General features: G+C 39.5%; 3 protein-coding genes across 12 annotated transcripts; 2 read left to right on the top strand and 1 right to left on the bottom strand.

Annotated features, from left to right (window-relative positions):
• The first annotated feature begins 3,757 nt into the window (after window positions 1-3,757).
• RNF14 (ring finger protein 14) lies at window positions 3,758-20,571 on the top strand. 9 transcript variants are annotated; one of them, XM_032208977.1, is made up of 9 exons: window positions 3,758-3,891; window positions 8,572-8,652; window positions 9,125-9,287; window positions 10,325-10,476; window positions 10,942-11,445; window positions 12,869-13,097; window positions 16,405-16,577; window positions 17,612-17,742; window positions 20,211-20,571. In XM_032208977.1, the coding sequence occupies exons 3-9, from the start codon at window positions 9,134-9,136 to the stop codon at window positions 20,239-20,241; spliced, it is 1,374 nt and encodes a 457-aa protein (XP_032064868.1). In that variant the 5' UTR covers window positions 3,758-3,891; window positions 8,572-8,652; window positions 9,125-9,133; the 3' UTR covers window positions 20,242-20,571. The 9 variants fall into 9 exon arrangements, with proteins under 9 accessions (XP_032064868.1, XP_032064865.1, XP_032064866.1 ...); XM_032208974.1 differs by having other exon boundaries at window positions 3,758-3,928; XM_032208975.1 differs by having other exon boundaries at window positions 3,758-3,934.
• A 1,196-nt stretch (window positions 20,572-21,767) lies between these two features.
• Window positions 21,768-36,638, bottom strand: GNPDA1 (glucosamine-6-phosphate deaminase 1). The gene is made up of 7 exons (XM_032208980.1): window positions 36,551-36,638; window positions 32,676-32,805; window positions 30,986-31,087; window positions 28,959-29,141; window positions 27,688-27,872; window positions 24,940-25,114; window positions 21,768-22,104 (listed from the first exon to the last, which is right to left on the bottom strand). Exons 2-7 carry the CDS (start codon window positions 32,797-32,799, stop codon window positions 22,010-22,012), a joined length of 864 nt encoding a protein of 287 aa, XP_032064871.1. The 5' UTR covers window positions 32,800-32,805; window positions 36,551-36,638; the 3' UTR covers window positions 21,768-22,009.
• A 4,093-nt stretch (window positions 36,639-40,731) lies between these two features.
• On the top strand, window positions 40,732-64,693 carry NDFIP1 (Nedd4 family interacting protein 1). Of its 2 annotated transcripts, none has more exons than XM_032210556.1 (8): window positions 40,732-41,038; window positions 50,469-50,550; window positions 53,100-53,230; window positions 54,307-54,394; window positions 56,292-56,416; window positions 58,427-58,493; window positions 60,647-60,752; window positions 63,764-64,693. In XM_032210556.1, exons 1-7 carry the CDS (start codon window positions 40,988-40,990, stop codon window positions 60,748-60,750), a joined length of 648 nt encoding a protein of 215 aa, XP_032066447.1. In that variant the 5' UTR covers window positions 40,732-40,987; the 3' UTR covers window positions 60,751-60,752; window positions 63,764-64,693. The 2 variants fall into 2 exon arrangements, with proteins under 2 accessions (XP_032066447.1, XP_032066446.1); XM_032210555.1 differs by having other exon boundaries at window positions 40,733-41,038; window positions 50,463-50,550.
• The last annotated feature ends 51,382 nt before the right edge of the window (window positions 64,694-116,075 follow it).

Genomic DNA, 116,075 nt, shown 5'->3' with positions numbered 1-116,075 from the left:
TTTGCTTAAGTTTAGAATTAAAGGGGGCAGAAGTTTGAGATTTTAAACTGACTGTTCATTGCTGTATGCTGCCTGGAACCACACTATGTGACAGCCATATACATTTTGAAAAAAATAATGGGTTCTTACTGAGAATTCTCATAAGGGCAAGAAGTCAGATTGAATAGTGTGTAAAGAAGGGAAGGATACTTGGATGGGGACAGTGCTAAGCCTCCCTTAGGCATGAAAGTTGCCTGGATGACTTTGGACCAGGCTCTCAACCCAACCTTCCCCACAGGATGATGATTGTAATGAATGTAGATAGGGCTGGAAGAGACATGGAAGTCTTCTAGCCTGACCCCATGCTCAAGACAGGAGGCCTTAAAACATCCCAATAAAATGGTTGTCCAGTCTGTTCTTGAAACTACCTACGATGCACCACCTATAACTCTGATCCCTAATCCTCTTCAATAGGCTAGACATACCTCCCACAACCATTCATCATACAATTTAGCCTTCATATTCCCCTTGCCTATTTTGACTTGTACACTGTTCTATTTGCCTTGGTGATACTTTTGATAGGTCGGGCTATTCCTTTTTTGTAAAAACGGATGCAAAGAAAGAATTAAGCAGTTTTGCCTTCTCTCTGTTGCTTGTCATTTTGCCATATGCTCCCATTAGTGCAGCTATCATTTCTTCTTGCATCTTACATATTGAAAGATGCTTATATTTGGCATTAGTTGCCAGTCTTGGCTCATTAGCGTCCTTCGCTTTCCTGATTCCCTCCTTGCAAATTTGGGTTATTTGCTGGTATTCTGTTTTAGTTATCGTATGTGCCCTTCTTTTCTTTCTACTTGGAGAATCCAAGCATACGTTAATTTTGATCTGCTTGCCTAGAGACTGAATTAGAAGAAATCTTGACCATGCCTCCTCTACTTGGAGCTCAGTTACTCAATTCAGTCTGCCTAAGACATAATATTTCTCTTGCTCAGTTGGCAAGAAAATTTATCAGTTTGGAAGTTTTTTGCAGGATACAAGTTAGGTCAGGTAGATCTAATTGTAATTATTAGTTAGCTGCTTGTGTGGGTGCTGGTTTTCCCGGCCAGCTGGCTAGAACTGCCACCATGTTGTTATGTGCCTGGTTTCTGGGGTCCAACAGATTCGCAGCTGGGCCATCATTGCCTGATCACTCAGGCTAGCCCCCAGCTGATAGGCATCCAATTGACGAACTGGGAGATTGGTGCACTGATCTCAAGAGTTTCCTCTGGATTGCTGCGGCTTGTGTGTATTTTTCTGGCGTTTGGAAGACTGACTCGCCATCTTCGTGATGCTTAATTGGCCACAGGGGTGTTATTTGGTGTGGGGGAGCTGGTACACTGCTCTCACGCCTGTGCTGGATACTGTTTGAATTTCGCGGTACTTTCCTTGGCGCCAAGAGCCATTTGTTGCTCAGTAGCCATTTTTGTTGGGCAGGATTGCAGTCTCAAGCTCATCAGCTACGAAGGAGACAGCGTTGGGCTCCAGCTCCGTTCTTTCATCAACTTTGATTGTGACTTTGTTAGAAATTTCGGACTTGTGATTCAGTGCTATGCCTCCTATCGAAGCCTTTTGTTACACCTTGTGTTCACAGAGCCTCGACAATGAATGGGCAGTCTTGTGACTATTGGCCAATCGGTTTCCCGACTTGCAGGGAGCCTGATTCGACCCCAGGGTTGTCCCTATACTCATACCATGGCTAATTGGGCTTGTTCCAGTGTAGTTAGAGCGGACGTTTCTCCTGGGAGCCCACCACCCACAGCGGCATCAACTTCCAGAGTGGATAGCCTACTACTAAGGGAACTAGCAGCAGATCACGGACAAAGTCCAAATCTGCTGCTGCTGAAAAAGATGCCAAGTGTAAGCAGAGCTTTGGAGAAGTAATTCTCCAAGGATGCAAGAGAAGTGGAAACTACCAGGTCCCCTCCTACGTTGCCCTTGGAGGTGTTGTCCTACCTCTCAGTCCAGGTCTCTCCCCCGGCCTTGGGGTGTCCAGGGATTTGTCCTGATAATGTTTACTTTCAGGGCCTGTCTGCAGAGGATGTAGGCCTAGACCCAGTTCTTCTCCCAGTATTTATGCATTGAGTTTCGGCCCTGTGTCAGAAGCCAGGTATTCCATGCCCGAGGCTACATTTACTCATACGGCAGTGGGGCTCGGAGAACAGCCAACTTTTATGTCTCCCTAGGGCAGTGTTTTTCAACCACTGTGCCGCGGCACACTAGTGTGCCGTGACATAGTGTAAGGTGTGCCGTGGGAAAAACACTTTATATATAGTCAATATAGGCACAGAGTTAAATTTTTTTAACATTTTCTAATGGTGGTGTGCCTCGTGATTTTTTTCATGAAAAAAGTGTGCCTTTGCACAAAAAAGGTTGAAAAACACTGCCCTAGGGAAATCAGGGATCTGATTTCCATTGCCATTTCCCAGGGAGTAGATTCTGAGATCTAGTGTAGGGCTAGAGCTTCCTTGGTCCAGTCAAGGCCATCTCCAGCTCCCCTAAGGGATCCTCCTTTTCTATTAAAATCTATATGTAGCGAGGAGGATTTGGGGGAGCAGGAATTATCGGACAATGAGGGCCTGACCCCTGATTGGCCCGCTTTTTCATGGCTTATCAGACCTGTCTTATTCAAGTCCTTGCTATTCAAGGTCAGAGCTACGGAGCTTCACCGCACGTCACTGGTCTGTCATGACAATTAAAAAGCGGATACATTTTGGAATGCAGATTGATATTCCTATGAGCGCAGAGATCTCTCTTTGCTTCCATAGTATTATCTTTTTGCAGCCAAGCACTAGTAACCTTACATAATTTAATCTAACATAATTGTTCCATTACACATTATTTGGGGACTAAGGGATAATGAGCACATCAATTTTCTGACAACTATAGCAGCTTAAGAAATATTAAATGCAATAGCACATATTGTCAAGATACAAAGAGGCAACACAAGAATCACGTATTAAGCAGCTCTTCCAAGGCCCTTCCAAGTAAATTTGTTCTTTATTGAGTCTATTTGCCTCAAAATGATTTCAGGCGGCAGTTTGCAAAGGCAGTCGTTTAGCTTGTCGCAAACGGAAAGCATCGAAGAACCTATGAGGAAAGCATGGAAGAACGTATGATGTAAACCTTGTGCTTCTCTGAGGAAGAGAAATGACACTGTGGCTCTAGGAACCTAGGAGGTGGGGATGTGAGAACTAGTAAAAGGATGTGATCTTTACACTACCATTAGTCCTTGTTCTTACAATAGTTTGTTTAGTGACAGTTCAAAGTTACAACTACACTGAAAAAAGTGACTGACCGTTGCAACATCTAAATTTCCTGACAGAACAATCAACCCATGGAACAGAAGTTGTGGGAGCTTCGTCACTGGAGGCTTTCGAGAAGAGACTGGGCTGCCATTTGTCAGAAATGGTGTACAGACTCCTGCTTGGGCAGGGTGGGGTTGGACTAGATGACCTACAAGGTCCCTTCAAACTCTGTTAATCTGTTAAACGTTGTGGCTCCTTAAAGCCTGCTCTTCCGCGCCTTCTTTTTCAAATCGCAACTAAAGGCAAACACAGAAAAAGTTCAGCTCAACCGATTCTAGCGCCACCCATCCCTAAGGGGAACCCAAACGTGGTTTTGGCAAACAGCGCTCCTTCCCTTCCACTCGTGCGACCACTGGCGGCCCCACTCCTCGGCTCCCCCGAACCGTCTCACTAAAGCTTCGCAAAACGAACCGGAAACCGGCGGACGCACATGACCCCGCTAGAGTAAAACGCCGCCCTCGCTTTCCCTTCCTAGCGTTTTTTTTTCCTCCCGTAGCTCTCGCAATCCGTGACGGAACTGGTCGCGGAAACCAGGCTTTGCAAGCGGAGGAGGAGGAGGAGTGCCTCGGTAGCGGGGGTCCTGGTCAGCGGGGAAGGATCCGAGGGTGCGGGTAGGAGGTTATAGCAAAGAAGCGGGATGGAGTGGAAGGGGAGCCGAGTCGGCAAAGGGGAGGGCGGCGCTGGAAGCGCGTTGTGTATCGCGGTGATCTTGTTACTTTCCGCTCTTGAGGTTCTGTGACGTCAGCCGATCGCTAGCACCCCTATAGCGAGAACTGGAAGGTGCTCCTGCGCTTTGGACGCCTTTGAGCTCGCTCTGTTCATATCAAGGGAAATGCCTCGGCCTTTTCAACAGGCTCCGCGCTTGCTTTTTAAAAACCACGAATAGGCAGCTCGCCTCATTGGGTGGGTTCCAAAGTTTCTTCCAGCAAAGGCGCTCTTTTATCGCACGGCTATTCTTTTTGTTCTGGAGAAAATATTTATCTATATGGGGTCTCTAGAAGTCGGAAATGGTTTGGTGGCACGTACCCGATTGTTTCTGTTACACCGACAAAGCTTAGAGGATCCCTGTAGTAAGTATTTCGTGGGTGGGTGGGTGAATGCGTGAGTGGGTGGGGTCGCAGCAGTGAATGGATACTATTTGTGACCCAAGTCAGATCCAAATGGTTCCTTTTTCTCTGCTATTTTATCTTTACGACTTTGGTCATTTGGCTCTCTGTTCTACTGTTCCAAAGAGTTGGTGTGCCCAGCTTTTGAAGCCTCTTAAGTTAACAATCTAAGATATTTTTGCAGGGTCTTTTGAATTAATAGCATATGAAATATGTAAGTAGTTTAGGGAAATTAGAAAGTTAGGCAAGGCTAATAATTTGTGAGACAGACAGACCCACCCACCCACCTACCTCTTTCCTGGCCTATATTTTTCACCTGCTTTCACACATATCCTTGATAGATAAAATAATTTCCAAGTAAACCAGATTTAGGAAGGGGAAACCTTGCTAATTTTAATAAATGTTCATAGGAGACCAAAATTAATGATCATGAAAAGTTATAGCATAGTCAGAAAAAAAATTCCTCTTTTAATAGAAAGTAAGTGCTATATTTCTTTGACTCTTAGTGGACAGCATGGATTATTATTATTTTTGCTTCTCGCAAAAGCTTGCATACATTTCTCTGATTATTCAGAAAATAAAATTATATCAGAGATACCAATTGCACCTGGCCTTTTGGAAGACTTTACTGTCTAAGGCAGTGTTTCTCAAGCTTGTCAACTTGAAGATGTCTGGACTTCAACTCCCAGAATTCCCCAGCCTGGCTGGGGAATTCTGGGAGTTGAAGTCCAGACATCTTCAAGTTGACAAGCTTGAGAAACACTGGTCTAAGGTAAAAGCTGTCTCCAGCCTCCTGTCCTTCCGCAAAAGAGCCTAAGGATCTGACTCTGCTGGTTGGTCTGGGGATCAAATAGGGGAGTTCCACATTGGAAGTGGCTGCTAGATTGATGGCAGCCTCCACCTCCCCTCCTCTCCCCTTGCTCTCTGCCCTCCAACCATCCATCTTTTTGGTTATCCTATTAATGTATTTATTTTTGTTGTGTTCCTTTGTCATTGTTTACTTTATTCTATTTTACTCCTGTTCTATTTATGCCCCTTTCATTTTTCTTCCTTTTTATTATTACAAGTTGCTTAGAATAGCCCTACAGTAAGATAAGTGGCAAATAAATGTAATAAATAAATGAGGTGAAAATATAACAAAATATATAAAACATAACAGAGTCATATAAAAATATAACAGAGCCAAGGTGGCACAGTTGTTAAGAGTGCAATACTGCAGGCTACTTCAGCTGACAGTTCGGCAGGTCAGATCTCACTGGCTCGAGGTTGACTCAGCCTTCCATCCTTGCGAGGTGGGTAAAATGAGGACCCAGATTGTTGAGGACAAGATGCTGACTCTGTAAACCACTTAGAGAGGGCTGTAAAAGCACTACGAAGCGGTATATAAGCCTAAGTGATATTGCTGTTGCTAGAATAGGTGAGATCATCCAACACAGTGAGATGAGGTATCATTAGTACACTGCTGATACTCAATTTTATATCTCCAACCTGTGTGACAGAGGTGTTGCTGTCATTTCCGTTTCACAGTGTCTGGAGGCTATGAGGGACAATAGGCATCACTTAAACCCTGAAAGGACTGAGTGGATATGGGTATATGGAGTCTTGAGACCTAGTTTAACAACTTTAGTTCTAGATGGGGTCATACTTCCCCAGACACATCCTATGCACAATCTGGGGGTTCTTCTAGGCACACCACTCCTGCTCAAAGAGCAGGTGGCAGTCATAGGTAGGAGAGCCTTTACTCAACTTTGTTTTGCACCCCTTCCTGGATTATGAGTCCTGCGTTCAGTCACTTAATGCCCTGGTCATCTCGCGCTTGGAGTACTGCAACGTGCTCTACATGAGACTACTCTTGAAGAATATTCAGAAGCTTCAGTTGGCACAAAGCGAAGCAGTGCGAACAGTTTAGGCGGCCCGTGTAACAACTATGTTGTGTAAACTGCACTGGTTTCCAGTTTGATTCCAGAGCCAATTCAAGCTGTTGGTTATCATCTTTAAAGCCCTTTATGACATAGGTCCAGGATATCTGAGGAACCATATTTCACCAATGGGATTGGCCCACCCCACTTGTGCTAACAAAAAAGGGGATCTTGTGAATCATGTCAGCCAAGAAATTGTGGCTGGTCGGGTCCAGGAGGAGAACCTTTTCTGCTGTAGCTTCCGCCCTTTGGAACATCATTCCCCCTTCTCCCATCCCAGATGTGAGATCTGTCCCTACCCTCAGCCTTTGGAAAGGGCCTAAAAATATGGTTCTGCCAATTCTCTTGGGTCCCATACAAGGGTGTCCCACTCTGGAGATGGCTAGTAGATTAGATAAGATACCACTTCCACACTTGCTTACTCTCTGGTCCTTTATTTAATTTACTGTTAATGCCATTTGTGTTTTAAGACTTGATGTTTTAATGTTTCCATTTTAATTGCTTCTGATACTATAAGCTGCCCAGAACCAGTGAGATGGAGAGCATAGAAATTCAATAAATAAATAACCATTCTTAATAAATGTGATTGATTTGAGCAGTAAAATTATTTTAGTGGAATAAAATATGTTTTGCATATGTCTTTTTAGGTAAGATTGCGGTACTAATAATGTAGCTGAAAGTCATGTCTTTGCTCTGTGGAACCAAGAGTCATAATTTTGATATTAGGAAAGCAGCAGCAGAGGAAGAGATGGCAAGTGGAATCATTAGGAATCAAATCAAATATGATTAAATCAATTATGTACTTACCATTATTTTTTTTCAATCTTTACCATTGCCATTCTGTAATTTTTCTACCAGTGTATTGTTTGATGCTATACAGATAACATTACTCCTTGCCTAAGCTGTGCTGAAAACCACTATAGCTTCGCTGCTCCAAGTGAAGTAAAAAGAGGAATAGAAAGTTCAGAAGGGGAGAAGCTATTTTGGTCCAAGAAAAGTGAAATCTGAAGCCAGGGAGGTTAGGGGCAAAGGGAGAACTTGAAATTCTCCAGTGCAAGATGCTATGCCATGAGCTATGATTTAGAAATGACAGTGACCGAATCAGAACAACAGGCCAACCTGTTGTGTGGCCTGTTGACGTGATTCACACAATATCTTAAATGACCGTGAGTGATGTACATGACATCCTTTTTCTCTCGTCTTGCACACCTTAGTCATTTTCATTGAATCTTTCAGGCTGTATGAACCTGAAGCTGATACCTTTAACTTCCCATTAACTGCAAGTAAGGTTTCAACTTACAGCTTTTTTTTAATCTAGCTATTCCAGATTTGTACAATGTACTTAAACTTTGAAAAGTTTAATTAACAAGCTGAGCAAGACAAGTTTAAGTTGATGGTGGTTTTGTTTATGCTGATCTGGGTTATTACATGTATTGTGGGAAATGCTGCATATCAACCCAGTTCCTAATAGCCAAGTGGGGTTTATACAGCGCGCATGATTCCAAAGATTGATTTATTCAACAGAATATTTTATATTGACTAAATGTGATTAGACACACAAGGAATTTGTTTCTGGTGTATAAGCTGTATGAGCAATAAAATAATAAATCATAAATCATAAGATACAATCATAAATCGTAAGATACAACCGACAAAGTAATAGCTATAAGGTAACAATAGGGGTAGGTAACAGGAAAGGTGAGATGGATAATAGTAATATAGCCATATTACATGGGTAAATATCCTTAGGCATAAGATAGTGCTGGGGGAATTAGGTATTTAGTAGAATGATGGCAGGGAATGAAATTGACTTTGGGTCTTGTTGTTTTGGCATGCAATGCCCTATAGCATCATCCGGAGGGGAGGAGTTGAAAATGTTTATGTCCAGGATGTAGATCTGTAGATAACTGTATCTTCAATACTTGTGGATACGTGTAAATATCTGTAGATATTTTCTCAGCCCTCTTTCTGTGTTGCTTGTGCAGTATAGAGATCCCCAATGGAAGGCAGGCTGGTTGCAGGTTTTTTTCCCATGCAGTCCTAACTATCCATTGAAGTCTATACCTGTTCTGTGGTAGCAGCAGTAGAATTTTTAAAAACCAGCTAAACTTGTAAGTTTACAATGTATGTTTGATTTGAGAGAATATTACAGATTTGATTTAATTTCTAAAGTAATGTTGTATGGATCAAATATTTTTCTCTGGGCACTATATTTCATGACAGGGGTGGCACTCCAGTGAAAAACTGATCAGAAACAGAAAAGGATCCTGGAGGAATTTCGTAAGGAAGAAGAAAGGCTTTCAGGTGAGTTCCTTGAGATTAGCCTACTTCAGACATAACAATGAATAGACAGTTGCTTTTTGTTATTTTCATGTGTCTTGGGCTTTTAAACTCTTTCTCCCCCCCCCCTTTCCAGGCCACAAGAAAAAGATTGGAAAGTTTTAATTTCTGTTAAATATACTTTGGCATGAAAACCTTAGTATTCCGTAAGTGTCATTAATTGAAACTAAACTGATTTATAAACTGTGATTGAAGTTATTTTGTTTCAACTTCCATAGTTAAGACCAACTGTACTGCATTTTGTTTAAAGACAATGTTTAACTTTTAAAATAAGTAAAAGCGTTTGACTGTTTCCTGGAATCTCTACTTCAGATGAAAAGATTTCATAAATCAGAAGGCTGCTATTGTCCATTTGGGTACTGATGGTGACTGGAGCAGATTATTCAGTTTATGATGTCTTCATAACATATTCTAGAAATACGTTTATCATTCACAGATCATTTAAATGTCTTCAGAAGACAAAGAATCTCAGGAGGATGAACTTCTTGCTTTGGCAAGTATTTACGATGAAGATGAATTCAAGAGAGCACAAGATGTGCAAGGAGGAGAAACTCGAATCTCCGTGGATGTGCCTCAGAATTTCAGAGTGTATCTGAGCGGTAGGTCCGACTCCTTTTTGGATTCAGATTTGCTTGAAAGATATTGTAGTATAGTACTGTCAAGTATGGAACATTCATTCATTCATTCATTCATGTATGTACCGTATTTTTCAGATGCACCGGAGTATAAGATGCATCAAGATTTTGAAGAGGCAATTAAAAAAAAAAAAGATTTTGCACTCTGCAGACCTCCCAAAAGCAGCCTGTTTTTCACAAAAACGGGCCCATTTTTTCCCCAAAAAATCATGAATAGCCTTTAGGAGATTTGCAGAGTTCTCTTAGGGGGTGCCCCCCCAAATGAGCAAAAAACAGCCCCTTTTTCACAAAAATGGGCCCGCTTTTGGTAAAAAAAAAAGGGCATGCATAGCCTTTAGGAGGCTTATAGAGTGCTTCTGGGGGCGGGGGGGGGAGAAATCGAGCAAAAAATGGCCCGTTTTTCACTCATTTCTGCCCTTCCCAGCCCCCAGGAGCACTCTGGAAGCCTCCTAAAGGCTTTGCACGGCCATTTTGGTTTTGGGAGGCAAAAGATACTGTATTCAGTGTATAAAATGCACCCAGATTTTCAGCTCTTTTTTGAGGGAAAAAGGTGCATCTTATATTCCTAAAAATACAGTATTTATCCTATTTCTTAACCACCTGTCTCCCTCAGAGTTCTGCTAACCTGTGCATTTTGCGTTGGCTCATATGATACTTCAATATACCTCATTACCTCTTTGAATATATACATACACACATGCGCAAGGCAGGAATTCACATTTTGCACACACCAGTGTTGAAAAAGTGGATGCGGATTACAATCTACTGGTAACTATATTTACACATTAACATACCTAAATTCAAGTAACATTTGAGGAAATTTTAACGAGAATTTTTCAAAGGGAAGGTTTTATGGAAATAATATGGATGGAACCATTCAGCTAAATACCATGACTTGGAAATTGCATAATCAGATTAATTTATATGTCACCCAGAGTTGCCTTGCAGTGAGATAAACAGCAAACAAATTTAATAAATACATTGAATACGTTTTGTTTCAGGCAACTTCACAGAGACTCTTGAAAACAGCAAACTTGAATATACAGTAAGCTTTCTGCCTCCAGTAGTGCTGAATTTTGAATTCCCAGCAGACTATCCTTCAACTTCCCCACCTCTGTTCACTCTCACTTGCAAGTGGCTCTCTCAGGCTCAGGTTTGGCATCCATCTTTTACACATCATGTAATTGATATGATCCATCAGGATGATAAGGCACATAGTTTTTAAATGAATGAGTGATGATCTTCTTGTAGCCAAAGGATGATTGCTAAAAGGAAGCATCATAATTAAAATTCAGGTTAGCTAGGGAAAATAATATGTGTGTTAAAACTCATGAATTGTTTTCAATTATATTATAAAGGCAATAATTGTGACTTTAAAACCTTAATATTATCCGTATAACATATTCATTTGAAAATTATACATAAGTAATTTCTGGAGTTACATTTTATCTCTACAGGTATAGCAGTCCTTAATGTTCAGATAACAGCTGGAGAGTGAAATATGGATGCAATACTATTAAATACCATTTTTTTCATGAAATATAGTCAGATTGAATTAAGATTTGTGCAAAAAATGTTTTTTCTAACTGTTTTTTTCTACTGCTCTTTCCACTTCCAGCTCACTGCACTTTGCAGGCACCTAGATAATTTATGGGAAGAAAACAGAGGTTCTGTGGTCCTGTTTGCCTGGATGCAATTTCTCAAAGAAGAAACACTTGCCTATCTGAATATAACTTCCCCGTTTGAACCGGAGATAACCAAGCAAGAAAAACAGCCAAAGGAAGAGGATGGTTGCTATGACATCAAAAATTCTGCATCCACACATAGAGAATCCTCTGATACAAGCACTGTAGAGGATATTGAGTCTTTGTCAATCCTGATTAAGGAAATTTTAGACTTTGATCAGTCTCAAAAAGAGAAGAATTTTAACTGTAAAATGTTCACGTGCAATATTTGTTTTTCGGTAAAACAGGGAAGCGAATGTATGGACTTTAAAGACTGCAGGCATGTGTACTGCAAGATTTGCTTGAAGAACTACTTTGAAATTCAAATCAAAGATGGACAGGTCCATTGCCTGAATTGTCCAGAACCAGAATGTTCATCTGTTGCCACTCCTGGGCAGGTAAAAGAAAAGACAGTTATGCGTCAGACATGGTATGAATCCCGCCCTGTCATTGGAGCATCAAAATAGTTGGGCATTATCCAGAAAGAAAAGCTAGTACAGGTAGCCCTCAACTTACGACCCACAATTCAGCCCAAAATTTCTGTTGCTAAGTGAAATGTGCATTTTGCCCCGTTTTACAACCTTTCTTGCCACAGTTGTTAAGGGAGTTGTTAGTAACATGGTTATTAACATGATTTCCCCATTGACATTGCTTGTCAGAAGGTTGCACAAAAGAATCTTATGACCCTGGGACACTGCAACTGTCATCAATATGAACTAGTTGCCAAGTGTCTGAATTTTGATCACGTGACTATGAAGATCTGCAATGGTCATGAGTGTGAAAAATGATCCCTTTTTTCAGTGCTGTTGTAACTTCGAGTAGTCACTAAATGGACTGTAATAAGTTGAGGACTTTTAACAGAGTTGGAAGGGACCTTGTAGACCATCTAATCCAACCATCCACCCAAGCAGGAGACCCTACACGATTTCTGACAGATGGCAGTCCAGTGTCTTGAAAGCTTTCAGTGATCAGCTCCCACAACTTCTGAACTTACTTACAACTTACCATATTTAAAGATATACTAATGTCCAATTATAGTAGTGGCTATCTGTATTGTTGAAATGATTCTGGCAGCTAATACTGTGAGTACTTAAAGAGAGGACCATATCTTTTGCAAAAAAACTAAGATCCCAAAGAATTAGGTCAGTATTCACCTAATTTATAAGAAGAGACATGTAAATTTGTTTGTCTTGCAGTAAACAAAGGTTTATTATTTTCTGGATTATTATTATTATTTGTAAATTAACTTTCGATACCTTTAGAATCTTGGTCTAAGCTTAGGGTTAAATATATGTTTCTACGTTCTGTAATGAATTGGCCCCAATTTAATTCAGTAATATTCTGGAGTCCTTTCTAAATCTTTGAAGTCTTTGGGTTGTTATTAGCCAAGCCCTAGAAATATGCATTGTGGAGCACTGATAAGAAAGGAATCCCTTCCAATTTTGATATGAAGTGAGGTGTAATCACTATAGCTGCTGCTGTATGACAGTAGGTCTAAAGCAGGGGTTCTCAACCTTCCCAATGCTGCGACCCTTTAATACAGTTCCTCATGTTGTGGTGACGCCCAACCATAAAATTGGTGTCTCGGTTCCTAAGACCACCGACAATATGTGTTTTCCGATGGTCTTAGGCGACCGCTGTGAAAGGGTCGTTCGACCTCCAAAGGGGTCCCGACTCACAGGTTGAGAACCACTGGTCTAAACGGAGTTCATTTGGTTAGTATCTTTTGTACTCTTCTATCAGATTATTTTCATAAATATGATCTCAGGTAAATCTTGCTACATCAAAATCCTCTAATATATTTCATCACTTGCCTTCAAGGTGAAAGAGCTGGTGGAAGAGAAGCTATTTGCACTTTACGATCGCCTGCTGCTTCAGTCAAGTTTGGATTTGATGGCAGATGTAGTGTATTGCCCACGCCCAAGCTGCCAAACCCCGGTGATGCAGGATCCTTCTTGTACTATGGGCATCTGTTCACAATGTAATTACGCATTCTGCACTTTGTGTAAAATGACCTATCATGGAGTTTCCCCCTGTAAAGTCACTGCAGGTGAGTAACCATAAAGGATCTTGCATTCAGTGCTCTCTGAATATTAATGCTTCATGTAAGAGAATTAGCGTAGTGTTGGAGAGTAAGATCTTAAAATGATGGACTAGCACTGAGGAAACTCAGGTTCTCCTCAGCCATGAAAACGTACTGACCAAATAACTCTTGAGTCATTTACTTATCAAGTTGTGAAACTCACAGAGGGACATTCTTACATGAACCGACTGTATCTCACAGGGTTCTTTTGGGGAGCACTGTTTATGCCATCTTGAACTTCTGAATGAAAAGTGGGATATAAATCTAGTCAATAAATTAACATAATTTTGGATGTGGGAAACTCTTCAATAATCTCATAGAATGGATGGTGCAGGTGGTCCTCCAGTTTGTCTTGTAATCCTAAAAGCATTTCAAGATTATACTGATGAAATTTTGTGGCCCAAATTTTCCTGCTGTTTTTATTTGTTTGTTTAAGAAAGGGGGAAAATAACTATCTTAATTCTATGGAGCATTTTAAGATCTCAGTTTCAAAAAAAATGTCTAATTTTTAATTGTTTGAGAAGATGATTTAAGTCTCTTGTATAGCTTCAGATTCTTATGGAGCTTAATATATTTAATTCACTCTCCTCCAAATCAGATCAAACATTTTCATTCTAATCATTCTGATTTCATAATTGGGTCACTATCCATATCTCCAATATTTTACATCTAAAATTGCAGCTAATGGTTACCATGGATTGGCAAACTGTTAGAAATACAATTCTTAAAGGCTGTCTTCTTAGATCTTGATATTTCTCTTCTTTATTTATTTCTTTGTGTCTTTAATTCAATAGGGAATATATAGAAGGCTTTATTCAGTAGAAGATTTTTTTAAATGATGTTATAAAGAATTATAAATGCAAAGTGAATACAAACTACAAAAAATACAAAAAAGCACAGGGAAAGGGGACGACGATGCTGAAAAAGAAAATAAAGAAAATATTTTTAAAAATAACTTATTTCATACCAGCAGATTAAAAACAATTTTAGTAGTTTAACATAATTTCTAAAATAAATTATAATCTCTCTTTTGCCCCTAACTCATATTTTAGGTAAAGAAAACAGTCCAAACGCTATGTCTATTAATCATTGTTAGCACAAGTCCAGTAAGGGCAGATAACAACTATTTTCTTCTTTTAACCCGGGTCAAACAAGCTTATTTTATAAGCTTCCCTGAGTTTTAAAAATTATTCTTTGACTTCTAAAAAAAAAGGTAAAGGTAGTTTGTTGATCATCTGCGTTTCAAAACAATAATCCTTCAGAATTTTAAACAGATTTCTTTTGTATCAATAAGTAAACATGATCTTTTTGTTTATTGCTTCTAATAAAATCCTTCCAAATCTTAGCAGATTTTGTATATGCAGAAGAAAAATAAATCCAAATCAGTTTCCTGGTGTAATAGCTTCATCTGCTTTAGGGAATAAGTCATGTGTCTCATCTATTTGTATTACATGTAAATCCGCCTTCAAATTAATTTCATGTACATCAATTGCAGTTCTTTTTCTTTCATAACGCTCTACATGGGGCAGCCCTTGAAGAGCATTCGGAGACTTCAGCTCGTCCAGAATGCAGCCGCGCGAGCGATTGTGGGTGCACCTCGGTACACTCACGTTACACCTACCCTCCGCGAGCTGCACTGGTTACCGATTGGTCTCCGGATACACTTCAAGGTGCTAGTCGTCACTTATAAAGCCCTTCATGGTTTTGGACCTGGGTACTTGAGAGACCGCCTGCTGCCAATTACCTCCCAAAGACCCATTAGATCGCACAGGGTTGGCCGCCTCCGGGTTCCGTCTACCAGCCAATGCCATCTGGCTACTACCCGGGGGAGGGCCTTCTCTGTGGCAGCTTCGGCCCTCTGGAATGAACTCCCCACAGCGATTCGGACCCTCACCTCTCTCCAGGCCTTCCGAAAAGCCGTTAAAACCTGGCTGTGTCGGCAGGCCTGGGGTTGATGAGTTTCCTTCCCCTCTCGATTTGTGTGTCTGTTGGTTACTTTTAAATGCTTGTATCTGTAGTTTTTGTGTTTCTTTCCCCCCCCCCTTGGGTTTGTGAGCCGCCCTGAGTCCCGTTGGGAATAGGGCGGCATATAAATAAAACGAAACCTAAACCTAAACTTTATTAGAATATCATCTGTCAATTTTATCAAATGTTTGATCCTTCCTTTCCAAAGGTTTGGCTCAAAGGTATTCAAAAGTTTGCACTAAGGATTTCTCCTCCATTTTATTTTATCCTCTGACACTAATGTTCAACCATCAGGGTAGCCTTATTATAAAAAACCCCAAAGCAATTGATATTTTCCCATAAATTCTTCTAAATAATTTAAAACCATACTTCCAAATTCCTCTGGCCCATTAAAACCCTTGTTAACTTTTCACAATCCATATACAGAAGCTCCCTTTTGCTGCATAAAGAATGGTATAAATTTTATTGTAAGTTTTTAAAATATGTGATTATTTTTTTGATTATGCAAAGCAGTCAGGATTACATTAATGGGCTTAATGTAATCCCGACACCCTGCCATTCCACTCATAGGACGACTAAAAATGGCAGTCTGCTCATGAACTGTCTTGATGAAGTCATGAGTCTCAACCATCTCCCCTTTGTTCTGGAGAAATGCTGGCTTGGATCCGAAATTTGGCTCATAAAAGCCACTTTATTAGCCATGGTATTCACACAGGAAGTGTTCTATTGATTAAAACATATTGAAGTAGCAGGTCAGACATCCTCCAGAACAGCGGTTCTCAACCTGTGGGTTGCGACCCCTTTGGGGGTCGAACGACCCTTTCACAGGGGTCGTCTAAGACACAGGCGCACGCTGCCGTCTTCTCTCTGACAGCTGCCTGGTTAAAAAGCCATCTGTGCGGCGTTTTTCCATGGGGGGCTCCGCAGAACATCCCAAGACCGATGCCACCACATCTGCCCTCTTCGGGACAGATCCTTTTCCGAAGGACGAGGCCCCGCAGGTTCCTCGCCTTCCAACTATGGCTCCATGCCGTAGAAAACATAGGTGCGTGCACGCCCTGCACAATTCTAGCCCAGAGCAGGACCAAAGCCCCTCTCCCAACTGGCGCTTCCTCCCTCAGAGGGCTTTGGGGGGAGGCTTCTGCAGAAGCCCGGGTGAGTGAGAACAAGTTCCCACCGTTACAAAGTCTCTGAGGCTGTAATTATTGGGGGGGTTGCGCGCATTTATGTTTTCCATGGCGTGGAGCTGCGCTGAAGCTCTGGGCGGCCAGTTTGTACAACTTTATGCCATTTTCTGTTCTTAATGCAGAGAAGCTAGCAGATTTACGCAATGAATATCTTCAAGCAGACGAAGCCACAAAACGATTTTTGGAGCAACGCTATGGCAAAAGAGTTATTCAAAAGGCTTTAGAGGAGATGGAAAGTAAAAAATGGCTAGAAAACAATTCCAAATCATGTCCTTGCTGTGCAACACCTATTGAGGTAAGATCATAGCAAAGAAGTACGTGACTGAAAAATGTTCTGGACACTCAAAAGATGTTTACCTTTTTAGGAGCAAGAATTGTGGTCTAGCTTTGAATTGCTGTGGACGGCCATTTTTTAAACTATCAGCTCAGTCCAATCCTGACTATAGGCTGGGATTATCTCCAGAGTAAATTTTGGTTGTGTTGGCCCACAACCATAGAACGTACGCCCAGAGCGGCCACTGCCAGAAAACTCGGTTTGGAAGCTGCAGAAAAAGCCATGCGGAGGCAGATGATACAAATAAGTCTGACATCTGTTTTTCAGTCTCTCTCCTCCCCCTTTCACACACACACACCTGAAAGTGCCTATATCAGTTTATGTAATTTCTGTTGATATGCTTCCTAGAGGACTGTTGACAATGGATTTTTTTTTCTTTTGTTTCTGAAGCTCCACTTTGGCAATACTATGAAGTACCATACAGGGAGTCCTCAACTTACAACAGTACATTTAGTGACCATTCAAAGTTATACTGGCACTGAAAAAAGTGACTTATGACCGTTTTTCACACTTATGACCACTGCAGTAATCCCCATGGTCACCTGATCAAAATTCAGACACTTGACAACTGACTCATGACAATTGCAGTTTCTTGAGGTCATGTGATCAACTTTTGCAAAATCGGCCAGGAAGCCAGAGTCACTTGACAACCATTTCACTAATTTAATAATTGCAGTGATTCACTTTAACAACCTTTAGCAAGAATGTTTGTAAGATGGAATAAAACTCATTAAACAGCTGTCTCACCTTGCAACAAAAATTTTGGGCTCAACTGTGGTCGTAAGTCAAGGACCACCTGTAGGTAAAAATCCCATTTAGTGCTTCAGCTATTTAGAAAAGACAAGCAGAATTCTCTTTTTTATAACAGTGAAGACAGCATTTGCTACTGCTAGTATAAGTGAGTAGCCTCTGCATCTTTTATTTTCCATTTAGCAAAGTATAGTGGATTGTACAGATTTTAGGTCAAATTGTCTTTTTCCTTTCTTTTTCCCCAGAAGTTAAATGGCTGTAACAGGATGAGGTGCACTGCTTGCATGCAATATTTCTGTTGGCTTTGTATGGGTGTTTTATCCAGGATAAATCCATACCAGCACTTTAGTGATCCAGGCTCACCATGTTTTAACTTGTAAGTAACTTTTTTCTCTACTGAAAGAAAAGCGGAATTTCACTATAGGTCTAAGTTTACAGCGGTTAATAGAGTTTGCATTCTAGAAGACTTTGGGATCTCTTACTACAAAGTAAGCAAAACAATAGGTCAACGTCTTTCAAATTTGGTAATTTTAAGATGTGTGGACTTCAACATCCTGGCTGGGGAATTCTAGTAATTGAAATCCACTCATATTAAAAGTAGCTAAATTTGAAAAACACTGCAATAGGTTAATAAATTGAACACTGTTTAATGTGGAGCTTATTCCACAAGCTGGTTAAAGAGCTGGCTGAACAATTGTGTACAACACAAAAACCTTTGACACGTGTACCTTTTTGTCTGCAAGAGGCAATGATATTGAAAAATTCAAAATTGTTAAAACTATTTTGACTGCTTTGAAATTTGTTATGGGACTTTTTATTGGAAAATAATATGTGCAATAAGACTGGATTCATACATTGTACTAATCCATAATGTGACTTGTTTGGTTTATTTACTTAGAGTAAACCCAGCTAACTTTAATAACTATGATTAAAGTATGGCTTAGCAAGATGCAGAATACAATATACTTTCATTAGCATCGCAACAGATTTCCTACCAAAATGTAATATTTAATCAAATCTTAAATAGTACTGTAATATTTAAATTTGTGCCAAAAGTTAATGCTGAAGCCAAATTCCATAGCTTTAGTAGTCTGATTAAATCAAAATGCCACAAAAGAAGAGGTTCTTTCTGAGCTTGGTCGTTTTCTTGCAGACATTTCATTATCAAATCAGATAACATCAGTACTTAGTAGGGAGTGGGGTTTGCTCTCATTTTATGATCTAAAAGTTGCCCTCTCAATGTTTGTAGGGGTGGTCTTGGGGCTTGCTTTTTTGGTTGGGCTGTTTACTGTTATGAAAGCAAACCCCATCCACTACCAGCACTGATGATGTTATATAGTTTGGGTAATAAAACATCTGCAAAAAAACAACCAAACTCAAAAAGCACCAAAGATCCACACTTCAACCCTGAGCTACAATATTCTCCTCTATTGGGGTCAAATGATGCATTCCTCACAGGAGTAGCTGTAGGAGCCATCAACATCACAGTGATATCATCAGGCACTTAGAATCCTATATCTTTTTGTGATGCATGCATCACACACACACAAGCAGCAGCAGCAAAGCATTCAGTCATATCCTCCATTTTATTGTTGATAGCTCCTGTGAGCACTCCTAGGTCTTCAGAACCACATAAATAGCAGACAAAATTGGGAGAATGGAAAAAAAGAGAGAAGCGCTGGCTGATAACAGAATTCATGAATGCGGGAGGAAGTGGCAGATTTACATTAGCTACTGCTAGAAACTGTAATTGTTTCAAGTTGTCCTAGAGCAGTAATGGTGAACCTTTTTTGGCTCCCATGCCAAAAGTGGGGGGGGGAGTGCAGGGAGGTCGTGCGTGGGCGTGCCATACCCATGCTATGTGCGTTATGTCCCCCATGAACGCGTGACCAATGACCCCCCCTTTTGGTGTGGTTTTTTTCACCCTCCCAAGACTTGAGGCTTTCTAGGGGCCTGGGGAGGGCAAAAATAGCCTCCCTCATGCCCCCCGCCCTCCGGGGGCCTCAGGAGCTTCCCTGAAGGCTCCAGAGGGCGAAAAACAGTCCTATGGGGAACCCAGAGGTTTGGGAATGGTGACTTCCCGTTTGTCCATAGAGCCGATTTTCGACCTCCGGAGCCTTCAGGAGAGTTCCCTGAAGGTTCCAGAGGGCGAAAAACGGCCCTTCAGACAAACCAGAAGTGACTTCTGGTTTGCTTGTATGGCCAATTTTTGCCCTCCGGAGCCTTCAAGAAAGCCTCCTGAAGGCTCCAGAGAGCGAAAAACGGACCTACGGGGACCTGGAAGTCCATTGCCGAACTTCCGGTTTGCCCATAGGGCTGGTTTTTCACACTCTGGAGGCTTCAAGCAAAAACAGCCGGAGGCTTCAAGTGTGAAAAACAGCCTCAAAAGAATGCAATAGATATCAGTGCTTGCTTGAAAATAAAAAGTATATTGTATGTTATTTAAGAGTACCATTTTTTTCTAGGAACAAATCCAAACAACGTGTCTCTATTGTTATAAACAATCAAAGTATATTGAGCGTATGTAGAAGTAGTGGTTAAGTCCTGAGAAAGTCAGTTGGAATGCATTATTGCAGATCTTTTAATGTTAATTTTTTTTAATAAGTTATGGCCTGAGTACTACTAAGTTTGTTCTTCTCTTTACTGAAAACATAGCATGTTCATTAGTTTCTGATATTACAAATCTGCATAGTTGTGAAAAAAAATCCAGTTTTGAAAACTATTTTTTTTTTAGTTTTGCTGCTTGATTCTGCTACAGGGGCTTTTTACAGAAATATATGCATGAGTTGTTACCGCGTTGGCAAAATATTTTCTTGTTTAAAATTCAATTTTCTTGTCTTTCAGGCTGTTTCAAGCTATGGAAATTGAGGATTAATTTTGGAATGAAGAGAATGATTAATCTTTAACCAGGATCAAAAAAGCTAAAGAAGTGAAAATGTACCATGCATGTTCAAGTTACTTTGATTATCGATAGATGAGACACAGAAATCAGCTCAGTCTAGAAAACTGCTTTTGTTTGCTACCACTAATTTCATGGATGTTATCTTTTAATTTAATTTTCAAAAGCACTGAACATTTAAACAAGCACATTAAAATTTCACAATGTGCTCCTTTTTCAAGTTAGCACTATTATGACTAAAACTGTTCCAAGAACAACAGCAGTGGAATGTAAGCAGTTGTTTGCTATCCTTGTCCAAGGAGCAAAGTATAAGGTAAAAAACCTGTGATTTCTTCAGGTCCTACAATTCTTAACACTTTATCCTGTTAGCATGGAGAATGATGCAACCGGAGAGTCTCTTGGAATCTGGCTTATCCTGACACGGATGGAAAATGGATTTTAAAAATCAAGATTTAATAAAGAAGACGACAGTAGGTTCAGATAATAGGCCTGTACTTTGAGGCTTCTACAGCACCCTATTGCACTTGTGGGCAAAATTCTGGTCTTCTGGCCTTAATTAGTTTGTCTGATAAATACTAGATATCTGCAAATGGTTGCCTTTAGCCATAACAGTCATTTTGTATCTATCCTTCAGTTTTCACAAAATAAACTACTGCTGGAACCTGTTGGCAGGTCAGTCCATGGAAAGTTCCATTGTATGATCATATCTCTGGTTGATAAGTTGTTTGCTCCATTCAAATTTGCAAAAAAATAAATAAATAATAATGCTTGTCCAGAAGAGATCAGGAAGAAATACTTCTGGGCCAAGGTGACATAAAGATGTCTGCTCTTCCTATCTACAATGTGTTAAGCACGAACTCTATGGTTATATATAGAAGTTGAAAATAAAATATTCCTACCGAGTTTTGAGTTTTTATAGATAAAAGTTAGCACTTCAACTTCTACTACAAACTGGAAACAAATGATTTTTTCCTCCTAAGGCCGGCATAAATGCCAATAATTGTTCTGCTGGCCACTTAGATAATAGAGAAGTATGTTTTCCTGCACTCTTAGAAGCTTCCCACTTTTAATACCTTCAGATTGAATTACAATTCACAGAATTCCTAGCAAAAGTCAATCAGATTGGGAAAAGATGACTTGGATAATAATGAAGAAGAGCCGAGAGTTGATGCTTCCCCACATTACATAATTGTACCTCTTTAGAAAAGTCTGATATTTCTGCATTAAGAATTGAGGTCCAGTAGATGGTCTGAAAGAGTGCTTTTCATTTGTCGCCTCCCCCTCGCCCCCGTTCCTCAAAAGGCTGCGTTTTCATGAAATCCAACTCTTATTTCCAATTTTTAACAAATATACCCCAAATTGTTCATAAACATTTATACGTTTAATATGCAAAAAGTAATGAAAAGTCCATATCCTGCAGATTTCTTTCTACATAATTAGGATTCTAATGTTAACATTCCCATCCCGGAAACTCTTTAAACCATTAAAAAAAGAAAAGAAAATGAGGTTGCCATTACTTTATTTGGTCTATGTTCTTAAAACAGTAGGAAACTGATGTGTAATTAGTCCTGAGTTACTTGACATTGCTTGATGCAGTTGCATCCACTCCTACTCTTGCACCTGGTAGAAAAAAAAGATGCTTTTCAATAATTGAGTCCAATAATGTATATTGTATATTGAAAAACTGCTCTCCACCAACTTCTTGCAATGGTACCAGAAAGATCTAGCCGGTTGCTCAGAGAGGCTAGTCACTGTAGGCTTTTTCAGATTGACTTTCTGCTCTAACTTCTTTCATGCTGTAGAGCGGTTCCACGAGTTTGTTGTGAACAAGCATCAACCCTGGTTAAAGGAAACAAAAATAGTTCAATTCTTACGTAAATGTCATATTTTATCAAGTAATAACTTACACTTGTACCAAGTATATTTGAATCTGTGAGGTAGTGACTTCAAACCTTTCTCCCCAAACCCTCTGGGTCCCTCTCAGAGGTGGGTTCCTACCAGTTTGCACCAGTTCAGGAGAACTGGTTCATCAAATCTACCGAACCAGTTAGAAGAGGTTCCACCAGTGGACCCGGAAAGCAGGCCACACCTATAGAAGAGGTTCAAAATTTTTTTGAAACCCACCACTGACACACGCACACACACACAGACTCACACAGAGAGAAAGAGAAAGAGAGGAAGAAAGAAAAGTAAAAGTGAGAGAGATGAAAGAAAAAAAAAAGGAAAAAGGGACAGAAAGACAAAAGGAAGGAGAGAGAAAGAAAGAAAGAAAACACATGACCTGCAAGCCACTCCCACCAGGTCACATGGCTGGCAAGCCACTCCCACAAAGGAGGCCACACCCACAGAGTAGGTTCGAAAAAAATTTGAAACCCACCACTGGTCCCTCTACTGCCTTGCCTAATGTATTTGGTATCAATAGCAATTTTATAGTACCTCCTACTACCACCTGTCTTCCAAGCAGATGTTTAACCTGGTATCCTACCCTTAACTTTGTGTGTATATGAAAGTGTGTGCACTGGGAGAAGGGATTCTCACAGCTGGCTGTATTTCTGATATATAAAAATGAAATAATGAAAGTATTGCTACAGCAAGCACCAGTTATAGAAAACAGAGACATGTGATTAGAAATATCAGACATAGGACAATCTAACGAGATACAGAAAAATAAAACTTTGCTAAACAACTCCCCCTCCCAATATAAAATCATCTTAAAAGTTAGAATATTAACCTTGTAAATATAAAACCAATTCAGAAGACCACAGAGCAGCACACTTTATCTATTGCAGAGTCCACAGGCTTCAAGATTTATCAAGCATCAAAAATTCCTCATGAAAAAATGTCAGGATTAGAAAAAAAATATGTTGATACATTTGATATGCAAACAACATGGAGTACATACAGTCATGGAGCTTGTACAAAGATACAAGAGATACTGGACTGAAGCACAGAGAGCCAAAATAATAATAATAATAAAGAAATTAAGCCTTTTGCCTGTATATTTTTAAGATATAGCCTCAATTCAGAGGATATGGGTATGTCTCTGTAAATATGCATTCTTGTTTTTTTTTTTTACTTCTTTGTTTATTGCTTTCATTTTCACACTAAATTATTAAAAGCAAAACTTGGTTTCTTAAAAAGTAGCACCCTGGAGAGAGAATGCAGCCAGGTCAGGCACAGCAATTTCTCCATTTCCCCAATGTTCTTTTTTTAATTTATTATTTTTTTAAAAAAATAGCTTTTTTTATCTGCCTTTGCTTTATGTGTCCCAATGCTGATTCTGTTTGACACGAAAGAATGACTGTTTTCTTTCTGGATGCAGACTGATATCACTCCAACATTCTCTGCATTAAATTCTTTTCCTCTTATATTTTTGAATGTTGTGTCTAGAACAGGAAAATGCAATCCTTATATTCTAAGATAAAGCACCAATGTGGAGAAATGGATAAGATATGCGACTAGGACTGAATTGGCTCAAGTTCAACAACTCCCTCAGTCATGGAAACGCTCTGGATTACTTTTAAGTCTCCTGGTATCTCCCAGACTCCCTTATGAAGATTCCTATTTGAGGAATAAAAAAGCAAGATACAAATCTAAAATAATCAAAATATACAGAGTCATTTAGATGGGAGAATCTCCATGTCATGCCTCACATCCATTGTTTAATAGTCCAAAGTGTATAACAACACACACACACACACACACACACACACACACACACACACACACCTCTCTTCCATTGCTAATAGGAGAATGAAGTGAAGTGGAACTTGAAAACAACAGTGTTTTAAACTTTGGTTCTGAGGCTGATCTTGATTGAGGAGACTATTTTATAAACAGCTACCTGCAAGCTCCTTCATTAACAGTAAAGATGACTGTTAATGTGCTGGCTAAGAAAAGCAGGGCTTTAACATGATATGTGAAGCCAGCAATACGTTTAGAAAGCTGGTACCATCATACCTGTTTGTAACTTCCTGCAAATATTTAATTGTTCATTGTTGGTGAACCCCAAGAGGATGATTGTGGTGGTTCAGTGGAACTTTCACCAACATCTCTACTTGTTATACACCACAATACTAGAGAGGTGGCACAAATAGCCCTTTGTTCCTTTTTTATGCATTTATGCATGACTTAGGTTCTTGGTGCTGTTTTTACACATTCCTTTATCTATTTAAAGCTTCCCTTCAACTGGATTCTGGCTCAAGGAAATTTAAAGAGAAGACATGCTTGTAGGGTATGGGTGGGTAAAAGATACAAACATTTCACTTAAAATGGCAAAAATCAGCAGGTTGAGAAAGTAATCTGATTTTCAAAAAGGGTAAGACGAAAGGGCAACACTAAAAGTGTTAATCTAAATGAGCCAAATGTACCTACAGCCTTGTGGGAAGCTTTTCAATACAAAAATGCTAAGAAATAGTGGAGAAACCAATAAGACAAGTTTGTGTTACAAGTTAAAATCTCCCAAGGTACTCCTTGTAGTTAACGCATGACAGTCCCAAATTGTATTTGCAGCTCCTGATACATTTTAACTGCCGCCAAAAGAGGTACCAGCTTCATGGATGATTTTTGCAACATGATTTGTAAAGGTGAATTGCCAAACATTACTGGTGTGTTAATGCCTGCTTATATTCTAGACATTCATAGATTATTTCTGAGATTTGGACAACAATCTACCTTGAAAATACTTCACAGTTTTTACTTTAAGCTCCAGAGTAGCATCATCGTCGCATATAAAGATGGTTCGGGGATGTTGCTGAAACGCAGAAACAGTCCACATGTGGTTCACCCCTTCTTCAATTGCTTTGTATAATGCAAATGCTTTATGGGCTCCTGTGATCAGAATCATAACCTGAATGACAAGACATACAGGAAACACAATTAGGCTTTTAATGAAAAGCATCATAAATACTAAATGGTCCTTGCTATCCTCAACTACTGGTATGCATGTATTTCAAGTTGGGAAAAAGGAGATGGTATAGGCCACAAATATCTGCAAGAAGTAAGTTTTACCAACATATGAGAACTTTTTCCAAGAAAGTAAAAGGGAGAAGATGTAATCATTAGAGCTATATAGAATTCTATTTTACAAAAAATCTGGGAGGAAAAATAAGACCAAAAACAAAGAGAGCTCCATGTTTTATAGCAAGCTGGTAAAAGGACAATTTGCTTTTAATTATATCAGTTTATAATCTGTAATTCTAGTAAGAGCTAATTTATGAACTGTACAGATACTGTGTCCTTTAAGCAGAAAGACATTTCTCCAAGAGTTTTGTGTTACTATGCAAGAACAGATGGACTACCCTGTTTCCCTGAAAATAAGACCTCCACGGATAATAAGCCCAATTGGGCTTTTGAGCTCATGCACTAAAATAAGCCCTCTCCTGCAAATAAGCCCTCCCTGAAAATAATGCAACACAGCAGCAGCCATGTGGTGACCACACTCATCACCTTCTGCACCTCAAAAATAATAAAACCTCCCTGAAAATAAGACCAAGCATTTATTTCAGGGGTCAAAAAAAAAAGACCCTGTCTTATTTTCGGGAAACACGGTAATAAACATTGGTGAACTAGAAGCTGGTGAATTTATTTGCCTAGCAGACTTACCAAACTAGTTATAGCTGATCAGTTCAGTAAAAATGGATGGCATGTAGAAAAAAAATCAGGATGAGTATCAATTCTCTTATCTTTACTTATCAATAATGATAATGCACTGAGCTATAAGCAATGATTTCAGAAGACTTTAAGGTTCCACCACAAATCCATGGTAGACTAAAGCGCGCTCGACGAAAGCGCGTACGTGACGTCATCACAGCGCGATGAAAACGGCACACTGTGAGCGGTAAATTTAAAATTAACGCGAAAACCTTACCCTAACCCCCCAAACCTAACCCTAAACCTAGCCTAAGCCTAACCCTTAACCTAACCCTAAACCTAACCCTTAACCTAACGCTAAACCTAACGCTAACCCTTAACCTAACCCTAAACCTAACCCTAACGCTTAACGTAACTCTAAACCTAACCCTAACCCTTAACCTAACTCTAACCCTAACCCTAACCCTAACCCTTACCTTTATGTGAATCGGCTTGCTTTAATTTAATTTTAATTTACTTTATTTTTAATTTTATTTGTCGCGCTGCTGATGACGTCACGTACGCACTTTGATCGGGCGTGCTTTAGTGGACCGCGGTTTTGACGGGTCACGGACTTTAAGAGGTCTGCAAAATCCCGGCTTTATTTCCAAGGTTCCAAAAATGGTGTCAGTGTATTAACTGACTACATACAATAGCTTCATAATACTATTACAAATTAATATTTTACTGTATATACTTAGCTTTTTATTTGGAATTTTGTAAAACTGTAAAATTTCATTCAGAGGCTTTGCATTCTAGTCAAGTACTATTATGTTTGGTAAGTTTGTTGTCTTCCATAGACAACTTATTTATTATGCAACAGAAAACAAAACTTTCAATAAAACAAACAAGGCATAAGTTTGGAAATATCAGGAAAGCATTTCATTTACAGTCATCACTAGGCATATGGTCAGTTTGTATTCTCCACTACAAATATCAGAGAAAAGGAGCCCAAAGGAACTTCCCTCTCTAAATTCTCCATCATGCTCAATGTTAACATGCATGTGTAGACGCTGGTCAGCTCTTTAACACACCACATGATCTATACCTAAATAGGAAAAAACATGGATTTGTTTTGAAATAAATACAGCTCCAATTTAAGTACCAACCCACATTCCAACAAACTGCAACAGATTTAAAGAGCAGTGAGGATTATCAGGAGATTAGAAAGTCCTATGTAGAAAGATAAAAAGAAATGGAAATGCAGACCTTGAGAAGATGGCCAATGGGAACACATAATAGCATTCTTCAAATACTTGGAAGGATATAACATGGAAGATAAAAGATTCTCAATTTTCCAGGAATGCAATAAAAAGAAGAGAATTAAGGATTCCGGTTTTAGGAAGATAGGTTGTGGTTAAAAATGTAAAAAAAACCTTCCCAGTAATAGCAATTTCATATTATAGATGAATTACAGCGTATTAATGAAATGAGGTCCATTTTGCTGGATTTTCTCAAATAGGGCTGCACAGTAAATTATAGGGGATAGTTTAATTTTGATTCCTGTTCTGAAAAGGAATTGGACTTCATGGCCACCATGATATCTTCCAAGTCCAGTATTTTATAACAGTGGTCTCCAACCTTGGCAACTTTAAGACTTGTGGACTTCAAATCCCAGAGCTTTGCTGGCTGACGAACTCTGGGAGTTGAAGTCCACAAGTCTTAAAGTTGCCAAGGTTGGAGACCACTGTTACAGAATACTGAGAAACCTAGAATTCTTCTTTTCAGACAAACTTCTTGTTCCATATCCCACTCTATCTCTTATCTGGAAGTATTTATTATGCTTCTAACCTCTTTGGCATCCATGACTGTACCCACTCCAACTGTGAGAGCCATTGTGGGCACTTTGGAAAGGTCACCTTCAAAGAATCTAGCATTAGCCAATATTGTGTCCATAGCTAATGTCTTCACTCTAGTTCTAGATACCAAACTTGACCCTGGTTCATTGAAGGCAATATGACCATCTGGACCAATACCTGTAGGGGAAATAATTGAAATAATTATTATAATTGATTGATAACTGCTAAACAGTAAATATGCCTCAGGATTAAGTATTTCAGAATAATTAGTGCATCATTTAAACAGATGGTTGTGAATGTTTCTTTAGGCCCTAATACAGACAGTAATTGTCGAAACGTTTACATACTGCCAAACATCTGAAACAAGAACATTCTCTTACAGGAATTAGCAACATTTCTGGAAAGAGGACTAGAACTAATGATGCAGATCAATGTTAACTGTGACTGCTCTAGCACTATGGAGCTAAGCTTATAGTTCATCAATAAATGCCCCTCCCCAGACAAATGGATTTCCAAATTCAGGGTTAAGCTGCTAATCACAGAACCTTTCCAGATATTCAACCCACCAGCAAAATGACTCACAAAAGGACTTTTATACCCATATGCAATATTTCAATTTGCTGCCTCATTAAAATTTAGTCTCATAGCCAATAAAAAAATGTTCATCTTCCCTGATGTCACATAACATCTCATTAATTTTACATCTTGCCTTTTATTCTGGAGTTCAAGACAGTAGGGAAAGTACCCCCCCCTTTTTTTATATATATATTTTTGCTCAAAACCCCGAGAAGCAGATTGTGGTGAGAGTCAACCAGTGAACCTCCTAGATCACAGGTGAATTTTCAGATAGATCTCCCTGATGCCAGCATAACACCTCTGTCACTACAACGATTTCTGTAAGAAGTCTTCCCACAAATGGCATCAGTATTAGGGCCTTATCTATTTGTACCTGCATCATCATTTGAAAAAGACCATTTATAGGTTCAATTTTTAAAACAATCCAGTTCCATCTATCATTATTATTCTTGTTTTCCTTTTTGAGTGTAATTTTGAGAAACATTAGAGATTAACTTAGCTTGAAAGATGACCACAAGTCTGTTCACAAAGTCTTGTTTTGTATCACCTTGAAGTATATCACTAGTCTGATTTGCAGCATCAAAAATATCTCCCTTGAAAATTGGGTGTTTTGAAGTAGTCTGAAAGCTGTGATGAATCCTCCCCTCTATAACTTCACTCCTGCTTCCAATACCTTTAAATACTCACCCCCAACAAAGAGTTCTATTCCTCCAGCTGCTTTTATTTTGTCTTCAAAGGCACCGCACTCTGCCTGCAAGTCGGCTGCATTCCCATCCAGAATATGAGTGTTTTCAGGAGAGATGTCAATATGCTTGAAGAAGTTATTCCACATGAAGGAATGGTAACTCTCTGGATGTTCCCTTGGAAGACCTGTGAGAATAGTGTGTTGGCATGTGATTGCTTTTAGTTCATTTATTTATGTCTCATCTTTCTATCCGTAATATTGAAAGGACAGTAGAAAATTACTGTTCCATATGCAGAAGGTTTTAGGTTTGGCCACTGGCAATTCCAGTTAAAAATGATTTGGTAGCAAGCTGGGGAAGATAGCTTGCTGAGCTCTTACAGAGCAGCTGCTAGCTGGAGTTGTGCACCCAGAACTACCGTGTTTCCCCGAAAATACGACCTGTCCTGAAACTAATGCCTTGCCACATTTTTCACGTGGGCAAAAATATCAGCCCACCCCCGAAAATAAGCCCCCTTGGCAAACCCCCCCCCTCCGGCCAGGCATAGCATCGCTCACCGACCTAGAGGTATTCTGAAGGCGCCAAGCCGGGAACCGGGGGGGGGAGGCGCTCACATTGCTTGCCGCCTTCGGGATACCACTAGGTTGAGGAGTGGCGTTCTGCCTGGCCGGAGAGGGGGGTTGCCGGGCGGCCACTCCCTTGCAAGCGGGCTCCCGAAGAGCCAGGCACAGCATCAGGGAAGCAGCCATGAGGTGACCATGTTCATGAGCAGCCGCCCGGCAAACCCCCTCTCCAGCTGGGTAGAGCGCCACTCACTGAACTAGAGGGTATCTCTCAACAATTTTTATCAGAATCAAAGAAAGAACAACCATCCTAGCTTTCTTCTTACACATGAGTCTGGAAAGGGTAGAGTCAAAAAGAGTCAGTTTAGGACTGTCTCATCCTCAAGATCCTTTGAAGGATCTTAGGTGGCCTAGCCTGAATTAACCTTTCAAAGTGCTTCCTTTCTTCCTTCTACAATTGGATACTCATTTGTCTGCCCATTGTTTTTCACAGATGATACCTTAAAGAGAAATATTCAGAAGCTTACACTTTCAATAACTATATCTTATTATTTTCTATAAATGATCACATAATTTATACAATTATGTATAATTGTATAAATAAGTATTTTAAGATAGATTAGTACTATCATTTGTATACTTGCTAACGACAAAACCCCTTTTATTAAACGAATGTGAATTCCTTTCATTCACATTCAGCAAAGGCCTGGTAAACAGTCTTTCAAAGGTGAATTTATGACCACAGACCTTATCTAGCTTGGAAAGCTGCCATGTAAATATTTTCCAAATAAAGTGCTGTGCAATGAAAGACTTGGCAGAGTCTCTGAGATTCACGGACAGATCTTCACACTCCTGAAACGAACTAACGCACAAACAAATGAAGGAAGGAAGGAACGAACGAACAAATGAATTGTTTCCTGCAAAAGCCCACTCTCCTTTCGCTCCTCTTTTATTTCCTATGGGAGGGGCCATTCACCGTCCACCTGTGGCTTTACTCCCATGTTACCCTGATTTCTTAGCTGTTCTTTTCTTCTGGCAGCTCTGTGCATGCACACATTGGGAACAGGCTCCAGCTGTTCCTCTGCCTCACTGCTGTCTATCTCCAAAGGCAGCTGAGAACTGCCAGACAGCCTTGGCCCCATCACTGCCTCCGACGCAGAGCCCTTGTTCGAGCCTTCCCCAGCCTCCAGGACTGGCCCATGTTCCTCCCCAACATCTTCACTGTCTGACTATGCTGCCAACTCCGCTGGTGGGCCACAATACTAAGAGAATGGTTTACTTCTGCTCAGATGGGTTACTGCTAAAAGATGATATATGAGTTTATAGTTCACAACTCAGATTTTGACTCGCCAAACTACAATGTAGAAATAAGTTCATCTTTACCTGTATGTAATAAAGAAAATGTACTGACAAGAAATATAAAAGATGACGACACCTCCCTACAGCTTTGAATATGAAGGGGACTCACCTACATATTCATCCATATTGAAGGTTTTCACATATTTGAAAGAGAGATCTCCATTCTTACAATATTCAATCAGTTTTTTGTAACATCCTAATGGGGTACTTCCTAGAAAGCAAAGGAAGCAATACACCATCCATGAAAACAAAGGTTGTACTACACAAAAGGCATTTATTTAACTGACAACTGCAATGGTTAATGTGACTACAGAAACAATGGCCCACACATGCTCTTCAGCTCAGCGACAGCTTCATCAAGATCTTCAAAACTGCAACAGCCTTCACTGCCAGTGACCCTTTCTTTGTGGTTAATGGTGAAGCATTCTTCAGAGGATTGCTGATGAATGCATGTATTCATCATGTAATTCATGAAATGAATATATTTTTTTTATATCTCTGGAATGATGTAGTAGACAGGAATTTGGGATCAGTGTTCCTACCTAATGAGTTCTTTACTATGCAAACGATAAACGGCCAAATGTAGAAACAAAGGTATGATTCAATACTACAACACAAGAGAATAGACTAAAATAACAGGTAGTGGCAAAGTGATCCAGAAATAGAGAGCCAGAGAAAAAACAATCTCATCCTGTTTCTTAGTTACAATAAATCTTATTCATCTGACAGTAAACATCAGCACAGGGACCCCCGTTCCCTTCAACAATAACCAATGAAATGAAACAACAGTTAATGTCCAGAATTAAATTATTAGATTTTAGGGAAGATGTTTGGTGCAGTAGTTAAAGCATCAGGTTAGAAACTGGGAAACTGTGAGTTCTAGTCCTGCCTTAGCACAATGTCAGCTGGGTGACCTTGGGCCAGTCACTTTCTTTAAGCCCTGGGAAAGGGGCAATGACAAACCAATTTTGAAAAATCCAAGAAAACTACAGAGCTTGGTCAGTCAATCACTGTAAATCAGACATGATTGCACATTAAAAAAGAAAGAAAGAAAAAGGAAAATTTAAATTATGCCTCACAATATGATGTCTTTGTTGGAAAAGATAGGCACATGCATTTTGTAAAAGAATATGTTTCATTCCAACTCCATTTCCAATCAGTAACACAAAGTATGGCTTGAGGTAAATTATTAAATGTTATGGAGAAAAAAGCGTACATGTCACAGGAACAGTGGAGCTTTGTTGGGAATAGTGCATTAAAAATTAAATTAAAAAGGCATCTAATTCCATCTACCATTATAGCAATGCAAGCATTGTTATGATGATGAAAATTGTATGGACTATTAATACAGAGGCTGGATGTTTTATTTTTTACTATTTTAGTGACGTATCAAACTGTAGTGTCAAAAAATATGTAAAGTCTGCTCAGCCCATTAGCAAAGTATCTAGCCAGACTTGCTACAGGCATCTAAATGTGAGAATGTTCATGACAGATTTGTGTAGTCTAGAAGTAAAGTGTATAAAAGTCTGCTGAATGTGTATCCCAATTAAATGTCCACGTGTTCAAACAAAATTGCAAGCTCTTGATAATTATTTCCATGTAAAGTTTTTTCTTCTAAATTTGAGAAAACAAACTGCCTTCCAAAATATTAGTCACCTAATAATCATTTATGACAAACATCCTGTGTAAAGAATGACAGCTTGATCATAACACTAGCAAGACAGTCTTTTATCTGAATTAGACCAGAGTAAATTATGACTCCATAGCTCACCTCCTACGAACTGAAGTTTGTAACTTACCAGTGGGAAGTCCAAGAGTGAAATATTTATTTGGTCCTGGATTAAACTGGATTATTCTGTTCCTAATGTACTTTGCAGCCCATTCACTGGCCTCATTGTAATTTTCTAGAATTATAAGCTTCATTGTAACCTGCAATTTTGGAAGAATGTTCGGATTATACATTTCACTTGTAAACTAAACAACATGTGAAGGCAGGAATGGCTATTTATGTAGATATAAACATTACAGGTAGTCCTCTATTTATGACCACGATTGAGCCCAAAATTTCTGTTGATAAGTGAAACATTTGTTAAGTGAGTTTTGCCCCATTTTATAACTTTTGTGCCACAGTTGTTAAGTAAATCACTGCAATTGCAAGGTTAGTAATGCGTTTGTTAAGTGAATCTGGCTTCCCCATTGACCTTGCTTGCCAGAAGGTTTGCAAAAGGTGCTCAAATGATCCCAGGACATTGCACCATCATAAATATGAGTCAGTTGCCAAGCGTCTGAATTTTGAGCATGTGACCATGGGGGTACTGTATGTGTAACAAATGTCTGTAAGTCCCTTTTTTCAGTGCCGTTGTAGCGTGGAACAATCACTAAACAAACTATTGTAAGTTGAGGACTACCTATACTGTCTTCAAATAGTATTCTATCTAAGAGCTTCTTACTCCCCCAAATACTTGACAGATGTGATCATTGTTCTGAAAAAGTTAAAGAGCAGCACAACGTTATTTGTGAAGGATCCCTGAGTTTAGTTATTTTACTACAGATTTTTCATTACCCAAACTAGGTAACATCAGTGCTACTAGCGAGTGGAGTTTGCTCTTATTTTATATTCTAATGCAGGGGTGCCAAACTGGCAACCCACAGACCAGATGCCTCACATGCAGGCCACGTCCACCATGCTCCACAAAGGCAAAAATAATAATAATGTCGTGATATGTCACGTGACATCACATGATGTGATCAAGTTTGACACCCATGTTCTAATAGCTTGCCCTTTCAGTGTAAATGGGAGTGGTTCTTTGGTTGGGTTGTTTACTGTGAGCTTCTTTGGCAGTTCCTTACTTTGTGTATGATTTGCTTCTTGTTGGTCTTATGTTAATCTTGGTGTTAATATCTGCTCATCTGGGTGTTGATTGCTGATGAGGAAGTGTTCTGGTCTTTTTGTTATTATGTGCAATTTTAATATGCTACAACTTGTCTCCTCTTTCCTGTAATTAAGATTCACACTTCATACATTACACAGAATGGACAGTGCTCCTTGAACACTGGAGCCATAAAAATCCATTGGTTTTTAGCAATATCATCCATACTTCTGTGACTTTTGCTGCAAATGCAGACCTTACAGCTACCATCAGCATTCGTTAAATACCACACTTCCATTCATAAATGAATGGGTTAGAAAAGCAGCAAAGTCTTTTATGCAATGAGTCTGGTTAAGTTGATTGTAAAAGTTGCTGACATTGTAAGAGTGCTATAGTATCCAAAAATATCAAGCATAAATGGTGCTATGGTATCCAGAAATCAGAAGGGGTCTGGCAGCACTTTAGACTGAAACTGGAACATATTAATAAGTTTTTGGGATCAGAAGCATGGACAGGTAAACTGAGGTAGGATTTTAAATTGAGCAATGGTGAAAGAGAGAGAAGAGACGGTGGTTATTTATACATCTGAATTACACAGTTGTTTTTCTGTGTCATTGATGTGGTATATGCATAATTTTGTATTTATTTATTTATTTATCCATGGTTATGTAGTGAATATAGGAGGTGATGACCCTTTGAGAGCTGTATGCAAAATTTCATTGTAATTTATGCCGATTAGTGTGCATTCAAAGTGACAATTAAATTTTTATTCCTATTCCTTTTGCATTCCGTTCTATTCTATTCTGTAGGTCGCTGATTATCAGCATTTTATCAATGGAAAGCTGTTATGTGTTAACCACTGTTCCCTCTAAGGTGCGCGGCTGTGTGGCCGCGCACGTGGAAAGAAACCCCCGCGCAGCAGTTTCTAACTGCCGCGCAGAGATTTCTTTAAAGCAAACGTGGGGAAGTCCTTTGCAGGCGGCTAGAATTGGCCGCCTGCAAAGGACCTCCCCAGACTTGTTTTGAAGAGCCGTGCTCTTCAAAGGGGGATTCCTTCCTGTAAGACCCCGTCCAGAAAATGTGGGGAGCGGCAGCGGAGCCCCGGGGCTGCTTCTGCTGCGACTGCTGGACTGTGGGGCTGGGAAGGGGGTGGGAAGAGCGGCGGGGCTGGCGGTGGCCGGCGGTGGCAGGCTGGTTCGCCTCCTCCTCCTCCAACAGCACTGCCGGATTTCCGCCCAACGCTGCGGGGGCGCCAGCGGGAGCTTTGGCGGCTTCACCTCAGCCGCAGCGCTGGGCAGCAAATGTGTTGGTGCTGTTGGAGGAGGAGGAGGAGGTGGCAGCAATAGCACCTGAGGACAGGACAAGAAGCAATGGAAACTTGTCAGAAGGAGACTCAAGCTGGAAATAAGGAGAAATCTGACAGTAAGAACAATTAAAATCAATGGAATCTTAATTCATTTGCTACAGGTTTTCAAAAGACTGGATGGCCATTTGTCTCAAATGATATAAAGACTCCTGCCTTGGACAAGGGGCTGGACTAGAAGACCTCCAGTATCCCTTCTGATTCTCTGATTTTAAAAACCACAAGCTTTTTACAGCTCGCTTGCAACTTTACCAAATTTAATTCAGCCATTTCCTTTTGTTATTAAATGGGTATTGCTAGTTCAATGCACATGCGCTCCACTTTTAAGATGCTGAAAAAATCCCCATGACCTGCAACAAAATTCATTCTTCCACTCTTATCTTGCCCTAACTTCTGATAGGTTCCTGAAATATAGATCTATAAAATTTAGTGAAAATATTTCTATCTATTTTAATACAGACTCGTAAAACAGATTGGGACAAATGACATTATTGCTCTGGGATAATAGCAGGTTTACTCTATTTGGATTTTCAGATAAAAGGTATCTCTTGTGCTAAGTTCTAACAATGCAGTTCTCTAATGTAACTATGAAACAGTCCACATATATAATTCCCCTCAGGGAGGAATTCTGGGAGTTGAAGTCCACAAGTCTTAAAGCTGTCACGTTTGAAGACCCCTGGGGTTTTTTCCCCTAAAGGGTTAGGGGTGCAAGGGTCTTGTAACAACAGCTTTAAGACTTGCGTGCTTCAAATGCCAGACTTTCTGAGCCAACATTTTGGTTGCTAAGCAGGAGCGTTGTTAAGTGATACTGATATTATATAACACTTTTAATTAAGCGGGTACCTTGAATAAACATAAATAAACATACATGAGTTTCAAATAATACTGATTTTGTTGTTGTCTTAGGTGACATCTGTGAAAAAAATTCAGGTGCTCAGGCATGAAAATATGCCGCTCAAACACTATATTTTTCTGCTCACACTGAAAAAAAATTAGAGGGAACATTGGTGTTAACCACCCATTTGTGTTTGTTAAGCTCTTCAGAGTTGGCCTGAACACTCAAAGAGGAGTCTGGTTGCCCTGAAGCAAGTTGTGGGTTCAGGAAAGCTTAGACCTCTGAAAAAGTCCTCCTAGATTCCTCCTGATAATACTGGCGCCATAGAGATTGTTAAAGGGAAGGAAGCCGAACGGGACCCCTCGGGGAAAGAAGTCACGAGGTTTCACGAAGAGAGGAAAATAGAAGCGGAGCAAAGGAGGAAGGAAGTTTCTCAAGCGCGCTCTGGAAAGGGGCTCTGGGGGCAAGAGGCGCAGCCACCCCCCGGGTTTAAAACAAGTCCTCCTGCGCCTCCGCAGAAACGCCGCTTTTCCGGGCCGCGAATACGAGGCGCGCGGAAAGCAACTCCCGGGGGCCCCGATTCGAGCAACCTGCCTTGCCACTCACCTCTCCTCGGCGGCCACTCGCTCCCACTGGGCCCGCCTTCTTATGACCTCATCCCGTCACATGTAAAAAAAACAAAACACAAAACGCTGAGCTCGCAGCGTTCCTCGACTGTCGCCGCCCCCCGGCGACTTCCTGCGCTCCTCCTCCCCGGATCCGCGCAAGAGGAGTCTTTGCACCTTTCATCGTGGCGCCTTCTTTGCGGCTTGGAGCGGCTTGGAGCGCTTCTGCTCCTCTGTTTCTTGTCGAAGGATCTGAAGATTCTCCAGGCGTTCGGGGTTCTACCTCCGAGCAGCTGGGCTCCTTTCCGGCCTCATCAATTTGTCCCTTCCTAGAAAGTTAGGAGACATCCAGATTGTGTTTTGCGACCGTCCTTGTCTTCTTTTACGGGCGCGTAGATAAGTTCCCATTGTCTGTATGGAGATTCTCAGTCATCCAGGGTCATGGTTGTCCCAAAGGTGCTTTTTCAAGAGGCAACTGGACTTTTTTTTTGTTTTTCTTTGAAAAGGTTTTGTTTCTCATCCAGGAAACTTCATTCAGAGCTGAGGAAGCTTCTTGGATGAGAAGCCAAACGTCTTCAAAGAAAAAAAACAACAACAAAAAAGTCCAGCTGCCTCTTGGAAAAGCACCTTTGGGATAAGTTCCCATTCTGAGTCTCCTTGTTGCTTGTTTTTTCAAACAGCTGAAAATCTCACAAAGGGGGAGAACAGAACAACTGACTGAATGATGGCCATTTCTTTCCTAACATCTGTAAAGAGGATTCAGTTTCTTTTAATTTGGCTTGTGGGGGGTTCTGCAGAGGTGTTCCCTAAGTAGGAAAGGATGATTGGGTGTCTGTTGTTGGGACCTGCTATTTTATTGTGCTGAGAAAAGGAAAGGAAACGCATTGAATAAAGAAACGTGATATATTGAGGTTGATATTCCCCGGTGCTGGAGATTAGATTGGTTTATAATATTAGTAAAACAAACCAAAATAAAAGTTGTCAACCTACAGCAATAGTTGTCATGAGAACTGTAATGTAAATAAATTATAGGTTCTGTTTTTCTAGACAAAAACATAGATTCTGTGGGTTCTGCTGGTCCTTTTGCAAATAAGGTGTCTCTAAAAAATAAAAGCTGAAAATCTCTTGACTTTCTTTTAGATAGTCAACCATTCCTACCTTGTTCTCAAGAAAATGCATGGATCTCTCCATAAGGCCACCAGAATTTGAGCCCAACTAGAAGGCTTTACTTTTATTTATTTTTATAGCATCATACAATCTTTGCTGTGCTTGTAGAACAGTGATAGTGATGGCTGCTTAATACAATAAATCACTGATGAGGAAATGGCCGATGCTTTTAAATATAGCAGTAAAAACACTGAAGCTTATTCCCCAATAAATGAAATCCCCAGTGTATCCTCAGTAGCTTCCATAGCTGATCAGATATTTTAATTCAAGAGTCACCAGTTATGTCTGGTAGCAAGCAGGGCCTGAATCTCTACCATGGTCTTTCTATAAGAGGGAGGTGGAAAAGGCTTTTGGAATGAACCTTGCTATTTCATTCCTGCCCTTGAACATCAGGGGTATTCAGTCATGGATGTCAACTGTTAGGTTTTTAATTAGACTTAACAATGAAGTACCAATCAAATGTCAGATTTGTTGCATTTGGTCCAATGGCAGAAAAGTTGGTTTTCTTAAAAACTAATAGGGCTTGCCACAAAATCTTTGTATAGTGTTGAAGCAGTCAGCGCTGTTTATTTTAACATATTTCAAGACCTTCTCCTGCTTTTGTATTCACTGCTCCTGTCACATGACTTGTCATTTCATAGCCAATTGAACAATATCATTCAATTCTTAAAGTGCTGCAGGTTTTCCAATTTCTTCTCCCTGTAGAAATATTTTTGAATTTCAGTAGACTTCTCATATCTTGCATTCTGCACATCAGACAATGCTAATACCACAAAAATCGGTCCTTATGGGAAAAAAAGACGGAACATCTAAGCAACAGGTGACAGGTTGCCATTAACTTTCTTTTTGAAAAGCTTAGCTGAACTTTAACATTTTCAAAGAAAGTCCATTTAGTCCTGTCTTCATAATGGATTTATTTGACAATAACTCAAGATAGTAGAATGTGAGTTCATTATTTTTTTAAATTAAATTATTTGACTGTATGTTTCACAAATGCCACAGGAAAGCGCTTTAATACTACATTACAATAAAACAAATTTAGCAAAATAAAAACCAACAATGTTTATTGAAGATGAACTCATCAAAGAAATATACACAAGCCACTCAATAGTCATTTAACTTTCTGACCCCCCAGGCACTGACACACCCTGAACAACAACAGCGCTTTGGTGCAACTGCTCAGACAACTATTGCTTGCCAGGAATGTCAAATTATTATCTCCTTTTTATGTTCAATTGATAAAGACAATATTTAGCTGCACAATCTTATAAAATTTAGATGGAACCTGGCTTTTTCCTGAGGTGGATATTAATTTAACTTGTCTGTATGTCTTTAGTCATATTTTTTAGTTTTTAAATTTGTATTCATCATGTTGAGTACCATTTCCAAATAAAATGCAACGAAGGTACCCAAAGAGAGAAACATTTTCTAATGTCTTGGAGAATGCATTATAAACAAAAATATGAAATATAAAGTATTCTTAATCTATTAAATCTTTTGCAGATGTTTTACTCCTGGACTACTTCATTCATATTCATATGGATGACTTGGCTGGTACTCCCATAATTTACGCCCCTAAATTTTTGTCACTTTTCACACAGATGGAGGTCTGGCCCGAAGATGATCACATTACCCTAATACAGTAGCTCTATTTTTCACACTAACGACAGTGTTTCAGGAGCTCTACAGTGAATTCCACCTTGTACAGGTAATCCTCAACTTATGACCACAACTGAGCCCAAAATGTCCATTTTCTAAGCAAGGCAGTTAAATTGTCCCATTGTACAAAGTTTCTTGCCTCCGTTGCTAAGTGAATCACTACAGTTGTTAAGTTAGTACCTCAGCTGTTAAGTGAATCTGACTTCCCCATTGACTTTGCTGGTCAGGAGGTTGTAAAACATGATCACAAGAACCTGGGACACCGCAACCATTATAAATGCATGCCAGTTGCCAAGCATCCAAATTTGGATCAGTGACCATGGGGCTGCTGCAACAGCCTTAAGTGTGAAAAACTGCCTTTTTTCACTGCCGTAACTTTGAAGGGTTACTGAATGAAAGACTATAAGCCGAGGACTACCAGTAAACACAGGTGTGCATTGTCTGGAAAAAGAGTCAAATGCAAGGATGGAGACAATCGGGCCATGTATGTATCCAATCATGCCCCTAAAAAGTCCATCTTGGGCAGGGCTCCTCAAGAGATGCCCAGAGCATGGCACTTGGTTAACAGAATTGGAAGGGACCTTGTAGGTCATCTAGTCCAGTGTTTTTCAACCTTTTTTGTGCAAAGGCACACTTTTTTCATGAAAAAAATCACAAGGCACACCACCATTAGAAAATGTTAAAAAAATTTAACTCTGTGCCTATATTGACTATATATAAAGTGTTTTTCCCACGGCACACCTTACACTATGTCACGGCACACTAGTGTGCCACGGCACAGTGGTTGAAAAACACTGATCTAGTCTAACCCCCCCCCCAGGCCAAGCAGGAGACCCTACACCATTTCTCCCACAACTTCCGAAGGCAAGCTGTTCCATTAGTTGATTGCTCTCATTGTCAGAAAATGTTCTCCTTATTTCTGGGTTGAATCTCTCCTTGACCAGTTTCCATTCATTGTTCCTTGTCTGGCCTTCAGGTGCTTTGGAAAACAGGTCCACCTCTCTGTGACAACCTCTCGAATCGGAAGACTACCATGGTCCTCCTTCTCTTCACTAGACTAGCCAAGGCCCGTTCCTGCAACCGTTCTTCACCTATGTTTTTACCCTCCAGTCCCCTAATCATCTGGGTTGCTCTTTCTCTGCACTCTTTCTAAGACAATTCCCCCTTCGGATGGGAAAAGATCACCAGGCGGAACTAAGGAGATCTTGTGGGGGATCGTTTCCACCAACCTCTGCTGAGGTCCGGTGGGTTTTCCCCCTTAGACTGCTGAGTGGCTGAAAATGCCGAGCAGCGGAAGAACCTAAGAAAGAAGAGAAGGAGGAGGAGGTGGCAGCAGCAGCGCGTGACGGCTTGGAAGGGAGGGGAGGGGCCGGGCCTTCGGCAGCAGTAGCAGCAGGGAGTTCTCCGGGTGGCCGCTGCTGCCGCCGCCGCCGCCTTCCTTCTCAAGCGTCAAACCCTCCTCCTCCAAGCCTAGCACCGGCAAGGACCTCGGGGGACGGAAGCGTCATTAAGCCGTCCCTGACGGGCCTCCGCCCACTCCCTCAAAGTGCTCGCCGCCCCAGGCAGCTCCCCTCCTCCTTCTTGGCCCTCGCTCGGTTCTTCCCCCAGAGCTATGGCGGCGGCCGAGCCCGGCAGTAACGGCGGCGGCGGCCGATACCAGCAGGTGAGGAAGAAGCGGCTCGCAACTGGGCAAGGCGGCTCACGCGAGAGCCGCGGTCCCTTAGGCCGCGGCGGGGTGTGTTGGGGCGAGGGGGGTGTTGTGAGGCGGCGAAAGGCGCTTTGAAAAGCTCCCTCCGGCTTAGAAGCCAGGAAGCCTTCAACGCTTCAGTCGTGTCCTTTCCCCCCTCCCCCGATAAGATATGTTTTCTCTCTCTCGTTGCTTCCATTTTGGCCTCTTGATTTCTAAGGCAACTCCAACGTTTCCTCCCCCCCCCCAACTTTTAAATCGCGCATCCGGTTTCCCTCCCCTTTTACTTGGTGTGTTAAGTTTTGAAGGCCAAAGGGGGAGAGAGAGAATATGCTTCCCCCACCCACCCCCAACCATCTGCTTACTCCCTTCGGAAACCCGACGATAAAGGCAATTTTATTCCTCTTCCCCCAGCCTTTGGTGTAAGATTTGAATCGTAAGGTAGAAAAAAAAAAGATGAAAACGCCTGTCCTAAATAAACGGCGTTCTCGGTTTGTGCATCCGTGGCCGGTTTGGTTACTGACCGACTCCATATTGTAAGGATGGATGATTTAAGATTAGGGTGTTACGCAGTAGAAGTATCATAAGCCCTGGTGATTTAAAGCCAGCGGTGAAAGGAGAAGAGGTTCGTCCGTTTGGCCTTATAAATTCTTCATCCTGTATAGATGGAGAATTTAATGGGCGCTGATTGTGAGTGTGAAGGCAAGCTAGTCCTTGTGCTAGTAGTTGTGCTAGCTGGAGTAATTAATTGCCGTAAGGATATGATGGAGGTAGCAAATTGTTGGGAGACCTAATTCTTAACATCTCTGGAGTTTCTCCCATATCCAAATAGTAAAACACTGAATTCCAGAACTCTTACATTTACAGATGTGAAATTCAAATTAAATAAGCCAGCTGGTTCCCCTGCCTTAATGGACTATCAGAAAAAAAAGGATGTATTGAAATACAGCATTGGGTATTACAATTACTGTATGGTAATTGTATCAAAAATGAAGAATACATTCAGCTAAATACGTTAACGAAAGATCTGGGATCAGCGTTCTTAATCTAAATCTGGGATGGGAACATTGTGGCCCACCAAGTGTTGCTAGACAATTGCCTGCATCTCATATCATTAGCATCATTTAATTGGATTTCAATTGTAGTTTCGGTATTCATTTGAAATTATTGTTCGCAAAGTCTTGTTATTACCGAAGGGTCTTGCAGGTTAGAACCCCAAGAGAATATCACATTGCCTTTTGAGATTTTGTAATTACGAAGTGTAATTAAATAGATGTCTCTTTGTTTAGCTGATAGTTTTGGAGGGTTTAAAGCTGATATATACATATTGCAAGATTAGGTACAGAACTAATTTGCTGATTTGAAAACACTCATTTCAGTTTGGACCCTGAATCCAAATTTTTAAATATTACACTTAACGTAATCATTTGAAGTTAGTTGTAATTTTTTGTTCTTTATTTTTTTAAAAGACATTTCACGAAAGTTAGTGCTTCTGAATGAAAGACCTGCCAAATTTCTGAAAAATAAATGTAGACTATAGTACTTCTTGGCTTTTATTTTTTATTTTTTAAAAAGAGAAATGTGTTTTTTAATTTCTTGATAAACTGAAAGGAATCTGTGCAAGTAGAAACTATTGTGGGGCTTAAGCCTGCTAAATTTCAAATAAGTATATTTAGGTTTTATTGAACAGAATGCCATTTTATATTAATTTTTTTTTAAATCCATACCTTTAATTTTAATTGGAAACATACTGAAAAATATTCAGTCGAAATAACACATTGTTTGGTTCTTTACAGCAGGGATGTCAAACTCATGTCATCATGGCGTTGTCATGTAGCATATTGTGACTTTTCCCCCCTTTGCTAAACCAGATGTGGGTGTGTCCAGTATGTGACACATTGGTCCATGGGCTGAGAGTTTGACAGCCGTGCTTTAGAGGGTTCTTATTTAATTTTGTCTGTTTTGGAGAAATCCTGTGTCAATGTTAAAAGTTCCCAAATTGTTTTAAAGTCAATTTAATTCAGGTTGAGATTTAGTCAAAGGTCAACTGCTATTGATTACGGGTAGTCCTTGACTTATAATTGATTGCACAACAGCAGTGGATTTGCTTCATGATCATGGTGTTCACTTTACAACCACTGAGTTCACTTAACTGTCACAAAAAGGTCAAATTGAGCATAGTCTCACGGTGACTCATTTAACAACTCACAAACATGGTTTAGATTTCAATTATCATCGTAAGTTGAGAACCAGCTAATACTGAGACATGTCCAACATGTTTTTATGTAACAATACAGAACTAGTTAACTGTTGCTTTCTTTAGAGCTTTTTATTTATTAAAAAAATATCATTGTAGTCTACCAGATTTGACCTTGCTTATTTTAGCCAAGGTTGGCTAGATGCTAACCTAGCTATGACAAAACCATGATTTAAAACATGCTTGCTGACATAGAAATCAAAGAGATTTATGGCTTAAAAGGGAACTATGTTGGTGAGAAATCATGGAGAAATGATATGTTAAGTCGTTTGTATGGAAATCTTGATGTTTCATTTCTTCATATATTTATTTGTTCTGTCTTGTATGCCTCTCTAGTTAAAATGACTCTTGAGAAACTAACAACTATTGGCAGGGTATCATTAAGAAAGCTTGATTATGGGGTCCTTGCAAATTACAATTCCTTGGTAGAGGAACTCTTAGCAAATCTCCCCCTCCATGAATCATCCTGGGATAGATGGTGTCAGAAATATCCAATATCTGAACCATGTGAGGTTTAAAGGTGACAACTGACACCTTGAATTGCATTCATATGTTAATAGATAAAGCAGATCCCATATTAGTGATGTTAGATGGGCTAATCTAGACCTAGCCATAATACCCTGGGTCATCACATAATGAACAACTGAAACTTCCAGATGGGCCTTAATGATAACTCCATGTACAAACATTAGTGTATAGTGGTCTAGACAACAAAGGCATGAATGGCCATCAACAAAGTCTCTTTCAGAAATGATAGACACCAATTGCAGAAAGGACTCCCTCACCATATTTTTTATCCAATGTTTAAGTAGAAGTTGCAAGTCCAGAAAACAGATTTGGCACCAGTTCTTTCTGCAAGAATGTAAACATCCAGGATTGTTTCTGGAATCAATGGACTTTTGAATCCATAATTATTTTATCTTTGTTTGAAGTTACTGTATTTCGTAAAATTGACGTGTATTGTTTTTTAACTGAGGGTAGTGGGAATTTTTTTGAAGGGTTAGTGAACTTAGATGGTTCCCAAATTTCCTTATATATTTATATGTAGTTGAGGACTAAGGCAATATGTATTGGGACTGAACTGCAAATATAATTAAGTTTATAGTAGTGAAGCTAAACGAAAGCATTAGCTTCAGTTATGTTCACAGTTGTGTGTCTACTTTCCATTTAACTTTTTATAATTCTGAAAATATTTTTGGAAATTATGTATTAATAAAAAATGTATACTTCATAGGAATTTAGGCGAATATTTTTTGGATTCAATAACAGTGGGGCTATAAAAACAGCTTTATTGTGATGAGGCCTGGAATAATGCTGTTTTAGAACAATAGCTGCGCATGGTTCCCAAACAATAGAATTTGCTGGGAAAAAAACCAGAGGTACTATTTATGTGATATATAGCACAATATTACATACAAATAGTCCTTGACTTATGAGCATAATGGGCCCTACCCATTACACTTTTAAGTTGTGATAGTCATAAAGTGGGTCACCATGTCACAAGACTCATTTTGCAACCTTTTTTGTGGCGGTTGTTAAACAAATGCTGTAGTTATTAAGCAAACTGACTGTTTTCTATGGGATGATGTTGCTGAAAACGAAGTAAATGCTAGTTTAGGGCAAAGACATCATAAATCGCAGTCACATGATCATGGGACTCTGCAAATGGCCATAAATGCAGGCTGGTTACTGAGACCCCAAAATGAAGTCATGTTGAGGTGGAAGGCATATAAGTAAATGTTGACTATTGGGGGAACCCTGGCCGGTAGAATTTTGGAACCAAGTTGTAAGTACATTTTGGAGGAGGGTGTCCAGTATAATTTTGAATGGTTGTTAAGTTATGCATTCAGAAATATGTCCTGTTGTTCTAAGGGACTTATACTCATGTTGGGTTTGTATTAGGTTGCAGTTGTTTTGTAGTTTTATTTTAAAATCGATTAGTTGTTAAGAGTTGGTTTGCATGGTAGTAATTTAACATTCACGATCATCTAAAAATGCATTTGTCCCATTTTCAAAATGGGATTCTTTGTTATCTTGTCTGTTTCTTGGCCAACATCTTGAAGGCAGAAGTTTTTTTATTAGATTTTGAGGTTATTCTTTGAACACATGATAATTAATGACATAATTTACGTACCATATAGTTTCCTTTGTCTAGCAAAATCCTAAATGATAAAATGTTCATATTTTTGGAGAAGAAATTTTATTGATTTTTTTAAAAAATATGATTTTTTAAAATCCATATTTAGTACCCTTTGTATATGTAATTAGCACAACATATACCTAAAGATATATATTTTCAAAATGATGATGGGTGCAAACCTAATATTACATTGGTTTTTTTTGTGGAATTTATTCTTTTTAGATATTTTCTGCAAAATATCTAAAAGTGTTTGGATTGGCACCTAAATTTTATAAATATGTTTTTGTTGAATTCTGAGAGACAGCCTCAAACCTATGTTGCAGCAGAGCATGTAAAGATGCACATATGAGAGGAGTTGGATGCACTTTTATGCCTTCTACAAAATAAAATCTCTAATCCTTTTACCCATAATTTCACTGTATTTTCCTCATAGCTCCTGGGAAGAAGCTGTTCAGTAAAATGTCTTACCATTAGTTCCTTTTCTACAGATAAAGTATCTTTGATGCTAATGCTACAAAACATTGCCACATAGTTCAGCTTCCATTAATGCATGGTGAAGCAGATAATCTACAAGTGGAAAAATATTCAACATCATCATTCCTTTTCCCAGGAATGGTCATTCAAGTCACTACAAGAATTAGGAATATAGTACTCTGAGAAATTTCATCTGATGGATCTGATTTGGAGGAGTGTAAAAGTACCAGCCAGAAGCCCAAATCTACACAAACACACACCGGGGAGGGGGGGAGATTCTTCTTAAAGCCTTATCCCTATTTTTCCCCAAGTTCTTACAGTATTTAATGATCTGCCTAACATTCTGTTCCCACTCACCTTCAGCCATTTATCAGCTATTCTTGTTGAGCTGTTATTACTCTGCCAATTCTGCTGGTTCCACAGGTTCCTTTCTGGAACTGCTGTTACCTCTGGACTCAGCTTTGGTGCCTTAGGCTCTTTCTGGATTACATTATTATTCCTTTTTCAATTTTTTTGTTCCTTATCTCTTTGTTTCTATTGTCTTCCCTCTTCAACTTTTCCTTATTGCTACTACTATTTATTTTCCTCAAAAAAAAATTTCCAGCCAGATGTGTGTGCGTATTTTGCAGAGCTACTAACCCAAGTAAAGGAAGGGCAGGCCCCTTAAAAGATAATGAGTAGGTAGAAATAAAGGCAGTTTTTTGGCATGCTCCTTTGTCTCATACCTGTCTAATTGCTTGATATCAATGTTCATGGGTCCACTATGAAGAAACAAGAGTGGTTTGTGTGAGAGGATGCCAAGGAAGAAACCACTGTTTTCCAGCAAGCGCATTGCTGCTTCACTCAAGTTTTCCAGACACCACTACATGATTCAATAGACCATTACAACATAATTTTGTGGACAGAAGTAAAAATGGAACTATTTAATAAGAAACATGTTTGGAGAAAATCTCAGCAAAAGAACTTAATCTTGACTCTGGAAAGACATCATGTTTGAGACTGCAAAGATCTGGATGGCTTACAGTCACTAAAGGAACACTGGATTATGTATTGTATCATTAAATTCTGCATAGAATAGCAGAACAACTGACTGTGACCTGAAGCTTAAAGTAATGTAATCATGCAACGTGATAGTGATCTAACAAAGAAATAGAAATTAAAGTCTGGTAAAAACAGATCGCTTTTCCTCTGAGCCGAGATGGCACAGTGGTTAGAGTGCAGCACTGCAGGCTACTTCAGCTGACTGCAGTTCTGCAGTTCGGCTGTTCAAATCTCACCGGCTCAGGGTTGACTCAGCCTTCCATCCTTCCGAGGTGGGTAAAAGAGAATCCGGATTGTTGGGGGCAATATGCTGACTCTGTAAACCACTTAGAGAGGGCTGAAAGCCCTATGAAGCGGTATATAAGTCTAACTGCTATTGCTACTGCTATTGAAGGTACCAGCCACAGTTGCCAAGAAAACTATGATGACACCAAAAAACTAGTCCATGGCAGCTCAACTGGGAAGCTCATCATTGATTCCTATAGACTGCTCCAGTGATATCTTTGTTCTGAATCTGCTGAAAAAAAGAGACTGCCTAATGGGCTGTGCCTCTCACTGAAGGCAATGGTCATTGCTGCATAATTACCAGAACTTCCTGCAAAGTTTTAGAACTGCCTTTTGTTAATTCAGCAAAGAGGGCAACACTAAATCAGGAGATTTATAAGCTAAAGCAAAGGTATTGCAGGGTATGTTACTTCCTGTTGGATTTCAGTTATAGGCCAGAAATGTGGAATAGGAGGACTTGCTGATGAACTGAGAGATGTTAATAAGATACAGCAAGCTGGGTAATCTGGAAGAACTGTTCCAGCATTGTGTGATCATTGGAGGAGTTGAGCACAGAGGAAAGAATAAGTGGAGGAGGTTTTATTCTTTCTTCACCACTAATGTTCTCCCTCTTGGGCACCAATTCCAGAGAATCCATGCAAATAAGAGAAATAAAGAAATCATGTCTGCAACAGACAAGGATTAGAGGAAAGATTTTGGTTGTGTTTGTGCTGTGGAGCCCAAACACCTAGTGAAGACTTGTCACAGGCTCCTCTCACAAGATCTTGGCAACTATTAGGAATAGCTCAGACAACTGACAATAGGTAAATACATTTTATTATCCATGCTATTCTTTTTACGCTTTCACGCTTAGAAATATAACTCCACTATTTTAGATTCTGATGAGATCACAGTGCAAGAGCGTAAATTGTCTACACAATTACTAGAGAAACCTATACTTGTGGAAAAGATTGACCAGCAAGCACCCCAACTGGCCCTGTGTCTGCAATGTGTGACACCTTTGCTACATCCGCTTTTGGAATGCCCTCTTGAACCTGTTATACAATTGAATTCATTTGCCATATAATTATCTGTCATAAAATGGAAATTTAAAAAGGTGAATCAATACCTGAGGTGCTATGTCTGATATCAGCAGGACAACCAAACTGAATTTGCCTGTAACGTCTCAATATATACCTCCAAGTTACATTTCCCTTTTAATCAATTTATTGCTACCAACCCCACATCTTGCCCTCCAGAATTGCAGCATCTACTGTTATGCATGCTTTCGACATTCTACAGGAGAGGCAGACTGCTCAGCTCCTCTTAAAGGAACAGATTTGGCCAAGACTGTATACAGATGTATTGCAGATACATACAAGCAAAGGGTGCTAAGCTTCTGGTGGTAGTTTGGCTTCCTACGAGGTTTTTACATTCTGCATTACCATCAAAATCTGGAATTTTTTTTAGATTTATTGGTCTCTTCCCAGTTACCCAGAAAACCCATTGGCCTTTCATTTGCAATTGCCTGCTTCACTAAAGGTTTATCTGGTCTTCTGTTAGTCACTGTTCATTTGTGAGGAGCCTCTGTGCCTTGCATTCAAAATCTCTGTGGGGGCAGGGAGGTAGAGAGTGTGAAATGGAATATATTATAGATTCTAGATATAGCAGAGGCTTTAGGAGTATCTTAGTCATTGGGCATCCAGTTCCATCTGAAATTTCCACATAAACCATATTTTTAAAAGTGCTACCACTACCAATACACAATTATCACTAGGATGAAGATGATTCCTTACTTTCTGAAGCAATTATGATAAACTCTCCAAATTTATCTGTACAAAAAAAAGGAGGGGGGGATATTTTCCAATTGTCTGATTCTGAGTAACAGGACTTACTTGTTGATCTTGGAGAGCTGCCAAGTAAGGTTGGGAGAATGAGTCTGTAGATATTTCCCTTAGCAACCTACCAGAACCTTCTTTGAACCCAGGAGGGAAGACTGATGGGGGAGTAATCGTACAGGGATTTGTAGATAACCTTAAGATGGAATGCAATAACTTTTAAGCTAACAACTCAGACTGGGAAAGAAGAAGGGTTAAGAAAGTAACTCAATATAAGCCTGCCTTGCTTATATGTGGTATAAAAAAGCACAGAGAAAAAACTCAAATTTTTAAGGTTTTGTTATTATGGCCTATTATCAATAATATAGAGTTTCAGTGGTACTTGTGTTGCCTGTTTCCCAAATTGACCTACCTTAAAGGGCTGACCTCAGTGCTGTGTTCTTCCATAAGGATGGCAGAAGGTGGTATCCATAAACTGGAGAGAATTACTGTATTCTTTAGCAAGTGCTACATAATGTGTTCATATACAACTTTGCCTTAAGCATATCTAAACATAAAGATAAATGTTTATGTAAATTCAGGTGTGTGTGTGTGTGTGTGTAATGCAATGTTACCATAATCCTCTCTTTCACACTGCTGCTAGAAATCTTGAAGATTTCCCCTGTGTTACCATAGCAACAGGATGAATTTGAGGAGTGGTAACAGCAGTCAGTAAGCTCATATGTATTGCCATCTGGTGACTGAGCAGTTTTTGCTCCACTGAATTAAGCTACATAGTTACAGTTTAATAATAGAAACATATGTTCCATATTCCAGTTTTTCTATGCTGATTAGAAAGTAATGCTTTTGTGTAAATTTAGATCTTGCAGTCTTGTTCCTAATAACAAACAATTGTGGATGATTTATTGATTGCTTGAAAGGGTATGTGGGACACAGATAGAAATATCTGTTAAGATTTAGAATACTTGCATTAATAATTTGAAAATACATGGAAAAAAATATAAATTAGGAGTCCCATATTCACGAATTATTTATATGTTAGCCCCAGTAAATCCTAACTTTACATGTGTTATTCATATACTTGTTCAGTATCTTTCTCAAACACCCAACTGTATATAGATTTTAAGAACTTTTCAGCAGAGCAAAAAGCATACAAGAAAGGCTGGTTTACTTTGCTATCTCAATGCTATTTAGCTGTGAACTAAAATGTTTAATAAAAATAAAAGTATGTTAAGGAAAAAAGTTACTAAGAATTAATAGCTTGATTTTTAAAAAGTGATTTATATCTCTCTTAGAGGGAGGATTGAAAAAATTATATATTTTTAAAACATTTATTGATTTTTTTAAAATGATGAAACATTTAATTAAAGAAAAAAATCTTCTCAGTTGCAGAACGAGGAGGAACCTGTTGAAAATCTGCCAGTTGTAAATGATTTTCCACCACCTTACAGCAGCATTTCTGGAGAGAATTCAGGTAAAAACTTGGAAGTCTGGTATTGGAATAACTTTCTTGATGATTGGAGGTGCAGCAAAATGTTGTGTGAACAATCAAAATTTACAGGAAAAATAAGTGACTGATAAATCTATCCTTATTAAATAGTCCTTATTTTACATTGCAAAAGAAACAGGCAAATAATGCTAATTATGAAAGCTAGGAAACTTACTTTTCTGTAAGTAATTCTATAGTATGTTGCATTGTTGACTATGAAGCCATACCTCCCAACTGTAGGTTAAGAAGGGAGAGTATGTGGAAGATAATTCTTTCTCCTTCTAGTGCTGCTTAAATAATAGTTTCACAACATCAAGAGATCACAACTCTATATTTGTAGAAATCAACTGATTTGCCATATGCTATATTTTGAATTATTGAGTTGCTACTTGCAGCAGGTGGGGGCAGTTGCAAAATTCCTGCGGTTAGTCATAAAGGTGGGTGGATTGCCCAAATTCGAATCATGTGATCACACGGGTACTGCAGTGGCTACAACTTCAGATACAGATCATAAGTCCCTTCATTCAGTATCGTCGTGGTTGCAAATGGTTGCTTAACAAATGGTTGTAAGTCAAGGGTTATCTATAAAAAGTCCCAAATCATCTATGTTTATAGTTAGCTAGAAATATACTTGAATGTAGCATTATATTAATAGGATAAATTAAATACCACAATATGGTTCTAAATAACATGTGATTCTTCTTGTATTTGACATGTATTCTATTTTGCACATGTATTTCTATCTTGTATTCTATTTTGCACATGTAGTCCCTCCATTTCCTTAATCCTGTGAACTAAAATACTGTAGTCCAAAGATAGGTGACTGGTATCACTCATTTATGCATGTGTTAAACATGCATAAAAGTTAAAACTTTTATGTGTCACCTATCCAGAGGTGGGCTGCACTTTCTTTAATAAAGGGTTCGCTGGTTGGGAGCTCACATGTGCGCTTCACTCGCATGCACCCCTTTCGGAGAGAAACAGCGCTTCAAACAGGCTCCTAATCAGCTCAGGCAGCTCCGGTGAGAACAGCAAGGCCGTACAAAACGCAGTGGGCCAGCCAACAAACCAGAAAGTGAGCTATAAATGAATAGCATAGAACGTAGGTGGGCGGGTCCAGCCAACGATCAGAACTAAGGGTTCGCCTGAACCCTTGTGACCATGCAGTAGCCCCCCACTGCACCTATCTGCAAAACATCCTTAGGTAGTAGATAAAATTAATGAGCCTTTTGCCTTAGTGACGTCTTGGTTTCCATAATCTTAGTCTGATGTTTTATTTATAAGTATAATCTTTATTGTCATTGTACTTAAATACAACAAAATTGGTTTTAAACTCACTGGTGCAAAATTATAACAGAAACGAAAAAGAAAGAAAACGAAAAAAAACTAGCGTGTACAAACAATGGCTTTTATGACTCATGGTTAATTTGATCTTGGTTTAGAAATGCCCATTATTATGACTGAAAGCCAGTGAAAAAGCTTTATTGTATTGTTTGTTTTGTCCCCAATCGCTGTTCTTGTCCTTACTTACAAATTTACCCCTTTCAGCAGTTTGGGTCAATCTGATTTGAGAAGGGATTGTTCTCCACAGTTATTTATACTGCACTGTTATCCCTCAGTCTTTCCCAAAGTGGTGCTTCCAGATTTCTTGACCTAATAACTCTGGGAGTAACTCATTGGGAGGCCATTATATTGGAGGAATATATTTATTCAGAAGTACATCCACTCCAAGAATATAATGGATTTTGTCATTAGAATTAGGATTAGGATTTATTTCATTTATATGCCGCCCTTTTCCCCGAAGGGGACTCAGGGCGGCTCACAACTCAGTCAAGGGAAAGGAGGTACAAACAGGGGATAAAAAAGACAAACAAACAATACAGAATTTAAAACACACAACAACCATACCATTCGAGAAGGGGGAGCAGAAGCTCTTTAGCCCCAGGCCTGCCGGAACAGCCAGGTCTTAAGGGCTTTGCGGAACGCCTGGAGGGTGGTGAGGGTTCGAATCTCCACGGAGAGTTCGTTCCAGAGGGTCGGAGCAGCCACAGAGAAGGCTCTCCTCCGGGTAGTCGCCAGTCGGCATTGGCCGGCGGATGGAATTCGGAGGAGGCCTAATCTGTGGGATCTGATCGGTCTATTGGAGGTGATTAATGAGTTTTGTAATTTGCCACTTTTCTGAAGATAAAAAGTTGGAAGTGTTGACTTTTCCACTCATAACATAGTTCAGTTTACAAATGTTAATTTGAGCCGAGGTGGCGCAGTGGTTAGGGTGCAGTACTGCAGGCCACTTCAGCTGACTGTTATCTGCAGTTCAGCGGTTCTAATCTCACTGGCTCAAGGTTGACTCAGCCTTCCATCCTTCCGAGGTGGGTGAAATGAGGACCCAGACTGTGGGGGCAATATGCTGACTCTGTAAACCGCTTAGAGAGGGCTGAAAGCCCTATGAAGCGGTATATAAATCTAACTACTATTGCTATAAATCTAACTGCTATTAATAATAAATTAACCATCTTATCTCTCCTGCCTGCCAGCATATTTTGACTACAAAGATGAAGCTGGGTTCCCTAAACCTCCTTCATATAATGTAGCTACAACTCTACCTACTTATGATGAAGCAGAGAGAACTAAGGTGGAAGCTACTATTCCCTTAGTTCCTGGAAGGGTAAGTGTGTTTTGATTCTTTGAAAACGTATCAAAACATAATGAAAAAGTAAATTTGTTGATGTCAGTGCTGTCAATACCCTAAGGAGTGACTATAAGCTAAGTTTGCTGATTTAATTAGATAAATAAATAACAGGAATAATGTATCAATTTGTGCAGTTTTAGGAAATATAGGTAACATGTTAAAATGCTTTTAAGTATAAGTATAATCTTTATTGTCGTTGTATTTAAATACAACAAAATTGGTTTTAACCTCACTGGTGCAAAATTATAGCAGAAACGGAAAAAAGAAAGAAAAAGAAAAAACTAGCATGAAGTGATTGTGGTTGTATTTAAAAGTCTGACAGCCCAAGGATATAAACTATCTTTAAACCTCTTTGTTCCGCTGGCTATATACTTTGATGTCTTCTGCCCGATGGCACTCACTTCAAATCCCAGGGTATAGTTAATAAGATTGCTATGTTTACTTTTGTATTGTCCTATTTGTACATTAGATACAGTTCACTTAGGTCTTTTTTTTTAAATTTCCCTTTAATTATGGTATTTCACTCATGTATGTATATGAAATATTTCTCATTCCTTAGTGATTTACACTGAAGTAGAAGATAGGTGTGCTTTGTTACTAAAACTCTTGTGTCTCTAACCTTTAACTGGGCAAAATGGTGCATCATAGAGCAACAATTTTTGAACAAAGATGCCTCAATGGAATAATTTATAGAGTGCGCCCCAAATCCAGAACCTATGACTACCATGGAATTGAAATTTGGCAAATTTTATAAAATATGGCATTAAAAATTCTAGTACAATCAGTTTATGATATAATAAAAATGTCATAAAACCTTCCCTGTCCTGATGTTTGACTGCTATATGGTTCCCCATGGGCTGCTTTCAAGGCAGATTATCTCCCTGAATTTTTAAGAACATTAAAAGTTCTGCCATTGTTGAAGACATTGAATAATCTGGTAAGAAAAATCTCTGATTTTCACAAGTTTTCTAGTTTATTCTCTTTAAGGAAAGGTGACGTATTGTTCTTGTGAACCAGACTTTTCCTAATCAGTTTGTTCATTTATGCCACAGGATGAAGAGTTTGTGACACGGGATGACTTTGATGATTCCGACCAACTGAGGATAGGAAATGATGGCATTTTTATGCTGACTTTCTTCAGTGAGTCTTTTAACAAAGTACTTTTAACAATTGAAATTGAAATAACATTTGATTTTCATATTTTATAAGGCCATCTAGATAATAGAAATATTTTCTTCTGTACTGTTACAGAGATTGCACATATGGAGCTGATAATTTTTTAATAGCAATGACTTCCACTTTCATCACGAGTGTAAATAAGTTTAGTAACTTCTCTTAAAATGCAACAAATGACCTTCCCCTCCATATTTCACATCTTATTATAAATAAATCCTTGAAGCCTCATTGTTTCAGTCTGTTGTTTCATCACCAAAAGCCCATTAAGGGTTAATAGAGAGAACAACATCTCTATTTTAGGTTTGATCAAATAAACAAACTTCCTTTTACTTTTAACAATCTTGATCTTCAGTCAAGAAATAATGACCTAGAACTTGATTTCTTTTCATCTTTTCTTTGTCCCTTCTCACAAAATTCTTCAGAGCTTTAATAAGCCTCTGTAAATTCAGTACGGAAAAAAAATCCATGTCACTCTCCTGGTTAATTATTTATACATCCTTTTTAATTATTAAGTCATGAGTGGGTTTCTTCTGAATATCCAGTGTGGCATCTTTTTTTGTAGACTGTCACTTTCGAAATCACTTTCAGATCAGTCTCAATTTTGTCAAGTAAAACTTGTTCCTTTTTCATAACATCTTTTACAACCCAATTTATTAATAGAAACGGACACTCTTAAAATTAATGTCTGGGCCCATTGTTCAAAAATATCCTTCCGTAAGTTGAGTGTTAAAATATTTTGCTTTAGTCCGTACTGGTAAGTCAAATGTTTTTCTCCTTAAATTATAATCTTTAGTTCTTTCTGGTTCTTGCCAGTGTCCAACCTTGAAGATCTCAACCTTATCATTAAAAAAAAAGAATTCAAAAGAAAAGTGTTTTTCTACAGAAAGGATTCTTCTAAAATCCCATTTCAAATCCATGTGGATCCTTAGTCTGTAAATTTTCAAAATTTCTAAAACAATTTCTAAAAATGATTAGAAAAGGAAGTATGTGAACTTAGTTTCCTTAAAGACGTCAACTGGTTTGAACAAGATGGCTATTCTTTTGTCTCCCAGAGCTGTATACTTGTTGGAAACTGCTGTCTTGCAATCTCCTTGCAAGAAGAAACCATCTGAGCATTTGGCTGCAATCTCAAGTCCTCTCTCTGTCTGTAGAGGAATTATGAGCAGCTAGTCTACTCGTTTGCTCTTCTCTCCACCATTCTCCAGTTCCACTTTCAGCTGAGTTGTCTTCAGTTTGCTGTTTTTCCCCCTTGAAGTCCCAGAGCTGATCATTTTTGACCCAAGAAAAGTCTTGCGTCCATTACCTTTTTTTAATACAAATTTAAAAAGTAGTACAAGATATAATGATAAGTTATGTTATAGCATAAGGATGCTATAGACAGCAGTGCTAATTTAGGAATGTGATACAGTGTATGATACCTCTTTATTTTAGGGGCCTTGAAGTGGACATTTTACAAAAATTGAAGAGAAACCTAAATACTTCCACAAATGATCATAAGTACAACTCCACTGAATTATTACATGCAAGTTCCTTCTACTTTAGCACCTTGCTTCCATGGTGGTTGATGAGATTTCTTTGGGAAGCTCAAAATCGGGCATGAAGGCAGTTTCCTTTTCTCTTCCTACCTCTTCAGATGCTGAGAGGCCTTCTGACTACTAGTCATCTATAGATTGCCTTTGTCAGGAGAGTTTTCTTTCTATAACTTTTCATATTAGTCTTTTTTAATTACCTTCCCAAATTCTTCAGGGTGACCTGGTAGTAGTGATTTTTTTTTAATTACAGTATGACCATCATCAATAATTAGAACAAAATTAAATCCATTATTTGGCATTAAGACATTTTCTTTGTTTTGCTTTTTTAGTGGCATTCCTTTTCAACTGGATTGGATTCTTCCTCTCTTTCTGCTTGACTACCTCAGCAGCAGGAAGATATGGGGCTATTTCTGGATTTGGTCTCTCTCTCATTAAGTGGATTCTGATTGTCAGGGTAAGTTACAGCGTGGAAAAAGAAGTTATCACAAGTCGATGTGTTTGATACAGAGTTTAGTCTCCTTGTGAAAGTTTTAGAAAATTAATGTAGACAAACTATTCATTGTATTTAGGAAATACAGTATAATAGGTTCTGTTTGAGTTCTGTGATCAGTTATCTGGGGTCCTTAATATACATTTTGCCTGCTAATTTGTTCAGACTTCTTTCAACTATTTATTTTTTTAGCTGAATATTTTTTTATATTTTTCATATTTTATGTGCAGCATTTGGATACATGTTAGAAACCCATTTGCTCTTGATTAGGCACTCTGCAATTAAGAGGAGGCAATATGAGTTTGTTAAAAGCAAATCATGCAGCATTAATCTTTTTTTCTTTTTTGATAAAGTTACTACTTTAGTACATCAGGGAAATGCCACAGACATAATTATCTGGACCTCAAATATTCTTTCTTTCCCTCTTCTTTTCAAGGAATTGAATTGCTAGGAATTGAATCTAAAATAACCTGTGTAGAAGACATAGGATTTGCCATTAATTTATATATATATATCTATATATGTGGATTTCCCATAGGTACTTACATGGTTCTCTTCTACTGGTAGGCTTCCCAAAGGAGCACACAAAATAATGAAATGTTTGAAAAACTAAATTGGATAATATAAAATACAAGTTATATATAGAAATTTTCCTTAAGAACAGCTGAAGGCAAAATAGTTCTTAACTTTGATACCATTTCTCTATTAAACAGTATTTTACAAAATTGTCTTTAAATATAATTCAGTTTTCCATTTTTGAGAAAAGACAAATCATTAAAAATCTAAGCTTAATTTCAGAGAACATAACTAAGAACTACGAAATAGATACTTTTTAAAGAATAGACTAGAATAACAGAGTTGGAAGGGACCTTGGAGATCTTCTAATCCAACCCTCTGCTTAGGCAGGAAACCCTATACCAATTTAGATAAATGGTTTTCCAGTCTCCATGCAAAACTGGAAAATAATGCAGTTGCTACACGAGTTTCATTAACTTTTATGAGTCAGTTTCTTAGAATAGGGACCATGTGTTTTTACCTTTTCAATTCAATCCAATAGATTGGACATGCTTCAACCAAAAAGTGTCAACAGGCAGGAACTAGAAGATAGGCTTTTTCTGCTGTATTCCCTGCGTTATGGAATATTCTCCTCTTGGAGATTAGAATAGATTAGAATAGCCCCTGTTGGCTTTTCACAAAGCTTTAAAACCCTGGCTGTGTACTGAGGCCTGCAGCTCAGGTGTTAAGGGCCCTGTTCCTTGGCTTTACTGTTAGTTGGTTCACTATCTCGGTTGCAGTGTGTATTTATTTTTGGCTGTTTTTATTGTTTCATTGTTTTTAATTGTTTTAACATTAATTTTAGAATTATAAACCACTCAGAATCACTTGGTTGAGTTGTGTGGCTATAGAAATTGAATGAATGCATAAACAAATCAATATCCAAAGTACTTCTGAATCATTGCAAAGTGTATAGAGCCCAAGAATTAGACATGACACGGATTGGTGCAAGAGGCAAACATATTTGTGCATCAAAACTTTGATAACAAAAGGAATCATTTGTATTTGAGGAAAAATATGCAGAATGCCTAATGTTTTCCAAGAGCAGATTTTCCTCATCATTCACTTCAGCAGTAAAGTACGTCGTGCTTGCTCTGTTTTTACAACAAAGAGTAAATTATTGCTGTTATTTTTATAGAATCAAGCAGTGGCTGTCTTATATTCACTTCTACTAAGAAAATATCAGTGAAAGTACTTTACAACTGCTGAGTCCTAAAGGATTTCTTCCCAGAACTATTAATAGTAGCTCAATAAATAATTGTAAATGTGCAGCAGTTATTTTAATGCTAAACCATTCCTGCTTTGAAGGATTTAGCAATTGTTCTACTTAGTTAGCAACTATGGTAATTAGCAATGTGAAAAATCCCACAAATGCTTAACATCTTAATACATTCCTCATTTTTTGTTTTTAATTTTTAGTTCTCTACCTATTTCCCTGGCTATTTTGATGGGCAATACTGGCTGTGGTGGGTGTTCCTTGTATTAGGTAAGTGGGTTTCAGTAAATTTATTTTAATGTTAGTTGTTGATTTTAATTATTTTACCTTTAATTGTAAACTAAAAAAAACTTTTCATAAAATAACTTTTCTGTTAGCTTTTTGACTTAACCTAATTTTTAACTTTAATTCATTATTTGAGAAAAGTCTAAGAATGTAGGGCTCTTTTTAGGGATTTAATATAAAGGTATCTTGCCACCTAGTGGATATGTCATTAGTTGCATATTAAAAAAATCTTGTCTGACTCTTGCATTGGCCAAATGCTAATTCTATAGCTTAACCAGATAGAACATGTGTCAAAGATAACATGTAAAGGGAAGACTCAGATTGGTCAAATTTCTTCAGAATGTTTCAAGATTATTTGGAACCACTAAAACACAGGTTTAGGTAAATACATAGCACAAATTAAGAGAGACATTAACAATTTCCAAAGGATAATGGTGTAGTTAAACAGTACCAAGAAAATGATAAATAATGCTTTCTTTAACAAAGGCATTGTAACAGAAAAGAAAAAAATACTCAGATTTTGGTAAAATAAATGTTAAAATATTTGAATAATGGAAGCCAGTATCAATCAAACCCATATTTAGAAGTATCCCTGCTTTATTGCAGCCGTTACACAAGTTGAAATTTTTTTCACACTTAAGTGCTGAAGTTATACATTTCACACAAACCACCCAATAATTCCTTCTGGTCCAGTTGACACTTTGCCACTTCAGCCTTCTCCAATCTCTAGCCCCTCTTGTAGAAATCTCACTAAGAGGGGCTCCAGTTTTATATTCTTTGGGTGACAAGTCATTCAATTATATATAGTATTTCTAATGTATATAGTAGCCTTAGCATAACAAACTATGTACATCATTTTTAGACAGAGTTTTTACAGTTTAACTGTCTCACTTCTTATTTTCCTGTTTCCACTTTCATGTGCTCATGCTTTATAAAGCTCCAGTACTTTCACTTATTAGGCTTCATTTTAGTTTAGGGACCCAACTCGTTCCTGAGCTTCTTGAAATTCTAACACCTTTATCAAGCTCTCCTTGCTAACATTTGATTGGTCATTTCCAAACATAGCAATCTTCCACCAACTAGTTTCCTCTGGAGATCTTTCTTTTAATCTGTTTTTTTTCTCTATTTTTAATTCTTTATTTTTTAAAAAATATATTTCTGTAAGCCACCCAGAGTCCTTCGGGATTGGGCGGCCTATAAATTTATTAAATACTTAAATACTTTATGATCGTGTTTGTTCCTACTGGGTTCTCAACTACAGATTTTTCCCATAGCTATTCTTTGATACACATCCTCATCCACACAGTACAAAATACAGGAGTCCTTGACTTACAACAGTTCATTTAGTGACTGTTCAAAGTTATAGCAGCACTGCGACTTATGATGGTTTTTCACACTTACAACTTCTGCAGCGTCCCCATGGCTGCATGACCAAAATTCACATACTTGGCAACTGATTCATAGTTACGATTGTTGCAGTGTCCCAGGGTCATGTGATCACTTCTGACCAGCAAAGTCAATGGGGAAGCCAGATTCACTTAATTACTAACTAACTAACTAACTAACTAACTAACTTAGTCTTACTAACTTCAGTGATTTACCTAACAACTATGACAAGAAAGGTCATGAAATGGAGCAAAACTCATTTAACAAATGTCTCGCTTAGCAACAGAAATTTTGGACTCAATTGTGATTGTCAGTTGAGGACTATACAATTCAAGAAATGTCCAAGAGTCTCCCTTGCCTAAGGGAATTTCAGTTTGTTTAGTTTCATTAAGATGAAAGCTTCATGTCTTTGTGACAGTTGGGATTATTTTGGCAGGGTGGGGGGAATCTTGGGATTACTTTGCAACTCTGTCCAAATCAGGGATTTTATCCTGCCAACCTCTTTTCCTTTTCATCTCTTCCCTTTCGCTGAGAATTGCTTACCTGACAACAATCCTCGTTTGAAGATTGAATTACCAGAAAATCGCTTGACTTGCTCAATATTTGACCTCGTACCACAATAAGGAATGTAACAAATTAAGGAAAACCATAACAAATTAGAAACTGATTGTTAGGCCCTTGAACAAACAGTGCTTTTTGGATCAAAGAGAAACAATGTGTTTACATAAAAATATTCTGTATTTTTTCTATAGGATTTCTTCTGTTTCTCAGAGGATTTATCAATTATGCAAAGGTTCGGAAGATGCCAGAAACATTTTCTACACTCCCTAGGACAAGAGTTCTCTTTATTTACTAAAGGTAATATACTTCAATAAAGTTTGCTAATTTCTGGTGTGTGTGTGTGTGTGTGTGTTTGTGTATATAGACACATGTTAAAAAAATACTAGAAAATTTCACATTTCACTGTTATTTATAAAATCAATTTATATTATTTGTTGCATTTGTTTTCTTTTTTGTATTATCACAAAATACATTTTTGTAATTCAGTCATATTGAATGCTAAAAGAAAATTTCAAATTGCTTTAGGAAGATGTGTTTCCTGACCTATACACACAACTTCTTTTGCCAAATAGATGTTAACTATTGAATTAGAAAGCAATATCAAAACTCAGGGAAGAAAAACACCATCATGAGAGAGGCTATATAAACAAATGCAGTTGGCATTAGCCACCTTAAGACACTGGAACTAGAGAAGGTTTTTTTTAAAAAAAATTAAACTGTGGCTAGGATATCTTTAATCCTTTATTAGTGATTTGGCATCTCCTATAGCCTCCTGACTAGGAGGAATTCCCACTGAATTACAAGTTTCCTCACTTCTATGTTTCTTTCAATAAAAAATGGGTTTGGCTGGCAGGCCATTGCTGTTTATTTTCTACTGACATCAGGTTTAGGTTTATTAGATTTATATGCTGTCCTTCTCCCAAGGACTCAGGGCGGCATACAACATTAAAAGAAACACATACTACAAAAGTTAAAAAAAAAATTAAATAGAATATCCCAAATCCAATTAAAATTGACAATGACATTTTTTTTAAAAAAAATTGAATTAAAATTAACAGTGATCCATAATTTATTTTGTTTTGTTCACGCCAGGCTGGCTTGCTGGAAAAGCCAACTTTTTAGGTCGCGTCGGAAGGACTGGAGGTCGGGGATTATAAGAAGCTCCGGGGGCAGCTCATTCCAGAGGGAAGGCGCTCCCACAGAGAAGGCTCTCCCCCTGGGGGTCACTAGCCGACACTGACTGGCTGACGGCACCCTGAGGAGGCCAACTCTGTGGGATCGCACTGGACGATGGGAGGCTACCGGTGGCAGTAGGTGGTCTCGCAGGTACCCTGAGTCTAAGCCATGGAGCACTTTAAAGGTCATAATTAGTACCTTGAATCGCACTCGGAAGACAACCGGCAACCAGTGCAGGCTGCCTAAAAGGGGTGTAACATGGGAGCACCTAGGTGCCCCCATGATAACCCGCGCAGCCGCACGCATTCTGGACCAGTTGAAGCTTCCGGGTGCTCTTCAAGGGCAGCCCCATGTAGAGAGCGTTACAGTAGTCCAGGCGAGAATGGACGAGGGCATGAGTGACTGTGCACAGAGCACAAACTATTTGTTTCTCTGAATGTAGATTTAGTGTATTTTTAGCCCATCTTCTTTATTTTTATAAATAATTCAAGGCACTGATTGTATCTAACACTCCTTCTGCCTCCTATTTTCCCCAGTACAATTCTGTGAGTAGGTTGGACTGAAAAAGAACGACTGACCCAAAGCCACATAGCTTGATTTCATGCCCAAAGTGGGCTTCAAGCTCAATCTCCTGGTTTCTAGGCCAACACTTAACAACTACATCAGGCACTTTCTGATGTAGTTGATGTAGGGTGCAAAAATGGCAGCCACATAATTTTGCATCTACCCAGTTTTTAATTTGATATTTACAAAAAGTGACTCGTTCAGAGTTTGTGGATTTAAAGTGCCTGAAATTTTCTAGCCTACCAAATTAAAATTTAGTAGGCAACAAAATGTATATATTTATTTATTAAAAGTGCTTGATGTGGTTCAATTGGGCAAATTTATGCAACTTACAAAGCAATAGCTGTATTGTCCAACACGTGGAAGTATTCATAATCAAATTTGAAGCAACTTCCAGATGTGCAGAAAAAGCAGTCCAAAAAGGATGCTTACAAACAATGTGCAGAACCTACTTGCTTGAAGCTCCTAACACAATTATTATCCCAAGCCAGTGTTTTGCAGTCAGTGTGCATGGAACTAATGCAATTTTTATTATAGTTAGCTATTAACTAAATTTATTAACTAAATTGTAGCTATTAATTATGTTTACTATACAGTTATCTTATTCCTTGAGATTAAACTAAATAATTTAGCAATCTTTAATTTGTTCATATTTGAACATGAATACAGGAGTTATAATGATGAACAAGATTGTAGATTGCCTCTTCTCATTACTTGCATTTTATTGTGCTTTTTATTTTCAGTATTCTTTATAAATTGATACATGCAAATAAAAAAACAAATTTTCATACAGAGTTGCAGACTGTACTCAAGATATCAAGTTATTTGCTCTATCGATCTGATTACGCTAAGCCAGAGGAGGTCGCCCATAGCCTCCCCCCGCCCCCATTTATGAACATCCACTGTCTATTTTAATATGATCCAATAATATGCTATTGCTGTCTTAAATACAGTTTGTCTAAACTTTTGAAGAAGATAGTATGACTATCTATAGAATATAGAGCTGCACTGAACAATTATAGAGTAACCACTCGGTGCTGTGACTGAATGGTTAAGACGCTGGTCTTGTCAACCAGAAGGTTGGCAGTTCAAGACCGAAGCACCGTGTGATGGAGTGAGCTCCGGTTCCTGCCCCAGCTCCTGCTAACTTACCAGTTTGAAAGCTATGCAAATGTGAGTAGACAAATAGGTATCACTTTGATGGGAAGGTAACAGCGTTCCGTGCACCTCAGTATATAGTGAGCATGGAAGCATCTTTCAACAATGCTGGTTCTTCAGCTGTGAATCAATGAGTTGGACACAATTGGACAGGGAAACCTTTACCTTTAGAATGAGTTTGGCCAGTGTCTTCTAAAAGCTTGACATCAAACACAAATTGTGTCAAACATACTTGTATTCAGCTATTAAAATGAAACAACAGAATGAAGAATGTAAAAACAATCAAGGAGACAAACACTTAGGAATTATTCTGCTACCTCCAATAATTCGTCTATGTAAAATGTTTCCTTGGTTATACTTAACTTGTTTTATGACCATTCTTCCCTGTGCTATCATTTTGCTTTTTTCAGACTGAAGTCTTTTGGCAACATTTTCCTGCTTTAAATGAATCCTCCCTCAATTAATATATGGACATCTGCAGGAAATGAATCAAGACTCTGAACACCCACAAAAGAACAAAAGTAATTAATCACCTGCTTAAAATAAATAAAGTTTTATTGGAAAAAAAGAAGCATTTCTTTCTATTTGTTTTTAGATGTAAAATTTTAATAGTACAATGCAAATTCCTGTAATCATTAAATCATTAGTGGCTAATGTTTGAAACAGCTCTTGCAATCAAGTCTGTGATGTTACTAATAATAATGCCTTATTTAGTATTTGTAGTCTTTTAAATAGCATGAGCTATTGCCCTGTAGCCAGAAGGGGTCAGTCTTGCTTTTTCCCCTCCTTAAAATGAGCTTGAAGTATACTCTCTTAGTGTAAGATACTGTAATAATGCTGGCCATTGTGAAGGGATGTTCTTGGATCTAGAAACTTGTTTTAATTGTATTTCTGCACATAATATGTATCTGTTATTAAATAAAATGATAACAACTTGGAAGTAAAGCGTACATGCACAATCTGAATGTTTTAAAGAATAACTGTGAGAGTATTGCTAAGAAGATGGTAGAGATATGTATTAATTTTTGGTAATATATGATAAGTCCTTTATACAATTGTACTATATCTATTTTGGCTTGGGATCCTTGCAGTATATGTTGGTAACGTAAAATTCAAATAGTTTGATACTGCCATGTGTAAAATCAGACAGTTATGTTTGATGATTTTAGAGGTCTTAAGATAGTCTCTTTACTAATTAACATTTCTTGTTTTTCTAATTTATGTTACAGTTAAATATAGTTTATTGTACATTTCTGTGATTTCTGCAAAGCAGTAATTCAGAATTCTATTGTGTTAAAACTGTAAATATAGCAGAATGTTAATAAATGTCACTTACATTAGTAGGATTTTCATTTTGCTATACACCAGTGTTCACATGGAGACTTTAAGGGGGAAATCCTAAAAGAGCCCAGTTAGAACATGCACACTCTCATTTGGGCCATTGGATGGCAAATGGCAAGGATGGAAGAAGATATGGCACTATTTAATTACAAGTCTCAGTTTATTCAATCACTCAAAAGTCTGCTGTCTTAACCAATTCTCACATCTAAGGCTGTTGACAGACCAAGTAACTGTTTATCTCAAAATTTGCTCTATAGATTGCTTGCTTGATGTGTCCTAAAATATAGTCTTCATTATTTCTGTAAAAGCTTTAAAAATGTGACTCAGCCAAGCACTGTCTAGGCCTAATGTTTATGCCGGGAGGGATACCACATGCAGATTGTCACTATTTTTCATGCTTGAACTGTACTTGTGCACATATGTGATTCACATACGTATTACATTGGTAACGTTTGATGAATGTGACTTGTATGTAGTTTCAAACAGTTAGATTCCAGTTGTAGGATGAAGATGTATAGTGGGTATTACCAGTATTTTATGTGGATTTTTTTAGGGTGGTTGTGTTCTTTAAATTAAACTCTTTTAGGGCTCTCTCTGGAGCTTCAGTTTCCCATCTCAGAATTACAAAAATAGTTAATACCAGGATTAAACATTTTTGGTCAGAGATAATTTGTAGAGGAGGAGTAGCGGGGGTGGGGGTGGGATTTGATGCCTTATGCAATTCTCAAGGCCTCAGGTTCACCTCTTTTGTATGGAAGGCACTGACACAATGAATTTCACTGAATTCTTGTAATATAGCAAGCATGTTTAGTATTTCCTTTTGGAATACACGAAACTTACAGGAGACATGGTGAACAAAGTTAATTATATCTGGCTTAGCACAGCCCACTTGCTAAATATGCTATCTCATCTTATTGCACCACTTTAAAACTTGTTGTTTTGATAAATATTATAATACATTTTATTATATCTGATGCTTTGCAATAAACTACATAGGTTTGAAGAACTTCCCTCTCACACTAGAGAAAAATGCTGATCATAAAAAATACTAGGTCTGTTATGAGATTTTTAAAATTACTTGTGTGTTTTTAATTTGCTCCTAGAACCATGTACAATAATTTACAGAAACAACTCCCCAAATGCCTTCTTTCCCTTGAATAGGTATCACCAAGGATTAATAGCATTACCTTCTGTAGAGATGCATTTGTTTTCAAAGTGGTGTTAAATCCTCTCTTCATTTCCTGGGTTCTTTAAGACAACAAGCTTTGTAACAGTGATATTTGAGTCTTTGTTAAGGTATTTTGGGACAGCAGTGTTTGTATTTGCAGAGAGATGCAAATCACATCCCTTCAATTTTTTGGTGAAAATGCATGCCTTCTGAGAGATGTAAAAAATTTTTAAGTAATATTTCTGTAGCCCAATCTTTTTTAATATTGCCCATCACCCCTGAATTCGTTCAATTTTTAAAACCTTATTCAGTGGTTAAAATATATATATGTAATACTTTCAGTCCTATAGCCAGTTTCTTGATGAGAAGTGATTTCAGCACACCTTAATTTTAGATAGATACCTAGAATTTTGCTGTAAAATTATATGTCATTACTGAAAAATATGTAAGTACAATGTTGTTTTTATAACATATCTTGTAATAAACAATGAAATCACATTTTTAAAAGATGCCAACTGGCTTTCTAAGTGCAATTCTAAGCATCACTGAAAGCAAAGAAACTTCTAAATGGATAGGGCAGAAGTTTTATTATTCTCATTCTCCATATGATAATCCAAGCTGTCGCTCTTTCCTGCACAGAACTGCTTGTAGAAGAGAATATGCATGAGGATTGCTACGTACCTGATATTTAAATTTTAAATATTTTAAAATTAAAATTAATTTTTAAAGCTTTGATAACATGTATATTATTTGAATCTTTGGAGGGCAGGAAAAATATGGCTAGAAAGAAAAAAGTTTGGAAACTCTGGAACTGGCAATGAGATTTTGAATGTGAGTGTATTTGGGAGATGGAGTGAGAGACTAGCGAACACAGTTTTATTATTTTGACTTTTTAATTTATAATGAGGATGAGGATTGCTTCTGTCAAGAGCCACACATTTTTAATGATTATTGGATGGGATCCATATGCTGGTGGGAGACGAGGGCAGGGCTGATGAACAAGGTCACCTTTTTCTCTCAGACCTCTTCCTATATTTCTTCAATATCTCTTTTTATCATTCTCCCACTCAACATATTCCCCCAGAGAAAAATGGATACTCTGACCAGGATCGAGGGCCATTGGGAACAGGCCTCGCAGAACTTTAGTAGAGAAGATTCCCTCTGAATTTACATTGAGAAAGGAAGAGTTAATAAGATAAACTACGAACCATGATTCATAGGGATTAGGCAGGTGAATGAGTTTAAGAGTAACCTCATAATAGATTTGGATATTTCAACTTGTCATCCTAGAGCTTTCAGACAATTTCTCTCCCCTCTGAATGACATCTGGGGGAATGATGGGGACAGATTTTTGGTGCCCACTGCCATGCCATGATTAACCAAACCCGGGGAGTTTGGCAAAAGATCTAGCCCTTGTTTCTGGATCTTGTTCCCAGTCCTGTCTTAACCTTAGTGGCTTATTCATTATGAGGAGCCCTGCCTAAATCCTGAAGTTCAGCAGTCCAGATACACTTGTGCACTTTAAAAATGTAAAATTATCCAGTCATGCAAGAGTTACAGATTACCCTTCCTTAAGATACTATGTTTTTATACTTTCTCTGGTAACCCTGAAAAGCTATCTAGTGATTTTAAAAAAAAAAAAACTTGTATGCTATCCTAGTTATGGTAAGAGTGTTTCTGGAAGTCGGATCCTGCTACCAATAAATGATCTACTCTGTTCTATAGCTATTAGAGAAAAAATCCATCACTCTGAATCTTGGGAAATTTAGACCAACGTGCGTGGTCCATCAAATATTAATAAACTTATAGAGGCCTAATTTAGAGCAAAAAGGGAAGGGGAAGTAGTAAGCACTGATGCAGATGCATAAATAAACTTTTGTGGGTTAGCTTAATCTTGTTTCAATAGACCTCCCGGAAGCAACAGGAACATAGTATCAGCAGCTTATCTCTTAACCGTGTTTATTTGCACCTACCAATCAGCCACATGTTTACCTTGTATTGATAGTGCAAAGTTTAGAATTTCAGTGGGGTGACAATGGTGCAAGTTGGGTTATCCTCTGTAGCAAACAACTTCCAGGTGAGGTAGAGGAAAAGGATGTTTTGTGTAACTAGACAGGTGTGGCTTTCTGGAGAAGTTTTTATTTACATTTCCCTGGATCTACTTAGCTTAAATGTTGCTTTTAGGAAAGTGTGGAAAGATAGCTGCATTGATTTTGCTACACCAAACACCTAAACCAAAGGCTGCTGTTGGGAAACTGCTAAACAACCCAGGAGGAAGCTACTGGTGTCTAGAGGTTTAGAACTGATGGCAGGATATGAACATATTACATTTAAAATCAGCACCTTCTTCTGAAATGTCATCTAATTTCTTACCAAGAAAAAAACAGAATTTGCTTATGCACTTCTAATACATTTCTTCTAGAGTTTGAACTGGAAAGCATTGATGGTAGGCTGCCATATTTATTTTGGCATTTTTAAAAAATCGGGATTAATTCAGTTTGAGTTGCTGGAAGTCTTTGGCTGCAATTCAATATGCATTTACCTGTGAGTAAGTCCTTTTGAACTCAAAATGTAGATGTCTACAGAATTGGGAGGGGATTATACATTACTGTTGCTCTAGTCTTACCTCTGGTTCATTTTGTCTTGACCCAATGACTTTGACTAGCACACAGATATTGATTGACTGTAGATTAACTCCTATTGGGGACATAACTTCCTGCTCTGACGCTGCTGAGCTGTCAACATACCTTTTTATGTTGCTTCTATTTGTGTTGAATAACCTTGGAATCATTAACTGTGATTCTTATCTGAGCACCAGGTAGCAGCTTGGATTACACTGGGGCTATTTTCTACAATATCTCTTCCCCCTAGTCTTGCCAATGCATCTTTTCAAGGCAACTCACTTACTTATCTATATGTCTGGCTGCACTTATGATTTATTTTAATAAGTGAAGTTTAAATTTTTGTGTCTTAAGGACCCAAACCTATATGCTTGATCTCATCTGGGTATTGCTGCTTATCCAAACTCATAGAACTAAGAGACTGGCTACATCCTTTGGTGCAAATAGGAAGCAGTATTTTATGACTGAGTAGCCAGTAATATAATGATGGGTTGTTGGGAATGTTGTCATATTTGCTTCAGCCTTAGTTAGCCAGGAAAAAAAGATTACCGGTAGTTCTAAAACCAGTGAAAGCTGGATAAAGCATGCATCTCTGGATATCTCATCATCATGTTATTTTTACATAGTTGTTTTTCAGGCCAGGCTTCTGGTTCTGCTGAAGTCAGAAAAGGGAAAATCTGGGATGAGGAAAAGTGTCTCTTGAAATAGAATATGTATTTGGGGCATATATGTATACATAGTATCTTTCTCCACAATAATCTATGGGTTGGATTGAGAGAAGGTGATTGACCCAAGCTCAACTAGTGACTGGGGGTGACTCAAAGTCTGGGTCCTCACATTACACCATACTGGCTTACTGGTGTCAGGTCTTGATACTCTTCCTCTGAATGTTTTTTCTGTTACTAGGAAAGAAACTAAAGACATTTTAGAAACCATATTCCTAAACCCTCTTCATAGGAGAGTTTGCATTAACAAGATTCTCTATCATGTAGGATGAGTTTTCCTAAAGAAATGCTGAAGCAGAAAGTAAATGTTTCAAATGCCCAGCACACTGAAAAAGAAATGGGATGTTTCTAATAACAGTCAAGAAGTTTGCAGCAAGTGGCAGCATCTGGCCAATCTTGTCTAGGCTTAGAAGCTAAGCTAGATCAGATCTGGTTAGCATTTAGTTGGGAGATCCTTGGGGAATACAAGGACTGTAGACTTAAGCTGAAACATAGCCTGGGATAAAGCAATAGGTTTACATTCTTCACCAACAATGTTGTGCAGATGGGTTTATGAGAGTGTTTGATTTAAAGGACATTTTATTTGGCTTGATGCTGTGTTGAGCAATTATTATTACTAAATAAGTTTATGTGACTGTCAAATCCACATATGGTGACTCTGGGCAGCTTACAACATTAAATCGAACAGGCATAAGACATCAGAATGGTGGAAATCAAGTAGAGCAAAATCTCAAGGGATCAAAAGGCAAGGAGATATTACTAGCTGGTTATGTGTTATGATGGTGGTAAAGGTGGTGGTACTAAGATAATGGATACCTGTAAACCCCCGGATTAATTAATGAAGTGGGATATCTTGACACAAAGCTTTCGTGATACGTAAAGATTAAAAAAAACCAAAACATGTAATAGAAGGTTTGTGGAACTGAGAAAAAAGGCTGCCAGCTAAGGACATCCTGGGTTGGCAATTCTGTCTCCAGTAAGTGCCTTTTAAGCTCAAAATGATGTTGGAAATATCTGAACCATCTGCTAAGCCTCAACAGAGCTTAGATTTTAGTAAGCGCATTATTTTTGAGCTTGCTGTTCTCATCCAAGAATGTGACTTGGTTTAGCAAGCCATGAAATCTCTCGAGTCCACTGTGAAATGAGCCAGAAATGCAGCAATTGGTCCTCTCTGAAAAATTATTTTTGGTTACTTTCAATACATATCTCTGAACTATTTTTTTAAAGCCACTAGAAAATCAGAAGCAGCATAGAATCTATAATTAAAGACCCAGTTGCTATAATGGGAATGGATTTTTGAACTCAAGGCAAACCCCTTCTGGCACTTCCTGTGCCTAATAACCATCAACAGAAAAATCACATCCAATTGGCTCCAGCTGTTAAATCTACAACAAACATAATTATTGCTGGAGAAGAAAAAAAGAAAGTGAACTTTAGAAACATCACTAAAAACCCACAATACCAAACCCAAGGTGAACTTGCTCAAATGATGAAATAGCACCATTCAATTGGGTCCATAATATTTTTGTAAAGAGAAGAAAGAGAAAAACCAATTTGGGTAGCTTTTCACTGTTCCGTTGCAGGCTAGCAATGTGTATGTATTCTGCTCTTGTGCAAAATTAGCGCTTAAAATTTGGAGTTTCGTTGGATTTTACTAAAACATTGCATGTTGGAGAAGAAGAATCTTCAGCATTCTGCTTTTTCCTCTTGCCCTGCTATCTATCCTAATGACAAATTTTCTTTTGAGCTGCCTGAGGATATCAGCTGAACTTGATCAAACCTCCTCTGATCTGTTTCACTTCCTTTCGGTTGTCACCTGCTTCCTTACTTAACTATTCTAGATCCAAGGAAATAGGAAATGGAGGATGCTTATCTCTTAGAAAAAGTAATTACTTCAATATCTATGGAGATTCTCAGTCATCCAAGTCATGGTTGTCCCAAGGTGCTTTTTCAAGAGGCAACTGGACTTTCTGGGTTTTCTTTGAAGATGTTTTGCTTCTCATCTGAGATGAGAAGTTAAATGTCTCCAAAGAAAATCCAGAAAGTCCAGTTGCCTCTTGAAAAAGCACCTTTGGGGTAACTACTTCAATGTTTCGGCCTTCCTGACTCAACACAAATGCTATCATTGGTGATGATATGGAGAATAAGGAGCAAGAGTTCCTTTCCCTTCTACTGCTATTGGCAGTAACTTGTGTGTTTTGTGTATGGGTTGCAATAGTGTGTGTTCTGGGCAACTAATGGAACTAATAAAAGGCTAAAAAACAATGGGCCAGAAAATTCTACCACCGTATACATCTCTAAAAAATAGATCTCTAGAGAGGACTTCATCCATAGTGAACTGATGTGGAATGGTCGCAATAGAAATCAATATATGTGAGCGACAGATTATCTGATCAACCTCTCTCTTAGCCAACATTATTGGCAAACACTACCTTACATCATGTACATCATGATGTACATGATGTTGCTAACTGGTTATTTTTCGTTTCCTCTTATAATCCCTAAGCAACTTCATCATAATATTTGGAAGAGTAGGGAATGAGTGACACAGAGAACACTGCTATAACTACAGTTGTGTTGCTTCTTGAGGAATAACTTGGGTCTCTTATTACCCAGGATGGCACCGGTATTCTGTTTTGTTCCCAGATTTCAGAGATTGTGGCTCTGCATGTATAATACCTTGCTCTCTACTCCAGCAGGTCTGTCCTGGGATCTGCCTGCTTTGTACATATGTATTTAAACTATTTGTTTCTGGTGCCTGCCTTTTAATGATGGTGTGCTTACCTCTGGATGTATCTGTTGGATGTTCTGTCTTAGTGATGCCATTAGATGGGGGCAACATATCCTCAGGATACCTGATGAGGGTATTGCAGCATTAATTCTGTGAAAACGCACATAAGAACCAAGCTAAAGAATCAGCACAAAGAGCTCCTTGGCCCAACAATTAGTTTCTACCAGTGTCTTGCTACAAATTTATAAAAGAATCTAAAGGGTTCTTCTTTCTACTTTGCCTTAATATCTGATGCTGGAAAGTATTAAATGAAGCAAGCACATCTAATGGCTTACCAAACTTGAATGACATCCAAACTCTATATCTAATACGGGAAAATACAGTGTGTTTGTGTGTGCATGTGTGTGTGTGCATGAGTACATGTGGATAGGAAGATCTGGGTCCTGATACTTGGTTTTTTCCCTGATATTGTGGCATCTTTCATTGCGGAGTTTCGAGTTTGTTTTGTTGGTTTCCAGTAAAGCTTGTTCCCAGAGGCAAGATATTTTATGTAACCTTCTTGTTTGGTGTGATTATTTATTAACCATCAGATCGCAACTGAAATGTTCCGGTGCAAACACAGCTGCAATGACAGCAGTGTTGGCTTGACCTCTAAATGGGGCTACAAGGAATATTGCTGCAAGACAATGAAAATAACAGAGCACTGACTTGAATTAACGGGCTTAGAAAACCCAGAGTCACACATGTTGTATGTGGGCTTATATCTTATTTCCAGGTTTCTAAAAATGCAATAGCATCTCCTGCAAAGAGGACTGATAATTAACAGAACCAGGACAGACATGAGGAGTGAATTTAACTCATTCCTGTCTTACTATTTCTGAGGAAAGTCTTCTTCTGCATCTTCTACTTCACAAAGAAAAAAAATGCAGTTTAAGGAAAATAACTTCAAATGTGTGGTTCTGAAGCCCACTGTTTTACATATCCTGTGCTCCTGTAATTGTGCTAATCAGTCTTGGGATTATAATAAGATTGCTTAGCACAATTGCTGTTTGTTGTCACATGACAGCACTTTGCAAAAAACATTAGATTTCTGGACACAACAGAAAAATAAACGTAATAATTTTCTACAGAGAGGAAAGAGATCCAGATTTTTTTTGCAGGATATAAGAACTCTTAGCCAGTTGAAATCAATCCCCGGTAAAAGCAGTTGAAAGTGTTGATATCTGACCACATTCCTTTATCTGAAAGATGCCTATGGAAAACCTGATGAAATTGTGTGATGAAATTGGAAGCCTGATTATTTAATACAGAAGATGTTTTTTAAGATACATACATACATACATACATACATACATACATACATACATACATACATACATTCACACACCTTTGTCTCAGCCTGGAGGCCAGTGGTATTCAGAGACAGCAGAACATTTCTGTCTAGGGAGCCTGTTTTCATTGCAAAAAGAATAACAGTTGGAAGGGACCTTGGAGGTTTTCTAGTCCAACCCCTGCTCAAGCAGGAGGCCGTCTACCATTTCAGACAAGTGGTTGTCCAATCTCTTCTTAAAAACTCCAGAGATGGAGCGTCCACAACTTCTGAAGGCAAGCCATTTCACTTACTGCTTGTTTTATCATGAAATTTCTCCATATCTCTAGATTGCTTCTCTCCTTGATTAGTTTCCATCCCTTGTTTCTTGTTCTGCTTTTAGGTGCATCTTTGCAATGGTCTGGAGTTTGCAAATACAACCCTTCCTGCAGCCTCATCTCTGGGAAGAAATCCTAGGTTACTATCATTAATAGTATATTAATGATAACAAGGCACAGGAAGATAAAGAAGATGAAAGGGAGGGAAGGAGGGCGGCAGAAGAGCAGTAAGAAATGGAGAAATGAAAGTATTCTGAGAAAGATAAATGACAGCAAGCATGGTGAAGGCCATATTCTTGCTTTCCCTTGTCTATCAATCATAAATGCAGGTGTGACTTTTATGTGGAGGAAATGATGTGCACTTTGCTAGTTTTCTGTCATGTTTCAGAATTGATTTATAGGAAAGAAAGTGATGTGTGTGTGTGTTCATTTATACTGTTAATTTTTAGCTACTCTCCTATTACTGGCTCCCATTGAAAACCAGATGGGTTGGTGTTTTGCTTTAAACCTTACAACAGAACATTAAGAATCAAGATATGTAAGACCAATGAAGTACAAGTTAACTACATGATACTTACAACCCTGTCCTTCAACCCAGGAGTGCCAATTGTTGATAGGTTTACCTGGTGCTTGCCTGCTGTATTATCAAACTATCTGGATACCTGTACGTTGCTACAAAACTATATGATCAGGCTTGATAAATTGACACTTAAAGCTAGAAAATTAATGTAGAATGTGTAACTCCTTAACATCTGAGTGTGTTAATATAAGAACAATTGGAACAGAGTTATTTTTAGGTGGGGAGGGGAAGTAGAATGTCTAAACTCTCAGCCCGTGGGCCGGATGAGTCACGCCCTGGCCATGCCCATATAAGGCAACTGACAGTTGGAACAGAGTTCCTTTCAGGTGGGGAGGGGGAGTAGAATGTCTAACTACTTAGCATCAATGTGTGTTAATTCTGTATAAGAAATTCTGATGATCTGATGGTCATTTCAAAAAATCCTTTCTTAGTGAGCACCTAGAAGCCAAGAGGAACATACGTGCCAAATTTCAAGTTTGTAGGCTTTACAGTTTTGGAGATTTCATGATGTCGCGTGTGTGGCATTTTGCTTTTTTTTACATATAGATAGATTTGTCTGAAATTGTAGGAATGTGAATTTCACCTGAAACATGGGTGTAAAAAGCAAGGCTTATTACCCTTGATGGCAGCTCACCAATTCACTTCTTTATGGGCATTTCTCACAGCATTCTTCAGCAAGCTTGGAAAAGATTCCAGTCAACCATCCTAGCATCACTAATGGGAGGATGAGAAAAAGTGATGGGGAAATTTTAAGAAACATCATTTTATCTCCAATGTCCACCAGTTGGTGTGGCTAAAAGGGGAGCTGAATTCTTGAAATATTTAATCATGAAAACTTGATTCAGAAAAGGATACACACATTTGGGAAAGGAAAAATATGTAAGAAACCTTTCAAGAATATATGTATTTATGGATGTCCACAGGGTCGAGAAAAACTCAAGATGGCAAGCGTAACTGTGACTGAAGCTCTGCCCTTTTTTAAACACATCACATGCTCATAAGAAAGAGGTGTTTTGTTCACATTCTGTCTCCCATCTGTGCTTTTATATATACTGTATATATCTTGTCTTGCAAACACTCATATGTGTGTCTTTTTGTGCATATGTAAATACATTGAGAGGTAGTGGTGTTCAAGAGACTGGACAACCATTTATCTAAAATGTTACAGGGTTTCCTGCTTGAGCAGGGGATTGGACTGGAAGACCTCCAAAGACCCTTCCAACTATTCTGTTCTACCCTACCCTACCCTACCTACCCTAAAGATGAAAAATATGAATTGTAATAATTTCATACGTTTTGTGGGAAGGAATCCTTAACACTTTGTGGTATAGGGTGCTCATTCTCCATTATTGTGTTTGGCACGGCTGTTTTCATGAGGCAGTGACTAAAGGTTTTCAGATGCCAGTGTGCTATAATGGTTATGGTGTTGGACTAGAATTGAAGAAACCTTGACTTAATTCCGTTCTTAACTATAGAAGCTCTGAGGCAGACAGTTAACTCTCCTCCCAATCTATTTTGTGGAGTTTATGTGGAGAAGAAAATGGAGAACAGAGGACCATGGGGTGTAACCAGCCTGGGTTCCAATCAAATAGAGCATATGCTGTAAATCTAACCCATAATGGAATGTGAGACTTGTGCCGGGAGAGAAATTTCCACCTGCAGTTTCAGTGTTGAAAGAAACCCTTGAAGGACATTGTATGGACAGGATAAAATGTTTAGTTGATCTCTAAAACTTGGGGTTTTCCTTGAGAGTGTCAATTTAGTTTATAGCTATTGGGGTGCAGGAGAGGAAAAGAAATCCTACCCCAGAGAAAATTGCCATACCAGAACCAAAAAATGGAAGTCTTTATTGAATCCTATATTCATTTCGCCATCAGAATTTGTTCTGACTATTAAGAGGCCAATTAAGAGGCTGTATTTTTGGGCTAATGAAGTTAATGATTTCTTGAGGTTGGCATTGGAAAATAGTTGAGATATATATATATGTTTTCTGAGGTTTTCGCGGGTGTTAGTATGTAGGTCTCTAGTTGTTCGGGTTTTCTCCCGCGTAGAATTGGAGATGTCTTGGCGACGTTTCGACGAAGTCACATTCGTCATCTTCAGGCTGCTGCTGACTACTTCAGGTTTGGTGTTTCCAGGAGTAGTGTGGGATCTTGGCTGTTGTTCCTTATAACTGCTGGTAGGGGATTAAATTTTAACTTATATATATATATATATATATATATATATATATATATGTGTGTGTGTGTGTGTGTGTGTGTGTGTGTGTGTGTGTGTGTGTGTTTTATTTGTGCTGATAAATAAATAAAGGGAGACTAGTATAGATCTATTTCAAGCTATTTAGCTCTCATCAGCTAGCCATACCCTTACTGGGATTTGAACCTGGGCTATATTGCACACTAGGCATACTAGGCAAAGATCTTAGCCATTAGGCCACAGGCTCTTATCCGTTTATCAGCGAAGCCAGGGTGAAAGGTATCTATTAGATTTTTTACAACCCCTGGTAAGCCCCAATTATGGGAGGAAGCTAACTGCTTCCATCATCTGTCCTTCGGCTCGTCACAAGAGTCCATCACGACAGAAACCCAATATTTTTACTGTTGCCTTTGTTATATTTGTGTTTTTTTATTTGTGCTGATAAATAAATAAAGGGAGACTAGTATAGATCTATTTCAAGCTATTTAGCTCTCATCAGCTAGCCATACCCTTACTGGGATTTGAACCTGGGCTATATTGCACACTAGGCATACTAGTGATAAACGGATAAGAGCCTGTGGCCTAATGGCTAAGATCTTTGCCTAGTATGCCTAGTGTGCAATATAGCCCAGGTTCAAATCCCAGTAAGGGTATGGCTAGCTGATGAGAGCTAAATAGCTTGAAATAGATCTATACTAGTCTCCCTTTATTTATTTATCAGCACAAATAAAAAAACACAAATATAACAAAGGCAACAGTAAAAATATTGGGTTTCTGTCGTGATGGACTCTTGTGACGAGCCGAAGGACAGATGATGGAAGCAGTTAGCTTCCTCCCATAATTGGGGCTTACCAGGGGTTGTAAAAAATCTAATAGATACCTTTCACCCTGGCTTCGCTGATAAACGGATAAGAGCCTGTGGCCTAATGGCTAAGATCTTTGCCTAGTATGCCTAGTGTGCAATATAGCCCAGGTTCAAATCCCAGTAAGGGTATGGCTAGCTGATGAGAGCTAAATAGCTTGAAATAGATCTATACTAGTCTCCCTTTATTTATTTATCAGCACAAATAAAAAAACACAAATATAACAAAGGCAACAGTAAAGATATTGGGTTTCTGTCGTGATGGACTCTTGTGACGAGCCGAAGGACAGATGATGGAAGCAGTTAGCTTCCTCCCATAATTGGGGCTTACCAGGGGTTGTAAAAAATCTTTATATATATATATATATATATATATATATATATATATATATATATATATATATATATATATATATATATATATATATATATATATATATATATATATTTAAACTTGCATCTGTACAGTCTTGCGCTCTCCAATGCCTTGTTCATAGTTTGGCTTTCGCCTTATAAGGCATGATTTACACTGCATGAAAATTGACCAAGCTTTCTCAATGAGAACTCAGAACACTTTATAATCTCGTTCATTAGCCCAAAGAGGAGGATTGCCTGAATAGGTTTCTTGTAGTTGTAAAGCTCATTTTGTCCCTCTTTAAGTGCAAAGCAGTAAAAGCAAACAATGAAGTCAGCTTGTCGACATGTCCTTTCTGGTTTCATAATGCATAACCAAGCGGACTTCAAATCTTTCAGCACCCACTTTGGTGTTCTTTCCCCCCTTCTTGCTTAAGACCTTCACTTAAGAAGTAAATAATCCTTAGCTAAGGTGAGGGCTTTTATAGTAGAAATATATTACAGGCAGTCCTTGATTTGCGACCACAATTCAGCCCAAAATTTATGCTGCTAAGTGAGAAATCTAAGTGAGTTTTGCCCCATTTTATGGCCTTTTTTGCCACAGTTGTAAAGTGAATCACTGCAGTTGCTAGTAACACAGTTGTTAAGTGAATCTGGTTTCCCAATTGATTTTGCTTATCGGAAGATGCCTCAAAGGGTGATCACATTACCCCAGGACATTACAACTATAATAAATTTGTGTCAGTTGCCAATTGTCTGAATTTTGATCATATGACCATGGGATATTGCAATGGTTGTAACTATGAAAAATGGTCATTTTTTTCAGTGATGTAACTATGAACAGTCACTAAATGAACTGTTGTTGAATCAAGGGCTACCTGTACAAAAATCAAAAGGTTTTGACTGCTAGAACTGAATGTAGCAGGTGCCATTTTTGAAAGCAAGATCCCATGCCTGACAGGAGATGAATAGACCTTTTTACGACATCCCAATCTAGGGAGAAGGAAAAAACATCTTGACTGCCTTCAGTCATTGCTCAGTCCCATTAGTCCATGAATATCAGCTGGAAGAACAGATTCAAAGCTGCTCTGGAGGTCAGCAGGAGTGACCCAGAAATGCCTGCTTTCCTCATGGGTATAATTAAGGCATAAAACAGGAAAAATTATGGTTGGCTCTTACTGTGCCAAGTCTATGCATGTACAGAGATGTTTGTGCACTAGTTTTAAATACAAAGGGGAGGGTCTCTGTTTTGATGGGAAAATAGTCTTCTGCAGTGGGGCATAGATGTTGAGGGTCAGCTTTTGGGACAAAAGATCTTATTTAAAACCAACCGACTGGTGAAGAGGAGAAGGGTTGCTGCTTGTGTGTGTGTGCGTGCGTGCGTGTGTGCTTGCTTGCTTATGTGTGTTTGTATAGGTGTATAAAGAATAAACACCAACTGGTAAAGAGTAGAAAGCTTGCTACTGAATTATACTTTGTGTGTGTGTTCATGTAGATATATAAAGTAAATAAACCTGAACCGGAGGGTTATTCATCTCTAAGAACATAAAAAGAACCTTAGTTGATCAGCTTAATCCATTACACTATTATTCTGCTTAAACAGTGGTAGCTGGGAAGCCAATAAGGAAGCCTTGAATATGGTAGTAGCTTTCTTCTGTTTGAGGGTCGCTCAGTGGCTAAGACGCTGAGCTTGTCGATCAGAAAATTCGGCGGTTTGAATCCCAAGCGCTGTGTAACGGAGTGAGCTCCCGTTACTTGTCCCAGCTTCTGCCAACTTAGCAGTTCGAAAGCATTTAAAAATGCAAGTAGAAAAATAGGAACCACCTTTGGTGGGAAGATAACAGCGTTCCGTGCTCCTTCAGTATCTAATCATGTCAGCCACATGACCACAGAGACATCTTCAGACAGCGCTGACTCTTCAGGTTTGAAACGGAGATGAGTACCGCCCCCTAGAGTAGGGAATGACTAGTACATATGTATAAGGGGAACCTTTACCTTTTTTCTTCTGTTTCTTGCTTCTAATGGTCAGTATTCAGGGTCTGCTACATCCAGACCTGGATATTTTAATTTGTTCTTTATCCTCAGAGAGATCAGTTTTCACTCAGTTCCTAAATCCTTTTGAAAGCCATCAAAATTGGCAATTACATCATGGGAAGCAATTAAAAAACCATGAAGGCATCACAGAGGTATTTTGAATTGGTTATTTCTGTGTGTCTGTTGGAGTAGTAGGGCTAACATGAATCAAGTTAGGCAAAATATGCTTAGATTTTCTTGTGCTCACATTTTACTTTGCATCTTAAGCCACAAAGGAAGCTAAAAAGCACTATAGGTCTCTGAAGAACTCTTGATGACTAGAATGTTTCCTATTCTAAAATGTCATCAGATGTTGCTAATTATTTTTCATATTTTAGCAACATGATAAGGACACAGCCTGGCTTTAAAAAGCAATGATCTGAACTTCTAAGCATATTGGGACATATCCTAAGTAACCTTTAAAAAGATATAAATGCATCTAGATGTAACTTATTTTCCTAATGCTTAATCACTGTACGACAATTATTTGGTGAAGAGCCAGTACCTTGGATTTTATGTTACTGAACGGCATTGTTACAGACAGAGAAGCCATTATGTTCTTTATTATCTTGCAGAGTCCTCTGGGTAAGTTGTGTGTGAACTGAAATAAAATATAAGGGAACAACATACAGCCTGCAGCCTGGATTTGTTTTCATTGCCTGCCATAATAAGGTAGTATATTGCAAAATAAAAATAACAGTATATTATCTTATCTTCTGTTTGTTTCAGAGTGATTGGACAATGGTTCCAAGCCTCGCCCAACAATTTAGCTTCTAGATCAAATGCGACTGTTGCCTTATTCCCAGATCAACAGTGATCTGTTGTGGAAAAAAAAAGGCTACTAGCCACACCTCATACAAGGCATTGTGTAACATACCAGCTCCATCATGGATAAAATGTTTTCTAGGTCTTCCTTTCCTTGCCATCCTATAACAATGAAAAATCAATCTGCTTTCCTTCATTTGTCTGGATCCCATTCAACAGATGGATTGTTGTTTTATTGAGTTCAACATTCTCAGGATAGCTTTCCCAATTAAGAGTCAATTAAGGTCTTCAAATCAATGAATGTGCATTCTTCTTTAGGAGCCCACTGCTGCCCTGGTTACTCAGAACTTGATATAATCCTTCAGTTCCTTCATGATGTCAATGCCTATGGCTCAACGGACAGCAACATCTAATATTGCCCAAACTTGGAAACTAAGTAGAGTTATAGACTAGACTAGAAAGCCTGAAAAACATTGCAGAGAAGGTAGTGGCAAACCTCTTTTGTTCAGCTACCAAGGACTGCATGGATGCCTCCATATGCGTAGAAGGAATTGAGCTTGGCATCCTGGAGACTTCATCTGTGTTGTCTTATCGCTGAAGCATGTCAATAACTTAAAAAGCAGAGCATTCTATTCCACATTGGAGTGATTTATCAAGGCAGCTGTAACTGTAATAGAAGTCTGGTTTTCTCGGGAAGTAGATGGCATTTTCTGTGTTTTCTGTAGACATATATATGAACATGTGTCATAGAACAATCAAGGGTTGTAGAATTTTCACCCGCAAAAGAAGCACAGCTCAGAGGAGAAATGGCCAATCTTTATTCAATAAGCATTGGGCACTTGCTTTGCAAAAAAAGAGACCCTGAACAATAGGAAAATAAATATTTTTTTATAGATTTTGGGGTTGGGGGGTGGAAAATCTAAAGGAGCTGATTTGTGGACACATTTTGAGCAAGTGAGATAGGCACTTAAACAAAGGAAGATGCATTTTTCTATTGTAAAATAAAGCTGCTAACAATTCCATAGTTAAGAGGATGGAAATTGGAGACAATCAAGCATACAGACTTGATTAGGCTGGGCTATCTGTTGTTTCTCACCTCCTTATTTCCTAGATCAACTTTTTAGGTGAGAGTTTTCAATTGTCTTCTTGTAATTGGATTAAAAGGCTATTTTGGCAGAGGAAACATAGCAACGTCTGAGTTATGCATTAACCTGGAGCCGGTCTACTTTACAAATGCAAGTGGCACGGAGGATCAAGGACATCAGAAGGAAATGGGGAAAGAGTTTGCAACTGGAGGGGGAGGATAAAAGGAGAGGCAAAGAAGAAGAGTGGGGGAGTTTGGGGAAGAGTTTGCAGCTTTATTTTATTATTTGCATTTTATTATAATTATATTTTATTATTGTTATTATTATTTTCCAATCACCTCAACGATGCTCTTTATATCTGTTTCTGTGATTAGAAATCACTTCTGTAACTACTTTTCCCCCACTCCAGCCAGAATCCTCAGTGTTTTTCTTACCTTGTGTAGGATTTGGCATTTCTTCAAGTCTGCTCTAAACCAGCTCTTCTTAATCTTCTGCTCAAGATACCTTGAATTTCAACTTCCATATCTCCCAGTTGGGGACCGAGGAATTTGACACCCAATATAATTTCACCTTGAGAAAACCGGCTTAGACCAACAGCTTAGGCAGTGGTGGGTTCCTGCCGGTTTAACAACTGGTTCGGTGATCACGTGTTTCGCGTGCGCAGTTTTACCAAAACATACCTTCCATATTACTTCTTGGGGAGTAACACAGCTGAGACGCGGCAATCCACTCTGCTGCGCTAATCAACTGATGATATAGGTAAGTAAAGCACAAGGGCAGACGGGCGAACCAACCTGATTGTTGGAGCGAACCGGTTTGCTCTCAGATGATCTTCGGAGCTACCGGTTCGCCCAAACCGGCTGAATCCCGCCCCTGACTTAGGTAGAAACCTCCTTGGCATTGTCAAACGTGGTCCTACTACTAAGCAGATAACATAATTGTCCCTTCCCTCTTTTTATCCTGGAATCTTCTGATCTATCCTATAGCCAAAGTAGAAAGAAAATTATGTTTCCAATCTAGTCACTTTCTCTGTGTGAAAAAGAGGTCTGCAAGACGTTCCTTGTTTTGGCACAGCACTGCCTCCTGAAGCATCTGTTAACCTGACTCCATGATGAGATGCCTGAATTCAACTTCAAATTCCCCACATTTCCTCCCCCAATTTTCCCATGTATTCACTGGCACATGGTGCCCTTATTATTCCACTTCGGGCCATTAAGGAGGTAGATTAGGTCCCTTGATAATTTCTGATTGGCTCGCTAGGACATTAGATATTGAACATTTTCCTTGATAGGAAAATCAAGATTTTCTTAAAAGAGGCTGGTTTTCAAATATTCTCCACAAACTGTAACAAGCATTGGGGAACTTCAGAAGAGGAAAGAAAATAGGAAGAGGCAAGGAGAACTTGCCTATCAATATCCAAATAGAAGACTTAGATGATCCCCTTCTCACCATCCTGTCAACAAGAATTCTGAACACCAAGAGCTTATTCAAGGAAGTTATATACTCTCCTGTCCCTTTCTTTGATGTTTAATAAAATTGTCCATATAGCAATAGCACTTAGACTTATATACTGCTTCATAATGCTTTGCAGCACTTTCTAAGCAATTTATAAAGTCAGTATATTGTCCTCAACAATCTGGGTCCTCATTTTAGCAACCTCAGAAGGATGGAAGGCTGAGTCAAGTTTGAGCCATCTGGATTGAACTCCTGGCGGTAAGGAGAATCAAGTCTACAATACTGCATTCTAACCACTGCACTACCAAGGCTCTTATCATATCTCGAAGGAACATATAGAATTGAACAGGTTATAATTACTCTGTTGGTAGGACTTTTCCCCAACCCCGGTTTACAATCAATCGCAAAATAACATACATATGCTCTCAGACAGTAATATCGAGAGTGCCTTGATTAAAATGAGGGTGCTCTGCTTTTTAAAAAATGAGGAAAAATAATTCATGGTGCGACATGAAGTAGATTTACAACCAGGAGAAGCATCTAAATATTAGCCATTACTCTGAATATTTTTCTGGCAGTGATAGGGCATACTGGATGCTTGGTTGCAATAGAGAAGACAGCAAAGAAAGGGCTTGATGCCTCATAAAACTATTGTAGCTTCAATGTATTTGCCAAGTAAGTTGGTTCCTGATGAGTTTCTGAGATTTCCAAAGCTTCTAAAGGACAAATGCACTCCAGGTGTCACAGCAGCATCCAATAAAGCAGTGGTCACCAACTTTTCGGACCTCAGGGATCACTAAATTCATAATTTTAAATTCCGCGGACCACTAATATGATCTGCCTAATAACTGGCTGGGTGGCCGCGGCTAGGTGGTCATGTGACTGAGTGGAAGTGTCCAACTTGATGTCACTCACATCTTGCCAGCCTCTACTCACCCCTCCCCTCCCAGCCATTCCTCACCTGCCCACCCAGGCTCCTTAGGGCCCCAACAAGAAGCAGTTGTTGGAACTAAGCAGCCACCATGAGAAAGAGTTGGCAAAACAGCTGGCTCAGTTCAAATTGGATCTGACCGAGAAGGAGGCTCAGCAGAAGCACTTCACTGAGGACTACGAGCATAGGCTTTCCAAGCAGAGGGAAGATTTGTGGGAATGCAAGGCCAGGTACCGGTGCCTGGAGGCTCAGCAGGCTGAGATCAGCCAGCTCCAGTCCCACTGGAACAAGGCCCTTGGTTCTTTGCCACCAACAGCGCTTCCCTCCAGCCTTCACCCAAAGCCCCACATCAGGAGGCCAAAGCAGACCCCAAGTTGGAAATTCTGCCTCCTCTGACCTGCACCAAAAGACCCCGAAGGGGGAAACTCTCTGCTCATTGCACGTATCCGGTCCAGGGGCCGTAGTTTGAGGACCCCTGATTTAGTGCAATATAAAAGATGCAAATAATTTTTCTGTGGACCACCAAAATGATCTCGCGGACCACCGGTTATTGCACCTGGTGCAATAAAGCAAGCCCCTACAAGAGGATACCAAGAGAACAAGTGGAAAGTAGAGTCTTTTCATACTTAATGTTGGATTCATCCTAATTCTTGCAGAAGGCACCAGTTTGGGGAAAATTACTCACTGACATAAGAATCAATGATCTTTAATTATATTTAATTGAACTTGGGTCCTGTGTAATTCAGAATTCCTAGAATATAGAGAAAATAACCTTAGGGGGAAATGACTATGAATCAACAACATGTCCTGATTTCTCAAACTAAAGTAAAACTGGCTCACATACTTGATTTATACATCTGTTGATCTGTTACATTTCTATCCCGCCTTTCATTCAGGAGCTCAAGGCAGTGTAGATCACCCTCTTTCTTCCCATTTTTATCCACACAGAACACCTTTGTGAGCTAGAGGTTAGGTTGGGAGAGAATATCTGATCCAAAGTCAGCCAGTGAGAATCTCAGCATGATAGAGGGTTTGAACTCAAGTCTCCCCTATGCCAGCCCAACACCTTAGTCTCTAAAATCAAAGACAGTAATGAAAATTCATAAAGATTCAGTCCCTTTGGAGCCCCTATCATGAGGGGGAGGGGGAGGACAGTCTCACTGTGATGCCCACTGTGCCTACTGTAGTGGCATGTTCTTATCCAGGGGTTCTCATATTGACTGAGGAATTCTGGGAGCTGAAGTCCACACATCTTTAAGTTGCCAAGATTATCTGCTATAGACCTAGTCCAATGCTTGATTAGGAGAAAAGTTGCAGACACAACAATATCTGCAGGAAAAGGGACTAGTATTATGAGGCCAACAGATGTTTTCATTACTTTCCCTGAAACTGCCATATTCACCAATTATTGATGCTGTCTACATGTTGGATATATATTAAGCACACTCATTGGATAACAGTACTGTTACCAACTAAGCAATTTACTCCTTTATTTTGCAAATGGTAGTGTTATGCACATAGGGAAAAGTACAAAATCAAAACAGGAAGCTCATTAAGCTAACATCAGTTCTTCTAAGTAGCTCAGCACAAATCTGAGTTAGACTATTTGGACTGATATATCTTTCAGTGACATCGATAATTCTACCCCTGTTCAATCTGTATAAGCTGATGTCAGAATCACTCCTTCTATTTTCCTGGTATTTTTACAAACAAAGTTTAAATTGACTAATACAACTTTCCTATTTATTACAAGCAGGAAAATAGCAATTACATTCCTCCTGAAACCAACAAACCAGCTGACCAACTTTGCTCTATCCCGAGTTCCATTACAAAAGTGCTTTATTAAAACTATATCAAATAGTTAGGGTGAAATCCAGGGGTGGGCTGCTGCGGGTTTGCATGGGTTCAGGTGATCTTCTAGCTAAGGATCTGCCCAGTTCGATGAAACCGCAAATCCTACCCCTGGCTGGCCCCACCCACCCTGCCCTGTCCTGCCCTGCCCCTCCCAGAAGTCTCCATGCTGCTTGTTTGGGATGCCAGGTAAGTATAGGGCCTGCATGGAGCCTGGGGAGGCTGAAAAACAGGCCTCCCAGAAGTTTTGGAAGTCTGGAAATGGGCCCATTTCTGGCCTCCGGAGGGTTTCCGAAGCCTGGAGGAGGCCATTTTTGCCCTCCCAGAGGCTCGAGGAAAGCCTCCAGAGCCCAGGGAGGGCAAAAATGCCCCCCCCAATGGTGCAGGAGGCTGACTAGGTCATGCTGACCATGGTCACGCCCCCCCAGCAACCAGGCAGAGAACCCGTTGCTAAAATTTTTGAAGCCCACCCTGGTTTTGCTCTATTGTTTTTATGGTTTAAGGTGGACTGTGGGGTCTTTGAAATAGGAGCTGAAGCTCCAAATCTTTGGCTCATGGTCCACTCTTGGCCTAAAGCCTGCTTTTTTCCACTGAAGTTGCTCCTTCATCGTCAACCACTACTGGGCCCTCAAACAAGCAGAGATATCTCGGAAGAACATGAGAAAGACATTGGTGAATGGGAGCTGGAAAATATCCCTTGTTTCATGTAATTGCTTAAGCATTTCACTTTCAAGTAGGAGGTTGGATCCATGACAGAGCTAATAAGAAATGGTTATGCAATGTTGCGCAAATATTTGTGAACTAAAATTACCTCCTACAGAACATTTCCAAAGGGTGCTTTCATACCTTCCAAATGGCCTTTGGCAACTGTAACAAGTACCTTTGCACTAGCAACTCACCCCAGCCTTCTGCCTTTCAGGCAAGAAGGGTGTCAGAGGGACACAGTAGAGACCAGTTCTTGAATAACATATAGCCTTTTAAAAATGATGCCAGAATGCCACAATACTGTGCATTTCATTGTTTACAAAGTGCAAAGGAAAATGCTGTTCTCTATTTGTAATATTATTCCCACATCTGGAGGACAAATTCCCTACAGACAAATTCTTAATCAAAGTTTCCTGAAGCTCATTTGCCCCCATTAGATGTGTTCTGAAGCCATTCCAAATTAATTAGCAGATCTTTCTTTTGAAGAAAAGCAGGCAAAAAATAATAATATAACGGTTTCCCGCATCATAGCAAGGGATTAGATGAAGTCCTGTGGACATTGTTTACTAAAATCCCACTAACTTCACTGCAATGGCTGGTGGCCAGATTATAGCCTCCATATTTGGGTACCTGTGCTTGCATGCCATACAGTAGAACTAAAAGTCTCCATTCTTTGTTCAGGACCTGGGGAGAAACAAGGTGAATTGCATAAGCCCTTTTAAACAATTTGAGAGCGGCCATGACAAAAATGCAATCAAGTTTGAGATGGGAAAAATGGAACTCTAATATTCAGGGGTGGGCTTCAAAAATTTCAGCAACAGGTTCTCTGTTCAGTTGCTGGGTGGGCATGGCCATAGTGGGTGTTGCCTGCACCATGGCAGAGGGGGCATTTTTTACTTCCCAGCTCCAGAGGCTTTCCTCGAGCCTCTGGGAGGGCAAAAACTGCCTTCCCCGGGCTCTTGAGGCCTTCCGGGAGGCCCATTTTCCCTCCTATCCCAGCCTCTGCGCAGAACTTGCACCTACGTCGCATCCAAAATGGGCTGCATGGAGACTCCTGGGAAGGTCATGGTGGTGTGGCAGCCATGGGGCATGGTGGGTGGGGCCAGCCAGTTTTGGGATTTGGAGGTTCTCCAAACCAGCCATAACTTTAGCTACAGGTTCTCCCAAACCTGGGTGAACCTGTAGCAGCCCACCTCTGCTAATACTGCCACAAAACCTCCTTCTTTCATTGTGCTCTGGATTCACATTTGGTCTCATCCTGTAATCCTCAACTTGTGATCACAATTGGGGCCAGAATGTCTGCTACTAAGCAAAGCAAACATTAAGTCAGTCATACATGATTGTACAATTGTTTTTTTTGTCATGGTTGTTAAGTGAATCATTGTAGTTCTTCAGTGAATCATGTGGTCATTAAACAAATCCAGCCTTCCCTATTGACTTTGCTTCTTGAAAGCCCTCTGGGAAGATCGCAAATGCCGATCCCATGACCCCTAGGACATTGCAACCGTTGTAAATACTATTTTATGCCGGTTGTCAAGTGCCGAAATTTTGATCATGTGACCCGGGAGATGCTGCAGCGGTTGCAAGTGTAAGAAGAACCAATTGTAAGTCACAGTTTTCAGTGCCATTGTAAGTTTGAATGGTTGCTAAATGAATGGTTGTAAGCTGAGGATTATCTGAATCTACTTCCGTGAGAGGAAAAACTCTCATTCATGGTAACCTGTTCGTAGAAGTTGTCCAGATCTGCAAGGAAGCTTTGGGCATCAAGACTGCAGCAGAGACAGAAGCCTATCTGTGCTGCTGCTGGTCTCTGTCTGTCTGTTTGTCTGTCTCTGTCTGTCTGTCTCTGTCTGTCTGTCTCTGTCTCTGTCTCTCTCTCTCTCTCTCATACCTACCTGCCTACCTACCTATCTACTGTACCTACCTCTGTGCTGGTTATTTCTTTCCAAAAAGCTAATCACCTAATTGCTCATTGCTTGAATGGCATCATCTCTGGGGAGGCGAAGGAAACCTGAGCTGAAACACAAGCCAAACCATCCCTGCACAATGAACCCAGAGAAATCCAAGGGGCAAAGATTTGTTGAGAGTCAGCAATGAGGGGCCCTTGGAGCGCATGTGCTATCATTGGGGAAAATATTTCTCACTGAGTTGCGCGGGATCTTCCCACCCTTCTCCCCCCTCCCCCCGTTCGTTGCTTTGTCCTCGTTTTTGTTATTGTTTCTTTTTTCCTCCATTGCGCACATGCTTGGGTCCATCTGGGTTCATTTCCATGTCCCTTCTTTTTCCTGAGTACATTCTGCTGAGGAAAACTATCTAAATACGTACTCCCTCAGAGTGAAGAATGAGCAAATAAGGCCATTTTAAAGCAAATACATAAATAACTGAGCCAACCTGTGTATTGAGTCATAGCAGCAGTGCTGGCAAAACAAAAGGTAACCCAATGAGCAGAAGGACATGTCCTTTGCGTGAAAGGCTCAATCTCGGTTTTTTTTTTCCTTTTTGGCCTGTGTGTCCTTGTCTGTTGTGCAGTGGGATATTTATCAGACAGGAACAATTCATTACCCAATCCCTCTCCAGCTGGAGTTCTAGAGGAAGGAGATCTTTAGGACCACAAACTTCCTGAGTTTACTGTGAATTACCTCATACATATTTGAAACAATAAGCATGTACAGCCAAGATTACTTGGCTGAAAACACGAGGCTGTTCTAGGAGAGGAAAATGGATTTCCTGCAAGAATCATCTTCTTCCCTCTTCTCTTTTTCTGTGTCTGTTTTGACTGAAGCTACAGGTTCCTTCCTGCAAATGTTGGAGGCAGGGGTGGGTTTCTCGCCCCGTTCCAACCAGTTCAGTTGGAACGGGGCCGGCGGCGTCCTCATGCACGCGCGCAGTGCACGCATGCATACTAGCGCCTGTGCGATGCTCCAGCTGCTCCTGGAGGATCGCGCAGGCGCTGTATGCGTCCTGCGCATGCGTGGAAGCGCAGAACTCGTCAAAACTGGGTAAGAAACGCGGGCGGGCGGGTGGATCCTTCGGCGTTCCCGGAAGTTACTTACTTCCGGGTTCGCTGACCAACCGGTTTGTGGGGACCGCCGCGAACCGCCTGAAACCCACCCCTGGTTGGAGGTCTCAGGAGGGTATCCCTCTTTGCTTCGCATTGAAGGCCGGGCCGAAGAAGTCACCATATTCTAAAAAAAACACAACCATATGAAATTCTTACTCTTTGTGGATATTCTGCATTTTCCTTTAGCAACCGGCCTTTTTTGTGTGTGCTGAACTTCAACCATCAACACGAATTGGGAATTTCTGTTCCAAACTATAACTTGATGAGTTGTCATTCTTTTACTCTGGTCTGTCCCTGTGTTCTCACTACCCCTATGATTACAGTTCATTTTTGAAAGGGACTTGCAATGCTCTCTGTTCTGTTTCAGAGACTCAAAAGGCAGAAAAAAAATGGTTGTTTTGCAAACAGAGTTGTTATTTTACTTAAACATAGCTACCAGTGAGCTTAAATACAGGCTTTATTTGCATTACAGGTTTTTTTTTTGTGAGTTACAAGAAAAACCACAATTTAAATTCAGTCTGTACCTACCATACTTAATACCATACAATATTCTCTTTTAACAGAAGCCCAGTAAGATTGTTCATATTTTGTTTTGGTAAGAATTTCCTCATATTAAGGACTATCTTATAAACTAATATTTATCTCCTTCCCAAATAGAATATATTTACTGAATGAGTCCAGCATGGTCTAGTAATGGAGCTATTAGGTCTGCTCCAGGACCACTGTAGGAAATAAATCAATTTTGCAGTATTGTAGGGAGAGGTGGAAACGTTTTAAATCCTCTGAATTCATAGCTCTTCTTAGCATATTTTGTGGGGCCAAGTAAGTGTGTCTCTCTTGGGATTCTTCTGACAGTATTGTTTGGAAGTGGGAAAGAAACTTTGGAATGTCTTTTTTTAGTTAAAGGAAAGGAAAGAAGGAAGAAAGTTATGCTCCTTGCAACTCCTTTCCAGAATCTAGAGGATTCTTATTTTAATGATTCCAACAATGCTAGCCAAGCACATCATAACCACCATATGTGCCAGATAAAAGAACTGACAATGGACTTAAAGCTTAGTGATAATGCTACTTATTGATTCAGAGCTTAAGCAGTTACTTTTGGGATATTATCAAGAATTCATGGGAGAGCCTAGGCTTCTGGGTTGAACTGAAGACAGCTCTGCGAAAGGGGAGCCAATGACCAGGGCAAAGATCAAGGATGAGTATACCGAATCCTTGGAACCTTTCTGTATAAGGAAAGGACAGGGGATCGCTTACATATGCTCTGGATGGCCGCTTCTTACAAGGAGAATGCAGGACAATGATTTTCCAGTGTCTGAATATGATGGGATTAACTTTATTGTTTGCAATGTTATTTTTATTTATTTATGTGTATCCTGCCTTTATTACCGGTAGGTCTTTGACTTACAACAGTTCATTTAGTGACTATTCAAAGTTACAATGGCACTGAAAAAAATGAATTATTACTTAGTGACTAAATTTCTTTATACCTGTAATAGGTTGAAAGTTACCTCTTTATATATTTCTTTCTTTATTATATTCTTACTTTTTTCTTGCATGTTTTTCTATTCTTTCTATTCTTCTTTTTAAGTTTAGTTTATATTAGATTTTACTATTACAATCAAATCTATCTCTATTTATCTATCTATCATCATCTATCAATCTAATATTTATCATGGAACAGCTTACATAAGAGAAAAAAAACAATATCACAAGATCATCATAGAGCAATTTTTCCCAACAATGAGTGATTATATTATGCTTATAATATGTAATCTACAATAATCAACACTTGGCAAAGTGTCAGTCTTCATCTTCTACGATAACAGTGTAATGTTTACACAAGATCTCAGCAATATGACAAACACTTGAAATCTGCCCAAGAAGAAATGTTGTGTTCCAAAGCAATCACCATATAAGTAATGTTTATTGTAAAAAGTTATTCTCTTTCAAACATGTTCAAAAATGAAAATAAAATAAAAATAGCATGATGCACCTTTTCCGATCTCTTCGTTCTCCAGATATCTCACAACTCCTAACTCCAAGGCAGCATGGAAGCCATGTTGGCTGTGAATTCTAAGGGTTGAAACCCCAACCAGAGCTGGGTTGCCATTTTACTACCAGATCGGGCGTGCCCGCATGCACCGAAGCATCCGGGCAGGTGGGCAGAGCCTGCAGCCGCCACTACTACCAGTTCAGCTGATCTGGACTGAACCAGCAGCAACCCACCTTTGGTCCCAACTCATCTAGAAAATGTCAACTTTCAGAGTCAACCATGCTTACTTCCTGCCTAGTTTGTATTCCCACTTCAGGCAGATTCCTTTAGTAACAGGTCATTAATACAGGCATAAATCCATAACTTTCTAATTCTAATTATGTTGTCATTAGGGGAATTGAAGGGTAAATATACTGAATGAACTTGTAATTTATGAAATGCTACTTTACTCTCTTGTCCATTCAGACGGCCTAAAAGTATAAATAGGTGAATTTCTCACAGAACATTCAAGAAAATATATAGTAATAATGAATTTCCAAAATTAATTCAGAAGAGTGAGCAATAGTACCTGCCAAAGCAGATAGATTGGGTAAAATCCAATCAATCAATCAACCAATCAATCAATGAGTCAGATTTGTTCAGAAACAGCTTTAAAGCCTGTAAGTCTATAAGTTTAAATTAGACTTAATTTCTGTGGCTTTTACTATCTTTCATTTAAGGTAAAATTTATCAAAGAGGTCATCTGTTCTATTCCTTGATGTATTATGCAGAACACACATAACATCCTGATCAAGCTGGGTACATAATCAAATGTATGGAATTCTCAGAGCGAGAACAGAATTGATTTCAATTGCCATAGTTACCAATGATGAAAAGCAAAAAGGCTCGTCTTTCATAAGCGTGTCCAAGTTCATCTAAAACTAATACCTATTTTTTTGTCCCTCTTCAGATGGGGACTTTCCAAGGTATCAGATTATTATTTTGAATTGTAATGCATCCTTTATCTAGAGGTATTAAGATTGGATTCATGGATTAACATTTACCACAAGTTAACCACAAGATTCTGGTGTGGAATTGTAAATAAACAAATAAATGTTACGCCCCAAGCCAAATACATTCAGTGCAATGAAGATGTTCTGTGTTGAGCTGTTCTGTGTTGAGTACGTGTGTTACACAGCTGCAAAAATGGATGAGAATCATTGGTCTTCACATACATGGATCAAATGTCATTAACATTTAGGTGTACTTCTTCAAGTAGGCCAGGTCCAGAAACCGACTCCACAAGTATTGCTGGAACTCTACTTCCTTATTGCAGGGTATAATAAAAGAATCTTGAAAACTTGTCAGACTTTTTCTTTCCTCCCTTCTACTAAAGAGACTCAAGGTAAGGCAATCTTGAGTTTCTTTCTTACCCTCTCTTGTCTTTTAGGGCTAACCTGGTGTAAATGTAATTGTCCTTGCATTTCTTCTTGATGGTTATCTTCTTATTCTTCTAGAATTCTGAAGCAAACTTATAACAAAAAATCTCATGTCCCATAGTGGATGAAATTGGCAACATTTTTGTATAACATGCTTAACTGAGTCATGATGTGGGGTAATGTATCACGTGAAGACCCTAGCTCAAACAACTGTCCCACACAATTAATTCAACAGGAATTAGTAGTAATCTAAATAGAACAACTGTTGTTTTTAATATTCCAACTTCCCATCCAAAATAGCTAATTTGATTATTGGTAGAAAGAGAGTCAATTTGGTGTATTTTTTTAAGGCATCAGATTAGAAATATGGAACCTGTGAATTGTAGGCACAAAATCACCTGGTTGACCTTGGGCCAATCACTTTCTCTCAGCCCTTAGAAACAGGCAATGGCAAACCACTTCTGAAAAAAACTTTCCCAGAAAACTTGTCCAGACAGTCTCCAAGAATCAGACATGATTGAACAGGGGGAGGGGAGCAGAAAAGTGGCTCAAATTTTCAGAAATCAATTAAGAAGCAACAAGCAAGTGGTGCATTGCCCAGTGAGTGATGAGCTGGTTCTTGGCTATTGCAGCATTTACTCCTGAGTCCACCAGGTTATCTCCATTTCAGACCCAACCCCTAGCCAAAGAGAAATTGGAATCCCTTCCTTGCCTTCTCTTGACTCTTAAGTTTGAGAGTCAGACCGACACTTGGCTCTTAGAATCATGCTTGCAATTGAACCTTTGCAGTAAGACCCTGTGAGACAGAGCAGTTTACAGTTCTCTTTTCACCATACGTGCATAATAATGATGAGCAGCTGACCATAGGGAACATGGCAACATGTAAGCAAATATGGAAACTATTAAGCATTATTTAGCAACATCGACCACATGCAGCTGTTTTGGTGCGTTTATGCAAGCTATCAGAATTAAATTAGGGTCCTGAAATGGAGAAAACAGGGTTATTTCCGTTTTTCATTCCATCTTGGCGTGAACAAGTGCCAGATGGGAAGAAAAGCTTGCATCCAGAGGTATTCAACTATTTTTCAGCAATATTTTCCTATTTTAGTTTGACACAGAAATCTTCCTGACTGCATGTCAGTGTTGTGTTTTATGGGTATTATATGCCAGCTAAAAGAAAAGTATTGCCTTGGTTTTGGCCAGAGATTTCAGTGGGCCCAGGGAATAGAAGACTACTTCCTGACTACTATAGAGACTCTAAAGTTTTATTAGTAATTCCCCTCTACTTTTTACTAATAAAATAAGGAATAGCAATCATCTACTTTTGGCTTCCCTATTCTTTGTTTTGTTTTTCTATAGTACTAAGTGGTACTTTATGTTACAGAGGATTTGGGATATTTTTTAAGCCCAGACAGAACTGGAGATGGCCACTGTCTCCAATATGTTGTCAAACAGGATGGGTTTTTTTTATTCCTTCTCAAAATGCACATGGCACCAAAACCTCTCCATTTTTCCTGATGTTGTCTCCAATTTCCAAAGATATTTCAGTTCAAGTAGAAAACCACTGACGACCCTTGTAAGTCATTGTTGTGCTGTGTGAAATGGAGGATGAATGTAAGAATGGGCTTGAGACCGTTTCTTGAGTTGAGGATGGAAGAGAACATCAATAATACTTGAAACATGGCTAATTTTGACAGTGAGGTCTGTCATGAGATCTAGAAAATCCTGCTTAATCTCATCATACATTTTTGGTGGATGAAGAGTAACCATGTGATGTAAGATTGAATCATAAAGGGATGCAGAGAAGTGCTGGGATAATTGTGTACCACTTTTAGCTTCTTGAAAAAAAACCCACACCCTTTTTCACTGCCCTGAGACACTTTTCTATTCTACTGAATTTTCTCCCATCTTATGGTGATCATTCAATCAGACAATTTTCTGTCTATACTGATAGGTTATCTTTTTTTCTTACATCAGGCAAATGAGTCTAGGAGTTAAATGTTTTAGCTTACCTTAATGTCACTCTTAAGCCTTATACGAAATTTTAAGTTCATGCCAGAAATTGAAGGGCAGAGAACTATTTGTCACAAGGACTGCTCCATTGTGGTGGCAGATATTGTTCCATCATCCAACTGTTTTTAAAGGACTCATCTTCATGACATGTCTCTGTTTCATTTCCAATGAATTATGAAATCACCTACGTTGTTTTTCGTTCTTTCTCTATTAAAGTAGTGTTTTCCCTTCTTCTTTCACCACATATCTTGCCATAATAACAGTGCCTTGTGATCATGTCAATCATGAGATGAGATTAGCCATCTGAAGCTTCTGAACACAGTTCTGCACTCACATGTCCCAGATGATTTTACCTTTAGCAAGAAGGAAGAATAGATATCTGGCTGTTCAGAAGATTGGCTGTCCTCACCTGTGTTTTGCAAAAATGTCAAACATTCTCCTAATTTTTATGCATCTATAAGTTTACTGGAAAAGTGATATATTTTTAAAGAGATAACAACATATGTTTAGTGGTCTTGCAGAAGACCAGTAAACCTGCCTTTAAAAAAAAAGCTGGTTTATTTACCTAGTGAAAATTGGGTTCTGCCAACAGGTTTTACTACACGGGTCCAATAGGAGTTTTACATGGTCATATTTTCCATTACATTTTTCAAATTAGAGAATCAAACTATTTCACCCATTCCATGTCTATTTTGCATACTTTTGGGTGCTGTTGTTTGCAAGTCATTGCTGCCAGCACTGCAATCCTTCTGCTTCCCCATACTTTTCATATGGAGCTATATGAGAGTAGGATGAACTTGCTGGGATGTTTTTATAAAACGTTTCCTGAATACAAGCCTATAAATCTTCTGGGAAACCAGCAATATGTTAATAAATAAATCAATAAATATTCCAGCTAGCTGACACGTTGAAGCAAGACATAACTTTGTTGATGTGTTTGCAAATTTTCTCCTGCTCCACCTTGCAACCTCCTCTGCCTCCCCAACCTGTCAGCCAAAACTTTTTTGGGACATGAGAATATCCATCTTTTGGAACATTGGCATTCTTATATCCACCCCACCTCCGCTAATAGATCTGTTGAAAGGCAGTTCAATGCTTGCTGTAGTCCCCCAACTTATCCCCCCCCCCGATACATTACACAGAATGATTGATGGTTGTTTTCCTGCCAGTAGGGTGATACTGAGTGGAAGAGGAGAAGAAACTGAAGAATCAACCAATGCTCTCCTTTGAGATAGCACCACACTAAACTAGTGAGGAGGGTACCTCTCACTACCAAAATATAGGAAGGTTTAGGCATATGGGACAGCATGTGTGAAATGCACTCTAATGTAGCCTTTGGGGAAAAAATCCTAAAGAGCTTAGTACAATTTAAGCTGAGGTGCTTTCAACCTCTTTCTTACCAACTATTCTGGTTGATTTGATTTGATTAAATTGATTTGATTTATTGCATTTCTATGCCACCCTATTCCCAGAGGGACTCAGGGTGGCTCACAAACCAAAGTAAGAGGGGGGGGGGAATACAAACAAGAGGAAAAAACAACGGACAGACAACTACAAACAATTTAAAAAACACTCAACAACCACACAATTCGAGCGGGGGCGGGGAACCCGTCAGCCCCAGGCCTGTCGGAACAACCAGGTTTTAAGGGCTTTGTGGAAAGCCTGAAGGGTGGTGAGGGTCCGAATCTCCACGGGGAGCCGGAGCAGCCACAGAGAAGGCCCTCCTTCGGGTGGTAGCCAATCGGCATTGGCCAGTAGATGGGATTCGGAGGAGGCCTAATCTGTGGGATCTAATAGGTCTGTTGGAGGTAATTGGCAGGAGGCGGTCTCTCAAGTACCCAGGTCCAATACTATGAAGGGCTTTATAAGTAACGACTAGCACCTTGAAGTGTATCCGAAGACCAATAGGCAGCCAGTGCAGCTCGCGGAGGATAGGTGTGACATGGGTGTACCGGAGTGCACCCACAATTGCTCGCGCGACTGCATTCTGGACAAGCTGAAGTCTCCGAATGCTCTTCAAGGGCTGCCCCATGGTTGATAAAGTCCTGACCACATAACCAAAACACAGTGGTTATAAGTATGTAACAAGATGGTTTCATATATGCATGTGCTGTTTTCCCACATAAGCAGCATTGAATTATATCTTGCATGTGTATCTGGAATATTAATGGCCCTCACCAAAGGAAGAAAAATATAGCAAACTTTTGCATATGAACCTTTCTTTGCCTTTGGCTCCTACTTCCCGGGGAACGAAGGCACCCTGAGACATATGGTGTTTGTTTTCACTTGTGCTGTTTCCGCTTGGCTTCAGACATTTGCTCATCTGCTACATTTATGGCTTCTAAGTTTAAACTTAAAACAGAGGGTAGGCTGGATGTTGTGGGGAACATATGGGTAGATGGAAAATAAACAGCCCAAATAATCTTTCGCCTATAAGGAATTACGAAAAAGGAAAGGAAAGAAGCCAGGGAATCATCTGCAGGCCTGGAAAAGTTCAACCAAGTTATGTTCCTCTAGTCTTCCCTTTCCAAAAGAAATTGTCACAATGAAAAGTATTTTAATTCTTCCTGAATGTGGTCAATCATATGTTGACTCCATAACTCTTATTTGATGAAGCAGCTGAGGGAAAGTTAAAAGGAAACAAAGTGTGGTAACACTGGAGCTTTGTGGTGTTTGGGCCATTTGTCCCTTGGAGTGATTTCTTGCTTTATCACTTCCCCTGAGTTTTAAGCTCCAGTTTCCCCTAGCCTAAGAGGTCCTTCAAAGGGCATGTTGGTTTGATTGTTTCATAGCTTTCTGTCAGGGAAAGAGGGAATCATGAAACTGGTAAGAATCCGTTAGTTTTCCTTTTCTCTTTAAGGTAAAGGTAAAGGTTCCCCTTGCATGTATGTGCTAGTCGTTCCCGACTCTAGGGGGCTCATCTCCGTTTCAAAGCCAAAGAGCCAGCACTATCCAAAGACGTCTCCGTGGTCATGTGGCCAGCATAACTAAATGCCAAAGGTGGATGGAACGCTGTTACCTTCCCACCAAAGGTGGTTCCTATTTTTCTACTTGCATTTTTTTACATGCTTTCAAACTGCTAGGTTGGCAGAAGCTGGTACAAGTAACGGGAGCTCACTTTGTTATGCTGCGCTAGGGGTTCGAACTGCTGAACTGCTGACCTTTTTGATTGACAAGCTCAGGGTCTTAGCCACTAAGCCACTGTATCCCTATGCCTTTTCTCTGTAGTCCTGGGAAAAACATGTTTTTTTTTCTTTTACGTGAAGGGGATTGGGTGAAGGAATTTTTATCACTGCTGGACTGGGAGAGGCAGCTAGAGATGCCACAATGCTTTTCACTTGTTGCTGTCAACATTATTGTCTGATCAAGTCATTCAGTGGTCAGTTTTGAACTGCTTTTGAGAGCTTGGAGATTGAAAATGATGATGGGAACACTCGGTTTCTGCAGCATTTCTTACTCCATAATCAATATTTTCACTCTTACTCTCTTTATACTGGAGCTCTTCTTCCTCCCTATCTGTGTAGAACTTTATTTGAAAATATATTATCCAAATGCTTCTATAGATCCTTGGCCTACACAGATGGAAAGCAGGGGGATACATATTGGCAGTAACCAACTTCTCAAAGAAGGTTAGGCAGATGTGCTTCCCACCTGCTAGAAGAAGTCATGCCTGGCCAAAAAATTTTCTTTCTTTCTGGGTACGGAAGGAACACCCTTTAAGATAAGGCGTTGACAATCTTGTCAAGGAGTGTCAGTAGCCTGTTCAGGCAAGCAGCAATTGATATCCTGATGAAAGAAGAGTTCTGTGGCCAATGCCGAAAACTAGGAAGGGTGTGGTGGAAAGCAAAGGAAGGCAGCCTTATCACAAATTATACATTTGGCCCATGGATCTCATCATTGCCATCATACACTGATTGATAGAAGCCTTCCATATTTCAGCTAGGAGCATTTCTCAGGACTCCCTGGAGAGGAGGAAGTTGCAGAAATGGGATATTGTTTAAGTGTCCATCTTTGTGTCATCATTAGCTTGACCAGCAGCAGGAAATGCTTCTTGTGATTTCATAAATATGAAATCACAAGAAGAATCATGCTAGATTAGATCACAATGACCTTGCCTCCTTTATATAGTCTTGGTTGGGTCTTGGGATATTTTGGGATGCCAAAAAGCAAGAAAAAATATCATCAATCTGCTACCTCTGTTTCCAAACTTGAGGTCTGATTTAGCTTTATGACTAGTGGTCTTCCTCATGGATTTGTCCAAACTACTTTTAAAGGTTTGTCTGCTAGAGCAGGGGTGTCAAACTCAAGGCCCGTGGGCCGAATTTGGCCTGTGGGGTGCTTAGATCTGGCCTGCAGGGCCGCCCTGGAAACTATAAGCATGCGAGGGCTGCAAGGCCTGCATGCGACCCTCCCAGGCTCCATTTTTGGCTGTGAGTGCCTCTTGCAGCCCTCGGCTAGTGAAAACGGAGCCTAGAGGGGCTGCACGCAGTTCTCCTGGACTCCATTTTTGCTGGCAGAGTGCTACAGGACATCGAGCTGGCCATGCACACCCTGGCCATGCCCACCAGGCCCTCGAGGCCAAACACAACCCTGGTGCAGCCATCAATGAAATCGAGTTTGACATACCTGTGCCTAGAGGGTCTCCTGATAACCTCCAGTAACAATTTCTAAAGTTTAGTAGTACATTTTGTTTTGTCTGTCTTGTATTTCTCAGCATTCACCATTGATTCTATGAGAGAAGCAGGAAAAAAAATACCTTTTTCCAAATTATTACTGGTATTTCTTTGCCACTTAGAAGAGTTCAGGAATTGAATAGCATTCACAATCATTTGCTTGTATATTATTAAATATGGAGCATCTTCCATTGACTTAACCAAATCTGCACTCATTGCTTCGAGCTGCCTTACCATTTCAAGTTTCAGCTGAGTGCAAACTGTTTTGCAGATCTTTTTATCAGGAATCCAAGTAATAAAAAGCATTCAGGAGTAGTTGCCAAAATACCTCTGATTATTTTTGTGAAAAATATTTTTCTTCTCTTCCTTCCGCATTGTGGGTTTTCAGATAATGGCATGAATCCTAGTAAAACAAAGCAAGCATTTTTATTTTTCTGAAAAGAACGTCCCCCTCCTCCTCGCAATTGGATTTTCTGTTTTGCTTTTGGTAAACAAGACTTTTCAGTTTTTACCTCCTCTCCCAAAGATAATTGTAAATAATGATCTGAGTTGGACATTAATTCAGAATATTTCAGCACTTATTTTAAAACACACATTACTGGGTCAATCTTGCCATCTCAACCAGCTCTATCAACTTTACCATCCATTCTTCCATTGAAGGTAATTTCAAATCTTTTCACAAGAAATGAAGGTGAGAAATATGCCATTTGTTTTCTGGTTCATCCGTTATACCACTACCAAGACAAAAATTAAGAAGATAAAACTTCTCTTGATCTATACTAAATCTTGATTTATTATTTGAGGACAGCCAGTCAGATCCTGGATCAAGCATAGACATTTTTTTCTGTCGCTATCTAGCTTACAAGATTCATGTGATAGCAGGTACGGTGTGGATTTTTATAGAGTTTACTTTTCATTAAATTTGCATAAAGTTTTTATGCTTTTTTATAGGCTCTTTCAGACCAATATAGTGCACAATATGTACATGTGTGATGGACAGCTACACAATAAATGAATCAATGGAATCTAGTGTATTCAAAATAAATCAGTTTTTTTCCAGTGTGATGCACTCCAGATGTGTAAAATTGTATCTTTTAGATTTCCAGAGTGTGGTCATGCTGGCTAGGAATCCTTGGATAACTATTTTAGGCTGTGGCCTAAAAGATGTTGAGAAAGGTGGATTAGATTCCTGGAATTAGAAATGTCAACCCTTCTAGAAGGTACTGTTACATCAGATTTTTATCTTGGAAAACCCTGGAACAAGCATCTATATTGTCAAAACCATACTGGGATGATAACCTTTCCATCTCCCATCACTTCTGAATCCATTTTAAAGGCACGAAGACCTAGATTGTTTGACTACTTCCAGACTGGATTCCTTTTTGAGGACCTGTATACTGCATCTGAGGAAATATCTACAAGACCCCTCACATCCTGAACATAAACTGTTTCGACTCCTCCGCTCAGGATGCCATTATTGGGCATTGCATGCCAAAACAACCAGAGACAAGGACAATTCCCACCCCCCCTTGCAATCACTCTGCTGAACATCTAATCCCCACAGCACTGTCTTACACCTAAGTTATTTATCCACGCAGTGGGATTGCATTGCTATTATCTTTCCAATCTTTCCTATTACCTTCTCCTATTGGTATCTTAGAGTACATCACTTTGTTATTTGCTTCTTATGATTTATGATTGTGTCTTAAGATTTATGAATGAACACTTTGTTGTTTGTATGTACATGGAGAGTTTATGCACCAGAGGCAAATTCCTTGTGTGTCCAATCACACTTGGATGATACAGAATATCTTATAGTAAAGAATATTCTATTTTTGACCTATGGATCCCGGTAGGGAAACCTGGTAGGGCCAAATGAGTCCAAATACTGCTGCTGTGAATGGAGCAATAAAGTGCCCTCCCTCCCCTCCTCTGCTCAGGAGAAGAAAAACAACTGAAAGTTGCTGACTGAAAAAACAAGGCAAACCATTTTTTTTTTAAAAAACAAGTTTTTACTTATTAAACTTCCAGTTGATGTCATGGAGATATCAGACACAGGGAATGGGTCTCCGCATTCCCTGTGGTGACCTCCCCCTGCGGTTGGGCTCCAAGAGGAGCCAAAGCCGCCCTGCAGAGGCGGTGAAGCAAAGAGGGGCAAGGAGAGACGCAGCTCTCCTGTGTGGCCCAGGGCTCTTTTTCCTTCTCAGCCACGGCAAGGAGAAGAGACAGCCCAATGATGGCTGCCACAAGGCAAGCAATTTTAAGAAGTTCCAGGACCTCCTCTAGATACCTTCCTTTTGCTCGTGGACAATATGGTTATATATTCCCAGTCTTCTTTTTCTTAACCCTCTAAGCTGTTTGGGGAACATTTTAGATATCCCCAAGAATGAAGTCCCTGACTGAGGACATTTCTTTAACCCTGCAAGAAGTCTGAGCATTTTTCTCCCTTCTGCTATTGCTTTTAAACAGCATTTCCTTAACGTGTACAATGGCAAGTCCCCATTTCAACATGGTTCGATCTCACGTTGAAAACAGGATTTGCAGCCCCCAAACAGTGTATATACTTGAGGAAAACAAGGCTAGTTTTGAAACAAGCAGCATTTTCTATCTCTTTCGTGTTATGCTTTAATGTATGGAAAAGGAGAAAACAGCACATAACACAAACAGAACGAAAAATATAAAAATTCCAAAATATCTTACGGTACATTTAATAATTCAACCATATTTTTATCACATTTTATCTTTAAACTTTAGCCACATTAGATAATATTCATCAGTATTTCCAACCCAGTGGTTAAGAGCCAGTTCATAGACAGAAAGTAAGCACATATCCAAAATTATGTGTTCAAAACACATACTGTTGAGATTATAAATCTGGGAAGCCTCTATCTTTCTGACATTGAACAGTTTGCTATTCTCCATATTGGATCAATTCACAGTTCCTCATAGAGTGATGTTCCAAATTTTTGGTATGCAATTCCAAAGTACATTCAAATCTTTAAACTGTAATGAACTTTGTAATAATTTCATGTTATGGATCTTATGGATTTCAAACCAGTCTTATGGTTCTTGAACCAACAAGCTCATAATCATGGGTGTTAAGTGTCCCCTTATCCATTTTACTCTTGAAAGGAGCTGATAAGCAACCTTCTGAAATACTTGAGAGAGAAACATGAAAAACAAATAAATATATTTTCATAATTTTATAATTTCATCAATTCATTTTAAAATCACAATACATATTGTATCTTGTTATGTTTAAAAAACCCTTGTTATTGAAGCTCTAACATAGGACTTGTTTTTTTAGAGTTCTGGAAAATAATTAAAATCCACTTTAGCTACAATTGTATCAAAACAAAATAGCCTCAATTTAGGATGATCAACTGTAAAGCCCATTCCAATAATGCTCATAAATTAGTAATGCATTTAGACTTCCTGGTTTTGCCCAAAATCTGCAAAACCGACGGTTGTTTTTAAACTGCCATTTCAGCAAAACTCAAATGCCTACATCACAATGACTTATATCCCTATATAATCAGCAAGGTGATTTTGACTGCACTAAAAAGAAGTAATGTGCATGCAAAATGCAATTTGCATGCAGGCAAAATTGTTTCAGTGAACATACAAACTGCACAATTGTCATTTTACCCCCTCCATCAGAATTGTACCAATTTTCTATTATTCTTTCACTGAGAAATAAATTCTACCATTCTCCTAGATTAGATAGTTACCCCTATTTGTCATGCTACCTTCCTGAAAGACTAAACTAGACCATTTCACTGTTTCACTATTGTTCATCCTCTCTAAAAAAAAAGAAAAAGATGTTAAGGGAGGCTCCTGTCCTGGTAATTTGCCCATCTGATCTATTTGTGTCATGCTATTTCTGAGACAGCTGCAAAGGTGAGTTTATGCTCGGCTTGTCATGTGACTGCTTTTACCCTATAATGAACCTTATCTTTATTTTTATGGCCCTTCAGAGACTTTCTCCAGTCCCTAGTCTTTGCTTCCTGTGTAGCTATGGAGAGATATTATGTGGGCTGGAGAGCAGCCATACATGAAATATAAACCTCAGAGGCCAGAGAATTGCTTTCCTCTGATTAATATTAACTGATATATTGTTTTAGAACATGGATTCTTAGTTTTAGAAACAGATTATTAAGATAGTCTGCACTCTGCACTGAACTTGAAATAGCAGGATGGGGACTATCTAAAAATGTGCATTTTTAGTTCTTTTACATACCTATTGTCAGCGTTCCAAGTATCATGCAGAATTAAATCAGAGTCCAAGGCAAAACGATCCTTAAAGTTTCAATTTAATAAGTCAGACATCTTGGCACATCTGTGGAATCCTAATTCTGGAAGTTACCTAGGATTCCCACCCAGTTGAAAGTTCATGATCTTGTCCCCACACCCACAAATCCATCACATGGTCCAATCTTCTTCTTCCACGCTGGCATCTCCACCCAGCTGGTTCCAGTCAGGTGCAGAGGTGCGGAGACAAAAGATGACCTTGGGCTTCTAGAAAAGAATGACAACAACACATTCCACAATTCTACTCCTTTCTATTCCCCCCTCCCAACTACTACACTAATGAAACAGCATAATGAAATAAGAGACAGTGTGGCAGGCCAAAGATCCTAAAAGGGATATAACTGCAGGCCTGATACCTATTCCCAATCTTGTGTCTTCCACATTTATTAAACTAAAGTTTTTGTTTTCCTGGAAGCCATAACCATTGGCCAGGTTGACTGCTCTAGATATTCTAGTCATTCTTTCAAGAGGAGTTTTCTAAAATTAGTGGTCAGTGGACTAGAAGCTACATTGTTCAACTGAGGACAGATATCTTGTTTATTATGTCAGCACAAACATTTGTTTTTCCTGATAAACAAAGCACTTGTTTAAATTTCTAACGTATCTCATCCTCCTGAAGAATCAACATTCTTAGGAGAGACTTACAAACAGCAGGAAGAAAACTGGAACAGGCTGTTCCCAGTGACACCATTGGTTCATCTGCCCCAGTATGGTTTACACTGGCTAGGATGCACTAAGGCAAATTGGCTGGCTTCCCATTTCCCATTAAGCCATTTGCATATATCTATCAAAGCAATTGGCAGATTCCTCTGGCTTTGCTGGAAGGCTTCAAATCAATGGAGAAAATTTAAAGAAGGTGGACATTTTTCAATATCTGGGATCCCAATGGTGACATCAATGGTGAGGTGCGAGCAAGGGTGAATGCAGCCTGGATGCATTGGTGCAAACTCAATGGTGTGTTATGTAACAGACGAATGCCAACCTGTCTTAAATCTAAGATTTACAAGACAACCATCCACCTGGTTGCATTGTATGGCACTGAATGCTGTGCAGCAACAACAGGGACCCAAAATTATCTCCATGCCATGGAATCCATTGGATATCAGGCATCTCCCTTCTTGACCACATCACAAATGACAACATTTTGGTGTGGCAGTAATTATAGAGAAGATGAGAGAAGAGAACTGGAACAGGCTGATCCTAGTAAGACCATTGGTTCATCTACCCCAGTATGGCTTACCCTGGCTAGGATGCACTAAGGCAAATTGGCTGGCTTCCCATTTCCCATTAAGCCATTTGCATATATCTATGAAAGCAATTGGCAGATTCCTCTGGCTTTGCTGCCCTTGCTGTTCAGTAGATCACCAGCTGATCTGGCACAGTAAGGCAGGCTTGACTTCAGGATTTGACCCATTGCCTCTCACAGTCTCTTGCCACTGCCCACTGCGATGGAGAGTTAACCTCGAATATGGGTTTCGTAAGCAGGCATACTGTTGGTAGACACCAAGAAGATAGTAATTAATAGCCAGAGGCGTAGTGTGGAAAATGTTTCAGATTCTTTTAAAAGGATCGATTTCCTAAGGTTGCTATGTAAATATGATAACTTGATAAGGTCTTATTACGCAGTCAGGAATGTAGCAAGCTTAAGCCTGATGCATCATGATGTTTCTCAACTGAATCAATATATATTCAGTGATGATTGCTTATGCTAAGGAGAACTCTGGGTCTGTGAAAGACCCACTTTCTGGAAATGAAGTAAGATGATCCATGATAGCTATATCATTAACAATGGTGGCTTTTGTGGTATATTAAAGCTATTGAAATAGACTGCCTGTGAGTCACCATTCTCCTACTTGTCTAGACATTCATACTGAGGCAACCTCATATATGTTGGCCTAGGTAATATTTGGTCACTTCAGAACATGTTGTTTAAGATTTGCTTTGCATCTGGACTGTCATCCAGTAGCAGGCTGAAAAACAGATACATATTAAGTCATGTGCCTTTTCATGACTGTACCGTGGGCCTTCCCACTGTCTACCCATCCACGACAGCAGAAAACTATATTAGAATGCATTTTACTGTCCCTACTGATGATTCCTATCCTCCATCAGATTCCCACTGATGGTTGAGGTGCACCAAGGCTCTGCACTGTCACCATTTCTGTTTATATTGGTCTTGGATTCCATCACGCAGAATGGACCCTGGACTATGCTCTATGCGAATGACATTATGCTTGCTTCCACCACCAGAGGCGAACTACAGCAGCAAGTTCAAATATGGAATGATTGCCTCAAGCATTTCAGACTGCACCTCAATATCAAGGGAACTGACTACTTAGAGCCTGTCACCACCCCTGGAAGGCTTCAAATCAATGGAGAAAACCTAAAGAAGATGGACATTTTTCAGTATCTGGGATCCCAATGGCAACATCAATGGAGAGGTACGAGCAAGGGTGAATGCAGCCTGGATGCATTGGTGAGAACTTACTGGTGTGTTATGTGACAGAGGAATGCCAACCCATCTTAAATCTAAGATGTACAAGACAACCATCTGCCTGGTTGCATTGTATGGCCCTGAATGCTGGGCAGCAACAACAGGGACTGAAAGTTATCTCCATGCCATGGAATCCATTGTATATCAGGCATCTCCCTTCTTGACCACATCACAAATGACAACATTTTGGTGTGGCACCAACTATAGAAAAGATGAGAGAAGGCCGGCTCCACTGGTATGGACATGTCCTGAGAGCAGCACCTTCCACTGTTGGCAAGACTGCCTACCAATTAGAAGTCAATGGTTGGCGATCTCACAGGCACCCAAAACAGAGATAGCAAGATACCATCAACAAAGATATGCAAGCTGCAGGCCTATGCCCTGGAGACACAGCTGACCATGCAAAGTGGCATTCAATGAACTGAAAAGCACACGCTGCACTGCTGGGAATATGGCAGAAGAAGAAGAAGGAGAAGGAGAAGAAGAAGAAGAAGAAGAAGAAGAAGAAGAAGAAGAAGAAGAAGAAGAAGAAGAGAGGAGGAGGAGGAGGAAGAAGAGGAGGAGGAGGAGGACTGATGATTCCTATCCTGCTTCTATTGTGTTGGTTCCTAATTCTTGTCAATCATCAGACTCCTCAGAGGTTATAGCAGTGGGGGGTTGCACACGGTACGCCCCTGTATGGGCGTATCAGAGCCAGCCCGGCGCCCCGGATACCGTTCTGGTATGGTGCTCCGGAGGGCCCCCACCCGCTTGCCCGAGCTCCTTACCAGAGTTTAAAGGCTTCTGTGCTTCCGTGCAGGCACATGGTGCATACAGCACCTGCGCAATACTCTGAGGAGCAGCGGGAGCATCGTGGAGCATCACAGAGGTGCTTGAACGCATGCGCACCGGTCCCGTTCCAACCGGTACAGTTTTTGCAACAGGGATTTGCAAGCCACCACTGGGTTATAGGTGATTTTATAAATCTTGAAGTTACTATTGGGCAACATTGGAATAAGGAGCATGGGTACAGCTAAGGGCAATTAAAACCTGTTTTACTCATTGCGATGAGGGCAGGATTAAGACAATAAGGGGAAAACAGGAAGAAAACAAAAGACGTGGCTACAGCATATTTGAGTAAAACACATTTTTTGTATACGAAAAACAATTGATCGAAGAGCTGGGAGGAAGCAATTCCACACCCAGTAACTTCAAAATATTTGAAGACAACTTTAAGACAAGCAGCAGTGGTGCCACTGGGCTAATGTCTAAGACCCCCTTAGAACAAGAAGCAGAAAGGCTTAAAATTATGCCTCAAATTGAATATTATCAAACTGTATCTTTCACCATTGGGTGATGCCTATCGCACACAAGGAGCAAGAAGGCTCAGTAGTTTGAAGAGAAGAATGCACCCAACTTTTCTTGTGAGTTCATGGTCCTCTCTTAATTTTTTATTCTTTTAAAATAAAGAGGTTTTCTCTCTCCAATCCATGTATCTGGAGTGATGTGATTCTTTAATGGACTGAAACTAGTTTCCTTCCCTAGACAGCAGAGGATACCCATCTTCCATGCTCAGTCTGGGCTCAGCTGCATTCCAGTTTTATGTTTGTCAGAGAATTGCCTTCCTTAATCCGACTTATCCTGTGTCTCCCGGCCGCCCTCCCGATTAGTAATGCATTATACTGGGGCAGACATTAAGAAAACATCCTCTTAATAAAGACAGATTGTCTACTTTGCATATGGATGAGAAAAAAGTAGATAAATTAAACATTAAGCATTACAATCCGGAACCACATGTTCAGTGCTCCCATGATCAGATTTTTTTATTTCCTGTAAAATAGATCTTGAGGTTTTGTCCCTGAGCTTTTGCAGATGATAATTCAATTACAAGAGAAAGTGCAGCTATGGCTGGAAACATGCCCATCTTTATTTTATAGCAAGCATAATTGTTGTGGTGAATATGTATTTTACTAGAGCTCAAAGTGCATAGGACGAAAATCCAACTTCCTCTTTCCTTGGCAAGCATTCCTGTTGTTGCAGTACAGCAAATTTTGTGTCCAAGACGGTGATATTACTATAGCTGAATAGGCCCACGTAATGGGTAATGAATGCAGCAATAATTAGGCCAAAATAGATATTGTTGGACTTAAGTTCTCATTATGTCCAATTCAGCATAGCCAAATCAGCATGGGAGATGTACCTAATTTCTGGAAGGTTATAATTAACTAGATCCAACCTTAACCCTAACCCTAAATTCATTTAGAACATACCATCTACTTGCTCAGAAAGGCCCCCAGTAAAGCAGAATTGACTTGACTCAGAGGCATCTATTCTTATTCATTCATGATCAGACATGGGGGTCCTATGGCTCTTCAGGTGTTTTGGTTTCCCTCTTTATTTAATCCTGCTCAGAAGCTATGCTTACTGAGACTGGTATTAGACAGAGGTGCCCCAGTTCCATAGTTCCACTGTGAAACAAAATGCAGAGTCTATTTGCTGGAGTGGAGTATGAGACATCACAGAAATGCTATTTATACATTAGCTTAGAATGACACGAGGGACAGAAATAGTTTCTGTCCCTTGTTAAACACTTCTAAAAGTAACTCCAAAGTGAGGGGTACTCGTGTTTGTAATATTACTCTATTAAACTTACATCCTCGGATATTTCAGGATGACAAGATGATACAACTGGATATAAAAATTACATTTCCATGACCCGCATTTCATCATGGAAGGTTTTCCTGCTCTGAAAATTTCTGATCCCAGTTAACGTCCAAAATCTGCCAATCCTTCTAGACTCACAGCTCCTGCTTGAGGAGCAGATGGCAGCTATGGCTAGGATGTCTTTGTATGTTTGCAGCAGATAAACCAATTATACTTTCCTAGATTTGGAGCCATTCTCATAGCCACTTGTGTCTTGTCAACTTTCAGTTGGTCTATTGCACGGCTCTCCAACCTTGGCAACTTTAAGACTTGTGGACTTCAACTCCCAGAATTCTGGGAATTGAAGTCCACAAGTCTTAAAGTTGCCAAGGTTGGGGACTCCCGGTCTATTGTAATGCCCTAAACATGGGGCTGCTCTTGATGAGCATTCAGAAGCTGCAAATCCATCAAGAATGCACAACTTCAAGTTGCTATATATATGAATTGATTTACTTGTGCAATAACACTCTGTTGATCGCTGCATTAATTATCTGAACACCTATGAATATAATTCATATAATATAATGTCATATTTTAAAACTTTTAAGATTTCTGATGTCAGTATTTTGGGGACTGCCTTCTTCCTATGCTCTCTACCCTTCCAATGTAATTTTAAAGGGGGGGCAGATTTTTACCTTTAGGGGATGTATTTAACCTCAGAGGCAGGTCTTCTCTGTTGCTATCCTCTTTTTTTTTTTGGAACAGTTTGTCCCTCTCCCTGGAGCTCAAGTTATTCCCTCAGGCTTTTGACATTCTGCAAGGTCATTAACATCAAGCTGTTTCAGCAAGCTGGGATGGTTCCTCATGCAAGGGAATTTCATTCTGGAATTTCAAGGCACTATGTTTTTTTTGTTCTGGAATAATTGCCATTGTGGTTGGCAATGTTATTATCAGTTCTGATCTTTTTAAATTCACAATTATAAGAACTGGGTGAGCTACTCAGAATCACTTGTTGACTGAAGATGCATATAAATCTAGTAAGCAAGCTGAGGTAATGGTTCCCCTTGCACATATGTGCTAGTTGTTCCTGACTCTAGGGGGCAGTGCTCGTCTCTGTTTCAAAGCCAAAGAGCCAGCACTGTCCTAAGACGTCTCCATGGTCATGTGGCCAGCATGACTAAATGCTGAAGGCACACAGAACGCCGTTACCTTCCCACCAAAGGTGGTTCCTATTTTTCTACTTGCATTTTTACGTGCTTTCAAACTGTTAGGTTGGCAGAAGCTGGGACTAGTTAACGGGAGCTCACTTCATTATGCGGCACTAGGGATTCGAACCGTCAAACTGCTGACCTTTCTGGTCGACAAGCTCAGCATCTTAGCCACCGAGCCACCGCATCCCTCAGTAAGCAAGCTAGCAAATAAATAAATAAATGAATAAATAAATAAATGACCTCCTTGTATTTTCACTTGCTTTGTTGAAGTTTTAAAAATCTATGGATGTATCCTTCTGCTAAGTGCCAGAGCGAATGCATCCTTCAGCAGCACCTTTCCCCAGGCGCCTGCTCTCCATTGGGACATTGGCTGAGAGATGCTCGATTTGCACTTCAACACATCTGGAGGACACAAAATTAGAAAAGGTGGTGCTATATTTTAATGTCAATTAAAATTTGTGACAGGAAATAAAGGGAGGCTATAAGCATGGATGTTATACCAGTTTAACTGGTGTAACCTCTTCCAAAGAGTCAAATCTTCCAGTCAATCTTCCAGGCATGATTTATAGTCTATCTTCAAGATTTCCAACTCCTTCTTCTTTAATAACAACAAAAACAAAAGGGAACTGTCACCTTCCCCTAGGCCACTGATGGCTAACCTTTTTGTTGTTGGGTGCCAAAAATGTGAGGGCGCACGCACAATAGGGCACGCGTGTGCCAGCATCCATAATGCAAAGTGCCCCCCCCATGCACATGTGTGTACAACCCCCCCCCCACGCGCACCGCACTACTCGCTTTCAAGCTGAGTTTGGTATTTCCTCCAGGGGACTGGGGGAGGCCTGGGGAGGACAAAAAATGGGCTCAACGGTTCTACCGGAAGTTTAGAAATGATCCAGGAGAGCCGGGGCTGGGGGCGTTTTTCACCCTCTCCAGGCTCTGGAGGCTTTCCTGAAGCCTGGGGAAGGCAAAAGCAGCCTTCCCTGGCTGTCCGGAAGTCCGAAAATCAGCTGGAGCTGACAGCTTGCGTGCCGGCAGATATGGCTCTTCATGCCACCTGTGGCCGTCATGGCCCTAGGCAGATTTCAAGGGTGCCAGAAGAAATGATTCCTAATGACTAGAGCCAGGTTCCTGCAATCCGTGTGCTATTCAGAGAACAGATGAAGCTAGGAGGCGGCGGGGGTTTGGGGGAAGGTATGGTGTCAATTTCATTAAGCATTTGGTAGCCACAGGTAAAAGCAAATTTGGTTTTGTTACGATTTAAGTGAGTTAAAGCTCATAGTTTTGACATGACTTCTTTTCTATTTAAAATATGGGAATATAGAATGAATTGGAAACCATGGAACAGTTGGGGCGTGCGTGCATAGGTCGAATGAAATCTTAATTGGGTGTTGCCTCTAAAAAAATAATACAGATGCCTATCAAATTCCAGCCTCCCAGGTCATAATTACTCAATTGCACTTAAGAGGAAAAACAAGACTATTTCTGGGTATGAATAAGTTTTTTTTTAACTAAAATATTTTTATTTAAACATGTAATCCACCAGTTGTTCCAAAACAACTTATAGAAATCAAAAGAACACAAAGGCATAATAACAAAGGAGAAGGAAAATAGAACTCAGGCGAGAATGTGACCTAGCACTGCATATCAAGATTGAACATACCTATAGATAGGTCCAGCGGACTTGGAATAACGTGAATGGTGAAAATATGGTGGCTTATGATGAACAGGCAAGTCATCCGAGGGAATAACCTGCAGGAATCGGTTACAAATTAACATAACTACAAGAGACAAATGAAGAGCAAAATAGATAACTGAAGCTTCATACAACCATGAAGTGTTGTGGGAGATATCAGCTACTCTACCCAACTGTTGGAAGTCCAAGGTCATGTCAGACCCCAATCCAAGAAAGACATGCGGAGTTACTTCTGAGCACCTTATTGTTCCTCACCTATAGACGGAAATCTTGCCAAACTAAATCAACTATTTGCATTACTATAGCTAAATTCTGGGAATGAAAGAACCCTTTTAACTTTCTTTCTCCTGACTAAACGTTTCATAGTTTGCTTCCTTTTTTCCCTCTGGAATGCAGCCCCTCCCTCTTGGGAGTCCAGACTACATTCCACTGCAGGCCAGGTCTATCCTTTCTCCTTGCTTCACTATCCACTGGTGGGTTATCAATTGTTTCTTGAGTGCAGGAATGCCAGCCCATATGAAAAGCACCCTCACCTGGGTTTTAGAGCTCTGCTTGCCATCTGCTTTCTGAGTCTTCTTTATTAGTCCTCTGTGTCTTTCACTCCAGTCTAGTGACGTCTCCAGCTCCAGTGGCCTACCAATATCTCACATGTCCCCTTCCCTCCAGCAGATAGTCACCATCCCGTATGGCCATTTCAGGGTTTTAGAAAGAGCCCTGGTGGCACAGAAGTTAGAATGCAATATTGCAAGCAAACTCTGCCACAGTCTGGAGTTCGATCTTGATGGGGCTCAAGGTTGATTCAGCCTTCCATCCTTCTGATGTCAGTAAAAGGAGGACTCAGATTTTGGGGGGCAATATGCTGACATTGTAAACTGTTTAGAGAGTGCTGTAAAGTGGTGTATAAATCTAAGTGCTATTGCTATTGCCCTATAACACGGGTGTCAAACTTGCCATGTCACGTTGCCATCACATGACGTTTAGCAATGTTTTTCCCCTTAGCAGAGCTGGGGTGGGCGTGGCCTGTGCATGACATATCTGGCCTGCGGGCCACCAGTTTGACACCCTTGTCCTATAAGGACAGGCTGAAGAAATGAAATTTAATCAGGAAAATAGAAGACTGAGGTGTAATATTATTCCAGTGTTGGATACATACAAGAATGCATAATTTTCTATTGCCACAGAAACAAGGAGCAGAAATCATGGCCACAAATTGTAGCTACCTAGGTTTCATTTGAGAAAAAGTTTCTGGATGGGTAAGAGTTGTGGAACAGCCTGCCTGTGGAAGTTGTGGGTTTACAGTTGTGAACTGCCAAAGTCCATGTGTCATGGGAATATGGTTAATTTGTTCCAAGTTGATCTGAATTCAAAGTTAGATCTGTTTTTAACAAAAGCATAGAAAGCATTAAGTAAAATAATATGTACAATACTTGTCTTACGGTACATCTGTATTAACTGGTTAAAACAGTCTTATGACTTGGTTCTAAACCAGCTTAAGGAAATCCTTTCTTACTGACAGGATTGCCAACAGCTTGCAAGGTGTTCAGTCTGGATTGCAGGCCATTATATACTCCCATAGGATAATCACCCTGCTGTGGTGCCACTCCTATTTTTCTTCTCCAGCAAAAAGTGACTGACAGTTCCTTCCTGTGGGTGAGCCTCTTTGGAGAGAGGGATTGAGAGAGATAAATGAATGTGCATGCACACAGACACACATAGATACACAGACAATTCAACTTATATGTACAAGTTTAAGGCATTAAATGCATGTGCTAATTTGCACAGCAACTACAAAAACTTTTACTTAAAAAAACAACTTCCTGCTGGTTTCCTAATTCACCTTGCACATCAGAAGCAGGCAAATTGTCATCAGATATCTGTGGGACACTGTAATCATTTGTAAATGGGCACAGATTGCCAAGCATTCAAATTGCGACCACATGATCATGAAGATCTTATGGTACAAGTGTCAAACTGGATCGCGTCATGGGCCGGATCATGATGTATTGTGATGTTTTTAGCCTTTGCGGAACTGGGGTGGGCGTGGCTTGCATGCAATGTATCTGGCCCACAGGCCGCCAGTTTGACATGCCTGTTATGGTGACCACAAGTTTAAGGACTGGTTGCAATTTATGTGAAAGGGAGTTGTTGTGTGACTATATTGTGGAAGAAGAAGAATGAACTTAGGGGTAGTTGATTGTGCTCTTCCCTTGGTAAAGTCTTATTTCTATGGTAGAAGCAGGAAAATTGTAACCTAAAAGTTTTTGGGTTGTAAAATTGTTTCATTTCTAATCTAAGGTAATTAGTCCCAGATTTTAAAATGAGGATTGTATTTCACCTTGACCCAACTTTATCTACTACTGTAATCACACAAATATTATTAAATGCACTATAAATGGTACAATAAGAAAAATATCTGGACTAGGAGAGGCCACAGAAAAGTGCTGCCAATTATTATTATTAGTGCTTAGTATTCATTGGCATTATCTAGCAATGGTCCAAATTATTAAAAGACAGGCCCAGTTACATTTATTTATTACATTGATCAAATAATTAATCAGAGAACATTGCTGGGCTAAATTGTAAATTTCAAATATTTGTGTTTGAAAGCTTAAAATGTGTTCTTTTTAAAGAGGTCAGAAATGCAAGTGAAGCTGATGCTAACATGTCATATGTGCCCACTGTTTCAGACTTTTATCTTCTGCACTTAAAAATGTAAAGAGCTTTCCACAGAGCAGCAATAAGATATTGCGAAGTCTGGCCATATTACCAAACCATAGTTTTGGCTTTAAAATGTTTTTGTTATCATTTCAAATTATTGTGACAGTGACGTGCGGTGAGCTTCATGGTCGGTGAGGCAAGTGCGAAAGCCCCGCTGAAGCCCCGGCGCTGCGTCCGCCATAGAGCGGGACCGGGACCCGCTCTATGGCGGATGCGCTGCTGGGACTTTAAAGTCCTGCCGCCGGTGCCTGCCGCCACTTTAAAGCCCTGCCACCGGGGCCTGAGCGGCCATGATTCCGCCCTCCCCAGCCAGCCAGCCCACCCAGCCCATTCCTCCCCCCGCCACTGCTGTGTCCAACAGGCCAGGCATCTCGCGTTTATGGCGGACATAAATGCGAGACGCCTGGCCTGTTGGACACAGCGGCGAGAACATCCCTGCTGCTACTGCACTCCACCGCCTCGCCCCCCCAAAAGAAACACGCACGCGCACGCACACACACAGACAAATTCCTCACAAAAAATTACAAATTAAATTATCATTTTGAATCCCCCCCTCCCTCCGTCCGATCCACATATCTTTTCCAGCTTTGGATTTCAACTCTCCTCTTGTCTACGCACCATGATGAAAATGTAAAAAATTAAATAAAAAATCAACTTACTTAGGCAAGGCTGCCAAGGCATGATTTGCTGCTCCTAGATCAGGAGGCGGGAGAATCACGTGCCTCCTTTGCATAAGGAATTTTTCGCCTTTTAACCCTTGCTTAACTCTGAGCAAGCGTTAAAAGGCAAAAAGTTCCTTATGCAAAGGAGGCCCATAGTTCTCTTGCCTCCCCATACAGTTAGCACTAAGCAGATTCAGAGTCACTGTGACTCTGGAGTCTAGCAGCAACTACCTTAGCCTTTTAAATTATTTTAAAAAATTCTTTTCTTTTCCTCGTGACACTGGTGAGGCCCCGCCTTCCCTGCCTCCCCTGACTGCACGTCCCTGGATTGTGACATCCTATAGAAGTGCAGCTCAGGCAATATAATGCTTTCCAGGTTTAGGACTACAATACCCATCACACCATCACTTATTATTGTCTACATGTTGACCTAGATGATGGAGGTAGGAATCTGCAGAGTTGAAGTTTAGTCTTCTATATGTGAAAGATCATTTTTCAATAAGTGATGATTACGTGATAAGCCGAACAAAAAACTTTGTTTGAATTTTCTTCATATTTGCTGCCCTTTTTGTCTATGTATTTAAAACAAACATTTGCTTTCAAACCATGTAATAAGTGGACAAAGAATATTACTAAAGTTATACCATTAATGCTATGCTCCATGCTCTGTGAATTTTCTTCTTTTTGTGCGTCCTTTCCAGCGTGAAATCTTTGTTGTTGGAAAACTATGCTTGGTCTGGGCTAGAACAGAATGAGCTTA

Source organism: Thamnophis elegans, chromosome 2, assembly GCF_009769535.1.
Source record: "Thamnophis elegans isolate rThaEle1 chromosome 2, rThaEle1.pri, whole genome shotgun sequence".
NCBI lineage: Eukaryota > Metazoa > Chordata > Lepidosauria > Squamata > Colubridae > Thamnophis > Thamnophis elegans.
Note: the sequence above shows the minus strand (reverse complement) of the source record. Positions and strands in the feature narration are given on the sequence as shown.

Excerpts from the sequence above, each read along its gene's own strand:
- GNPDA1 (XM_032208980.1), bottom strand. The coding sequence starts at position 32,799 with ATGAAGCTTATAATTCTAGAAAATTACAATGAGGCCAGTGAATGGGCT. Across the intron at positions 31,088-32,675 it reads CACTCTTGGACTTCCCACTG|GAAGTACCCCATTAGGATGT; the intron begins GTAAGTTACAAA and ends TTTGCTTTCTAG. Across the intron at positions 25,115-27,687 it reads CAGTCATGGATGCCAAAGAG|GTTATGATTCTGATCACAGG; the intron begins GTTAGAAGCATA and ends CTTGTCATTCAG.
- RNF14 (XM_032208977.1), top strand. The coding sequence starts at position 9,134 with ATGTCTTCAGAAGACAAAGAATCTCAGGAGGATGAACTTCTTGCTTTG. Across the intron at positions 9,288-10,324 it reads TTTCAGAGTGTATCTGAGCG|GCAACTTCACAGAGACTCTT; the intron begins GTAGGTCCGACT and ends GTTTTGTTTCAG. Across the intron at positions 17,743-20,210 it reads GGCTCACCATGTTTTAACTT|GCTGTTTCAAGCTATGGAAA; the intron begins GTAAGTAACTTT and ends CTTGTCTTTCAG.
- NDFIP1 (XM_032210555.1), top strand. The coding sequence starts at position 40,988 with ATGGCGGCGGCCGAGCCCGGCAGTAACGGCGGCGGCGGCCGATACCAG. Across the intron at positions 41,039-50,462 it reads GCGGCGGCCGATACCAGCAG|TTGCAGAACGAGGAGGAACC; the intron begins GTGAGGAAGAAG and ends AAATCTTCTCAG. Across the intron at positions 50,551-53,099 it reads CATTTCTGGAGAGAATTCAG|CATATTTTGACTACAAAGAT; the intron begins GTAAAAACTTGG and ends CCTGCCTGCCAG.